This window comes from Cibotium barometz, chromosome 33 (genome assembly GCF_041138505.1).
Source record: "Cibotium barometz isolate CiBa-2024 chromosome 33, ASM4113850v1, whole genome shotgun sequence".
Taxonomy (NCBI): Eukaryota; Viridiplantae; Streptophyta; class Polypodiopsida; order Cyatheales; family Cibotiaceae; genus Cibotium; species Cibotium barometz.
The window spans coordinates 31,703,522-31,847,700 of record NC_141078.1 but is presented as its reverse complement, the minus strand read 5'-3'; the positions used below and the strand labels follow the sequence as shown (position 1 = coordinate 31,847,700).

At 38.5% G+C, this 144,179-nt stretch overlaps 1 protein-coding gene across 1 annotated transcript; it reads left to right on the top strand.

The window, feature by feature from the left end:
* Nucleotides 1–25,571: 25,571 nt before the first annotated feature.
* Nucleotides 25,572–91,158, top strand: LOC147619489 (uncharacterized). The gene is made up of 6 exons (XM_086773449.1): nucleotides 25,572–25,706; nucleotides 85,262–85,493; nucleotides 85,626–85,826; nucleotides 87,742–87,821; nucleotides 87,934–88,010; nucleotides 89,109–91,158. The coding sequence occupies exons 1-5, from the start codon at nucleotides 25,572–25,574 to the stop codon at nucleotides 87,940–87,942; spliced, it is 657 nt and encodes a 218-aa protein (XP_086629575.1). The 3' UTR covers nucleotides 87,943–88,010; nucleotides 89,109–91,158.
* The last annotated feature ends 53,021 nt before the right edge of the window (nucleotides 91,159–144,179 follow it).

The following is a 144,179-nucleotide window of genomic DNA, read 5'->3' as shown; positions in this document are numbered from 1 at the left end:
GACCTACGAAGCTTCTCAGGAGAAGATAACCCTATAGAGGGAAAATGTGTCATTATGATGACCATTCACGATCACCAAATGTTAGTGCCCTTTTATGTGGCACGTAAGTCCAAGGCAGTAGTAGAGGTTGTTCTCGGTAGATCGTGGTTAAGTGCTACCAATTGCTCATTAGATCGTGGTTAAGTGCTACCAATTGCTCATTAGATTGGAAGAATAGACAATACAAGTTGCAAATTGATTCTGATTGCATCTTGGGATCTGCTACACCACGAGCTTTATCGTGTCAAAAGGGTGATGTTTCTACCTTACAAAACCCACTTTCAAAATCTGCTCTTGAAGCTCCAAAACAAATGATGTGGATAATTGATGAGTATTCAAGTGAGGGCCATGGCTGGCATGTTCCAACTACTCTAGTTGCGGCTCAAAGAAGGCCGGGCAAGAAGGAATTATCAATGTGGCTACCCAAAGATGCGTACAAACTTGTACCATCTAGTCCAGTTGCTAAGCCTTCTAAGAAGCACATCATTTCCAAGCCTAAACCTCGGATTGTTAATCGATGGGTCCCAAAACATGTTCTTAAAGCATAAGGCTATTATGAGGGTGCAACAGCAATTTGGCTTCCAAAATGCCATGCTTTGGCAGGGGTAAAAGAGTGTTTCAGAAAGATTCCAAAAGCCACCCTTGATTTTCCATATCAGTGGGTGCAAAAGAAATCAACACAAACTCTTCAAGAAAGGAAAGGTGGCTGTGATAGCACCTACAAAACTACTTGTGTTGATCTTCCTAAAACATGTATTGAAACACCGGTTGTCCCGATTTCTCCTTGTTACACAATTCAACCATCAACTTGTGAACCTACGACAAGTCCAAAGGAGTCTCATTTGAGCATGGGTTCTAGCATTTCAATGCCTAAATCCTCTCATCTTGCTCAAATTCCAAGATAATTGCTAAAGTTTCCACCTCTTAAAAAGGATATACCAAAAATTAAAGATAAGGCATTAACACTACAATTAAAGCTCTTTGGTAAATCAATGTTTGAATAATGTAGTTCCTTATGCCTTTAGAAGATGTGTTCTCTTTGAGATAATCTTATTTTTGATTGGAATTGTCATGATGGATATGAGTGTTCTAAATTTCATTGTTCTACGTCCAGATAACTCCTGATGGATATTTGGTGAGATACATGTCCACCATGCATTGACCCTGATAGTACTCGACCAGATCATCGCGGGGGTTATAGTGCTCCTCCGTTTCAAACACATTCTAGGTACTTCTATGCTCCCTTAGGTGAAAATTGCTGTGGACATCACTTTGTCACGTTATTCTATCAACAGCATCACCCATTTCCACATTGTCAAGAGTGTGCACGGCTCATATTAGAAGAAGCTTCACATATTTGTTGGATATGCCGCTCTTACTTTAGACGATATGGCACGGGCTTAATGAAGCAAATTGTGGGAATTACACCCCAACGCCATAATCTTCTTAATGTGAGAATACCAGAGAGAGGACCAAATCAACGTAGATTACCTGAGGAGGTTCAAGCACAACAATGGAGGGATACAAGCTTAAATGACTTGCAACCACCGATCTTGCAAGCCCTCCTTCCCCAAGCCTCCACATGTCAATATTGGATCAATATGAGTACCTATATTGCGCAGTTCCAAAATCGAAACTGTCTGATTAACCTTCCCATAGAACCAATGCCATATTTTAGTGAGGAAGCACTCCTTCCTTTACCACCTTCTCCAGCGGCCGGTTTTTGTGAGGGGTTGTCTCTGCATCCTGAGGAAATTGATACCATCTTTCCAGCAGACGAGGACACGGATTCACCACCAGCGCAAAGGTAAGTTCAGCGACTCCACAATAAGATCGACAAGCCAGGGCACTTTTATCCCACTGGGTTTTTCCCCTCGGCTATATTCGGTGTTTGGCACCAATGGCAAATTTTATTCTTTTCTTTTCTTTTCTTGTTTGTTAATAAAAATTTTGCAGAGATTTTCATAATATCGTGCACACAAATTAGGAAGGGGGGAGACATGCTACGCCTACAAAGATCAAGGAGGAGCAATCTGCACAAAATCAGCAGTGCATCAATGCAAACGAACAACATCAACAGGGCACTACAACAGGTGTATTCAAATCTTAATCTTTATTTCTTTATGTGCTCTTATCTTTCGAATATATGGTTTGCATGTTCACACAATGTTGGCTGCTTTAAGTTTTTGATGAGTTCTTAAAATATGGTGAGTGAATTCTAGAATCTTAGAAGACTTAGTAAAAGATCTTTCTATCTAAAGACAGTGTAGGATATATACCAAGGGAATATGCCAAGTTCTTATGCTCTCAAGGTATATTAGTTATCCCTAGTGGTAGCTACCTCTTAGATATGAGCTAGGTGCTAGGAGTAATAATAATTTATAAAAAAAAATTATACCCTTAAAAAAAATATGTACAAAGTAAATTGAGACATGACGTGTCTACAACAATGAGAAACGCTTGGTAGGACTTGGGGTTGTCTCAGCACCTTGGGGCCGATGCCTTGTGTAAGATTCCTCCCCCAACCCCTTTTTGATGTCTAGTATATTCCCCTGTAATCAATTCCTTTTCTGAAATATAAGAGATCTTGTTTGTGGCTATTTTAACCTAGAGAGAGAAAATATTCTAGAGAGAGAATATTCAGATTTTGAATATTTTTGGATAGAAAAATATCTCTTATAATTCAGATGAGTTCCCCTGAAACAGAAATTTAAAAAGAATTTTCCAATGTGCAATTGGAATTAATTGGAAATAGGTATAAAGAACCTTAGCCTAAGGGTCTAGATTTTTAGAAAACTTTAGACTATGGTCCAATTAAGGTTTCTATGGGCCAATAGCATCAATCCATGTGTAGGGAGGAGATAAATCCAAATTGTAAAAAGAAAATACCCAAAAATGAGTAAATGCTCACATAAGATGAAGAGTTGAAAATGTACAAGGTTTATTAGTAAAAAACTATGAGCAATATTAAAATGATTCCATTATGACACATATGTAAGGAAGGAGAGTTCTTTAAAGGAGGTGCATAATTCACATAAGATGAAGAGTTGAAAATGTACAAGGGTTATTAATAAAAAAAAACTATGAGCAATATTAAAAATATGAGATATTTTGGGAATAATGATTTTATTATGACACATATGTAAGGAAGGGGAGTCCCTTAAATTCTCACATAAGATGAAGAGTTGAAAATGTACAAGGTTTATTAGTAAAAAACTATGAGCAATATTAAAATGATTCCATTATGACACATATGTAAGGAAGGAGAGTTCTTTAAAGGAGGTGCATATTTCACATAAGATGAAGAGTTGAAAATGTACAAGGGTTATTAATAAAAAACTATGAGCAATATTAAAAATATGAGATATTTTGGGAATAATGATTTTATTATGACACATATGTAAGGAAGGGGAGTCCCTTAAATGCTCACATAAGATGAAGAGTTGAAAATGTACAAGGCTTATTAGTAAAAAACTATGAGCAATATTAAAATGATTCCATTATGACACATATGTAAGGAAGGGGAATTCTTTAAAGGAGGTGCATATTTCACATGCTTGAATGAGTTTTAAACTCATAAAAATTAAGATATTTCATCTCTCCTCTCTCCTCATTCAAGTCTAGTTCCAAAAAGTTAGCTTAATTGACCTAAAAATGGTCAAAAAGTGACCAAACTGACTTGGAAAATTCTAGAATCAGTTTGTTTGGTTAGGAGCTCAAATTTTCCTATAAATAGAAGCCTCCCCTTGTTGAAAAAAAACATAGTGTCTTATGCCTTGTTACTCTACTCCACCTAAGCCAAATTAGAAAGAGTCTTATGCTTTGTTACTCTACTCCACCTAAGCCAAATTAGTAGAATCTTATGCTTGTTACTCTACTTTACCTAAGCCAAGAACTGTGAATTCTTTAATAATTCACTAGTTTTTGATACTTCTCTCTTTCTTCAATCCCCATTGGTGGCTCCATCAACATACTAAACCAATTGATTGGTTGGGGGCCTCTACCGTGAATAAAGAATCAAGCAAATTATAAGGTAAGTATATTGAATTTTTGATCTTTTCTATAATCACTCAATGATTCTCTCTTCTCAACCCCTCTCAAGCTTGAGAAGTTTAATTGGTATGTTTTTTTTAAATGCTATTGAAGTTAATTGGTGAATAATAGTGAAGAGTTACATAATTTAATAAATGCTATAGAAGTTAATTTCCATTTATGTTTAAATTCTAATGGTTTTTATGTAATTTCTCTCTCTCACTCAAGAAATGGTCATACTCATGACCCATTCTCAATCCAAATCAAGCTTTTCATAAAGCTTTCCCTTAATCCAAGATTAAGCTATGCTTGAGGCCAAATTAATGGCTTTTTGCTATGCTTTTAGTTTATGCACATTGATGATTCAATCCATTATGGATTGATGACCCAATTAGAGACCATTCTAATTATATCCTTAATGATAAGCTTTATCCCTTAGAAAAAAAAAATTGAGATTTATCAGTCATAGTAGCAGAGCTATGGCAAAATTTTTATAGAAATTACGCATAAAATAAATTCATTCAAAGCATAAAAAGAGGACTTCCTACCATATTCTAGGAACTATCATCCTAGATTAATTAAAAGAATTTTATTATGCATGGAAATGTGGATGTTGCATGTAGATGTAGATGTATGGATGTGAGTGTGAATATGGAGGTGGATGTATGCATGGAGATGTGGATGTATGCATGTAGAAGTAGATGTATAGATGAGGATGTAAATAGAGATGTGGATGGATGCATGTAGATGTAGATGTATAGATGTGGATGTGAATGGAGATGTAGATGTATGCATGTAGATGTAGATGTATAGATGTGGATGTGGATGTATGCATGTAGATGTAGATGTGGATGTGGATGTGGAGGTGGATGTATGCATGTAGATGTAGATGTATAGATGTGGATGTGAATGTGGAGGTGGATGTATGCATGTAGATGTAGATGTATGAGGAGAATGTTAATGTGGATGTGGATGTGGATGTATGCATAGAGATGTGGATGTATGCATGTAGATGAGAATGTACGCATGTAGATGTGGATGTATGGATGTGAATGTGCATGTAGATGTGGATGTATGGATGTGGATGTATGAATGTGCATGTAGATGTGGATGTGAAATTAGATGTATGGATGTAGATGTGGATGTGTGGATGTGGATTTGTGGATGTGAATGTGGATGTGGATGTGGATGTGGATATATGTATGGATGTGAATATACGATATGTGATGTGAAGGAATATGAAGTGTTGAGATGGAAAATGATGTGATGGGATGAGTATACATATAAATGGAATATGGAATAAGTAATGTGGATTGATGAAGGATAATGTGGAAAAATGAAAGTAAAAATAGAAACTGTATTGTAAACTGTTTGTAAATGCTGTTTGTAAATGACTGTTTTATGCCAATATTGCTGGGGGAGCATTGTGACTATCTTGTGATTAAGGTCGTAAGACCTAACTGATAATGTTGCAACTGCTGAGACGGAGAGTCAATGAAGGACGTCTCGCGTAGCAAGGTCGGCCGAGGTCTTGACCAGCCTCGGTGCGATTAAAATGGTGAGCTTCCGGTACGGTGGATGAGGGGCCAAGGAAGCGGCCTATGCGTGAAGCGCTAGGTTACCTGCGAAGGATCCTAGAGGGTGCTGACCATACGGTGCTCGGGCTCTGGGTCGCCTAGGATACCCACGCGTGCGTCGAGGAAGATATTGGAACAGAGTTGGAGTTGTTTTCTGAAATCGAGCATGGATCTGGTTGATTGACCTTGCTGGTCTTCAATGGATGAGTCCATGGCTCCTTATATGGATCCGTTGGTTGATCTTGCTGATCTTCAACGAGAGTCCATCTTGATAAGTGATTATATTGCCGAGTATTAAGGGCTAGGAACTAAGAAACGGCCCCTGTGTGGACAGGTGGTGAGCGTCCTAGTTGCCAATGATGCCATAGATACTCTGATGAAGGAATGATGGAAAAATTGAGAATCAACTGGATAAATTGGTCCAAACCGTCCACCTCGCCAGCTCTCTAACCAGGCGTACACCCTCTTATCCGCGGCTTCTTTCTTCACCCCTTCTCACCAGAGCGGCGCTCCCTCTCGCACTTCACGCTCTCGCAGCTTCTGGATAGCGAGCTGGCAGCCACGTGAAGCTCCCACATGGCCATTCTTTTAGTGGCCACGATTATCATTAATTTTATTTTATTCTAAGGCCTGCCACCTCAACATTCCCTTTCATACCATTGCTTACATATGTCCTTTAATCTTTAGATTGCCCATGCCTTCCACAACCTCTTCAAGATGCAGCATACGAGTGCCCACTCCATACACCTTCAAATAAAACCTGCTAGTGCTCATTCATTTAAAGGGACGCATACACACTTCAAGGCGACCAAGTGGCTGATACCATCTCCATCTGACCCCTCACCGGATAGGCTTGTACATACTCACATCAAAACCATTTACTCTGTACACTTGGCAATGCTCTCAAAAGCAAAACTTCACACATGCCATGCACACGTATGTACACATTACCAACTCCTATTTTGTCCACACATATTTAGCAACCCCCTACTTCTGCTGAGACATTCATGTCCAGCAGCTGTACAAACAGGGATGAAATATTCAGATTTTCCTTTGTACTTTCTACAACCTCTTGACATGCATCACAAGCTTCCTGATCTTCTTCTTTCACGGCTAACATCAATCGAGCAAAATATTTCTTCAGTCGTAAACCATTCACTCTCCTTCTATGCTTCTTTCCATTCAAATCAGCAAGCTGATAACTCCCATTATCAAATTTTCTTTCAACTTTATACGGACCTTCCCACTTTGTCTGGAATGCAGTATGAAAAGTACTATCCAGCTTGCTATTATACCTGAGAACCAGATCACCCTCTTCAATTTCTTTCTGCTCCACCTTCTCATTCCCTCTCTCTCTTGTCTTTTCAATTGCATAGCTGCATAATGATCAAATGCTAGCTCTCTGTCCAACTGGACTATTTGCAAGGCCAGTAATCTTTCTCTATAACAATTAATAGGCTCATGCCCTTCTTCAATCAAAAGCTTCAAAGCTGGAATTTCCACATCAATAGGCATGAGTGCTTCTTTCCCATAAACTAAATGAAAGGGTGAGAATTGTGTACCGTATTTTACTGCAACCCTGTATGCCCATAATACACGATTCGTCTCTATATCCCAATTCTTGATATGGCCTTCTGTCATTTTGGTTATCATCAGCTTAAATTCACCATTGAATCTTTCATTCAAGCCATTGCATTGAGGATGATAAGGAGTGGAGTACTTGTGGTTGATATTCAATCTTCTGCATAAATGGTCAACTACCTCTCCTCGAAATTCAGGACCATTATCTGATAATATCTCCAGAGGAATACCAAATCTGCAGCATATATGTTCATACACAAAATCAGCCACCTCTTTACTATCCACTCTCTTCACTGCCTTCACTTCTGTCCATTTTGATAGGTAATCCACTGCAGTAAGTATGATCCCCCGAGATCTATCATTAGTCCTCTGCATCACAGGATACATTCCACCACCTGTGCTCTGGGCGGTTTGTCACATTGAGGGCTGATATGTCCCTGCTCCCCACAGTTCCAGCATTGGACATTGCTTAAATAATAGCCCCGTCCTCTCCCTGTTCCTCCCATATTCCCTTCACCTGTTGACATATTGTCTCTTCTATTATTTGGTGCACCTCGGCTTCTTCCCTTTCCACTTGCTTCCATCCAATTCAAACTTAGAGACTTCATGAGCTCCACTGCATCATGTATGTCCCTCTTCAAAGTGTCCTCCTGTTCAGGAACAACAGCAGCTTCCCTTTCAGGATGTATACTCTCAATCTCTGGCATCTTCACAAACTTCTTCGGCTCTTCCTGTATTCCCATCTGGCTCAGACGCTTCACCTTCCACTCCTTCTCTTGAGCTACTCTGACAGCCTCCTCAAAGCTATTCAGGTTTTTCAGCTCCACCTTCAGACGGAGGGTTGGCTCCAGACCAGCCACAAACCGGTCTCTCTTTATCATCTACGGGGGTACTTCAGGAATCAAAGCCTCACACCATAGACTCCACAGTCTACCAAACTCTATTAGATACTGATCCACATCCTGACCGTCCTTCTGCTGAATGTTACACAACTCCTTCCACACTTCATTTGGACTCCTCATACGGGCAAACTGTGCCAAAAATGCAGCTCTGACTACACGGTACTCAGGATCCTGTTGATGAATGTTCCTGTGTGTAGTCACAAACATCTGTAACCATGTTTTTGCATCACCCTGCAAAGCAATAAGTCAAAATCTGAGAAAGGATCTTCGGAGTTGCCCTGTCTTTCATCAAGGCTGTAAATTCCATCTTCTCCAGAAACCTGACTGCACTCTCCTGTGGCAATCCCCAATACTCTGGAAAATCTTGAGCCATCTTTCCAAATCTTGAGCCATCTTTCCAAATCTTGCTTCACACAGTCCCTGTCTTCTTTCACAAACCAGAGGAAATCTGCTCCTCTGTGGAGGCACCAAAAAGTGATGGCACGGAAGTGGTAAAGCTATTTACGCCCTTATAAGATGCCACACTTCCATACACGCACATAAACACACCAGAACACCAGACCAAAAAGCATGAACGAGACTTATATTTCAGATCTGGCTGTTACATCTTGTACCCAAACAAATAAATGAACAAAAAGAACTCTCTAGCATCACCAAACACCAGCCACAACTAATCAAGAGGATTTACAACTCTGGCCTGAGTCTCCAGAAGAGGTAGAAATCCACAAAAAACCACACGCACACCCTCTCCCTCTGGCTCTCTGTGCCGATCCTCTGTCAGCCACACTTCAAACCCAAGCTCTGAAATGTTACCAGCCCACCACTAAGCAGCCACACTGTATATCACCAGCCTTTGTCTGCATCCAGCTGTTTTCAGAATCACCAGAGCCGCCCCAGCACCTCTACTGCAAGGCAGCTACTCTCTTTGTTTCTGTCTGCAGCTCACCAGAGCTCCTTCACCATGACGAGGCAATCACTCTCTCACAAGGCCTCCACTCTGCCTGTCCCCGCAGCATCTCCTCTGCTGTGCCTCTGTGCTAGTCTTTGAAGAAGCCTCTCCACAGCTTTTGCAAGGCGGCCCTCTATACATATCACCTTCGACACCATCTACTGAGCAGCGCCCTCCAGTCGCCCAGGAACCTGCCTCCTCTCTCAGTCGCCGGCAGCCACACCCACTGTTCTGTGCCAGCTTTCCTTTCGGTTCTCTCCTCCAGCTACACACCTGGGAGTCCTTCTCTGCGCCTGTGTCTCCTTCACCACAAAACTCAAAGCCTCCCTTTCAACACATGGCCTCTTCACCTCTTGTCTCCAGCTACGCCCAGCGCTTCTTTGCTCTATCCTGCAGCTACGCCCCAGCTGTCGTCATCAGCTGCACCAATCCCAAGCAAGCCCCAGCAATCGTCAGCGTTTTCTCAGTCGCCGCCAGCAGCCACCAGCTGCGTTTGTAGCAAGCCCAGCACGCTACTTTCCTCCTTTGTGCTTGCGACTGCACCAGCTACAAACAAACACATGGGCCTCTTACTGTCTTGCGCTTGCTCGCTCACCCAAGAGCCTCTCCATCACCAGTACCAGCATATCCACCTTTTCGAAGCGGCCTCTCCAAACCGTCCACTTCACCAGCTCTCTAACCAGGCGTACACCCTCTCATCCGCGGCTTCTTTCTTCACCCCTTCTCACCAAAGCGGCGCTCCCTCTCGCACTTCACGCTCTCGCAGCTTCTGGATAGCGAGCTGGCAGCCACGTGAAGCTCCCACATGGTCATTCTTTTAGTGGCCACGATTATCATTAATTTTATTTTGTTCTAAGGCATGCCACCTCAACATTCCCTTTCATACCATTGCTTACATATGTCCTTTAATCTTTAGATTACCCATGCCTTCCACAACCTCTTCAAGATACAGCATACGAGTGCCCACTCCATACACCTTCAAATAAAACCTGCTAGTGCTCATTCATTTAAAACCTGCTAGTGCTCATTCATTTAAAGGGACGCATACACACTTCAAGGCGACCAAGTGGCTGATACCATCTCCATCTGACCTCTCACCGGACAGGCCTGTACATACTCACATCAAAACCATTTACTGTGTACACTTGGCAATGCTCCCAAAAGCAAAACTTCACACACGCCATGCACACGTATGTACACATTACCAACTCCTATTTTGTCCACACACCGTCTAGTGAGGCGATGGACACTGATGACCTGCCTGGGGGATAGGCCCCACACTTACACCACTGGCATGGTTGGTGAGATCATGGGTGATATGCGGCCAGTGGGATGACAGGCTGTGTGACAACCATTCTAGAGACTGGCATAGTTATAGCGCCAGCTCATTTAGTTGGGTTCACACTATAGAGAACCCGTGTATGTATTGATTGAGTACCTTTCATATTATATGTACTCTTATCTTTGTATACGGTGTGTTGAGTGTTGAGTGAACAAGAAGAAGATTTTCAGCCTCTCACCCTGTGTGTTCTCTATTAGGGTTTTGTGAGTGTGTGTGTGCTTGCAAGAGCTCAAGCTCTCTTCCCCCCTACATCTTTTCATGGTATCAGAGCCTGGTTCGTGCTAAGGGCTAAGCTGCAAGCAAGAGAACCACAGAAAGCGATACGAGGGTAAGAGCTTCAACTACTCTTCCCTATTTGTGTTGGTGACTACATCCTTGTCGGGAGCTCTATGGGAGGCACCGGCAAACGATCTCTGATTGAGGAGCTTTCTTCATGGGAGTAAAGCTATAGGGCAACTATACTGTCCTATAAGCTGGATCCGAAAGCTAAAAAATGTGTGTTTATTGGATATTCCCTTGAGTAAAAGGGATACAGGTGTTATAACCCTGCTACACGTGAGTTGAGGGTAAGCAGGGATGTTGTCTTTGATGAGATGAGCAGCTGGTATGTTGCTGAAAAAGAAGCTGTTGGGGCTGATGTGAGTGGAAGTGTGGTTGCACAGAATGCAGGTCAGCAATCATAGTCTTTGAGTGGACCAGGAGAGTCCTCATCTAGTGGGTCTGTTGATAGACCATGGAGTGGCAGGCTGCGTCATAATACCAGTCCTGCAAATGTGATTAGTACATCACGTAAAGGAAAAGAGAAAGTGGTTGAGCCCCTTGGTATGCCTGACATTTCTGCAGGGCATTCGCATGTTGATGGAGAGTCTAGTGGCTCAGATATGAGCCTTGATGAGGAGCTTGGGATCCCAGCTATGAGAACACCTGGTGTAAAGAAGGCTATGGAAGCCATGAATGAAAAGCTGCGAAGATCTGGGAGAGTGAAAAACCCTGTGCAGAGGTTTACATATGATGGTTATGTGGCACATCACTATGCATATATGGCAAAGGTTGTGCAGGTTGTAGAGCCCACATGCATTGATGAGGCTATTGGAAATGTGTGTTGGGAGAAAGCTATGGATGAAGAGATGAATAGACTATATGGAAATGAGACTTGGATTTAGTGCAATTGCTTGAAGGCAAGAAAGCCATTGGTGGATGCAAGTGGGTGTACAAAGTAAAACATAACAGTGATGGAAGCATAAACAGGTATAAGGCTAGATTGGTAGCCAAAGGATATGTGCAGACATATGGCATGGATTATGAGAAAACTTTCAGTCCAGTTGCCAAGATGGCAACAGTGAGAGTTGTGATAGCAGTGGTTGCGTCAAAGAAATGGTCTTTACATCAGATGGATGTAAAGAATGCATTCTTGCATGGGGATTTGCAAGAAGAGGTGTATATGTTGCAACCACCTAGTTATGAGGATGTGGGTCACCCCGAGCATGTTTGCAGGTTGAAGAAAGCCTTGTATGGCTTAAAACAAGCACCAAGAGCATGGTCTGACAAGATTTTTGAATATCTTGTCACTATTGGCTTTCATGTAGCCAATGCAGATTTCTCGCTGTATGTGAGAAATGGTGATAGAGGGGTTGTGCTTGTTGTCATCTATGTAGATGACTTGATCATTACGGGGGACCATTATGCAAAGATCTTTGATGTAAAGATCTTGCTTAGACAGAAGTTTGAGATGAAGGATCTAGGGGAGCTCAGATATTTCTTGGGCATTGAGGTGATTAGGTCACCACATGGTATTGGATTACTGCAGAGACAGTATGGTTTGGACATGTTGTCCAAGTATGGTATGATAGGCTGTAAGCCTATCTCAGTGCCATTGGATCAGAATGGCAAGTTGAGTGCAGATTCAGGAGAGATCTTAGAGGATCCTACTATGTATAGGCGCATAGTGGGAAGCTTGATCTATATGACGATCACCAGACCAGATTTGAGCTATGCTGTTGGGTTGGTGAGTCAGTTTATGCAGGTTCCACGGAAATCGCATTTGGATGCATTGAGACAGATACTGAGGTATGTGAGGTCTACTTTGCATTGTGGACTATTCTATGAGACTGGGACAGAGATATGTGTACATGGGTACACAGATGCTGATTGGACTGGTAGTATCTTAGATAGAAGATCTACCAGTGGATTCATGTTTTCTTTGGGGACTGCTGCTATGACTTGGAGCAGCAAGAAGCAGCCTACGGTTGCTCCATCCAGTACAGAGGCCGAGTACAGAGGAGCTGCTATGGTAGCATGTGAGGTAGCTTGGTTGAGAAAGCTACTTGTAGATTTGGGTCTATCAGTGGATAGACAAGTTGTCATTTTTTGTGACAACATTAGCAGTATACAGTTGGCCAGGAACCCAGTTTTTCATGCTCGCACAAAGCATATAGAGGTCCACTGCCATTTCATCAGAGAGAAGGTCTTGGCAGGAGACCTTGACCTTGTTTATGTCAGCACAGAGGATCAGGTAGCTGACATCTTCACCAAAGCATTGGGTACAGAGAAGCTCCACAGATTCAGGGCTTTGCTTGGTGTACATGAGATGGAGTTGAGCTTGAGGGGGAGTGTTGAGATATCGAGCTGATGACCCGCCTGGGGGATAGGCCCCACACTTCACCCCACTGCTGGCATGGTTGGTGAGATCATGGGTGATATGTGGCTAGTGGGATGACAGGCTGTGTGACAGCCATTCTAGAGAGGATAGCAATATGCATCAATAAAAAACAAATCCTTGGCACAATACTAATATATACAAGCATGGTGTGGGAAATGGAAAGATTGTAAATGGTAATCTTTCTACCATGGATTGGCTAAGGTGCTGGAATGTTCTATTTCCCCATGGCGACATCACCTTGTGGGGTAAGATGTAGTCTTCTCTCCCTCTCACTAAAGGAAAGCTGTTGTTAACTAAGTATTAATGTTACTACTTACACACTCACACAAGTTGTAGAAGATAGCTCACCTGAATGCACTCTAAGAACCATTCTTGATGAGGCGAAGCATGCTAATTGGCTAGTTGGAGAGGGTTTCAAGGGTGAATCATTTTTTTTACAAGGCTCCAAACTTACCAATGTCTTATTACATAGCACAAAGAAGCATATATATTTGCAAGGCAAATATATTGGTTCAAGGCCAAGCATGATCAGATTCATTGAAAGAATATTTTTAGGGTCCACACTCACAATTAGCCCAACCACAAAAATCATGTCCATCATGAGACAAGTTAAAATTGCCATAATTAAAGTACAAGGTACAAATTTCATAGAACAAAGTACTTAGTTGAAATATGAGTATAAGGTATGAGGGACAAACTAAATACTGGAAAGTGCTAAAAAAGTAAGGAGTACAAAGCTTGATTTAGTGTGCAGAATGTTTCTCACACTAAAATATATCCTAGCATCTACGGGTCCTCACATCATGACAGGGTTGAGATTGAAGGCATCACTATTGCTGGTGGATCCTACGAACCAATTGTAAATCCTTATCTTTTGACAGGGATACTCTTGGCATGGATAGCTACTAATTTTCCATCATGCAGTAAATCAACTAGATGATGTTCAACTGCTGTTTAAATTTTCATCAATGATTGGGTTGACCAGCAATCAAAGGAGTTACTATAATATTATGCATAGAACCTCCTTGCAGTTTTCTTTTGAAGATCTCACATCACTTCCCTCACTAGCCTTGCAAAAGGGGCCTTTGGTATAAGAAAGTCTGTTGCCTTTTGATACTTCCTTATCTCTCAGAGGGCAATAGTGCCTAGTCTCCATCTTCACTTTCTGTGAGGTGGCCGTGGAGGACCCATTGGAGCTAGAGCTAGAGCTAGAGCTAGAGCTAGATGAGCTCTTGCATTTGTGGAATCTGATGGTGGTGGAGCAAGAGCACCGTTTTCGGATAGTGTACATTCAGTATCAATTTTGTTGTTAGGATTAGGAGGCAGTTGTGGTTGTACTTTAACTAGGGTTTTATGAGCAGACTTCTTCGTGTATGCCATACTACTTCTTGAGAGTGAAGTGGAGAGAAGAGAAGTGAAGTGAGATGACTTTATATTCACAACTTTGATATGAGATACTAAGGACAATATACATACGTATGTGTGTGTGTGTGTGTATATATACACACACATATATGTATGTGTATACACATACATATATGTGTATACACACACACACAAATATATATAAAATAAAGTATCATTCTCACAATTTAATATGACTACTAACATTAGCATTATTAATTTTGTATTCAATCGTTGTCGCACCAACAAAGTTCTACATTTACTAAAGACTACCATCATTTGATTGTTCTCTAATGATTACATTGACTACCTGAGACCTCAACTAGTTTGCATGGTACCATCATTAGATTGTTCTCTAATGATTACATTGACTACCAATCCTTTCCTAATACCTCAACCAGTTTGCATGGTGTTGTCTTGATGTTGAGTTCTCATAATGTGTTATTTTTATTAGATGTCTCGCTCTATAGACTGCTTCTGAATCATTAAGTATGGACTTTAGCATATTCTCCTTATACCTTATCTCTATCCTCCTATACCACCATTTGAGTAACTCTCTCATGGGATTAGCATCATGTATTCCACCTCCACGAGACGTTGCCTTTTGAAATCCACATGAGGCTTACCAATATTATCACTCCATGCCTTGTCTATAGCATATTGCTAAACTTTCCTCATGTTAGCAAAGTATGGACCATGAGCCTTCAAGATATGTTGCATTCCCAATCAACATATGTATACTCAAAACACTGAAAAATAGAATGTATACATTTAAAATACTAGATTTAGAATGACTCTTACCATGTAATGTGTGATTCTCTGAACCATAATATACATGAATCACCAAGATAGAAGCAAAAGACACTAGTGGAAAATTGCGTATCATAACATCCAGCCCAATCGGAATCACGAAAAGCATGTAGCTAAATATCACCCCTCTTAGCATAGAATAACCCAAGGGACTAAGTGCCTTGTAAGTATTAGAATACTCTACTTGCTTCTGGGACAATTGTGCATAAACCCTAAACTGAATGTCGCGCCTCATATTACACATAAATAGATGAGGCACCCAACAGTTTGCTAATAAAGTGATGCATCAAATCGCTCACCTACATCCTAGAGAGACTGAGCCTGGCACCTCTATCTCTACTGGTGTATCAACATGATTACAATCTTCAAGACCATCATCACGCTGCATAAATTGTATGCTAAATAGTAATGTAATGGGCCAAAATTTGTCATTTCAAATGACACCTATAATTTATTCTTTAAGGTTAAAATCTTCTTCTCATTAGGTCCTGTGAGAGCAACATGTCATCAACATATAAAACAATGACTAATAAAGAAGTCTTACTCCTTTTTACATAGAGGGTACTTTTATTTAGACTGTTGTAAAAACCATTTGCAACCAAGTATGCATTTATCTTCTCATACCATGTTCTAGGAGCCTACTTAAGGCTATATAAAGCTTTCCTTAACCTGCATACTTTAGACTCCTATCCTTTTTTAACAAAACCACAAGGCTGGGAAACATAAACCTCCTCATGCAAATCACCAAGTCTTGATATCCAACTCATGTACATTCCATCCATGATATGTTGTTGTTGCAGGTTTGCCAAAGTTTAAGGTTGACAGTATGCATAAGGTATGTGTAAGGTATGTGAAGCATGCCAACTTGGTAAGTAGGCCAAACATGCTTTCCTACATAAAAAGCATGTCAGTGCAAGGCCATTGGATGTCATACATTGAGATGTATGGGGACCAACCAAGACTGCAAATAATTGCAGGTTGCAGGTACTAGGTTACATTCATTGATGACCACACCATGAAAGTATGGTTTTATTTCATGAAGGAAAAAAGTGAGGTGTTTGCTCACTTTCTGATATTTAAAGCCTTGGTTGAGAACAAAATGCCTAAGATCAGATGGTGGGGGAGAATATTTCTCCAATGAGTTCAGCGATTTCCTGAGAAAGTAGGGAATCAAGAGGCAGTTTATGTGCAGGTACACTCCGCAACAACAGAATTGGTGTTGTAGAAAGGAAAAACAGGCACATTGCAGAAGTGGCATGTGCCTATGCCACATTGGGATGTATAACTGTCCGTACCCAAGGAGACATTGAGGGGTGATGTTCCCAGTCCTCCAAAGGCCCGCTCAACCACTCCCAAGGGATATGCCCCCACCCCAACTACCTACAATGATTCCACCTATTTCACTAGTGCCACAATTCACAACCACCACCACTGGTAGAGAAGAATCGAGTGATCAATGTGCTCGAATTAGGCACAATTGAAGAACCCATGGAGGAATTGAAGGCCATGCCAGCAATAAAAAGAGCTAGAGCTCAGAACATGGATGACAAGATAGAAGACTGAGAGGAGGCCATGAAGGAGAAAAAGGAGGAGGAAGGCGAGAGTAGCAAGCGAGTCAAGAAAGCCAAGAAGTCCAGGAAAAAGATCACTATGGAGGACTTTCCTCTTGGTAAGGGCCTCAAGTCTTATAACCTTTCCATTGATTTGAGTTCACAAAGACCCAATATTACTTATCCACAACTCTCAAAGCTATCACCTCTATTAAGAAAGCAGTGGGCTAAGCTATCAAGCACTAGAATCCCTAAGAAAAAGCATGTCAGGCGCATGAATCTAATTTAGAAGCAACCCCCATAAAGATGTTGTCCAAGCTTTAGATGGTCATAAGGTGTCAAGGGTGTATGTGGATGGAGGAGCCTAGATGTGCGTAATGTCAGAGAGGAATATGCAAAACTTAGGTATGGAAATTAATTCCCATCTCCCTTTAAAGTAACCTTGGCCAAAAACTCTAGCATAAAATGTTTGGGAGTCATTAAGGGTGTAAGAATCATAGTTTTCTCCATTGACGTGGAAGTTGGTCAACATGTATATTATCTCTAGCAAGGGGGAGGGCTATATAATCATTTTAGGGAGGCAATGGCTTATTGCCATGAATGTAGATAAAAAATGGGAAACATGAATGCTTATCTTAAATCTAGAAGGGTTGAAGGGGTCCTCTAGCAAGAAGGTCACATATGATAGGAACAAAGGTAAGGAAATTGATTTAAGATATGAAACCACTGTAGATGAAGAGAGCAGTGAGTACTCCACCAAAGAGACTGAGGAAGAAACATCAAGCACTGAGGATACAAGCTCGTTTGATATTATGGGCCTAGTATTTCATAACAGGGAAACCAACAAGGAGCTAAGGACATCACACCAAACAGATACAACAGGGACATAGGAGAGGCTAAGGTAAATGCTAGCAGTAGGTTTGAAACCAAAAGAACAAGAAAGCTACCTTGACATGCTAAAGAGGTATCCTAATCTTTTCATTTTTTAATAATCTCAAATTACTAGGTAGAGATAATTGGGCATCATATTGAATTAAAGATAGAATCAAAGCCTGCTGTCCAAAAATTGAGAAGATTAGGGGTAGCGTGACACAAAGTTGGGGTTATGACTTCGGTCACTTCTTAGAATCAAAACACACTTGTATGAAATCTCACAGCCTCCTCACCTCCCTTTCTCTCCCTAGGTTAAGATAAAGATAAACATATCAAAGGTCAGATCATAATTCATGGAAGGAAAGATGAAAGGCTCAAGAGAAACAAGAATTTCTGTCAGTCTGGCAGCTCCAAACAAGAGCGCAATTCCTCGGGATTATGTGAAATGAAACATACGGGGAGTGTTGGTAAGGTTCATCCGTTTGAATTGGGCGATTTGGACGGAACATATTAAAGTAAAAGATTAGAATATAGTAATCACTTACAAGAGGATAAGACACATGGGATTTGCCTTTTGATAAGAGATTATGAGGAATTAATCATTATTAAGAAGAAATAATGGCCAAAAGTCTATAAAAACAGAGATACATAGAGAATTGCAGTTTTAAATCCATATAGACTATACAAAAGAGGATTACATAAGTGCGTAGAGCTTGAAGAGAGCTTCGCGCCCATATAAAAACCGTTAAAAATGAGCAACCAAGCGAAAAGTTATGAGCATTTTACTACAAGACTATAAAATTACCAAAATTTGCCTAAAAGTTAGCAACTTTGGAAAAAATTCTGATCATCAATGAAGTAAAGGATTAAGAAATTAGTTACATGAGTGGAAAGAGCATATAAAGAGATTCCTAGCCATATAATCAATTTTAGAAACCAATACCCAAGTGATGGGTATTAGACCACAAAAACTGCAGTCTTCCCTCTCTTTGCATGAAACCTCAATTTTCACATGGCTTCTTGCCTTTCATCTCCTTCATGATTCAAGCTAGAGGGTAAGGGTTAACATTGCTCAATGAAAAATTGTAAAGATTTACCTATGGTCCCCAAAGTCTTTCCACATGCTCATTACCGCTAAAACCATTGGTACCTCCAAAGGAGAGCGGCAATAAGGCAAGGGTTACCTTGAGAAGTCACAAGCCCACCAAGATAATAACTGCTTATCCCACTTATCATGAATCATCAAAGAGGTCCAAAATTGGGTTAAGCATGAGGAGCTAATGCTAAATGAGACATTCACATGTACAGAGAGTGTTTGAATAAGGGTTTGAAGATAAGAGAATGGCAGATGACACAAAAATGCTCAATTGAGGAGGCTTCATTCATTGATTTGAAAGGGAGAGGAGGGCTCCTTTTATAGGTGGAGAATCACCCTCTCTTCCATTGTTACAAATTAGAACATAAAAATCTTCAACCCTTCAGTGACATAAGGGTAGATGTCACCATCAATTGTCCTCTTAGGCTAAATCTTCTATTGATTATTAAATTGAAGACTTTTTGACTTTGAAAGTGTGATGAGATAATAGCCAAGTCTAAGTGGCATGTAGGTGGAGATCCCACTTACACATGGCAGAATTCTCCTCTTCTATGTAGGCATTCTAGAAGAATCTTTCCCAATTATGCACCTACACACACTCCTCCACATGCCTTTCACACTCCCCAACTTGTAGCCTTATGGTGAATAATATATTCATAATACAATTAAAATCCATGTGAGCATGAAGGCCCACTTTTATTTTCCACATCACTAGCATTAGGGAAAATTTGGACTCAAAAAGGGGCCTTGTAAGAGATCCCTTGGGATGGTGATGTGGACAAAGCAAGCCAATAAATCCACATATAATATTGGAGGGTACGTGCATCATGTTTGAGTTCTTTATTCCATTAACTATGTAGGGTGTTTTTTAATTCAAAACAATGCATCTTAATGATAGTTTTTTATTCCCACTATGGTGCCTTATTTTATTGAAAAAAGACACCACTCTCTTTCTTCATTACACTTTTGAATGTAACGAAGCCAACTTTTCTAACCAAACTTGAACCGAACTTCGTCCCTGCAACCCATCATCTTGCATTGTCTCCCTCGTTGTCTTCCCGACTCCACAACCACAACCACTCCAAATCCGAATTGTTTTGAGCGGGAGGTTTTTGATTTTCTCTTCTTCTCAAGGCGGCAAAACCTTTCACGCCTTTAAATTCACACATGGGAAGGCCCTCACGAACCTTTCACTAACATACTAACACTAATTAACCAAAAAAAAGGCGGTGGCTTCCACCAGTCATTCCGACTAACAATATATGGTTGTATAGATGTCTATGTCAGAATCTGAGTCCCGGGAGCAACCACCTCCAACACAAGCCAACAGTGCCATAGGGTCCCAGAGTGCCAGCGAGCTGAGGAGCTTCTCGGGCCCTTATACCCAGTCCTTCCCCTCCAGGGAACTCTCATCATCAGAAGATAGGTCATTACACCACATGGGAAAATCACTCTCTGCAGTGCCACAATAAGGAATGCCTCCATCTGTTGGAAGATGCGAAAGTAAAGGATAAGCTGGAAAAAGTCAGCCTCGGTAGAATGGCTATAGTGTTACCTAGAGGGATCGACACAGACCTCTGCGCACAAAATATCTCCGTACATATGACAAGCAGACAAATAGAGGAAAAATTACAAAGGCAAATGGTACCATAGAAGAGCTGCTAATAACAGAAGACCTTATCAGAGATGCCTTACAGCTCCCTGCCCACGAGACAGTCAAGACCCACAGGCACACAATAGATACAACACCCATCAAGGAGATGCTAAAGAGAGATTCTTATAACTCCAATGGGGCAGAGTATGAAAATATCAAGGATGAAGCCACAGAGAAAGCTTGCAGGGCAATGTCTTTGATGATGTAAATCAAACCAGTAATAACAGGGTTAGCCTTAACAGGATTGCCAAAGCACATGAAGAAAAGGAGGACGAATGGGCCTTTTTTATGCACAAATAAATGGGAAATTATCTCAAGGCACATCAGCCCAAGGTCAACAACCCATACCTGTTAACACAAATACTTAACCATGTGGCACAACGGCGACCAGTAAAAGATGAACCAGAGGAAAAAATGTCGCTACCCCTAATCCCCAGTCAACCTACCGAAGCTACTCGAAGGGTGGAGGAAGGACAAGCTTCGAGTGGAGGAAGGACAAGCAGTGTTAATGGAGACAGAATAGCTCATAAAGTCAATCAAAAAAGATCAAAAGAAGAAGACCGACAAAAGGATGAGAGGGCTACTAGTGGATGTCACCACAGAATCTCAACAATTGGAAGTGGCTGTGGCATCAGAGATCAAGACATACCAAGAGGCTGTCCAAGAAAAACAAGTCCCTACTATGCAGAACAACACCAACAGCTCTCCCCTCCAACGAGCCCTGCACAACTAATATTCAAAGACCTCTCCCCGCTATTTAAAGGATTCACAACTAACGCGGAGATACACACAGAGGAAGCTGGAGAACACACTGAAAGATCATACTTCGGAAGGACAAGCACACGAGGAGGCATCGGTTGCACAACAAGATTTAGAGAAGCCAGCAAAATCTAGTAAGAGGCCACACTCCCAAGAGATGTCCATGCCAAGCAAACAACGAAGATTGGATGAAGATGAGCCACTGCCAAATCTTGGTTCTTTCTCGACGATTTCTCCAGGATACCTTGAAGGCCTTGACACACTCCTCATTTATCCCCTTATAAAAATAGGTGCGGCCACTACCAACTAGGAATAGGAACAGAAGGTATGGCGTTGCCATTTGTTGACAACACACATGATGCACGATAGGAATGCCAACCTATGGAATCAGCTAGAAGAGGCAAATGCCCAAACACAAAGTGTGAAAGATACTTTGGCGGCACCAGAGGGAACTCATAAAGAATCATAAAGAGTTTACAAGTTGCAAAACAACAGGAAACAAGATACAGTGCATTATTGGAGAGCAACAACTTGGTTTTTAGTCAAACCATTGTACAAAAAATAAATGAGAATAGTGACTTGAATGCAAGGCTTGAGCAAGAAAAGGAGTAGATACAAAAGGAGATAGCTCACAAAAAGAGCCTAACAACTAGTAGGCATGCCAAGGAAATGGAGGAGTACTAGGAGAGCGCAAAGCATAGTGAGGATATGCTTTGACAACAAATAGAGCTCCTCACAACCAATCTCAAGGAAGAACAAGAAAGAGTACAAGGACTGCAACAGAAACGAGAGCAGGTTAACAAAGCACATGTAGAAAAGCTAAAGACTCTCAATGAAATAATCATTCACTAACCAAACAGCGGTGCAAAGAAGCCAAGAAACAATATCACAACTAGAAAACCAATTACAAGATGCACAAAGATTGGCAACAAAATAGGTAGTTCAGATTACTGAAGCCAATCAAAGAGAAGCTAATGCCAGAAGAGCACAAGAAGTGGCAGCAGCAAGAAGATTCAAAGCGCTGGATGCTAAACGGATGATCAGAGAAACAACCATTTCTACAGAGCTTAGCAACGCTAATATCCGCATGCAAGAACGCCCGCGAACTAGCCACACAGGAAAGGAGTCAAAGACCGGAGCCCATAGATGACTTAGATACCCTCCTTGAGCGTGCCTCGGAATTGGGACAATTGCCAGTAACTCATCGGGCCCCTTCTCAAACTCTTACCTTGTTTTTGTCTACACTAACACTCTCATTACTTTCAATATGACATTAACTTAGCTGAAGATATAGGTTTAGGAGAATTAACCCTTATTAAACAAAATACCAAGCGCGATGCTGACCCAACCATCATTTTGGGCATTTTAAGGGGGGATCTGATATTAACTAACCCACAAGATATCTTCTTTTATCCTTTGCATCCAACAGTCCTCAACCTCCGTAGTTGGTGTCGTGTCGTACAAAATTCAAAAATTCTAGACAACAGGGTTGACAAACTCAACCTGTTTGTTCCAGCAGATGACATACCAGCAACACTAGCCAACTACGAGGTTGTGGCTAATACTTATCAATGGGTAATTAGTCATGGGTAGCTAGAAGTATATAATACCCACTAGCATTTAAATCTTTGTGGGTCTACCTTATATCACCTAGTGGGCATCCTTAAGATATATACTAATATCCATAAGCATTTAGAAGCTATGCTTACCAACGTAAGCAATAATTTTGATGCAACTCACATAAATTACCCAGATGTGGATAACGAAGAGCTTTCAAGATAACTTACAAGAATTCAAAAAAGCATTCAGAGCAGCTTGGACTGACACCAACATTACACACTACATGGTATGTTTCTAGCTTACTGTTGTTTCCTAGCCCTTATACTAACTTACATTGTATGTTTTCTTATACAGCATATTCTCTACAACCACATGCACAAGTATGGATATCCTAGCATTTGGAACACACAAGGGCTTGAAAAATCACACTATATGGCTCGAAATGCATATTTCAGGCACACACAACATGGTGGTGGAAAAAGTAAGGCAAACAACCTACAAGAAGTGTTCCAATGGTTCTATAGAAGGATACTACAACAACTACTTGACGTCATCCAAACTGATGCAGACACTCAGACATATGGAAAGGAAGAGATTGAGGCATTCCGAAGCATTTAAAAACTCAAATGCCATACAAGCACAAAACAAATGGAGAGAACAAAAGATTTTTGTTAATCATTGGACAGATAGATGTAACACATAAGTCTTTTACATTGTATGTTTCCATTCTAATGACTTGTAATTCCGGTGGTTCTGGACTTCATTTATACCTTAGCAAACGGGGTTTGCCATACTCTTCTATTCCTCTGGGTTCTCTATGACTAGAGACAATGCTACTGCAGCATAGGTATGAAAGTAACCCCTTCGGGTGCTCGCATAACCAGGGTAGCATCCAAAAATTTCTAAGGCAATGGACTTCTCTATCAAAATAATCTTCTCATAACTTTTAGGAATAATTATTCCACCTAGGAACAGGGACAATGTCTTGAATAAAAGATTTGCAACTCTCCCTTCCTGGCTCATGGCATTGTGGTAAATTATCATCTTTGCCTTAGACAATTTGGGTAGGTAGTGAGAGAGAGCTACGTCTCGGCCACAGTACTCCCTTTTATGCCGCTGCAAGAATTCGTCATTGACTTCAAATGTACTCTGCAAAACAAAATAATTAAGGAAACATAAATATACATATCACATTCACAAAGAGAGAGAGAGAGAGAGAGAGAGAGAGAGAGAGAGATAGAGAGAGAGAGAGAGAGAGAGAGAGAGAGAACCTGACTTGAGTCTCATCTGTCACAAACAGTTGGTCTTGCCAAAGGTTAATAGAACTTTTGCTATCTTCTCCTACTCTGTTCATCCTTTTTGTGTGGAGTCATTCAACTTATCATAGCCATATTTGGCCTGAAGCTCCATGAAGGTCTTATCATCTGGCATAAAGCCATCCTCTTTAAACTTCTGTGCTTTGCCCAAACATATGCTGAGACACTCTTTACTATTGTAATTTTCCTCCAATGATAAGTCATCACTGTCATCTTCTGAGACAAAACCACTGCTCTCTTCCTGAAAATTGGTAATAGCATATAGAGCAAAATCTTCTGTAAGGCTGAAAATATTCTGAATGTCAGATAAGAGTACATAACATTTGTTATCCACAACGAATTCTGCCAGCACTGGCAATATTAGACCACACTGGTCCACTTTAAAGTACACAACTGGATTGGTTAGACTCTCTGCCTCTCAATGCGGTATGCTAGGTTCGAAACCTGCAAAAGTGGGGTTGAAGTAGGTTGTTGATGAACATTTGTTTTTGTTCAAATCTACAGATTCACAAAATCCTAATTCAATAAAATAACATTAGGGCTGGAGCTTGGTGATTATATAGGTTCGTAGTACTCCCTTACACCTTCCCAACAAGTTTTCCACCTCTCCGTTCTGACATCATTTGGATTCCCAACTTGCCATTTTTCATTGGTGGTAAAACTTGGGTCCATTCAAAAACAACAAGCTATTTGGGACAAATGACATCATTAGGGCTTTGCAAAAATCCATAGTACACCTGAATCCTATGTCGTTGGAGGGTCAAACCTAGATGGTTGACTTTGTCCACCAAAAAGTCAAAACAGAGTATACCTATAGTTTGACTTTGGTCAAACCCTCTTAGATATAGTTATTACTTGTCATCACAAGCTCACACACCAAATTGCATCTAAATCGGATGACTTTTGAGTACTTTATAGCCTAATTCCTATTTTCAGTAGTGTCACAAAAACCCTAAAATAGAGAATATTAGGGCTATCCAAAAATCGTTTATTCTTGCATATTTGGATACTTTGACACAAGATATATCCATAGAGCCCTAGATCATCAAATTTCGACACCATTTAGACCTTCTACTATTTCCATTTTCCATTTTCAGCCATTATGTCAAGGGGGTGTCCATCTAAGCAAGTGATGGAACTTCAAGAGATAAGGGAAGATAAGGAAATGGTGAATGAGGATCGTGTGGAGGTGATTAGTGAAGAGGATATGAATTTACAAGGTAACAGCAACAATGCAAATGTGGCACATACGACAAATCATGTGTAAATTGGGCCAAGTTTTACAAATGTGGCCAATACATCAAATCAATTGGGAGGAGCAAATGCACAAGCAATTCTTGCTATGACAAATGATATGTCACAAATGATGATGATTATGAAAAGCATGATGGAAAGCATCTATGTGGTAGTTGACTGATTGATAAAAGCTGCCGATTTTGTACAAACAAAAATGAGACACTTGGCATCTATGGTGGCACACCACGTATCACATTTGAAGGCATGTGTTGGGCTGGAGGTGCAACTATTGGATGAGCTTCCCCCTACGAGTGAAGATGGCATGGTGGAGTACATTCTCGAGAAGGTTTTGGGAGAAAGCGAGAAGGTGTTATACAACCACACTTTGCATGAATACCTTATTAAGTCGTAAGGTTTACCTTAACATGAAGCAACATGGCAGCCTGCCTCTATGTTGGAGGGGATGGAACACCTTTTTGATTCATCCGAGGTGCATTCTTGAGTCAAAATAGTAAAAAATAGCTTGTTGTAATTTACTATTATGAGGCATAAAAGAGGTTCAAATGGATGCAATTGAAATATACACTTCTTAGCCATAATTGACAATGAGAGTTGGGAAGCATTACATGAAGTTTTGGAGGTTTCAAAGGCTCAAATCATGCTCTTTTGGATAGCTTTGGCAATGAAGTGTGAAGTGGTTCATGTTGATGCTTATGCAAACCATCCATACTATGGTATGTTTTGAGAACAAAACATATTAAATTAGGTGGGGATGGTTTGTAATGAAGCGATGGACACATAAGTGTGAACACAAATTGTACATATGAGGCCAAGGGCCAAGCATGCGCTGTATTGGGCCAAAGGGCCAAGTGTAAGTGAGGGACATAGGCTTATGGGACAAAGACCAAGCAAGGTGGACACTAATAAGTATGTGTGAAAAGGGGGCCATGGTATATAGGAGGCCAATGTGAATTGATAATCACAATTAACTCATACTAATCCAAATTACAAGCTAACAAGCTTTAATGGCAATCTTTCCCTTCTTGCTCATGGATGCTACTCGTACACCCATGTTATCACTCCATGCCTTGACTAGTTCATTGCATTGTGATATAAACCTTAAATCCACCTTAACTCACCATTTTTACCTTGATAAATGAACTTTTTTGCCATGTGTACCCATCTTAGATTCCCATCCACCATTAGTTGGACATTTCCCACGTGCTTAATCATTTTACTAAAGCTTTCTATTTTCCACATATTCATCACGTATTCTCCTTGGCACAATTGGCATCCATTTCCCTTGTTAACCTTTGGATATAGTCAAATTATTAATCATGTTAACTTTACCCCCTCTTCTTGGTGGGCTAGCATGAAGTCCCTTCAACATGCAGGTTGTGTGACTAGAATTTTTGGAGGTGTTAATGATGAGGCTTATATTTTACTATTCTTGCATGGTGAAACTACTTGGCTCATTTGGCAAGGAAATCTAGATCTCCATGGTTATGTGAATTCTTTGCATAATGTTTTCCATGCTTCACGCCCTTACATCCATGTTGTGTCAAGATTTCAATCTTGTTTACTCACACCCTCCCTTTGATATCCTTGTAATCTACTTCATATTTTCTTGTTAATAGTTGTACTTCTTGTGTGTGGTAGTCAGTCTCAAATTAAACAATTCATTTTAAATTTGTCCCTTGTTGAGAAATATTTCAAACTTCTCATTTTTATTATCAGATGGGTTGAGAAGCTATGCCTAGACCTATTGCTTTTTATTTAGTTCAATATTATGTCAATTGGAGGACGTAGTTGTTTTCCATTAAGACCAACTATAGGGTGATTAGCATACAATAAAACTAACCTTGGGCACTATATATAGACAGATTGCTTGCACCATCTCTCTCACATTAAGTTCTTTGTCTTGCAGAAGATTTTGCTATTTGTGTGAATAGACAAGTCCACTTTTCTTGCTCGTGTGACAGCTTTGGTTTTCTCATTTTCCTTTTACATGTTCTCTATATTGTCTCAAGGGGTGGGAAAACTTACATTCAACATGCGCCTTAAAGGGGTATTTTAAAACCCCTTATCTATAAACTTGGAGTGTTTAAAATAACCCCTTTTTCTATAAAAACTTACAATGTTTTTTGAAACTCCATTAAAAGAACACCTTTTATAAGTACATCTTTTGTATTTTTATCAAATTTTTGACTTAAAAAACCATTTCTACTAAACCCACGTGGTACACTTACATATTTTTAGGTGCACCCCTTGGGTATCATGCTACCTTTCTCAAGGTGCACCTTACTTTGCATCATGTAAAGCTATTTTTATAACTTTAGCTTATTGTCTTGAGACCCTTTAATTGTTCTTCCATAGTATCCAACTTAGTCTCTCCTTTACCTGCATTAACTTGAGTGTGTCCTTGAGACAAGTCTCTCTCTCCTTCCTTTCTTCTATAATTGGAGTCTTAGATGTGCTTCCCAGCCCCTTGCTTGGGACTTGGCATCCTTAGCCTACTCTCATGCATACACCACCTCTACTTGTGCCCAAGCGGTGCACCTAAAAATATGTAAGTATACCACATGTGTTCAATAGAAGGAGTTTCTTTAATTCAAAATTTTGAGGCAATTTTACAGAAATGTACTTATACAGCGAGTTTTTTGAATGTGCATTTTGGACAAAAGTTATAAGTTTGTATTTTTTTAAAAAGGTCATTTGAAAGACTTAAAATATATAAATGAGGAGTTTTTTTAATACCCCTTGAATGTACGCTGTATGTAGGTTTTTCCTAGTAGTGCACCCCCGGGTATATGTGTTTGGTTTAACAAATACTATGCATGTTGTGCCATGGCTTTTGTGTACTCTCTAAGATATCTTTTGCATCATTGCCTTCCTCTTGTTTTCAACCATAGCATCGTTTCTTTGAGAGTAGTGCTCACTAGGTGCGTAGCAATGTTCATTGACGATTGTGCCCAGCTTAATTTGCTAGCTTTTACATTCTTCAAAAAATTGATTTGCGAGCTTTTGCATTCTTCGTGTTGCTTATAGCACCATCTTAATGAACATTTTTTAGTAGAACACTTGTGCTCCTTAAATCTTCTTTGTTGTAACTTTAACTTGTAAATATTTGGTAGTACCTTAAGTATCAAGAAAGAAATACCTTGCATTAGGGAAAATTTGGGCTTAAATTGGTCCCTTTAAGTATTTTCACACACTCTCTACAAAAATGGACTCATGGTACATTTTTTGCAAATCAACTTAGAACTGAGTGAAGATTAGACATTTGGAATCTACTCTTTGAGACCTTCCAATGATATATACCATGATGGAAAATTTTGCATATTCAAGAAGTCCTCAAATTTGGGATGACATGGCAATGCCATGTAATGTGCCACATCATCACCAAATTTGGGGACTTCTTGAATATGCAAAATTGCCCGTCATACTATTTATCATTAGAAAGGTCTCAAAGAGTAGATTCCAAATGTCCAAACTCCACTCACTTTTGAGTTAATTTACAAAATTTCCATCATGAGCCCAGTTTTGTATAGAGAGAAAGTGTACAAATCCTTAAAGGGCCAATTTGAGTCCAAATTTCCCCTAATGTTTTTGTCAACGTAACATGGACTTCTACTACCAAACTTAATATCTTGACTCCATTGTCATTGCTAATCTTTGCAATTTTGTGGTATTTCTTTATGAGGCATTTTTTGACATATGTTCTCAAAGAAGTTTTCCCATAAATTGTCTGTATGGATATATAGCATCACATATTTATCAATTAACACTTTGATCTTCCCACTGAGACAATGGATCCTTATTTCATATCCAAGGTGCTCAGAGCAAATGAAAAACTTATTAAGGTTTAGGTAGTTGGTTAGGATAGTTTGAATACTTAAAGAGAAGTTGGAAGGCACAATATGGGAGGATCCAGATAGAACAATGTTAAGAGGAAAAGAGCTTTTTGGTGGGGTATAGTCTTGCACAAGGATAAGAGAGTATATTCCCTCAATGTAGCATGAGATTCTACAAGCAAGATCGATATGTTGATTCCACTATCATTGCTAATATGTGCATTGCAATATTTCTTGTTGAGGTCCTTTTTTACATCTATTTTAGAAGAAGTTTGCATGAAAACTACCTCCACTAATATCTGGCACATTTGAACCATCTTTTTATTTATAAAAACTATAGAAAATTCCAAAAAACAATGGATTCCTGTTTCACACAATATTGTGAGTGGACCTGCTTGGTGGTGAGGATTTTGTTTCCCTCAATGCAGCATGGTCTTCTACTAGTAAAAACTTGATATCTTGATTAACCATCATTTCTTGTGATATTTCTTGATGATTTCCTTTTTTTTAACATCTATTTTTGAAGATTTTTGCATGCAAAGTGCCTCCACAAATATCTAGCACGTTTTACATCTTTTTATTCATGAAAATTTTGATATTTTTAACATTAAAGAATTCTTCTTTCACACCCACCATGGTGCTTGGCGTAAAGGAAAACTTGTTAAGGTCCAAGTAGTTGGTTATCATAATTTGAAGACTTGAAGAGAATTTGGAAGGCATAATATGAAGGGATCAAGATAGAATTTGGTTAAGAGGAGAGGAGCTTGGTGGTGGGGTTTGGTATTACATAAGGTTGTAATAGGAGGAGTTTTGTGGCAAGGTTTGGAAGGAGTTAAATGGTAATCCTTTATGCTAGGCATGTACAGAGGAATCCATGATACTAATAACAAATGTAAACATGGCCCATGCAGAGGATAGAGAAATACAAGTAGCGGTGCTTGAGAGCTCAAGATAAAAAAAACTCAACTAATGTAATAAGACTATATATTTATATAAATACAACTTGGTTAGACCCAACAAACATGGTGGATACCATTGACCACAAGGTTGATTTAAATTTCCACCAAAAGCTGGGTTGAATTACATGATGGATTAGTCACCGGGTTGGCTTGAATGCCGCTTGGTTCGACCCAACCAACTTGGTGTGGATTCCATGGGCCACATGGCTAGTTTAAGTTTCCACTAAGTTGATGCTAGCTTGAATGGCCATCATGCTAGTTACCTTTGGGCTAGTCAACTTATTAAGATTATGGCCTTAACTTTAAATAAAGGCCACCATGTAAGTTTTAAAAGGACCATTGTACAAGTTGCAAAAGGACATACAAAATAGCCACATGTATGTATTATGAAAACACATATAGAAAAACCTTCATTTATCCAAAAACTATTTATGCCTCCATGAATTCCAAATCCACCTTTGTCTTTTAGTCATCCTCGCTCACTAGTCTTTATCTTCTTTTACTAGTTGCTCTTTTGTTTCAATGCCTACATCTTATTATGCCCAAATGCGGGTGTTTCTCATATATCAAGGAGACATCTTTGTTAGGCACTCTTTTGTTATAATGACTAGGTCTTCTTATGTCCAAATTTTAATGCTCCCCCCATATATCAAGGAGACGGCTTTAATAAGAAGGTCTCATATTTTTTTGAGAAAATAGTAATAATCAGAATTATGCATTGTTACCAAATCGACCATCTCATATTATAGTAATTATGATTGTGTATGAGGAGGATCATTCTATATGATGGTGATTTCTCAACTCGTGGATGTAGTAACCCAATTATGGTTCTTCTATCACCAAATGCATGAGACTGGATCAAACTTGATATTCTATTTTCTACTTTAATTTGCATAATTTTTAAAAGGAAATAAAGCTATTAGAAAAAACTTGTCCTTAGGTGTATTCATGGCTTTTTTTTAAAAAGAATTTTTCCTAGTAAAGAGAAAAAGTTGAAAGTTGAAGTTTAATAAAATTTTTGATAAAATTCCAAATTTTATACTTGAAAGAAAAAAATTATGTTTTCTTACACATGAAATTTACAAATTCTCTTAAATCATTCTCATTTTAAAGATTATGATTGTTGTTGTAAAAGTGATTGGTTGATTTAAAAAATATTGTTTTTCTACACACGTGAAATTTACAAATGCTCTTAAATCATTTTAATTTTAAAGATTATGGTTGTTGTTGTAAAACCAATTGGTATATGTTAAAAAAACGTTTAGCTAGCCATTAAAAACTTGGTAGTAGCTAAGTGGCCCCAAAATGGCCAAGTGCCTAGTTTTCTAAACAAGCTAGCTGGTCGGGATATTAGCTACCTAGCTAGTTTAAAATTGGTTGAATTGGCTAGCTAGCTAGTTCCCCGAACCATCAAGGCAGTTGGGATTTTGACTAGCTAGCTGGTTTTGCTGACTAGCGAGCTAAACTAGCAACCAATGTGCTTAGTTACATTAAACTAGCACCCAAAACAATGTAATGATTTTTTTTTTGCACAATGACTTCATGAATGATACCAACATGATAACACGTACTAGGTTTAAAAAACAAAAAACGATGCACTGTTGGAACCAAAAACTCAGCTTTTCCTTTATTAAGCTTTTTGTTCAGAGATATCCATTGTGCTGTAACTTCAAAGGAGAAGAAATCCATGAAGGTTTGGTCTTTTTTATGTTTTGATATCTTCTTATGGTTTTTTAATATAGTTTTGTTTTCAATTAATCTTTAATGTAATGGTACAATATTTAAGTTTTATATTATACTCTACTTTACTGACATGATTCAATGTTATGTAAATCGTTATATTAAATTTCTTTAAATGTTTTATAGTTAAGCTTGATGTTATGCTTTAATTGGTGTTCTTAATATTATGATTTAATATGTTGTTATTTCTAGTGTTATGCTTTACTATGTTAAGTTAATCTTTAATGTAATGGTACAATATTTAAGTTTTATATTATACTCTACTTTACTGACATGATTCAATGTTATGTAAATCGTTATATTAAATTTCTTTAAATGTTTTATAGTTAAGCTTGATGTTATGCTTTAATTGGTGTTCTTAATATTATGATTTAATATGTTGTTATTGCTAGTGTTATGCTTTACTATGTTAAGTTAACTTTTAATATGCTATATTTATATGGTTTTCTATCTAAGAATTAATGTCATGTTTTTTGATTAAGATTCAATGGTTAAACTTTTGTATTATAAGTTTTGTGGTTAATTTTCTGTATATTTTTAATACACGATGCAATAAGGAACAAGAAAAGAGATATACACTTTCAATTAGATGTTGAGTATGCACCTTTACATAAGAGGACAGAAGCAAATCTAGTGCAACAAACAGTGATGCAACAGCAAAGAGATGCAAGTAAAAAACATGTTGATCTTTGGGTAGAGGGATTAATATATCCACTTGATCCTTTTTTTTATAAACTGGCCTTTGGTCCAAGATCCTCCCATAGTTACCAAATTTCAGCGTCTGTAGATAGCCACCCATAGGTGCTTATTTATCCACCCGTAGGCGATGCCGTCGGCCGAGGAAGCACCAAGGGGGTTTTGAACCCAAAACCTCTTGGTCCTAGGAAAACACCTTCACCACTTGAGCTGTCACCTCATTTGGCATCCACTTGATCCTCTTACTTAACAACCTTCTCAATTTTCAGGATTAATGTCTTTCATTAAGTATGTATGTTAGGGTCATGCTAGTTTACTAAGATACACAAAAAGACTTGTCAACCAAGTATATAGTGTTTATACATCTACTCAACACCTACTAAAGAACAAGGAAGAAAAGATTGTGTAGCTCTCAAATGCGCTGATTGAGAAGGAAACTGTGTGTAATAAATAGCAAGATGCGGTGCATGTTGTTCAAATAGAAAATGCTTAGTTATCTATTAATGTGCAAAGTTTAAAACAAAGGAATAAGAAGATACAAACTATGCTAGAGAAGTTGATCCCATTAGGGCCAAGTGAGCGTGTGAAACAACTAAAATCAATGGATAAAAATGTCATTGGAGGTGGTCAATGGAAGCGTCAAATCAGAGTATGCAAGAACATTGAACAAATGTTTACCAATCCAGATGATGAAGTTGATATGGAAATTTCAAAAGTACTCACAAAAGGCATGGTAAAGTCTACACTCTACACTTCAATCTTCCAAATTTAAAACAATCTCTAACAACATAGCCATAAATTGTTTGCAGGAGGTGAGTAAGTCTTTCACACCCAATGATGCTCAAGGTATTTGTGACAAAGTTGGGATAATATCATAATCGTATGCTATGATTTACAAGCAATTGGATAAAGGGTTTAAGACTGTATTCAGGAGAGAAAAAGAGTTTTACCTCTTCCAAAGCCCTGTCATCATGTACTATAGGCCAAAAATTTATTGAATGATAAAATCTTGGAGCTCATTGGTGAGCATGTACATCTCTGTCATATACACTTATAAATTAAGCTCAAAGGAATGCTCACAGACAAGTGCAGGGATAAGCTCAAAGGCACCCTCCAGGGCACCCTCAAAAAGCAACCTTAAAGGAGATCGACTCAAAGGAGTCAATCTCAAAGGAGGTAATATTTAAGCTACATGAAAAGAATAACTTTGTGTTGGATGTATACAAAATACAATATGCAATGGTTAGATTCTATAATATGATGGTTGAAGAATGTGGTGTTGTGCTAAATTCTGTTATTAATCTTGATGAAAGTGAAATTGTAAAGGGTCAAAAGCTAGAACGAATAAGTTGGAACCTCATGAACATAGCATTAAATCGTAATACCTTGTTAGATCATTCAAATTACTTTAGTGTTGTGCAAAGTGAAAATGAAATATGGTGGCTTTCTGTATTTGAGGTACCAAAATAAGATCATGAGATATTGAAGGTTTCCTTCAATTTAACAGAGATACCAGAAGTTATGAGACGTCTAAGTGGCGGGGAACTTTTAAAGGTTGAAGATTTTGATGAGTACTTAGTATAATGGCATCTTGTAGGAAATCTAAAAAATTTGAAGTGCATGTTTGGTGTGTCAAATGGTTCCAATGCAAAATTCCCTTGTTTGTATTGTATGCGATCAAGACAAAAAGTCAATAATGTAAATAAACATTGGAGTGAAGAGACATGCATAGATGGTGTCCCAAACCATGACTAGCGAGCGTGTTTGGCAGCACGACATAATAATGGTACCAGTAGATCCAAAGTGGGATCCTATTCTTAAAATTCCCTTGCCAGAGTCCATTTTTTCACTTTGCATGCCATGGTGAGAATTATTGAGAAATTGGTATTTCAGTATGTGTGTCTTTCTTACAAGATGCACCTTGCTTCAGCTGCTCAAGACGCATGTAGTAAAGTAGAAGAAGCTTTATCAAAGATTGGATTACATCGAGGCCAAGTAAAAAGCAAGAAGGATAAGAAAAATTCTTGCACAAATGGGAATTTATCATGTAAACTGCAATGAAGGAAACCTAAGGATTGCACTCATTAGCATGGAGTATACACATGTCCCGCTCATCATAGGGAGTAGCACCTATTGCACTCATAATGGAGTACACATATAGCTTCTCAAGAGGGAGAAGTCCACCATGGAGGCTTAGATCTCCAAAGAGTAAAAGTACTCACATGAAATAATAATGATCAAAAAGGGTACAATGTCCATGAGCCCTATGCCTCATATAGGGTCCCCTAAAAGTACACATGTAAATGTCCCTAAGCCCATTCCCCATGTACATGTGCACCCAAACCTACTTCATTACAAACCATCCCCTCTCCTACAATGATTTCGTCCTCAAAATTGAAGGGTGGTCATACCCAAAGAAAAGACATATACAAGTGGCTATGTAGAAAAGCCAAAAATCACATCCATGTGACTGAATGTAGTGGAAGACCCATGCATGAATCATATGACCCCCTGGGTCAAATGGAAAGGATAGAGGGATCCCGTCAATGATGATGAGGCTATCTATGCAACCTCCTAGATCAAAAGGAAATACGAGGCATGCAAAATCCAAGGCAATGGCCCCATGATAATCTGGTGCAAGTGGACTAAATAAGGAACCACTATCGATGACGAATCTAGTTGAGTATCTTCTAGGATCAAAGGGATATGTATAGTATACACCCCAAACTGTCAACGTTGGAATGGTAGAATCTCCTAGATCAAAAGGGATATGTATAGTATACACCCCAAACTATCAACGTTGGAATGGTAGAAGCTCCTGGATCAAAAGGAAAGCTCGACACCAAAGGAAAACTCATAAGCCCATCCTCTCACGAACACACTGTGAATCTGGCATGAAAGGTATCTCCAAAAGAAGCTCGAAACTCCTGGTCAGAATGTCAAGTGGTCCTAGCACAAAAGAATCATTATGTAGGCCAAGACTAGAATATGTCATAGATGCACTTGAATGTCGAGCCACATATCTGAAAACTATGCTCCTCAAATGGTAAAGAATGCATCCAAAGAAAAGTGTCCTGACTCCAAAGAACACAAGATCGTGTCGACATCCGTAGTATCCAAATGAGCATAGCTCAAGGTTGGCCTCATGTAGAGTCAAATATGAACTCATGCCTCCGTCACATGTAGCACCACTCAAGAAGTTGAAGACATGATCTACCATATCTATGTATGTAAGAGTATGATCCAACCCAAGAGTATGATCCAACCCATGCACAATATCTCCATGTGTAAGACACTCTATATGTGTGTGTCCCTCTAGAATAGAAGCTGGATCATCATCACTAAGCATTGGCCAAGTGACTACACAAGAGATATAAGTGGTATCAATCAACTCACTATCAATGGAATCTCCAAGGCCACTAAGGTCATCCCCAAATGTATAGACCAACTCCATCACTGGTGTCCCTATATGTTAAATTTGCAGCAATGTGATAAGCTATGGTGGATCAAATGCTAGAATCAACTGAAAAGATGCAGGGGGGAAGAGATCTTGAGCTCTTGCAAGCACACACACACACTCACAAAACCCTAATAGAGAACACACAAGGTGAGAGGCTGAAAATCTTCTTCTTCTTCACTCAACACTCAACACACCATATACAAGATAAGAGTACACAATAATATGAAAGATACTCAACCAATACATACACAGGTTCTCTATAGTGTGAACCCAACTAAATGAGCTGGCGCTATAACTATGCCAGTCTCTAGAATGGCTGTCACACAGCCTGTCATCCCACTGGCCGCATATCACCCATGATCTCACCAACCATGCCAGTGGTGTAAGTGTGGGGCCTATCCCCCAGGCGGGTCATTAGTGTCCACCGCCTCACTAGATGAGCTCGATATCTCAACACTCCCCTTGAGCTCAACTCCATCTCATGTACACAAGCGAAGCCCTGAATCTATGGAGCCTCTCTGTACCCAATGCTTTTGTCAGGACTATGGTCCTACGGAAGTCGAACCCTAGCATAAGTTAATAGCTTTCGGAGTCTCGAGAGTATTATTAGTGCTAGCGGGGTTCAAGGGTTAATGGGCGTTAGGGTTTGGTCCATGTGTGTACACATCTAAGTTAGCACGGCTCTTAAGTAAGATGGGCGGCCGGGCTAGGAGGTGTGGACACAGGCCAGGGTTTTGGTATAAAACCCAACGAGAAACCCTAACTCGTCATTATATGGGTGGAAGTCGGTTCAATGTCAGGACTATGGTCCTACGGAAGTCGAACTCTAGCATAAGTTAATAGCTTTCGGAGTCTCGAGAGTATTATTAGTGCTAGCGAGGTTCAGGGGTTAATGGGCATTAGGGTTTGGTCCATGTGTGTACACATCTAAGTTAGCACGGCTCTTAAGTAAGATGGGCGGCCGGGCTAGGAGGTGTGGACACAGGCCAGGGTTTTGGTATAAAACCCAACGAGAAACCCTAACTCGTCATTATAGCTTTAGTGAAGATATCAGCTACCTGATCCTCTGTGCTGACATAAACAAGGTCGAGGTCTCCTGCCAAGACCTTCTCTCTGACGAAATGGTAGTGGACCTCTATATGCTTCGTGCGAGCATGAAAGACTGGGTTCCTGGCCAACTGTATACTGCTAATGTTGTCACAGAAAATGACAACTTGTCTATCCACTGATAGACCCAAATCTGCAAGTAGCTACCTCACATGCTGCCATAGCAGCTCCTCTGTACTCGGCCTCTGTACTGGATAGAGCAACTGTAGGCTGCTTCTTGCTGCTCCACGTCACAGCAGCACTCCCAAAGAAAACATGAAGCCACTAGTAGATCTCCTATCGGAGATACTACTAGCCCAATCAGCATCTGTATACCCATGTACACATATCTTTGTCCCAGTCTCATAGAATAGTCCACAATGCAAAGTAGACCTCACATACCTCAGTATGCGTCTCACTGCATCCAAATGCGGTTTTCGTCGAACCTGCATAAACTGACTCACCAACCCAACAGCATAGCTCAAATCTGGTCTGGTGATCGTCATGTAGATCAAACTTCCTACTATGCGCCTGTACATAGTAGGATCCTCCAAGATCTCTCCTGAATCTGCACTCAACTTGCCATTCTGATCCAATGGCACGGAAATAGGCTTACAGCCTATCATACCATACTTGGACAATATGTCCAAGTCATACTGTCTCTATAGTAATCCAATACCATGTGGTGACCTAATCACCTCAATGCCCAAGAAATATCTGAGCTCCCCCAGATCCTTCATCTCAAACTTCTGTCTAAGCAAGATCTTTACATCAAAGATCTCTGCATCATGGTCCCCCGTAATGATCAAGTCATCTACATAGATGACAACAAGCACAACCCCTCTATCACCATGTCTCACATATAGCGAGAAATCTGCATTGGCTACATGAAAGCCAATAGTGACAAGATATTCAAAAATCTTGTCAGACCATGCTCTTGGTGCTTGTTTTAAGCCATACAAGGCTTTCTTCAACCTGCAAACATGCTCGGGGTGACCAACATCCTCATAACCAGGTGGCTGCAACATATACACCTCTTCTTGCAAATCCCCATGCAAGAATGCATTCTTTACATCCATCTGATGTAAAGACCATTGCTTTGACGCAGCCACCGCTATCACAACTCTCACTGTTGCCATCTTGGCAACAGTGCTGAAAGTTTCCTCATAATCAATGCCATATGTCTGCGCATATCCTTTGGCTACCAATCTAGCCTTGTACCTGTTTATGCTTCCATCACTGTTATGTTTTACTTTGTACACCCACTTGCATCCAATGGCTTTCTTGCCTTCAGACAATTGCACTAAGTCCCAAGTTTCATTTCCATATAGTGCATCCATCTCCTCATCCATAGCTTTCTCCCAATACACATTTCCAACAACAGCCTCATCAATGCATGTGGGCTCAACAACCTGCACAACCTTTGCCATATATGCATAGTGATGTGCCACATAACCATCATAGGTAAATCTCTGCACAGGATTTTTCACTCTCCCAGATCTTCGCAGCTTCTCATTCATGGCTTCCATAGCCTTCTTTACACCAGGTATTCTCATAGCTGGGATCCCAAGCTCCTCATCAAGGCTCATATCTGAGCCACTAGACTCTCCATCAACATGAGAATGCCTTGCAGAAATGTCAGGCATACCAAGGGGCTCAACCACTTTCTCTTTTCCTTTACATGAAGTAGTAATCACGTTTGTAGGGCTGGTATTATGACGCAGCCTGCCACTCCATGGTCTATCATCAGACCCACTAGATGAGAACTCTCCTCGTCCACTCAAAGACTGTGATTACTGATCTGCATTCTGTGCAACCGCACTTCCACTCACATCAGGCCCAATAGCTTCTTTTTCAGTAGCATACCAGATGCTCATCTCATCAAAAACAACATCCCTGCTTACCCTCAACTCACGTGTAGCAGGGTTATAACACCTGTATCCCTTTTGCTCAAGGGAATATCCAATAAACACACATTTTTTTACTTTTGGATCCAGCTTAGTTCTCAGCTCATCTAGCACATGCACATATGCAATGCATCCAAAGACTTTCAGATGAGACAAATCAGGTTTTCTGCCAGTAAACCTCTCCTCTGGAGTTACATCATGTATGGCTACAGTTGGAGTCCTGTTCATGATGTATACTGCTCTAGAAACAGCCTCAGCCCAATAGCTATGCGGCATATTCTTCTCTTCCATCAATGCTCGCGCAATCTCAGCAATGTGCCTATTTTTTCGCTCAGCAACTCCATTTTGCTGCGGAGTGTATCTGCATGTAAACTGTCTCCGAATACCATTCTGCTTCAAAAATTCAGAGAACTCATTGGAGAAGTACTCTCCCCCTCCATCTGACCTTAGGCACTTTACATATTTCCCTGTTTGCTTTTCAACCAAAACTCTGAAATTTTGAAAGTGAGTGAACACCTCACTCTTCTCCTTCATGAAATATACCCACACTTTCCTTGTGTGGTCATCGATGAATGTCACATAGTATCTGCAGCCTCCCATAGACATGGTCTTCATAGGACCCCATACATCTGAATGCACAACATCTAGTGCATTTATGCTCACATATCTATTACGTGGAAATACATGCTTTGTTTGTTTTCCAAATTGGCATGCTTCACATATTCTCTGCATACCTTCCACTTTAAACTTTGGTAGCCCTGTCACAATTCATTTTGTCTGCATAGACTTCATTCGCTGCACATTCACATGTCCAATTCTTTTATGCCAAATGTCTGTGTCTGCAACAATTCCTGAACCGTTTGCAAACATCGCAGCACTCATTTCAAGCATGTCTACATTCAATGTAAACATTCTGTCCACTCTGTTGCCTTTTGCAACCAACCTGCACTTGTCTTTAAAATCTTCAACATAACAACCATCAGGGTTAAACTGAACCTGCAAACCTTGCTCAATCATCTGGCCAACTGAAACCAGATTCTTTGTTATGTTCGGAACGTGAAGTACATCTGCAAGGTACTTCACTTTGCCATCCTGCATAGACAATGGCATATCTCCAACATGGGCAATTGGATGAGCAGTGTCATCCCCTGTTTCCACAAAACCTGGTCTTTTCGAGTTTTTCATCTCCTTGAACCACTCCCCATGACTTGTCATGTGGTTCGAAGCACCTGAATCCACATACCATACATCATCTTTTTGTGCTGCGTCAACATTTTCAGACATGGCATTCACGACATGCTGCATAACAAACAACCTTTCATTATCCTCATTATTTCTGCTTGAGGATGCATAGTTATTTTGCTGCACTTTCCCATTTTGCATGTCAGCCTGCTTCTTATAGCATTTTGCCTGCACATGTCCAGGCTTACCATAATAATAGCATTCACGTGCATCATTATATTGCCTTTGCCAATTTCCACGGCCTCTTTGACTCCCCCTGCCTCTGAATTTGCCTCTTCCACCTGCGTGTTGTTGTTGTTGTTGTTGATTCTGGGACTGTTATTGCTGCCTGTTGTGCTGGCCATAATTCCGATTACCTGTTCAGCCACCTCCTTGACCGCGTCCATGGCCTCCTCTACCTCGTCCTCTTCCTGAACTCGTGTAGAAGGCCTGTTACTCTGAACTGTTTTTGCTTTGTGAAGACTGTCGGTCTTCACCTAAGCTCTTCTCTTCGATTAATCAGCATAGACACTAAATCTATAAAGTTGGGAATGTTTTCTCGAGTCTGAATAGACATCTTGAACGCCTTGTATTGTGGCCCGAGACCACGTAGATAGACCTCCACCTTATCATCATCATCTACTGACACACCAATAGATGCAAGGGATTCCATAATACCCTTTATCTTCAACGCATAGTCATTCACAGACATGCTCTTTTTCTCCACAGTATGAAGTTCATTCTTCAACTATATCTTGCGTGCCTTGGTATTTGTTTCATAAAGCTTTACCAAGGTGTCCCACGCCTCCTTGGGGGACTTGGCATCCTGAATGTGCCCAATCATGGTGTCCTATATACTATAGCCAATACATAACCTTCCTGGCTCCTTGGTTCCACTAGGACACTATAGCTGCCCTATAGCTTTACTCCTGCGAAGAAAGCTCCTCAATCAGAGATCGTTGCCGGTGCCTCTAGAGCTCCCGACAAGGGTGTAGTCACCAACACAAATAGGGAAGAGTAGTTGAAGCTCTTACCCTCGTACCGATTCCTGTGGTTCTCTTGCTTTTGCAGCTCAGCCCTTAGCACGAACTAGACTCTGATACCATGAAAAAATGCAGGGGGGAAGAGAGCTTGAGCTCTTGCAAGCACACACATAGACTCAACCATCTAGCACAAACATCCTCCTCAAGTGTCTAAATTGGCTAGGTAATAACATTTGAAGCTCAAAAATCAATATGACATGATGTGTCATCATAGCATGATGTCGGTGAAGAAGGATCTAGAGGTCGAAGTCGCGATGTGCCAAATGTATGTATGAACTCGAAATGTAACTCCTCACCTGAAATGGCAAATCAAGATGACGGCCATAAATCTAGAGTAATAGGGTATACACAGATGCTGCACAATCAATGTCTGGGATGGAGACATAGTGATGTCGACGACGATGATGGTAGATAGCATGACGATCATAGGCGGGGCAGAGGAAGTAATGGATACCCATGTCGTCCCGCCAAATCCCAAAAGTGTGGACACACCCCAAATGTGCTAAAGACTAACGCATCGCGTGTGGAAAAGGCACCAATATGCTCAAAATGTCGACCTGTGCATGAACAAGGACCAAGATGCGCGTGTGAATGCCAAAAATACACTAAACAAGGGCCAAGATGCGTGTGTGAAAAACGTCTCCTAAAGGCTCAAAGCATGTGAACACCTCCCAACTACACCAAATCTATCCCATGGCACACTAACAATCCCATCGTGCCTCAAAACGTATAAACAAACCCCCATGACAGTACTCAAAATGTAGATGTCTAGGTGCCCAAAATGTAGATTGTATATGAGCATAAAGGGTGCCCATAGTTTGGTGGGAAAAAAAAACGTTGAGTGTGAAAACGGACAGAGAAAAAAAAACCCTAAATCTCATCATTTGTTTTTTTCCTCTCCCTTCTCCTCATGTTGGTGGCCAATTGCCTCCTCTCCTCTATTGAGTGCTCAGAGATTGATGATGTCTCTCTTTCCCAGTTGATGATGCTGAGCCTAGAGCCTGTGGACTCTATGATGGCAATGAAGCAGAAGGCATTTTTTTTCTTTCTATTTTTTTTAAAAATATAAAAGTGCCTGTGATACGCTTTCCTATGCTTTTCTTGTTTGTGCCTGTGCTTGTGATGAACCGGACAGAGAGAAAAGAGTCGTTGATCAGGGCCAAAACGCTATCGGTTGCTTTCTTTCTATCTGGTGCGCTGTGCTGACTGTGCCTTCTTCTGCTTGTTGTTTGCTATAGCTTCGACGGTGCACTGTAGCTTCGACTGTGCCTTCTTCTGCTTGTTGTGTGCTGCAGCTTCGATTGTGCCTTCTTCTGCTTACGTTCAAAGTGCTATGCTTGAGCAAGGGATCCTCCTGCGCAGTGCTGCAACAAAATGTTACATTTACTGAAGTGCTTTTGCTGAAGTAGGCATGTGGTTCTCCTAGGACACAAGCTGTTGTGCGCTGGGCTTGTATTTGCTCAGCAACGATGGCAATGATGATGATCTATCTGCTGTCAAAAACTAATGCCTATGTTTGTTTGAGTGCTTCACGCTGCACACTTGAGGGCCTTAATGACCAGAACAGAGCATGAATGTCTCATCTGGTAGAGCAAACAAGCGTGCCTAGATGAAGAGGCACTTGGAAGCACGCCAAGACGTTGAAGCTACTGTTCAACTATGATAAACCATCAGCTTCTCACGATGAAGACGATGCTACTACAGACATGAGAGCAGCTTTTGTTGCCTTTTGTTGCCTGGACTGCACACAGGCTATGCGATGCACACAGCTTCATGGATTTTTGCACTCGAATTTGTAACACTTGTATACTTTTGCAAACTAGTTTAAAGCATGTTTTTTGCATAACACTAAAGCATGTTTTTTGCATAACACTAATGCTCAGATCTATGATAGAACAACATGTTGTACATCTTCTTGATGACAATGTGCTAAAATGTTGTAAACAATGTTTTCTCAACACTTTTCTTGCTTCCTTTACTTCTAATACATCAAGATTTATGCTAATCCGTGTAAATTATGCTATTCCAATAGATTTGTTATCTCTTTCTATCTTATTTTCAAGAAAGTATCAAGATCAAAAATATTTGAACAAGAATCTTATTATTCTATTTTTGTGTCAAGATTTGATTTTAGCACAATAAACTTTGCATAATTTGTAAAATTCTTTCTTTTGCAGTGTAGATTTGCACCAATCCTTGAAAATCTGCATCAACCGCACATAATCTTAAAATCTACACCAAGATTTTGCACACTTTTTTGAAACTGTATCAAATTTCTATACAACAACCTTGATTTCTACACAACAAATTGTACTCTGCATAAACTCTGCAATTTGAATACTCTACACAATTTGCACTAGTCTTTGAAAACTACAATGAAATTTTTACAAAACTACTTCAGCAATCAAATGTCTTATAAATTTGCTCTAAGAATTCCAAGATTTTGAAAAATATAACAAAAATAGAGACTGAATGGATTAGTAATTGGAACTGTAAGCTCTTTAAACTAGATAATGCAAGAAAATCTCTCAATATTGCTAAAATATTTATAAACCCTAATTTGAAAATCAAGATCAAGAAGATCAAGAAGTTCAAAAAATCAAATAATAAATTGGATTAGGGTTTTTAAAACAGTGTTCAATGTAAATTTGAAAATGATTAGCAGAAATTTCTTTGCTAATCTTGTCAAACAAGAATTAGCAAATTTAAAAACTGTGTGAAAATTAATTTTAAAAATGATTAACATTAATCACTCCCTAAGCAAGGATCTAAACCAAGAGCTTTGATACTAATGCAATGAAAGAAACCTAAAGATTTCACTCATTAGCATGGACTCATCATAGGGAGTAGCATCTATTGCACTCATAATAGAGTACACACATAGCTTCTTAGGAGGGATAAGTCTACCATGGAAGCTTAGAGCTCCAAAGAGAAAAAGTACTCATGAAAGAATAATGATAAAAAATGGTACAATGTCCATGAGCCCTATGCCTCATAAAGGGTCCCCTAAAAGTACACATGTAAATGTCCCTAAGCCCAAGTGACTAGGCCCCATTCCCCATATGCATGTGTACCCAAACCCACTTCATTACAAAACCATGTTTTGGTGGAGCAAACATAAGAAAGTTGCTTTCAGCACCAAGGAATGAAAGCAACAAAGTGTTAGTGAGACAACCAGAGAAGTATGATGGATGGAAGAAGTTGCATATGGTTGTTCCTAATTAGAGTAATGGAGGAATGACGTGGTTATTAGCAAAGACTAATGTGTATGACTCAGTGTAGAAGCTTGGACTTCAAGTAAAACTAAGTGCTAGAGAAGCTTCACCACAAGCTAAGTGATTTGGTTCCTTCACATGTACATGGTAAATTTGGCCCCATCCTTCCAAGGATGTGTTTGGTTTATATTTCAACACCCCCTTCAAACACATAATCATTTCAATGGTATCGATGACCTTTGATGACTCACCACAACTTATGCTTACCTAAACATCGATTCTAGATTATTTCGCTCTTACTATGATTACTTACGATGACCATACAAGTTTAGGATTTAAGCTTGAGCGTTAGGCAAAATATGGACTCTCATTTTTGTCCCTTAAGGATTTCCACACCTCCTCTCTCTAGAAAAATGGGCTAATGGTGAAATTTTTGCGAATCAACTCAAAAGTGAGCAGAGTTTAGACATTTGGAATCTACCCTTCGAGACCTTTCCAATGATATATAGCATGATAAGCAATTTTGATATTCAGGAATTTCCCATGTCATCACAAATTTGGGGACTTCTTGAATAATCAAAATTGCTTATCATGCTATATCATGCCACATCATCACCAATTTGGAGACTTCTTGAATAATCAAAATTACTTATCATGCTATATATCATTGGAAAGGTCTTGAGGAGTAGATTCCAAATGTCCAAATTCCGCTCACTTTTAAGTTAATTTGCAAAAATTTCACCACCATGAGTCCATTTTTATAGAGAGAGTAGGTGTGGAAATCCTTAAGGGAAAAAAATGAGAGTCCATATTTCACCTAATGGCTAGTTAGGAGTAGTTGGACTAGAGGTTTAATGGCTAGTAAGGAGTATTTGGACTAGAGGTTTAATGGCTAATTTACAAAGATTTACAACACTTATGTAAAGTTGAGAAATAAGAGTTTGGAGCCGACAGGCCCAAGACATGATGTAGAGGAGGTATTCACTATGCATTCTAAGGGCTTCATGATGCCCCTTGTTCTCATTTGGTTTTTGCTTCTCTCCTTGATTTCCATACTCTTAATGCATAGTGTAGACCTTTTGAGCCTTCTTTAGAAGGAAACAATCTTTCTTAATGCGTCCAGGTTTGTGATAAAAATCACAAATGATTGAAGAGTTGTACTTAGCCTTCCCTTTGTAGCCTTTGTTTGATGTGTAGAGAGCCACTTGATTTGGTGAAGTGTTGGACAAGGTGTCCTCTTTTTCTTTGAACTTCAAATTATTCTCCTCCTCCAAAAGAGAAGCTTCAACATCAACAAGCTTTATGATAGTAGGCATGGTGGTCAATTTTGTCACAATGTTGTCAAAATCAGGAGGCAATGACTTGAGTAGCACCACAATGGCAATGTCTTCATCCACCTTTAGTGATATGCCTGCAAGTTGGGTCGTTGGGTCATAAGACTTTTGATATATTAAGATGAGATGCAAAAGAAGTTATAGACTTCATATAAAGTTTAAAAAACTCAATGAGCAAGCCAAACTTAGAGCTCCTAGATAGTGGTTTCATAAAAAAACGTGGTTTAACACAAAACTAAGTTCTAGAGAAGCTTCTGAATCACTCACAAGCTAAGTGATTTGGTCCCTTTCACATGTACATGGTCCATTTGGCCCCATCCTTCTGGGGATGTGTTTGGTGAATATTTCAATAGCTTTTGGTTTTTAGGAAAGCATCCATGTATTTGGGTCACCTTGCCTCCCACTTTCCATTATTTAATCCTTTATCTACTTAGACCAAACCCACAAGCTCAGCTTAGATTCCATCCAATCCCAATGGGTCTATCCTATTGTCATGCCACCATTGGGCCTATGGAGTAGGCATAAACTTACACACTTGTAATAGATCTTCCTAATTCATTTTGCACACACTCCTAAACAATAAACAGGTACAATCAAGTTCACACACACACTCTACAACAACACCTTACTTTTAATAATTTTAAGTGCTTTCACATTTAAAACATTTATTCTTATAGATAATAAAATATTATGGCAGGTCACTGCACCACCAAATCAAAAACTATCTCCTAGAACCACAAATCCTTACACTAGAAGATATGCACCACCGAGCCCGAGCACTCCCAGACCACTACGCCGTCCGAAGGGGTCTTAGATATCCCACATCTAATTCTGATGTTTGTATATATATCACGATAGCGGCTTCTATGAGTCATACCACTCCCCCAAGACAAGAGCACTCGAGGCAACAAATCACTAGAGTCTAGATGGTTGATGCGTATATCTAACCCCAGACCTACCTAGCACAATAGAACACTCCGAAGCCGCCTCTTTTCCATCACACGAGGCGTGTCTATAGCACAGGCATTAGCACTAAATTTTAAGAACTAGTAAGCAGGAAATTATATACCTTGGCCAATTTTAAATTATGCTTCCAACTTAACAAAAAAGAGATCACATGTTGGGAACCCTACTTTGAAACTTAAATAAGTTAAAGTTTGTAATGTTCATGCATGTGTTTGTCATGTTAAAATCTTGGTTCTAACTTTGTCTTAAGAATTATGATAGCTAAGTTAAACATTGGGGTGTTAGCCATTATTTTTCTTGTAATAAGAGCTAAAACATCACAATAGACAACTTGTGTGTGTAAGAGCTATTATCTAGTAGCTTTTCTCAAGAGCATGTCTTGCACTTTGTTGTTAGACTACTAGAAATGTTTCTAGCAAGCTCTTCAAATTTATTTTGCAACCTATCAACTTGGAGGAGTTTTCCTATAGCAACCTAGGCGTCTTTCTAAACAATAAGATATTTTGGGGTTCCCAAATACTGATAATGCAATGGCTCAAATACAATGCCACTTCTAATGCAGGATTCATGGTCTTAGTGTCTCCTAGCAAAGTTTGCTTCCAAGTTAGTTGGTTTGAGTGCTGATTGCACAAACCAACTTTTAATATTTCTCTACAAGGGTACCACCACTCGACAACTTCGACAACTCCAAAAGAAGGGAGAGAAAGAACACTTTTGATATTTCTCTACAAGGGTACCCCCACTCGACAACCCCAAAAGAGGGGAGTTAGTTCTTTCTCACACTCTTGTAGAATGAGCACATCATGTTTATGTTTTTCCATGTGTGAGAGCTCTAATCACTAATTGAAAACTTAGATATTGGCAAAAAATTGGGAAAATATTATTTTCAAAGGTTTTCTTGGTCGTATAACGTATAATAAATATTATTAGGCTAGAGCTAGAAATGGATGTTTTTCTAAGGTTTCTTGGTAGTATAATTTCTAATAATAATAATTAGGCTAGAGCTAGAAATGGATGTTTTTCTAAGGTTTCTTGGTAGTATAATTTCTAATAATAATAATTAGTGAGGCTTGAAATTGATGTTAACAAATTAAAACAATGGCAATGCTCCAAAGTAACACGAGCATGCACTTTCACCCTCTGCTCAGTTGTCGTCTTTTAACCTCATTTGGCATCTTAGGGCAATTGCAATGAATCATGCAGTGAGATAGAGAGAGAGAGCGCGCATGTGTGTGAGAGAGAGAGCGCGCATGTGTGTGAGAGAGATTTCCATTAATTGCTTGATTTTTCTAAGACTAGGTCAATTCAGAGAGCCTTTGTATATTTTGATTTTAGGTCAATATACCTAGCAGTCCAAGGTTAACCAAACCAATGTTCATTTTGATTCTCAACTAGTAGATGCATGTACTCATTTTTTCTATATATATTAGTGATCTTTCTCTCTCTCTCTCTCTCTCTCTCTCACACACACACACACACACACACTGTTAAAACCCTAAAGATCTCTCTAGCTAATCACTATGCATAAAAATACATAATCGAGGTATATACGCATCCACCCGACCACCCCCGATCCCAAGGGTGCACACATAAATATAATGAAGAACCACATACCTAACCTTGGTGTCCCATACCCCACCAAGAAGTATGTCTTCAATCCAGCAGCACATAGCTCTAGCATGAAATGGCAAGAGAGTATATACGCATCCACCCGACCACCCCCGATCCCAAGGGTGCACACATAAATATAATGAAGAACCACATACCTAACCTTGGTGTCCCATACCCCACCAAGAAGTATGTCTTCAATCCAGCAGCACATAGCTCTAGCATGAAATGGCAAGAGAGTAGATACAATGCTCTACACAAGATAACATCCCTTGAGAGTGCCCCATGCCCCTCTTATATAGGAGAGCTCTCAAGTGACTCTTGACTCTCCACTTCCAAAGTTACTCTTGACCTTCCATTACCAGAGTGACTCTTGGCGTTCCATTTCCATGTGTGACCCTTGGTTTCCTGACCCTGACACCTCAACCCAAGGTTAAGCCTTACCCTAGTCCCACTAGAGCATGTTCCCATGCTCACATGCATAGGGTGGGTTAGCCTCCTAGTATATGCACATGATATGCACATAACATACTTCCCCTCTATTACAACATTGCGCTCTTGCAATGAAAAGGAGGAAACCTGTGCTAAACATTCTCAACTGACTCCCAAGTTGAATCCTCGATTTCCTGGTCTTTCCACTTAATTTTAACCTTAGGGATTAAGCAATTACGAATTTTCCTTTTCCTAAATTCAAGTACCTTTTGAGGTTCATGTGGAACATATGATAAATCCTCGACTTTAATGAGTTCTTGAGGAGTAACCGTGTTATCCTAACCTCCCAACTTCTTTTTCAGTTTGTTGACATCAAATACTCAATGAACTCTAACATGTGGAGGTAGTTTTAGCTCATACACAACCCTAATCAATACGACATATAACTCAAAATGGACCACAATATCTAGGATATAACTTTGAGCACTTTCCTATTGACAAAGTCTGAAAATATTTAGGAACTTTCAAATAAACCAACGCTTATGGCTTAAAATACCAAGGTGAGCGTCCCCTATTAGTATAAAATTGTGCTGTATCCTGAGCACTCATGATAGAATCTTGAGCTTGGGTCAGTATTTCCTGCATATCATGCAAGAAATCCCTCGATGCATTAAGCTCAATGTCCTTAAGACCAACATCATCAGGTGCCCTAGATTGATACCCATACATAAGCATGAATGGACTATAACCAGTACCTGTATTCTTAGAACTGTTGTAGGCAAATTCCATCATTGGAAGATACTTTTCCAACTCGATAGTTTTCCAGAGATATACGCACGAAGCATATCCTCTAAAATCTGATTCACATGCTCTATTTGCCTATTAGACGAGTGATCAGATGAACTCATACTCAAAGAGGTTTCCAATTTCTTGAAAACTTCTTGCCAAAAATGAGCCATGAACTTAGAGTCCCGATTGCTCACAATATCAAAAGGTAGACCACAGAGTCGAAATAGTCACTCCACAAATTAGTAAGCCAATTCCAATGCTTTAATTGTTGTCTTTGTAGGTAAAAAACTAGCCATCTTTGTCAATCTATCCACGACAACCCAAATGGTATCATGACCCGTGCTGGTACGTGGAAGTTACGTAATGAAATCCATGGAAATACTTTCCCCCTTTCAAGCCAGAATATCCAAACGATGTGATAACAGAGCAAATTTAAGGCATTCAGCCTATCTGACATTGATGACATCAGATCGCAAAACTCTGAATAAAATCTTTCATTTTTGGCTAGTAAAATGTCCTTCTAACCAAAGCAAAGGTACGCTCTATGCCACAATGTCCTGCCTGGTGCATCATGGCACTCAAAGAGGATCCTAAGTCTAATTTATGGCACATCCAGCACACAAACCTTATCATTTCGGAATAAGAGACCATTTCAAAAAAAAAAATTGGCTTTTCCTTGATTCACCAAATTTTGATCTACCTCAAAGTTGGTCCCCGACTCTGACAAATTCCAATACTTTCCAAAGAAAATATCTAAACTACATTTTCCCCTGAGTGAATCATACAAGTTAGAAGTAATTTCTACGAAGCTAAGTTCATTGACTTCACTCAACACATTAGCAATGTGATTCAAGCTACCTTTCTTGTATTTAATCAAAGTCTTGCATCAACTCAGCCCATCTGGGCTTTCTACCCTTCAAGTATAGTTGAAATCAAAGTCTTGCATCAACTCAGCCCATCTGGGCTTTCTACCCTTCAAGTAGGGTTGATCACAAATGTACTGTAAAGATTGGTGATCTATCAAGACCATAAACTGAGACCCCTAGAGATACTATCTCCATGTATTGAGAGTTTCATGTAGCTTCTCATTCCACTCAATCGGAGAATTAGACTTCTTATTTTTACCCTTAATAAGGTTGGTAAAAGGAAATATCAACTTTGAATAATCCTTGATATATTCTCAAACAAACACCATGAAACCTAAGAAATATCTTAACTGCTTGAATAATGTACGCAGAACTGGCCATTCCAAAACCTTTTGGATCCAATCCAAATCTATACTTAAGCCATCTCGAGAGATCGCTGACCTAAGTATAATAATTCATTCTTGAAGAAATCACATTTAGATAATTTACAATACAGTTTCCTCTTCCCGAGCTTTCCTAGAACCCCTTTAAGATGATCCTCTTGCTCAACCAAAGTTTTATTGTATATCTAAATGTCATGTAAGAAAACCACCATGCAGTTTCCTAAGAGATCTCGAAATATATCATTTATCATCTATTGAAAAGTTGCTGGTGCTCTAAATGTCATGTAAGAAAACCACCATGCAGTTTCCTCTTCCTGAGCTTTCCTAGAACCCCTTTAAGATGATCCTCTTGCTCAACCAAAGTTTTATTGTATATCTAAATGTCATGTAAGAAAACCACCATGCAGTTTCCTAAGAGATCTCAAAATATATCATTTATCATCTATTGAAAAGTTGCTGGTGCTCTAAATGTCATGTAAGAAAACCACCATGCATTTTCCTCTTCCTGAGCTTTCCTAGAACCCCTTTAAGATGATCCTCTTGCTCAACCAAAGTTTTATTGTATATCTAAATGTCATGTAAGAAAACCACCATGCAGTTTCCTAAGAGATCTCGAAATATATCATTTATCATCTATTGAAAAGTTGCTGGTGCTCTAAATGTCATGTAAGAAAACCACCATGCAGTTTCCTCTTCCTGAGCTTTCCTAGAACCCCTTTAAGATGATCCTCTTGCTCAACCAAAGTTTTATTGTATATCTAAATGTCATGTAAGAAAACCACCATGCAGTTTCCTAAGAGATCTCAAAATATATCATTTATCATCTATTGAAAAGTTGCTGGTGCTCTAAAAGCAGTTTTAGGAACCTCTTCCTAAAACGGATCTGATGATAATCGGTTGAAAAGTTACTGGTGCTCTAAAGGCAGTTTTTAGGAACCTCTTCCTCTCCAATACGGATCTGATGATAATCGGTTTGCAAATCAAGCTTTGTGAAATACTTAGCTCCTCACAACCTATCAATAAGATTATCTTATCTAGGAAATGGGTATCTGTTTTTAATTGCAACCTTGTTAAGACATTTGTAATCAATACACATCCGCCAGGTACCTTGATGTTTTTTTCTTAACTGAGAGAATTGGTGCACCCCAAAGAGACTTACTTGGTCTATTCTGACCCATCCTCAAGTATTTAGCTAGTTTCTTGGCTATCTCATCTTCCTCGATTTGGCTAAGCTGATTATGGAGGAATACTAACAAGTGTTGCACCCGATACTAGCTCAATTTTATGGTCCACCTCTCATTTAGGAGGTAATCTGTGAGGTAACTCATCAAGAAATACATCCTAAAATTCACTCTTAATGGAATTTAACACTTTACTTTCCCAAACGTCTAAAGAAATAGTGTTGACATCAAAATGAACATATGACGACACTGGATCCATAACCAATTGGAAATGTTCATAGATAAAAAGATTTTCTAATAACTCAACCTTATTAATGAAAGTTTCCTTGGGTACAACAACATTTCCATTAAGAGTAAAGGTTTCCATTGTGACGGAAAGACATCAAATGTTTGACCCAATCAATAGAAAAATCTTTATTTTTTTGATGAAACCATTCCATCCCTAAAATGACGTTTACATGACCCAAGCTCATGACATGAAAATCAAGTCTTTTTGAGTACAACTGGATGTCTACAGTATCTTTGACACCTTCTTGTCTACAGTATCTTTCTGAGTACAACTGGATGTCTACAGTATCTTTGACACCTTCTTGTCCCAGAATTGGACTTTTCCTCCAGCCATGCTGCCCTTATACATGTGATCATTTTGTGTGGTTTCCAGCTTCATCCTTTGTGCCACAATGTTGTTAATAAAATTGTGAGTACTACCAAGATTAAATAATATATAAACCTGATGTCCATTTATTGTTCCAAAAACACAAAATAATTTGTTTGGACCAAAAATATCTTTATACTGAAAGTACAATCTAGACATTGGCTTCCTTCAAGATCCGTAATATTGACTTTAGAAAATTTACCTTGAAGTTCTATAATGTGCACAGATTTCTTTAGTATAAACTTCTTCGGTGCCGCCTTTTGCCCAGGCACCAAAGGTTTTTAATATCCACTAAAAGGACATAATTTCTTTGTGTGTTCCTTTTCTTTGCATTTGAAACATATGAGATTATCCCCACTCACAAATGTCAGCTTCTTTTTCCTAGCATTGTCATAATTTTTTGGTTTGGTGAAAAAACCATCTTTCTTTTTTGTCCACTTTTTGAAAAAGTGAATGTGGATTTTTTTTCATTAGACGATGGTTTTGAATTGTTGGCGCCGACCATTGTCTTATGAAAAACCTGAGCTTGAATAGCATCCTTAGCCTTACATTTTTTTTACCTCATACTACTGATAGTCACGAGCTACACCATTGATGAAAATCCCACATAAGGTATGATCATCTGACTTGGCTTTGGCAGCTGATTGTCTAAAATTTTGCACATAATTGTCAGATGATTGATTTCCCATGCTATTTTTAACAAGCTTGGCAATTCTCTGGTTGGACAAACTCTTTTCTGAAAGCTTCTTCGAAACTCTGCCAAGTGGTAGGAATGGAATCTTCTCTGAGATCCTTCCACCAAGTCAATGCCTTCCCTTTCAATAACCCTTGTGCCATCTGTAACTTTTGCGCATCGATAAATGAAAGAAAAAGTGTGTAGTCCATCTATTGAGCTAGGCATCTACACATTCTTGAGTCTTCTCCTTTTTCTCACCCCATACACCTTTGGTGAAAATGACAGAGCAACTTCTTTGGTAGGAGAAGGAGACTCCGCCAAAAGAGCCTTTTGCAGAGTTAAGATCTGTATCTTTAGTGACTCCATTTGGAAGAAATAGTTACTTCTAGATGCTCTATCACTTCCATAAATTCACTCTTTCCAACAGCCTCCTCTTCTTCAACTTAGAATTTAAAATTTTCCCTTCCTAAGTCAAGATGATCACACATCTCATCGACATTATCATTGATCGAGAAATCAATGTGAGCCATGGTAATAAGGTTCTCCAAAAATCATGATTCACTCGAACCAACTTCACTTGACAACCCTTGACTAAAATGATATAGCAAATTAACTCACTAGAATTGACTGCACATAAGAAAAAATGTATTAATTAGCATTTGGTGCCTAAACAATGATAAAAAAATCATGAAAACACAATCTAGAATTAATCCAAACGGAAATAACTACAAATGCAAGCAACAACCGCATTAATTATGGACGAATAACCTGAATCTATATTATGTCAGTACGTGAAAACGTACTTCAATACAAACGGAAATAACTACAAATACAAGCAACAACCGCATTAATTATGGGCGAATAACTTGCATCTATATTATGTCAGTACGTGAAAACGTACTTCAATACAAAATAACCCCCGATAATATTAAATTCTCGAGAAAAAAGAATTATCATGATTTTTTTCCTCTTTTTTCCTATTTTACTAGGGCCTCAAAATTTACTACTTTTGAACTCCACCAAATTCTATCTTATGGCACTCCAAATCTAAATTTGCTAGAAAATGTTAGCAATAAAATTTTCTAAAATACAATTCATATACAAAAAATTCCAATTTCTAAGATAAAATAATTTTTAGAATTCGTTTAAGTTTGGTGATTATTAAATAATTACCTCGAGAATCCCATCGATCACGAAATTTTTAATTCTGCCTTAAAATCTTCAAATCCAATTAAAATATCTAATTTTAATGGAATTTCTAAATTTATAGGTTAAAAATAGATTTTTATAGGAAATCGAATGCGCGCGAATGGACACGCTACATGCCGGATGATAAACATGGATATTCCAAAATCTGGAAAACTCCTTTGTCTAATTTTCCATGAATTTTGGGAAATTGTTCAGAAATTTAATTGTACCTGGAATGCACGAGAATACAGACAAAAATTTTGAACCCGAACAGTCGCCCCGGAATGTGGATAGCCAAAGACAAATAATTCCCGGAATATGAAAGGCCAAAAAAAAGGACTCCAAAGTCTAAGGGATCAAGATGTTTTTTTTTTAATCATGAAATTGGAAATTTTTTTTCTCTTTTTTTAAATCTTTAATCAAAAGCTTTTATAAAAAAAATTGAAGAAACATGGGGGCTTCGCAGGCTGCCGTCGCCATGGAGAAACCCCCCCTCCCCGACTATACTCAAATGAGAGTAGGAGAAGAAGATTCTCTTCTTTTAAAAAAAAACTTAGACTCAAAGCTTAATAAAGTTTTTGTATTTAAAAGTAAAAATTTGAAAGAACGAAGGGGGTGGGGTGCAAGATGCCACCGAGGAGCCCCCCCCCCCCTAAAATGCTTAAAATTTGGTATAATGAGATATTTAAGAGGAGAAAAAACATCAAAAATAAACTAGAGACCGCTATGATACCACTGTTAAAACCCTAAAGATCTCTCTAGCTAACCACTATGCATAAACATGTATAATCCAGGCATATACTCATCCACCCAACCACCCCCGATCCCAAGGTGCACACATAAATATAATGAGGAACCACATACCTAACCTTGGTGTCCCATACCACCAAGAAATATGTCTTCAATCCAGTAGCACATAGATCTAGCATAAAATGGGAAGAGAGTAGATACAATGCTCTACACAAGAGAACATCCCTTGAGAGTGCCCCATGCCCCTATTATATAGGAGATCTCTTGCGTGACTCTTGACTCTCCAATTCCAAATTGACTCTTGACCTTCCATTTTCAGAGTGACTCTTGGCCTTCCATTTCCATGTGTGACCCTTGGTTGCCTAACCCTAACCTCAACCCAAGGTTAAGCCTAGCCCTACTACTACAGCATGTTCCCATGCTCACATGCCTAGGGTGGGTTAGCCTCCTAGTATATGCACATGATGTGCATATAACACACACACATACACATATTCTCACCCAACCAACCACCACAACTTAAAGTTCTCTCTCTCTCTCTCTCTCTCTCTCTCTCTCTCTCTCTCTCTCTCTCACACACACACACACACAATCACACAAACATACACACACACACACACGCACGCACACACACATATTCCCACCCACCACAAATTAAAGTTCTCTCTCTCTCTCTCTCTCTCTCACACACACACACACACACACTCACATCCCCACCGACCCACCCATGCACCCACCAAAACTTAAACTCTAATCATTATCTATGACTAATAATGACATAAATCATGTTAACTATTCTCTACAAATGATTAATCATAAATCTTGCCAATTAGGCTTGATTTTTGATGGCCACCCTTGCCCTTCAAAAATGACAGGTAAATATATCAAGTTTTTTAGTACTGTAATATAATTGTTGATAGGAATTTTAAAATTTTACATGTATTTTATGACCAAAATAATTATTCTCTGCAAATGATTAACCATAAATCATGCTATTAATTCTCTATAAATTGAATACATAAGTCAAGTTCTGAATGCAATAGCAAGTGTCTACACAATATTATATATGGAAAAAAACCAATTAAATGCAATCAAGGGAGGAAGAATATTCAAATTTGTAATTATATAAGAGCTTTATCCCCCTCATAGTCAAAAGCTTTCACACTAACTTTGACACCACTGCTTTGGAGGCTGGAAAAGCTAGGGCAAAGTGGGCAGTCCACTTTCACATTGCAAACTAAAGAAGTGAGTGATATTATTATACCTTTTATTACACCTTTAAGGAATATTGCTATGTTGGGGGACAATAAAAGTTTGGTTAACGAGCCACTTTTCATAATTATGTTGCACTATATTCACTAATTCCCATTCAAATTAGATAATATTTAATACTATTTACAACTCCATCCTTTAAATGTATAATTTTTGCTATTATTATACCTTTCAATTATTTTGCATGATGAAAAATAGTTTTGATCCATAAACTATCCAACATCTTCTAGCATGCCTATGAGCTGTTATACTTTAATATTTTAGTAATCGACGATTGCCTACAAAATCTTTAGAAAATAATTTTTATAATTTTGTAATGGAACAACTTTTGAAGATGTTCATATGGAGATTATGGTATCAAATACTATAATGGCTTAAAGAGATGTTTACATTGATGTTGAAGGTCTTCGTATAGATTATAATATCAAATACTACAATGGTTGAAAGGGATGTTTACAGAATGTCATCTAAGTTGATTTGCAAGATTGAATGAAGGTTAAATGTGAAACAAGACATCAATTTTGATAATAATATTTATGCGCAAGGAGGGGACACATTCTAGAAATCGGGAGCACTCTCTCGGCTGTAGGACACACACACACTCTTTGGTATCACCTTCATTGTAGCACACTCTCGAGGAGACATTCTCTTGTAGGACATACATTGTAGCACATTCTTTGTTGGATAAAAGTCTCTCTTGTATCATTCTTGTAGGACATACATTGTAGCACGTTCTTTGTTGGATAAAAGTCTCTCTTGTATCATTCTTGTATAGAGTTGGTATACACAGTGTTGCACTCTATTGGTGTTTTGTCTATCTCTATGTGTGAGCGAGGTGTGTGAGTGGTCAGTGGTGGGTCGTGTGTGAGTGAGAGGCCTGTAGGGATACTACGGTGCTAGGTGGTGGTCAAAGAGAATGATAGATAGTGTAGAGCATAGGTCTTGCATGTCTAGCCGGTGAGGTTGACTCATCCTTGGTGGGTATACTTCCTGGAGAGGATCAACTCCCCTTGCCCGGAAAGCACGAGCGATTCCTCGAGGATATTTTTACTCTAACGTAGTCAAGGTCATTTACTGACCAAACTGATCCGACCGAACCTAAAGTCACTTGGTCAGATCAAGGAAGAAACTTGCACTTGGATCATAGAGATCAACGCTTTTTTCCCCATCGAGAGGCACAGCCGTTGATTCCTCTTTTTTTCCATAGAATAATTATTATCCGGAATTTACTTCATCTAGCGTTGTACGACAACAGAATTGAGTCTCATTTTACGGATCCATCAGTCCAGCCTAACCACAGCCAGCCCCATGGGTTAGCCAACAGCCCAACCACTGTAGTGATGGGATCCAATTAAGAATTTGGTTACGTTGTCCACGTACTAGGGAAAAGAGTTCCCAGGTCCCCTAGCCGGATATTCATGCAAACTTAAAACTAGTCACACCACTTACACACACCAATATGAAATTGCCTTTTTCACAGATCCAATAGTCTTTAAAACAATCATTTAATGAAACCATAGTGTCACTGATCATAATCCTCTAATTATCCAGTTGAATCCTTGTTTCCAAACATTCCTTCATCGGTGTACATATGGCATCATTGGCAACCAGAACGCTCACCCCCAGTCCACTCAGAGGCCTTTTCGATAGTTCCTAGCTCATAGTAACCGGCAAGTATTCACTTTAACAAAAATGGAGTCTCCGTTGAAGATCAGCAAGATCAACCAACAGATCCATATAAAAGAGCCATGGACTCATCCGTTGTTGAGGACCAGCAAGGTCAATCCACCAGATCCATGCCCAAATTTAGAAAACAACTCTTGCTCCTTGTTCCAATATCTTCCCCGACGTACGTGTGGGTATCTTCGATGACCCAAAGCAGCCCGAGCACCGTATGGTCAGCACCCTCTAGGATCCTTCGCAGGTCACCTAGCTTTTCACTCATAGGCCGCTTCCTTGGTCCCTTATCCACTGTACCGGAAGCTCACCATTTAAATCAAACTAAGGCTGGTCAAGACCTTATTCACAAGATGGTCAAAATGCCTCCCCATTATTCTTGACATAAAACAGTCATTTACAAATAGGTCACAAATACAGTTTCTATAATTAACTCTCGTCTTTCCACATTATTCCACATCAATCCATATTACTTAACCCATTATTCTTGACATAAAACAGTCATTTACAAATAGGTCACAAATACAGTTTCTATAATTAACTCTCGTCTTTCCACATTGTTCCACATCAATCCATATTACTTAACCCACGTCCAATTCATATGTATACCCATTCTCATCCAATCACATCATTTTCTATCTCATCACATCAGATTCATTCACATCACATATCATCCATTCACAAACATTATCATTCATTCACATTCTGATTCACATGACATCACACCTCATTCATTCTCATCCCAATTCACATCTCATCCATTCACTCACATCCTTTCACATACACATCCTCATTCATTCTTCCACATTCACATCCACATTCGTACTTCCACATACATATCTACATTCATTCTTCCACATACTCATTTACATCCATACATCCACATCCACATCCACATCCACATCCATATCCATACATCCACATCCATATCCACATCCATACATCTACATCCATATCCACATACACATCCATATCCACATCCATACATCTACATCCATATCCACATATACATCCACACATCTACATCCATATCTACATACACATCCACATCCATTACAACACATCTTATCACATCCTATTTTCATCTTATCACAATCATTCACATCCTATCGCATCCTATACACACATCCATTCTCATCCTATCACAGCCCATACACATCTTATCGCATCATCCCATTTACATATTATTACATCCCATACACATCTTATCACATCCATTCACATGCTATTCCCATTAATAGCTTTTTCTAGATTGATACCGATAATAGGACTTTTTCTAAATTTTTGCCAATTGCTTGGCCTAATTAAAGATTCTTTTTCTGACAACTATTTCCATATTCCTTCTCAATTCCTCAATTGAATTATATTCAATATTCTTCTTTTGAATAAAAGAATTCATGGGATTTGTAGAAATCAATTCTGCCCATATTTTCACTTTTGGTAAGTAATCATAAATCGAATTATACTAAAAAATCCTCTTCTTCCCATTTAATTTCTTGGATCCCAATTACCATGGGAATTCCTCTTTTTGCATTTAATTATTTACATTCCAATGTCATGGAAATTCCTCTTTTTCCATCAATTATTTCTCATAAAATATTTTTATTAAAATATCCATTATTTCAGTATGCTAGAAATTTCTCTTTGCCTGTCTAAATGATGGAATTCCAAATGTCATAAGAATTCCTCTTTTGACATTTAAATATTTCTCATAGATAAATAAATTTATCTAAAAATTCATCTTTGAATTTAAATAAATTATCCCATAATTCCAATATACTAGGAATTTTTATTTTTCCATCCAATTGATGGAATTCTAAATGTAATAGGAATTTCTCTTTTAACATTTAATTATTTCTCATAGATAAATAAAATTATCTCAAAATTCATCTTTAAATTTAAATGAATTATCCAATAGTTCCAATGTGATAGGAATTTCTCTTCTCCCATCCAATTGATGGAATTACACTTTCCTTATTTAAATATTTAAATTCCAATATGGTGGGAATTCCTCTTTTATCATATAAATTTATCTAAGCAAAAAGATAAATTTAGCTAAAATCTTTCTTTAATTTTTACATAAAATATACATAATATTAGTATTCCAATTTTTTCTCTTAATTCTTTGGAATACATGGATTTCCATTATCATGGGGATTACTCTCTTATTATAAAAATAAATTACTAGAATTTATCTTTTTTCTAATTTATTAATTAAGCATAAACATAAAAATTAATTTCTCCATGATTTCAATGAGAATCATTCAAATTAATCTAGGATGATAATTCCTAGAATATGGTAGGAAGTCGTTTTTTCATATTATGAATGAAAATGTTTTATGTGTTTATTTTACAGAAATTTTACCACAGCTCCATTGCTATTACTGATGACTCTCAATTTAATTGAAAGAATGAAGTTTAATATTATTGATATGATTAGAATGACCACTAATTGTATCATTATCCAATTTTGGATTGATTTATAATTTCTCTATGAAATAAATATCATAAAAGCATTAAAAAGCCATTATTTTGGCCTCCAATTAGACAAGCATAGGAATTACTTTTGGATTAGAGAAATGTTTCATGAGAAGCTTCATTTGGATTGAGAATAGGTCATAGGAATGATCTTTCTTTGGGGGGAGAGAGAGAAATGCTTAAAAACCATTAAAATTAAGCATAAATAAAAATTTATGTGTTTCTTTTTTACAATACATCAAAGAACTTCAATAGTATTCAAAATCCATTCAAATTAAGCTTCTCAAGCTTGAGAGGGGTTGAGAAGAGAGAAACATTTAGAAATTATGAAAAAAAGATCATAATCCACTCTGTATCTTCCAAATTGCTTGATTCTTTGATCACAGTAGAGGCCCCAAACCAATCAATTGGTTTGGTATGTTGTAGGAGTCACCAAGGAAGATTGAAGAGAGAGAGAAGCTCCAATCTCTTCAATTTTTCAGAGGTTTTTAGAGGATAATAGAAAATATCATTATTTCAGCATAATACTCGCATAGTATAGTTTCACCATAATACTCGCATAGTATAGTTCTCATATTTTTTTACAAAGGGCTAAGGATCTATTCATAGGTGAGGGAGGCCTCTAACCAAGTCCAACTAATTTTTGGAATTTTTCAGGTTCAGTTTGGCTGAATTTGGACAAGATTTGGACCTAGTTTAGTTCCCTTTTGATTTGGTTTGATCCAAGAGAGAGAGGAGAGATAAAAATATCAGAATATTTTTGAGTTTTAAACACTAGGCTCTATCTTGTGCGCACACATTGCACAAGGCTTCATCATCAACAACCATCCAGGTACATCTCTGAAGGAGGGGGGCCATGGCGGGTACAAGCCTAGTCAATGGTATGACCTATCGCCTAGTGTTGGATCTTATTAATCACCCCCACTTCACCCCAATAACTATGCTTCATGCCTAATCCTTCCTCCCCATAACTTCTTCTTATGCTGAACACCTATGGATCCTTGCCCCCATCAACTACCACTTCTATCAACATAGGATCCTAGAGCTCCAATGATAGAAGAAGACAACCCACAGAAAGAAAAAGAGAGAACACCACAGCTTGATAACTCAACATCCAATGGGAGTCAAGAAGACACCTATGGATCCTTGCCCCCATCAACTACCACTTCTATCAACATAGGATCCCAAAGCTCCAACGACAGAAGAAGACAACCCACAAAAAGAAAAAGAGAGAACACCATAGCAGCTCGATAACTCAACATCCAATGGGAGCCAAGATACCCATTTTGGTGTCTTAAAAAAATGCTAGAGCTTAATGATATTGCCATTGACATAAAGCATCTCAGAGTGCAAGAAGTGTCCATGCGTGTTGCCTCCTTATCTCTCCGGGATTTGGGGGATCCCAAACACCGAGCGAGATTTTTTGAACGAACCCAAAAACTGAGCGAGACATTCCAAAATATACAAAAAAGTGTTGAGATATCAAGCTCAACTAGTGCTACGGTGGACGTTGATGACCCGCCTGGGTGATAGCTTCCACATCTACACCACTGGCATGGTTGGTGAGATTATGGGTGATATGAGGCCAGTGGGATGACAGGCTGTGTCACAGCCATTTCGGATTACTAGAGACTAGCATAGTTATAGCACAAGCTCATTTAGTCGGGTTCACATTATGGATCGACCCTTGTATGTTGTAGTGGTTGAGTAATAACCCATATAGTGTGTACTCTTATCTCTATGTTATGTTGGTTGAGTAGAGAAGAAGAAGATAGAAGAAAATTCAGCTATCCATCTCTCTCTTGTGTCTTGCTCTCTCTTGTGTTGTGTGTGTGTGTTTTCTTGCTAGGGTTTGAAGCTCTCCCTCTCCCCCCACATTATCTTTATGGTATCGGAGCCTAGTTTGTGTGAAAGCTAAGGAGGCAAGCAAGAGTCAAGAAAAGCAAGGAAAGAAGCGGTACTACACAGGTAAGAGAACCATCATCTCTTTCCCCTTCTTGGTTTAGGTACAGCACCCTCTCAGTAGCTCTAGGAGCTACACATCTCCGATTAAGGAGCTGTCTTTACGGGAGCGAAGCTATAGGGTAGGTATGCATAGGTATACCGTCCTATTGGATAGAGTTTTTTCAACCAGATTCGCGTTTTGGGCACATTACGGGCCTCGTTTTGTTACTATAAGGTGTTTTTGGCATTTTTCTAGAAGTTCTGGTAGAGAACTATTTTTGCTCAAAATCTGGTTATTGCAGTGCAGTAGTGCATTTTGAAAGTGTAGACAGGGTTTGCATATGTATTATTGATAATGGGTGTATGTATATGTACTCTGGTCATATTTGGTGACACACAAGCTGTGCTGAAGTACCACGTGTTGCAGCAATTACAAGAGATATTGCTGTATTAGAGGTTACATACAGAAGTTGTCTGTTTGCAAGTTATTTAATTGTTGTAGGAAAACATGTCTGACGGAAATAGTCAGATTGTTAGTGAGAAGATTGATAAGAATAACTTCCATGCCTTGAAGTTTAGAATGACCAATTTCCTAATGGGTAAAGGAGTTTGGGATTATGTAGAAGGAGACAATGAGGAGCCTCCAGAGTTATCTGAGGAGAATGCCACTCCTGCAAATATAAAGGCATTCAAGGATTATAATCAGGGTGCAAGAAAAGTCATGTATTGGCTTTCAATTAGTGTTACAGACACTATGATAGGACACATACAGGAGGCAAACACTCCAGCATTTGCATGGCAGAATCTGGTTCAGATGTTCCAGACTAACACAAAGGCAAGGAAGTTGCAGTTAAATCAAGAGTTAAAGACCAAGGGTATTGTTGAATCCCTTGGGTATATCAATTTATCAGTGGGGAGGATGATGATTTGGTGAGTGTCCGTCTAAATGGGCTTGGAAAAGAGTACAAGCCATTCAAGACCTCCATTGCAGTTAGAGAGAATATTCCCAACTTTCAAGACTTCATATCTATGCTGATCATAGAAGAAAAGGATTTAGGTGAGGATTCTTCTTCACAAAGAAAGAACACATCGGAATAGGCCTTCTACTCTAATTTAGGTAGAGGCCGTGGTTGAGGCCAAGGTGGTGGCCGACAAAGAAATCAAAATTCTAGACAACAATAGTCCAGTGATTCACAATAGTAATCATACACAGGTGGAAGAGGCTAGTCTAGAGGCAGGGGGGCCAAAGAGGCCGAGGTGGTTGGCAAAGAAATCAAAATGCAAATAGCATAGAGTGCTATTACTGTAAGCAAAACATGACACATGGCAAAGGACTGCTACAAAAAGCAGAATGACATTAAAAGTGGGAAGTTACAGCAAAAGGCAACTATGCATCATCTAGTAAACATGGAGGTGACAGAAGTTAGCAGTTGTTTGTGATGCAGTACATGGTTAGTTCCATAACACGGGATGTGTCAAGATCTTGAGATATATGGTATGTGGATTCTGGCACCTTTAACCACATGACCAGTCATGCTGAGTGGTTTAGAGATATGCAGGAAATGGAAAAACCAGGTTATGTAGAAACATGTGATGATACTGCACATCCCATTGCACATGTTGGTAAAGTGCCATTGTCTATGCAAGATGGAAAAATGAAGTACTTAGCTGATGTACTTCATGTTCCAAATATTACAAAGAACCTAGTTTTGGTTGGATAGATGGTTGAGCAGGGTCTGAAAGTGAGGTTTAATCCTCAAGGATGCTTTGTGGAAGACTTCAAAAATAAGTGTCGCTTGGTTGCAAAGGGTAACATAAATAGCAGGATGTTTACTTTGGATGTGAACACACCTAAGATAAAGGCATCCATGTTTGCGCATGGAATAGGTGTCATTGCAAACATTGACATATGGCACAAGCACATTGGTCATGTGAATGTACAGCGGCTGAAGTCTATGCAGGGTCATACGAGACATGGTACAAAGGTCTCATCATAATCTATGCCCTTCTACTAATAAGCATAACCTTTTGCAACAACACCGTCATCAGCTTTATGCTTAAGCTTATAAACCCACTTTGTACCCACGGCCTTTTTACCATAAGGCAAATCTACCAAAAATACCAAGTGTCACTTGTTGAGGATTGAGTAGTACTCATCCTACATGGCCTACATCCAATGACCCTTTTCAAGTGCTTCCTCAAAGTAAATAGGTTCCTCTACATTACATATACGTATGACCCACAAAATAATAAGATGCATGATGAGAACCTACACGTGTCCTGCTAGGCAAAGGAGTAACTAAATTGCTATCCTGCAATGTCTACACCAACCATCTTGGCATTTGTTTGGACACTTGTATAGCTACATCACCCATAATTGCCTCATCAATAGAGGGTGATCTATGGGTTGAAATTCATGCTTATGTTTTCAGCTAGTATGGGCTGATTTGTAACACCTTATTGAGTATTCATTTGCTACGCATATGGCTATCCTCCATTGTACAAAGCTAAGAGTGTATCAAAGATATCTTGTGAGCATACATTTTGTTATTTTTTACATAAAAGCATGGGCTGGATTTATTTCTTAATAAAGACAACATCTATGCTCATCTCTCACCAAAATCTGCCTTGTGGCTGGATAGTAGAGTCTATACCCTTTGCTTTTTGAGCTATATCCCACTTACTGCCCTTATCATCCAACTTATTGCATTGTTGCTTTTTTTAGGAACAAGAGCATAAGAAAGACAACCAAAAACACAAAAATGAGCCACATAGGGCTTCCTATCATTCCAAGCCTTATAAGGGGTAATGGTCTGTTTTAGCACATAAGCGGCACACATAACTACCTCCAACCAAAAACCATGAGGTAAATCTTGGCCTTAAACCATGTAACGTGCCATTTCTATGAGACATCTATTTTTCCTCTCAACCACACCATTTTTGTTGAGGTGTGTAAGGCACTGTGAGTTGATGTTTTATGCCTCTTTCAGCCATATATGCATGAATCTCCTTTGATATGTACCCCCCCTCTCAATCTGTGTACCAAGGGTACCAACTTTACATGTAGACACATCTTTAGCCATAGGAACAAAGTGTCTAAAGCATGTGAAAACCTCTGACTTTGCCGTCAATGTTTACACCCACCAAGTGTGCTTGAAGTAGCATCAATAAAAGTCACAAAGTCAATAATCGATGTCCTCAGAGGACCACATACGTCACTATATATAAGGTGTATTTTTTGGACAGCCCTAGTTGAGATCCATCTTTCGATAATGATGATACATTTTGCATCTTGCCCAAAATGCACCCCTCACATACATGTTTGATAGGGGCCTCAAATTGTGACTATTCTAACACCATCTCTTGCCTTTTAAGGTGCAATAAACTACCATAATTAAAGTGACATATCGAGCATGCCATGGCTCCACATCCCTCATAGCACGGTGGCAATAACTGAACATGCATTATGTGTCAATCTCTCATATATATCCAACCTGTAAAGACCATGGTATAGTGTACCTAAGGCAATGATGGTATCACCATCACTCTAATCATGAACTCTGCATCCGTTATTTGTAAATCTGACACCTAGGGAGGCCCTAGTAATGGGACCGAGACTGACAATAAGTTCTTTTTAATGTCTAGCACAAACAAAACATTACTAGGGAGGCCCTAGTAATGGGACCGAGACTGACAATAAGTTCTTTTTAATGTCTAGCACAAACAAAACATCTGAGAGAGTGATTTTCCCACCATTTATAGCAATGAGCACAATCTTACCAACTCCTTTCACTGGATATGAGGAGTTGTTTGCACATATGACTGTACCTCCTTGCGGAGCAGACACAAGAGAGGAAACAAAATTACGCTAAGAAGTAATGTGCTAGCACCACTCAAAAAAATAGACATGTTGATTCGTCTTTGGGACAGGATTGACTTTCGGGTGCATCTAAGAGGGTGATAGTTAGATTAGCTAGTGTAGTGATGCGCTAGCTTGTGTGCGATGCACAAGATGGAATCTGCAAGGCAAGTAAAATGATTGTCAACTTGTCATATATGCATTATGCACATTGCAATGTATTTGCGAATATGTGATGATTTATCATGAGTGTATTATGTGATTATGTAATTTTTAGGTGAATTTGAATGCATTCAAGATGATAGGGGACACTCTTGAGAGTGTCTATAAAGAGCAAGAAGAGGAGGATATATGCAAAGATCTTTAGAGAAATCAAGGTGGTTGATTGAGAAGTTACTCACACTTCGTCATGGGCATGGAGCTAGTGGAAATGGAGTATGAGTAGGTACCCAGGATCCACGATTCATCAGGGTTTGAGGGCCTACGTGCGGCACCTTTTTCGGTAGCTCTTTAGTCACTATCATCACAGATGATGATGCTCCCATTAGCTTTTCACATGAGGTTAGAGAGCCTGATTGATAAGGTTTGCAACCTCCTTAGTGATGGCAACTTTGGCGAGGCCTCGGATGTGCCCTCTTCTCCCATTTTGTAGAGAGAGAAAGAGCATGAAACTCCTTAGAGGTCCCCCACAAGGATCTCATAATTTCCCTAATGTCATTTGATAATGATGCATGTTGCATCTTGCTCATAACACACCCCTCACATACATGTTTGATAGGGGCCTCAAGTTGTGGTAGCTCTAACACCATCTCTCGCCTTTTAAGGTGTAACAAACTACCAAAATTCAAGTGACCAAGTCAAGCATGCCATAGCTCCACATCACTCATAGCATGGTGGTAATAATTGAACATGCGTTATGTGTCAATCTTTCATGTCTATCCAGCCAATAAAGACCATGGCATAATGTACCTAAGACAATGATGGTATCACCATCACTCTTATCATGAACTGTGCATCTATTCGCAAATCTGACCACTAGGCCTACCCTTAGCAATGTGACCGAGACTGACAACAAGTTCTTTTTAATGTCTAGCACAAACAAAACATCTGAGAGAGAGTCATTATCCAACCATTTATAGCAATGAGCACAATCTTACCAACTCCTTCACCGGATATGAGGCACTACAATAGAATGAGGGTTTAGCAGCAAAAATAGTAGTGCTTTTATAACTAGAAGGGTGTGGAGATGCCAGGCCTATATCCCTGCTAAACACGCTGCTTTTTTTGTTGCAAAAATGCGTTCGCTTCTCAGTAGCGAAACTAGCAGCGCTTTTTCACTGCTCAGCAGTGCTTTTTTGCTGCTCAACAGCAAAAAAGCAAAAAATGCGTTTGCTTCTCAGTAGCGAAACTAGCAGCGCTTTTTCACTGCTCAGCAGCAAAAAATAACGATGCTTGTTTTGTGCTGAGCAGCGAATGTACTGCCTAATTAAAAAAAGTTGGGGCAAACTGGGGAGTCTACACAAAACTCCCCAGTCTGCCCCAACTCTTTTTTTTCTAATGTAGACATAGTAAAACTAACATAACTTCACATCATCATGAATAAGTGTAATGTAAAACTTACAAATAAAAAAAACAAAAGACATTTGCAAACCATGGTTTTAGGAATGTCAAAATTTAATTATAATACTTAGCGGATCACATAAGTGTGTTTCCAAAAAAACTCATATACAAGATAAAGAGTAATAAAAACCTATGGAGCTGTGTGATTAGTATTATTCCTTGCGGCTCTAGCCCCTTCACTTCTCACATTTACATTGCTATCGGTAGCTACATTTGCACCACCGTTTCGAGTTAGATGATCCTAAAACACAATAAAACTAACACAAGTGAGAATCAGTTTTGCAAAAACAAAGAGGTTTAGGGTTTAGGAATGTACTTACTTGCCATGCTTGCCAAGCATCTCCTCTAGTAATAACAATCCATCCTTCATCTTGCACGCTATGAAATAGAGCTTGCAAACCCCGTTGTAATGCAAAATCATATTCATCTTGCATAGGGAGGTGGTCCACTGCTTCAAGCTACTATAGTTGTACAAACAAGTCAATATTTTAGAAAGTTGTTATTTAAGATAACCTTCTTTAATTAAATGATAAGATACAATGTGAGGCTAATATATACTTACAAATATTGTCGGGATATCGACTCCTCCTTCACGTGTAACATCACGCCTCAAGTTATTTGCCATCTATCCAAGGAAAAACATAAATACTTAAAACTCTTATGCATAGGAAGCTACCGGAATGCATTGGTTGCTACCGGCATGCATAAGAAGCTACCGGCATGCATAGAATGCTACCGGCATGCATAGGAAGCTATCGACATGCGTAGGGTGCTATCGATGCATGTCGGTAGCAACCAACACATGCTCGTAGCCTCCTATGCATGCCGGTAGAACCCAACGCATACTGATAGCTTCCTATGCATGTCGGTAGCTTCCTACATATACTAGTAGAAACCAACGAATAAGAAGCTATCGACATGCATTGGTTGCTACCGGCATGCATCGAACGCCATCGGCACACGTAGGCTGCTATCGGCATGCATTGGAAGCTACCGACATCATGTATAGGAAGTTATCGACATGCGTAGGTTGCTACTGGCATGCATCAGAAGCTACCGGCATACGTTGGTTGCTACTGGCATGCATCGGAAGCAACCAATGAATGCCGGTAGCAACCAACGCATGTGTAGATAGCTACCGACATGCATAGGTTTCTACCGGCATGTGTAGGAAGCTACCAGCATGGATAGGAAGCTCCTAGCATGCATAGGAAGCTCCCAGCATGCATAGGTTGCTACTGGCATGCATCAAAAGCTACCAACGCATGCATAGGTTGCTACTGGCATGCATCAAAAGCTACCAACGCATGCCAGTAGAAACCCAGCATGCATAGGTTGCTACTGTCATGCATCAAAAGCTACCAACGCATGCCGGTAGAAACTACGCATGTCGGTAGCAACCAACACATGCCGGTAGCTTCTTATGCATGCCGGTAGCAACCAACACATGCGTAGGTAGCTACCGGCATGCATAGGTTGCTACCAGCTTGTGTAGGAAGCTACCGGCATGCAAAGGTTGCTACCGGCATGCAGCGGAAGGTACCGGCATGCATAGCCACCGACATGCTCCAGCATGCATCAGAAGCTACCAGCATGCGTTGGTTGATTTGGGGCATATGCCCTCTTTTTAGAGGTAGTCATGTTGACGTGAAAAACTAGTCTGGTTTCTCACGGGTGTGAAAAACCAAACTTGTTTTTCATGGCCATGTAATGTTTGTTTTACCGACCTTATTTGGAAAATTAAAGAGTTTCCAAGGCATGTTTTGTGTGTTAAAGACTAACAAGAATGGAATGTGAAGGGTTTTGAGCAAGGTTGTTGTTTCTAGGGTTTCCCCTTTAGTTCTTCAATAATGAAATGTTGTAGGTTTTGTGAGTGGTAAGTAAGCATGGTGAAAGGAAGAGAAAGGCACACAAGCATAGACATGAGGGGAGAATGCTTGATGATGTGACCCTTTTCCTTGAGAAAAGTCATGACAACCGATAAAAAATTGATTTACGGCTTCAATATAAGGTGTGAACATTACAAATTTACTATAATGCCGTTTGGCCTTACCAATTCTCCTACAACCTTAAATAATAGGCTCATGTAGGAAGTTTTCAAAGAACACCTAGATGATTTTGTAATTTCTCAATGTTCCTCTCTTCTCAACACCTCTCAAGCTTGAGAAGCTTAATTGGAATGGCTTTTTAATGCTATTGAAGTTAATTGATGAATGTTAGTAAGGAAATACATAAATTCCCATTTATGCTTAATTTTAAAGGTTTTTATGATTTTTGTCTTCTCTAAAATGATTATGATGTTATGCCTCATTGAAAAAAAAGGCATTCCCCTCTCTTCTTTAGTAAATCCAACCATTCTTTATCCTAGATGAATGATTAATGGATAAAATCAAGTTTTTCATAATGTTTCTCTTTGATAAGTAGAAAATGTTTACATTATAATGATTTAAATACTCTTGGTGAACTTCTAATTAATTTTAGAGAATTAAAAATTAAAAAATGGTCAGCCATACAAAGGAGGTTATGGCAAAATTTTCTAAAATTGTGTAAAATAAGTTTTACTTTTTTTTAATTCAAAAAGAGTAATCCCCATCGTATATGTATTCTTAAAGTGTTAATTTTCATCCTAGATATAAGAAAATGCATACTAAAATTATTTTATTAAAAAAGTATTATTTTCTTAGAATTAAATTCCATGTATAGAAGGAAGCATATTAAAATTGTTATTTTGATTATAAAAGTGTGATTTTCATCATAAATGATTTTTATGCATAAATTAGATGCATAAAAAAAATTCTTTTATATTAAAAGAATGATTTTCATCATAAATGATTTGATGATTTTTATGCATAAATGGATGCATAAAAGAAATTCTTTTATATTAAAAGAGTGGTTTTCATCATAAATGATTTGTAAGCATAAACATATGCATAAAAGATTTTTTTTATATTAAAAGTGTGATTTTCATCATAAATGATTTTTATGCTTAAATGGATGCATAAAAGAAATTCTTTTATATTAAAAGAGTGATTTTCATCATAAATGATTTGTATGCATAAACATATGCATAAAAGATTTTTTTATATTAAAAGTGTGATTTTCAGCATAAATGGATTTTATGCATAAATTAGATACATAACAGAAATTCTTTTATTCTAAAAGTGTAATTCTTACTAAATTGGATTTATGCATGAAAAGATGCATAAAGAATTTATTTTAATCCAAAAGTGTTATTCTCATCAATTTTGATTTTATGCATAGAAAGATGCATAAAGAAATCTATTTTTATTTCAAAAGAGTTATTTTCATCAATTTTGATTTTATGCATAGAATGATGCATAAAGAAATCTATTTTTAATCCAAAAGAGTTATTTTCATCAATTTTGATTTTATGCATAGTAAAATGCATAAAAGGTTTATTTTCATCAATTTTGATTTTATGTATAGTAAAATGCATAAAAGGTTTATTTTTAATTTGAAAGTGTTATTTTTCTTAAAATTAAATTTATGCCTAAATAGATGCATAAAAAGATTTTTATAAAAGTGTTATACCTACTAAAGTTGTATTTATGCCTAATTAGATGCGTAAAGAATCTTTATATCAAAAAAATAGAATTCTCTTACATTCTATAAATAGATGTGATGAGATGTGATAGGAATCAGATAGATGTAAATGGATGGATGAAAGTGATATGAATCAGATAAATGAAAATGGATGAATGGATGTGATGTCCTATGAATTAGGATGTGAATGAATGACGGCATGAAAATGGATGAATGGATGTGATGTCCTGTGAATTAGGATGTGAATGAATGACGGCATGTGAATCGGATGTGAATGGATGATGTGGTTTGATATGTGAATGATGTGGGTTGATGTAGATGGATGAATGTGGATGTGGATGTGTAGATGTATGAATGAGGATGTGGATGTGGATGTATGAATGTGGAATGTGGATATGAATGTATGAATGTGGAATGTGGATATGGATGTATGGATGTAGATGTATGAATGTGTATGTGGATGTGGATGTATGAATGTGGATGTGGATGTGGATGTATAAATGTGGATGTGGAAATGGATGTGTAGATGTATGAATGAGGATGTGGATGTGGATGTGGATGTATGAATGTAGATGTGGATGTGGATGTATGAATGTGGAATGTGGATATGGATGTATGGATGTGAATGTGGATATGGATGTGGATGTATGAATGAGGATGTGGATGTGGATGTATGAATGTGGATGTGGATGTGGATGTGGATGTGGATGTGGAAATGGATGTGTAGATGTATGAATGAGGATGTGGATGTGGATGTATGATTGTGGAATGTGGATATGGATGTATGAATGTGGAATGTGAATGTGGATGTATGGATGTGAATGTGAATGTGGATGTATGGATGTGGATATGGAATGTGGATGTGGATGTGGAAATGGATGTATGGATGTGGATGTGGATGTGGAAATGGATGTATGAATGTGGAATGTGAATATGGATGTGAATGTGAATGTGGATGTATGGATGTAGATATGGAATGTGGATGTGGATGTGGAAATGGATGTATGGATATGGATGTATGAATGTGGATGTGAATGTATGGATGTGGATATGGATGTGTATGTATAAATGCGGATGTGGAATTGAATGTATGGATGTGGATGTACGAATGTGGATGTGTATGGGGAATAATGAATGCGAATGTGTATGAGAAATGATGAGACGTCGATATGAGTGATGAGATGTGATGACATGTGAATTGGGATGTGAATACATGATATGTGATGTGAATGAATCTGAGGTGATGAGATGGAAAATGATGTGATTAGATGAGAATGAGTACACATATGAATTGAATGTGGAATAAGTAATGTGGACTGATAAGGGATAATGTGGAAAGACGAGAGTTCATTATAAAAACTGTAATTGTAACCTGTTTATAAATGATTGTTTTATGTCAAGAATGATGGGGTAGCATTTTGGCCATCTTGTGAATGAGGTCGTGGAGATCTATCTATTAAAGTTGCAACTGATGATGATGACAGAGAGTCAATGGAGGATGTCTCGCGTAGCAAGGTCGACCGAGGTCTTGACCAGCCTCGGTTTGATTTAAATGGTGAGCTTCCGCCGTGGTACGGTGGATGAGGGACCAAGGAAGCGGCCTATGAGGGATCCTAGAGGGTGCTGACCATACAGTGCTCAGGCTCTGGGGGTCACTGAAGATACCCACACATGTGTCGTGGAAGATATTAAAACAAGGAGTAAGAGTTGTTTTCTGAAACCGGGCATGGATCTAGTTGATTGACCTTGCTGGTCCTCAAACGGATGAGTCCATGGCTCTTTTATATGGATCTGTTGGTTGATCTTGTTGATCTTCCACGAAGATTCCATTTTGTTATGTGAATATATTGACGGTTACTATGAACTAGGAACCATCGAAAAGGCCCCTGAGTGAACAGGTGGTCAGCGTTCTGGTTGCCAATGATGCTATAAGTACACCGATGAAGGAATGATTGGAAATTAAGGATTCAACCAGAGATTTTGAGGATTGTGATCAGTGACACAATGGTTTCATTAAAGGATTGTTTTAAAGATAGCTAATGCTGAGAAAAAGGCAATTTCATATTGGGTGTGTAAGTGGTGTGACTAGTTTTATGTTTGCATGAACATCTGGCTAGGGGGCGTGGGAACTCTTTTCCCTGGTACCCGGACAAAACCTAACCAAATTTCTAATCGGATCCTATCACTACAGTGGTTGGGCGGGGGCAGTTGGCTAACCCATGGGACTGGATGGGGTTAGGCTACACTGATGGATCCCTAAGCTGAGACTCAATTCTGTAATGGTACGTTAGATAAAGTAAATCTCGGTCAAAAATTGTTCTATGGAAAAGAATCAACGGTTGTGCCTCTCAATGAGGAAAAAAGCGTTGGTCTCTATGATCCAAGTACAATCTTTTTCCTGATCTGACTAAGGAACTTACAAGTTCGGTCAGATTAGTTTAGTTAGTTAAGGCTTTTGACTACGTTAGAGAAAAATTATCTTGGAGGAAAAAAGCATTGGTCTCTATGATCCAAGTATAATCTTTTCCCTGATCTGACTAAGGAACAGACGGCTTCGGTCAGATTAGTTCAGTTAGTTAAGGCTTTTGACTACGTTAGAGAAAAATTATCTTGGAGGAATCGCCCGTGCTTTCCGGGCAAAGGAAGTTTTTTCGGGTTCGGTTTTGGAAAAACCGATAGATTAGTCTCTTGTCCGGATATCCGTGGGTGAGGCCCCGGGTGTATGACCCTGCCCCATGCAAGAAGTGCTACTTCTGCTGCTAGCACCCCTGAATTTGTTGCATGGTGGAGAGACAGGGATCTTACATAGGGAAGCATAGAATCTTTTCTAAAAAGAGTAAATGCACGTTCTTTACCGATCGCATCACCGATTATCTTGGATTCATTATAAAGGATGGAATCCTAGAGCTGACCCTACTAAAGTTCAAGAAGTAATCCATTGGCGTGAACCAAAGATCGTAAGAAGTCAGGGGTTTCTTTGCCAAATATTTATCCAAAGGTATGCCAAAATTGTCTCACCATTAACAACTCTTCTATGCCATTTACCAATGTGCCAAAGTTATTTTAATAAGCTAAAGACTGCCTTAGTGACCAACCCAGTAATGAAATTGCTTGAGATTGGTAAGCACTTCGATGTAATCAATCAGTGGTCCACAATTGGATTCACGACGATCGGTGGAATCCTTTTGCAAGAAAGAAGACCTGTAGCATATGAATATCGGAAGCTCAAACCTCCCAAACGCAAATATGTAGTTAATGATCTAGAACTCTTAGAAGTCTATCATGCATTATAGATATATGAGAGATATATTTTCTACCTAGATGTTCACAAAAATTGACCTAAGGTTTTAATATTATCAAATTAGGATCAAGGAACAAGACATACCAAAAGTCAGCCTTCAATATAAGATATGAACACTACAAATTTACTATAATGCCATTTGGCCTTACCTTTAATAGGCTCATGTAGGAAGTTTTCAAAGAACACCTAGATGATTTTGTCTTGGTATTTTTTTGATGACATCCTAGTTTACTCCAAGAATGCTGCTGACCATGAAAGACATGTCTTTAGGGCCTTGGAGATCCTAGGGAAGCATAGAATCTTTTCTAAAAAGAGTAAATGCACATCTTTACCGATCGCATCACCGATTATCTTGGATTCATTGTTACAAAGGATGGAATCCTAAAGCTGACCCTACTAAAGTTCAAGAAGTAATCCATTGGCATGAACCAAAGATCGTAATAGGAAGTTAGGGGTTTCCTTGCAAAATATTTATCCAAAGGTATGCCATGCCAAAATTTTCTCACCATTAACAACTCTTCTATGCCATTTACCAATGTGCCAAAGTTCTTTCAATAAGCTGAAGACTGCCTTAGTGACCAACCCACTAATGAAATTGCTTGAGTTTGGCAAGCACTTTGATGTAATCAATCACTGGTCCACAATTGGATTCACAAACGATAGGTGGAATCCTTATGCAAGAATGAAGACCTGTAGCATATGAATCTTGGAAGCTTAAACCTCACAAACGCAATTATGTAGTTCATGATCTAGAACTCTTAGCACTCTATCATGCATTAAAGTTATGAGAGACATTTATCTTCTTGGATAGAGATTTACTCTAGTAAAGCATCCATAAAAGCTTGAAATGGATGTTCACATAGAATGATCTCAACATGCGACAGAGGAGGTGGATGTAGACCTTGAAAGAGTTTGATTTTGAAATAAAATATAGATCAAGAAAAGAGAATTCTACCACCAATGCCCTTAGTCAAAAAATATCTCTGCTCACTATTACCTTAATTCAAAATTTTCTCTCTACAGAGATGAAAGAGAAGATTAGGCCTAACAAGTTCTTAAGTCCTATTATTGCTTTAATGTTAAAGAAACAAAAGAGCAATTCAGAGGTTAGTATGGTCTAGGGATCTATATTTGAAGAAGGATGCTTGTATTTCAACAACCACATGTGTGTACCAAAAGGAAGGTGGATTCAAGAGGAAGATTTTGGTTGAGGCTCATGATAGCCCGAATGTGGGACACCCAAGATATGTGAAAACTTTTACAATAGTCAAGAGGAATTTCTCTAGCTTGGCCTCAGGAGAGATGTACTCGACTATCTTTGACAGTGCCTTGTCTGCCACAAAGGATCAAAATAGAAAGAGTAAAGACGCGTGGAAAATAACACCCCTTAGATATTCCGACTATGAAATGGGAGTGCATAATCATGGACTTTATCACGGGGCTACCAACAAGTTCCAGGAGCGGATATGAGTCGATATTTGTGGTGGCTGATAGATTAACAAAGGTTGCACATTTGATTCCTACAAGGAAGACCTTCATTGCCTTCGACATAGCAAAGTTATTCTTGTGAGAGATATTGGCAGTCCCATATGAATACCCTTGAAAATAAGTTGGTTGAATTAAGGTGCAAGTGTATGGTTCTGGGCCCAAAATTGTTTTTGATAAGGAATAGGTAAAATGTATGGTTTTTGGACCAAAGGTGAATAATTAATGTTTAAAGGCTTGATAAAGATGCAAAGTTATTTAAAGGCTAAGAAAGTTCCAAAGCATTCAATTTTTCCTTATTTACTTAAGTTCATCTAGAAACTAATTTAAGTGAGTCCCAACCCCTTAACATGGAGAAAAGTTCTATTTTGAGTATTTGCTTTTTCTATTTTTGGAATCCTCGTAGCCATGCATAGTTGAAAGCTCAATTTAGCTCAAGATTTTGGTATATAAATGAGAGAGGGGGGTGATTGAATTAGGCATTTTTTGGCATGCTTGGAGGTCTCTTTGATGTATTCCACACATCTCCCAAGTCCAAGGTACTTCCCAAGTGTGTAAGCCATATCTTCCTCATTCCCAAACCTCTTCTATAAGTATTGGTAGTCCTTCTATGTACTTTGGAGACTTTCCCAAGTGAGGTATCTCATCCTAAATCTTGAGGACACCTCAATGTTGTGCCACAGTACTAACAGTACCTCACAAAGCATGACCAGTACTTACATCAAGTTAAATACTTGTGAATGGAGCCCTTTTGAGTCAATTTTGGCAAGTACAAGGACAAGGAGGATCCCAAGAATAAGTTTCTTGCTTCTAAAGCCCTATTCTCCTCCATTATCACTCAAAACACCTTCCCCTATTCTCCTCCATTATCACTCAAAACACCTTCCCCAAGGTTAGTGCACATGCCTTTTGTCATAAATAATTAGATTTTGGTACAATTTTACTATTTTTGATTCATATTTGATCATAAAGATTTTCATCATATGAGAGTTATTTGATCTTAGGATATAAATTATGACCCTCTGTTAATTATTAATGAAATTTGACTTTTAGCCCGTGTCAAAAATGTGATTTATTGCTATTTGGCTTTAAAAATTAGCTGTTTAATTGAGTGAATAGATTGAATTTAGGAAATAATACTTTAGCAAGTACTAGAGCTTAGAATTACCAAAAATAATTTATTTTGGACATGTTTTATTTAACCTAAGGCTAAATTTAGATATTGAAAGGCTAAATGTAGAGTCAAGAGATAATTTTGGACCTAAAAATACTAGTTTTGGATCATAACACTAATTTTAATCTAGATTACCATATTTTTTAAACTTTTAATAAATTAGAGGTTTATTTTAAGCTTAAGGTGAATTTTAGAGAGAGAGATTCCATTAAATAACTAGTTTTTAGAGAGACAATATATATTCAATGACTACTTTTTAGAGAGATAAAGTCCATTAAATAATCAGTTCTAGAGAGATTGGATGACTAGCTTTTGGAGAGAGAAAGTTTGGTAGATGACTAGTTTCTATAGAGAGAAAATTCCTTAGATGATTAGTTTTTAATGAGAGAAAGTCCATCAATTTCTAGAGAGATTAGATGGCTAGCTCTTAGAGACATAAAGTCCATTAGATGACTAGTCTAGAAGGTCTACTAGATGACCGATTCTAGAAAGATAAAGTATGCAAAAGTGGTCTAATTCTAACAATAGATATATGAGATCTAATTCTAAAATGATTTTAATCAGCTAATTTGATTAGGATCTAAACTTTGGATCCTCGAGAAAAGATGAGCAAGGATGTATACTAGATAAACCAATCGATTAGTGGGATAGGGGTAGTCAAAGTTAGAGTAACTAATCTCTGAGGAGTCATTGAATTAAATACTAGGAATTGGAGTCAAATTTAGAGTAAAAATCATTAGAAGTCTTGCAAAAAAAGAGAGTTTACTTACGAACGAAAGGAGACAAAATTTTGGGTTCATCCCATTAGTGAAGAGATATGACTTGTCTCACTGAACTCGTAGTGGTTTACCGATCTTGGTTGCATGAATGATGCATAGCTGCTTGACGCATGTTTTAAGTTATTATTAAATAAAGTATTCAATTTAGGCTTGTTTTTTGTGGGAACTTGTGAAGGTACCGCACAGGAGCGTGTTATACTGGGCAGACATCATCCGAGTGGTGAGTCTTATCGTGATGATGATCATCCGATTCCTCTACCCATATTGGTGGGGATGTGGGTGTGCTCCTGGCATGTCTCATGTGATAAACAAGGGGTGGCTCCGAAGTATACTGGGCAAGGTAGGTTTGGGGTTAGACGTTTGTTTCAACATTCTAGACTCTGTTGAATGGTGGTTTGGAGTGCTCTTGCTTTGAGAGTGGTATGGCTAGTAGAGGCAGCTCTTGGGATATATGCAAGAATGTTGGAATCAGATGTAGGATATCTAAGACAACTCTGGATGGCCTAGTGGTCTACGAGAGCTCAGGCTTGGTGGTGCATACCTTCCTACTCTAGCGATCATAGTCATGGTGCTAGGAGAGTTTTTTATTTGATGGTGCAATAACCTACCATAATATTTTATTATATGTTTAAATAAATATTTTAAAGTTAAACATGATCAATAGAGTCTAGAAGGCTGAAACAAACATTTAACTTTAAAACATAAATGTTTTAAAGTTAAACGTTTGTTTCAGCCTTCTAGACTCTGTTGAATGGTTGTTTGGAGTGCTCTTGCTGCTTTGGGAGTGGTATGGCTAGTAGAAGCGGCTCTCGGGATATATGCATGAATTTTGGAATCGGATGCAGGATATCTAAGACCACTCTGGATGGCCTAGTGTTCCAGGAGTGCTCAGGCTCGGTGGTGCATACCTTCCTACTCTAACAATCATAGTCATGGTGCTAGGAGATAGTTTTTTATTTGATGGTGTAATAACCTACCATAATATTTTATTATATGTTCAAATAAATTTTTTAAAGTTAAACATAAACTTACGATTATTGAAAGTAATGTGTGGAGTGTGTGCATGAGCTTGATTGCCCATGTCTATTATTAAGGAGTGTGTGCGTAATGAATTAGGAAGATCAATTATGGGTGCATGAGTTCATGTTGGCTCTATAGGCCCAATGGTACTAGTCTAAGCAAATAATGGATTAAATGCTAGAAAGCAAGAGGTAAGGTGGACCCGAATACACGGGTAACCAAAAGATGCTGTTGGGTGTAGAAGATAAATTGGGAAAATTAGACCCTTATAGTATAATGAATTTATATTGAAAATTAGACCCTTACTATATAATGAATTTATATTGAAAATTAGACCCTTATAGTATAATGAATTTAGATTGAAAAAATGAATTAGTCATTGGTTGAGCTCAGGGGAGCTGCCAATTGCCTCTTACTTGTGCGAATTGTGAAGGAGACACACATGAAGGAGGAATCATACACAATTCCTAATGAATGGTCTATTTTAGCCTAGCTTAGTGGGAAAGTTGTTAGATTGCCAAACATTAGGCCATTGTTATATCGAGGCCCTGAGTGAGTCACTCTACCCTTAGTCTAAGGATTCTGCTATAAATTAAGATGAATTGTGGGGGGTAAGGGTCTCACAAGAATTCATGTAAGGTTTAGTAAAACTAGTTTGATGAATACTAAGGATTCTTGAAAGAATTATAGCTAGAACTATTCTCCACTTTAAAAAGGTTAAAATTGGGGCTTTGGTTGATTGACAAGAAACATACAATTTTCTTTCGATGAGTAAAGTTGTTCATATTCTAATTCCTTGTGCTTAGATTACAAATAACAAGGATGCTTTTAGGAGTGTGAAGATGACATTTTTAACTTTAGAAAAGTTAAAGCTAGGCAGTGGGAAAAACATACATTTCTTTTCCCATGTAAAAAACCGGGCATATTTCAAATCCTTGTGAGTGAGCACAAGAATTTCTTCAACTCCAAAATGGAGCTTTAAATCTTAGACTACCTACACACAATGACCATTGAATTGGACTTGAAATAGATTGGATAATGAATTGGTAAAAATCGAGATTGTAAGAGGGAAATGGTGGAGAGACTCATTTAAAGTGTTGGTGGAAAGAACTCTGATTGGGAAACATGTATTGTAAAGAGATTCTTTTAGGAAGCTAAAAGATAGAAGGGGGGACAAAATCATAATTGGAAACGTAAGGTGATGGGAAAATATCTTTATGCTTAGTACTTGTTGATATAAGATGGAAATTTGTGGGAAAGAGATGGTGAAATTTTATGGAGACATTCTAGAAAGAAAGATGGTGAAATTTTATGGAGACATTCTAGAAAGAAAGATGGAAGGATGATGTTAGGTGCTTTTATCTTCTCCAATTTCTTTGTCTTTGTCTCTCTCGTGAGTATTTTTGCTAAGCATAAAACTACCTACTATGAGTGAGGCTAGCATGAGAAGGATGTGACTTGCCCATGTCTAAGGTCTCGTATAAGCTCATAAGTGGTAATAGGTAGGAAAATCTTTTCCATGTGCAAAGTCTCCTACAATATAAAAAAATCCAATAGATAGGAAAATTTTGATATCTTATTTCTTCATATATTTGCTCTAGTTACACACTTTTGTGGAGTTGTTGATTATGCCTTGTGTATGCGTGGGAGATAGTGTTGGACTTAATCTCTATTAAATGACTTGATTAACATGGAGTGTTAATTAATTTTATTAGCTTGGAGTGTTAATCAAATCATGGACTTAATCTCTATTAATTGATTTGATTAACATGGATTGTTCCAACAATTCAAGCCTATAGTTGCCAAGCATACATCCACAATGTTTATCTCAATTCTAAAGATGTCTTCATTATGCCATCAATATGTTGTAGAAACATATTTTCCAAGTTGTACAAGTCTTAAGGATGTTTACACATCTTGGGAATTAGCCTGTATCATGAAAAAAACCAAAAAATAAGACCAATGAAATGTAAAGGAGCGACAACTAGCAAATGGGCACCCTCAAGTCACTTACTCTGTACCAAGGACCTAGTGAGATATAAATTATGACTCATATATAAGTCAAATTTCTCATTTTTGTAAAACATTGTCCATTCATGCAATAGAGTTTAGTGTTCTCTTTATCTTTCCCTTGAAATCCTATGTGAGTGTATGTGGACATGTCCTTGGTCAAGGTCTGTGGAGACAATGCCGCCCTCCTTAAATCTTGTGTATCTCTTCTCCCTTCCTCTTATCTATTATTTCTTCTTGTGGGTCAAATAGTTTTAATTTTTCACATTAAAGGTTTCAATGACAACATAAGACTTATTCTCATTGAATAAAACATCTACGACAATAAAAGGAGTTACCGTGACGTGACAGAGTGGCACCACTTGATGAACAGGATTTCTACACAAGAAGGTGAAGATTTTGAGCTTGGAAATTTGGTAAGTCTTTGGAAAAGAGTGTGCATGTGTGAGGGGGAGAGTAATATATGAGTTTATGTATATAACACTATGTATAAACAAAATGTGTGTGTGTGTGTGTGTGCTTGTGTGCGTGCATATTTGGGGGGGTCAAAGAGAGAGAGAGAGAGAGAGAGAGAGAGAACCACCCATATAAAGCACAACACATAGTATAGAGGGTATTGGATCCTCACATACCATGAGAAGAATCCATAGCCTTAGTATTGAGGCTACATTAAGATTTATGAGCTGCATTGGAAAAACTACTGGGAATAAAGAGACTACTTGTAGGTTAATATGTTTAGGGCCAAAAACAAGATGTATTTGAATGCAGCAAGTCAAAGTAGCTTGAGAAACATCCTTGCCTTTAAGCTAAAAAAATGAATAAAACATGTCTTGGGGTCTCATAATTACAACCCTTTACATGGTACCATTTGGTGTGTGTGTTTTCAAAAAACAAGGATGCAACCTAGAATAACCATCTTGAAGCTAGCGATAGATCGGATGAAAGGGAAAATGTGGAGAAATAAATTGAACTTGGGTTATACAATCAGGAGAGAGAATATATTTTCTTAATTTTACAAAGATAAGGTGATCATACCTTATTATTAAAGCACGGGTTTTGAGGGAGAACACTAACATGCATCCATCTAGCACATCAAATATGTTAGAACATGCATGTCATGAGTGGGAGCTGTAGGTTAAATGCATGCAATTCTCTTGATCACAAAGAACAAGACTCAACATTTAAAATATGAGAGCTTTAATAAATAAATGAGGTTTAAAATTGTTACTAAATAAAAAGTTAAAACTTTGGGTAAAATTTAGTGAAAAAGGAGACACTAGTGCTAGATCACACATATTGGATTAAAATAATTGAAAAGTTTTACTTTAGACCATTGGAATGCAACAGTTACCAACAAGCATTGATATAAATGTTGTGTTATAGCTCTTATTAAGCATAGATATGTACATTATATTGAAGCTTATTTTTATTAGCACTTGCACATTTGATACTTTTTCAAATTTCATCCTCAAAGCATTGATATAAGTGATACAAAAAGGCTTGCTTGATGTAGCAAATGTACACCAAAGAGCCTTGGATAGAAGAGCCCGGATTTTAGTGACACAAATAAAAACTTCCCATAGTGTCTCTTGGGAAGTTTTCCCTCAAGAAAATGCTATCGACATAAGCAGTGCATCTTTCTCGTGTTGCTAAAAGTGTCATGTAGGGAAGCATCGTTGATTTTTTAAAATGTGTTTTAGTTAGAAACATTTAGAAGATTATAAGTTTTTTTTGCCATTTGTCACTTCTCCACTATAATAGTGTTAATGTAGCTTTCATTTTTTGTTGTGAAGTTTTCTTGAAAGTGAGGCCCTCATGATAATTCCACTTGATGTAAACATAAATTATAATACTCTTAACTTATGCCCTTGAAGAAGGACTAATTAACATCACTTGATGGTGGTCTATTTCCAACTTGCTACTATATCAATAAGTGGGTCTCGAAAGAGATTACCTATTTAGGCTATTTCTAATTCCTCATTAATTTTGGGGACTTTTTGCATGCCAATGACAAATTTCTTGATGAATATCTATATTAGATTTAAATGATAAGATTAAGTTTGTTGAGTTGTGTTATTCATTTATTTCTAATTGGCTACCTAGTATATTGTAGTTAGTATGCTTATGTAATATATTAGTAGCTTCTTAGTTCTATTTCATTTGTTTTTGATTGACGACTTAAGAGAACATATTCGATGAAGAATACTTTGATAATATGTTATAGGCATGAAAGTGATCCAGTGCACGAATAAAATGTACAACAATGACAATTTGAAGGAATTTTTAGTGGGACATTGTGCGCTCTCAACTTTGTGTGTACAAATTATTCTTTAGCTCAATTTTAATGAAAAGGCATCTCACATGGTGACATTCATAATGTGTCCTTGACATTTTTACACTCTTACATTATCAAATACATATAGTAGAGTGAAGTGGTGAGTACAAATTTAAGATCCGTAATGGATGTAAATTTTGGATTAGTGCTAGTATCTACACTCTTCTAACTAACATAATATGGAAATGTAGAAAACTTTAAAATCTACATGATAGAGTGATTTTTAAACCATATGATAATTCATAAAGCTGGAAAAAGAAAAGCAAGTACATGATCGTTTATGTGTGAAAGAAAATTCCAGTTCATATCAAGGACATCTGCAATTCATGATATCCTTAGATATTATTCCATTGAGAAATTAATGATATCCATGAAATTCATAAAATGTTTTTTAGTGTTTGTAAAAGGTACAAGTAGAATGGAGACTAGACATCAATTCAAGCTAAAAAATAAGCATTTTACTTTGTAGCAATTCATAGTAGCACGGCCTAATTGGGTGCATTCACTTGATGCTAGACAAAATTGCAAGATTTCTACGAGGCTCTTATGATCTAGTTAGACACGAATGTAAGCTTGCTGGGGCTGAGCAAGCGTTTACCCGCGCTCCTTGAGGTACATTTCACATGGGGTCTTTTGTGGGCTTGACGAAAATCTGACTACCCCTAAAAAGTGATTACATTTTAGATTTTGCCATGTGCACATAATCCAAAAGACCCCTTTGAATCTATCCTTATGGCTTGCTTTGAGAGAAGATAGGTTAACTTTAACCTAAAGCCCATTCAAATTTGAAAAAAATCCTTGGAAAAGAGCCTCCTCAAACGTTTCAAGTTTTAGTTATACTCTAGTGAAAGTAGGAAGAAAATATATTTTCCAAATTATAATTTCGTCTTTCAACATACCAACTTATTGTTAGAGCATGAAGAAAATGCTTCTTCAAAACCATAATTTTTTTCTTCACCCTCTCTATTTATAGTGAAAAAAGGGGTTCTTTTGGTAGTCTTGAAAACTTTTTTTTTTAACATGTGTTTGGGAAAAAAAAAACTTTTAAAAAAGTGAAACCTGTAGGTAAGAACTACGCAACATAAATTATGTTTTCACACGTGTAAAGTTGCGATTCCAACAATCATTTCTTCAACTCCAAAGGGGAGCTTTAAAGCATAGACGGCCTACACACACACACACACACACACACACACACAATATATATATATAACTACACGTACTAGAATTACAGTGCTGCTAGCTTGCCTTTAGACATCAAAATTATACAAGTTCTTGTAAAACAGGCTACAAAATCAATCAACGCCTTCATACATTATCTCATATTTAATAAAAAGGGCTATCATCACCTACCTATGGGCTGCTGGAAATCGATGAAGAGTTGCCTGATGGTAGCCTTGGTACACGAGGGCTCAAGCAACATCAGATTTCTTGAAGCAGAAAGGCGTTATAAGCCATGCACTGCGAGCCGCCACAGAGAAAGACATTCAAGATCATCCCGACAATATCTACTTCGAACACGCAGACCTTCGGTGCTATTACCGGAAAATCCGTCTTAAAAACGGATTTATCGACAAAGCTCGAGGATTAGTGTGGCCTGGACTCGATGCAGTGGAGAAGCTGGCAGGTAAATTCGACAAAGTTTTGAAAATTTTATTACGTATATATATATATATATATGGACCATTTGATTTCATAAAGCTTTTGATGCTTTTGCACATTTCATCTAAGCCTTTCGCTCCACTCGCTAACCTTGCAGTGCCCTATGATCCTTATATTCACCTCTCTACTAGCAAGGAGGATCGTGTGGTGGCCCTCCTTTTTGCTTGCTTAGCAGATAATGATCATGAAGCTAAAGAGATCATTGAAGAAGCTGAGGAACTAGGTGAAGAAATAATATGGGAGAACAATGCTAATGTGTTTTGTGGAGGGAGTGCTGTTCACTTGTGTGCTTGGGAAGGTATGTGAACAAAACTTAAGCTTGCATGTTGAGGTGTAGGTTTTTGGCCAACCTTTTTCATAAGTACTAATTATTACACATGGACACATGAACCCACAAAAAGAGAAGAACTATAACATCCATTTAATCCAAGCTATGCTTATAATAAAAGTGCTAAATAAGGTTTTTATAAAGTAAACACTTGCAAGTTGGGTGGGTGGCTGGGTGTGTGTGTGTGTGTACACGCATGCAAAAACTTCTGCAAAATTCTCTCTCTCTCTCTCTCTCTCTCTCTCTCTCTCTCTCTCTCTCTCTCTCTCTCTCTCTCTCTCTCTCTCACACACACACACACACACACACACAAAAAATAAAAAATGATTATGGTGTAAAATAGCATTGAAAATTGAAAGCTAGCAAACCCTTTCTTTCTCTTGCCAAAAAACAACAATAAGTCTCTCTCTCTCTCTCCTGTGTTGTGTATGTGTGTGTTCACGTACATCTACGTGTGCATGTACATGCATACACACATGGGTGACATACAAGTATGAGTGTGATCATCTATGTAAATGCTCTGATCTGCAGTTGTTTGCATGAACGAGTGTATGTGCATGCATATTTGTGTAGAAGCATGCATACATATGTGGGCATGTGTATTCATGCATGCGTGTACTCATGTGTGTGCATGTATGCACCTATACATATGTATGTGTGTGGGCATGCACGTATATACATGTGTATATGAATGGGCACACCCAAGCCTATGCGCATGCAAGTATATGTGTTAGACCATGCTCAATATATTATTTTAAGTGGGAGTTTGTGTCCATTTAGTCTAAGCACATGTATTCTTCTGTGTTGGGCCTCTACACACACACACACACACACACACACACATAGAGAGAGAGAGAGAGAGAGAGAGAGAGAGAGAAACTAGGGATTTCACCCAGGCTTATGTAAGACATCATGTGAATTCAATGCATGAAGGGCTTTTACTATTTTTTGGATTAAAAAAACTACATATGTAAGGGGATTTTCATTAAATAGGTTTGATCTAACAAGAGGTAGTTTGAATAGCTCTCATTTTCTAAATAAAATACCTCTTGAATGCATATGATATATAAGATTTTTTTGTATTGAGCCCTCCGTGTGAAGAGAGAGAGAGAGAGAGAGAGAGAGAGAGAGAGAGAGAGAGAGAGAGAGAGAGAGAGAGAGAGAGAGAGAGAGAGAGAGAGAGAGAGAGAGAGGGAGGAGAGGAGAGGGAGAGAATGTATCGAAGTAATTAGTCTCAAATTATAAAATTACTAATTTATCAAATTAAAGACCAAAATTTTAGATCTAAGAATCAACTTAAGAAATTACAAAGCTCAAAATTTATTCCTTCAATTAAATAACTCGATGTATTCTATATTTTTCTAAAAAATTGATTATATATTGAATTATTTAATCTTATAAGTTCTCCATGTTCTAGAGTCCGTACATTTGGATGTGCATTTTTAGAAGAAATTAATTAGGTTTCCTACAAAATCAAAATACTAAAATTAGCATATTTACACACAAAGATTCACATGCCACACATCCACACACGCACATGCACATACATACGATGCACATAAAACACCCCACATTATAGCTTCTCCTAAAATACATAAATAATGCAAATAGTTTTTTGTAAACTTTATTTATATTCTCTCCTCATTGATCTAGCCAATTGGCATGGATCCTATTAAAAGAATGTAAGGTCTAGAATCTAGGATAAAGTTTTAAGATACCTACTGGACCTTGGGTTCACCTTTAAAATAAAGTCTTCTACTCCCAATGTCTTCAGAGAGAGAGAGGTTTATTAACCTTCCAAATGATAGAGAAGAAATAGCTCTGCACTTAGCATTGGCTAGCGAGAAAGTTCCTGTTTAACTTTCACACTTGTTGACCTCTGCAGGAGCCGACATAGAGGCAATTGACTTGCAAGGCCAAAATGCTCCACATAGAGCTTGCAAGCTTCCTATAGAGAATTGTAATGTAAGAATACTCGAACATTGCATTAATATAGAAACTCCTGAAGGTAAAAATTAATGGTCACAATACACTTGCACCCAAGACTTTGAAGGACAAACGGCCCTCCATCTTGCAGCTTTGCTAGGTAATTTGGATGCAATATCTGTTCTCCTAAATTCCAAACACAATGCAAAGACCAACAAGCTTATTCAGGTTAGCCAACTACCCAATGCCCCTAAAGTCTCTATGATTTTAAAAATAAGTTATTTTTAGTACATTTTAGGATTTTTTCCTTTTGCATTTATGCTAGGTAGGCTCAACGGTGGTGACACTGTGGTGAGCATGTGCATGTGTGTGTGTGTGTGTGTGTGTGTGTGTGTGTGTGTGTGTGTGTGTGTGTGTGTGTGTGTGTGTGCATGTGCGTGTGCGTGTGCGTGTGCGTGTGCATGTGCATGCATGCGTGTGTGTGTGTGTGTGTGTGTGTGTGTGTGTGAGAGAGAGAGAGAGAGAGAGAGAGAGAGAGGGAGGAATGCCAAATTTTTTAACTTTAATTTACCCAAGATATAAATTTTGAAATCAAAAGAGGTTTAAAATAAATCTCATAAATAATTATTTATATAGAGATTTGGAGCATATACATGGAATTTGAAATCTAAAGAGGTTTGAAATAAATATGACAAATAATTCTATGTATAAAGATTTGGAGCATGTACATGGAATTTGGGTCAACTTGTTGACTATGGTTGGATCCATGCGCTTATTGAAAATCTCAAAAATCCTAATAGATTCAAGTTTTAAGATTTTATATTTTGTTTACTAAGTAGTGTATCAAAATTAATTTAGGTGAGAGATTATAATGAAAAGACCACACTTCATTCGGTTGCTACCTCCAAGGCACGTGAACAAGACACCAAAAAGATAGCAAAGAAAATATTGGTATAAGCTAGAGATGAAAAACATCAACATCTGCTCCTATGGCGTGTTGGAGAGAACATAGGAATTGCTAATGAATGTGATCGGAAAAACAATAATATCATACTTGCCAATTATCTTCGAAGTCAAAGACAAAAAGCCATAGGTAGAGAGAGAGAAAGAGTGTTATTTTCAGTACTCTATAAAATAATCATTGAGATGATCATTAGAGGTTTTATTTTTCTTGAAATAAATCTTGAGAGAGAGAGAGAGAGAGCTTTTCATTGAGGCAAAGAAATTTAATTGAGACTAGACTTTTAATTTTCATCTCCCTAGTAGGGATTCATTTTAAACCCCTAGAATATGCTATTATGGTGAATATTTTGCTCTACTTTTCAGATGACCTTCTACATTTATCACCTAAATTGAAGAATTATGACATGACAGTAGAGTTGATAAACAGAGGTGCAATTGTTCCACAAAAGCTAAAGAAAAATGATAAAGGTTAGTGAAATATTTGCATTGATTTTTTCTTATTTCCACATTCTCAAATATTTAAAACATCCCTTTCTTTACTTTATCTTCATAGTTCTAAGTAAGCTTCTTGAGGAGCATCGAGGAAGGATGACAGATCAACCCATTTCAGGAGATTTGTTAAGTAAGGTTTTAAGAAAATATTGAATTCTTCAAAAGAAGCACCTTTAACGTTTTTTCTTAATTCCTAAGGAAGACTTATCTAAAAATTGAAGGGGTTCAACTTCGTGTTGTAAGTCTATTCCACGTGAATAATAAAAGGGTGAACGGCCAAGGAATGGGGTAAAGGGAGTCCTATTAAATTGACCTTAAAAGGGTTAGGAATGGGATCGGGATAAATCCTATTTACCTGACCTTAAAATTTGAAAGTTTCAATTATAAATATAGCAATTAGGGAGAAGATGATAAGAAGCATTATTAGATAATGTTAGTATACACTCAATGCTCGCCTCTTAGCATGTATGTATAATGCACATATGTTAGGTCCTCATTACGAGGAGTAGCCATGGTGCATATGTCTTTAGTGGGAACCCCAGCTTAGACGTCGATGGGGTCATTATTGTGACCGTTGATGATGGTAGGAGATGGTCAGGGGTACGAGCGTTAGCCGAGGCCTGGGGCATCGCCCCAATTGGGGGTCCTAGGAGCGCTAGCAACCCCCCTGGAAGGGGTTCAGGGGTGGGAGCCCCCGAGGCGACTGTATCAGGAATTTTCCCTAGAATATTCCCTCGAATACCAGGTCCATCATTAGTGGGTGGTGGAGCGCATTCTTGATACGCAGGCGGTGATCGTGTTTACGTAGTGTAATCAATACTATATATGGATATGATTTCCCATGAGCTAAGGCATCCAATGCGTGTGAGTATCCACCCCCTGCTACACTTCGTACATCCTCCATCAAAATTTTGTCTAGATCGCCATCTAAGCTCTACTTGAGAGCACACGGTGGACAGCACCATCACTTGTACCTCTTTGGTATAATGAGAATTTTAAATTCTCTCCATTGTGTGTTTATTGCATTTTCTATTTTATATTAAAGATCAATCTAAATAGTACTATTTGAATAGATGACCAGTGCACTCATTCAAATGTTATACATCCAAGTTGGATTGAATGAACATTCCTTGACTAGAGAACTTACCATATTCAACTCCCATCATAGTACTTAAAATGGTCTCAAAAATACATCTTCCCTTGAAAAAGATACATTGAAGAGGAGAAACCAATTCTACATTGTACTACTAAAAATGTACCCAAAAATATATTTTCCCTTGAGAAACATATATTGAAGAGGATAAACCACTCTACATTCATCACAAAAATTATCCTATAATGAGAAAGGGAAGAACAACCAATTTTTTAAAGAATTACTAATGCTGTCCTCTTTCAAAACAAATGGCCATGAGAGAAAAAGTATTATGAATAAATTTGATAACCAATGGATTAATAAGCATCTAAAATTCTTAAAAACTTCAAAACATCAACCATCTAAACTAAAATACTTATCTCTTACCAATGAGAGAGTTAAAATTTAAGCTTTATCTCCGCAAAATACCTTTCTATTGAGAACACCTCAGGAGAGGAAATTAAAGGGTAATTACATAGCATGTGAGGAGTCAAACATCGTGCTCATGGGTTGAAAGAATGCTTTCAAGATGACCACTCAAGTTCTAGCAAAAAGAATATGGTTTGAAATCAAAGTACCATGAGAATAAACCACTTGAGTTTTAAAATCTCTATGCCTTTTTCCTTGGTTAGTTTTAAAAAAAATATACTAGCAGTAGAGGTTTCTTTGAGTTACTAGATCCTAGTAGAGGTACTCTTAATTTCTCCCTAATATCTTAGTGAGGCAGAGCAGTTCTTGAAAAGGATAAAGAACTTGCGTGATCACATGACGGCTATTAGGATCACTATGACAATTGAGGATCTTTCATGTAGGTGGTGTATGTGGATCCTACCACAGAAATACGATGGTCTAGTAACTTCTTCTCAAGTGAGAATTCCAATCCTTACAGTTGATGATTTATCTACAATTCTTCTTGAGGAGGAGATGCATTAGAAGATGCATGATGGTGGAGATTGAACATTCTCTACCAGCATGAAGAAAGGGAAGGGTAAAGATTTTGGTATGTTGTCTCTTCAGACAAGAAAAATAAGAATAAGGTGAAGTGTTTCTCTACTACAAAAATCCTGGGCATTATTACAATGAGCGTAGAAAGAGGCAAGCAGATGAGAAGAATGGCACCTTGAAGCTAACCATCAAGAAGGATTCTAGCAACACCACTGAAGATGATTTAGAGCTCTTTGTTGACAATTGAAGAAATCTATGAAAAAGTAGACTTCTCAAGTGCATTTAATGATTCATGGATAATGGACGATAGTGGAGCATCTTGAGATATGACTAGTTAAAAGGATTGATATACATCTCTACAGCCAGTAGGAGATGCCATCACAATAACGGTCGGGAATAATGTTGAATGCGCAACCAAGGACACAGGTAAAATCTCCTTTGTTTCTAGTAATTGTGTTACTAAGAAGATTTTGGATGTTTTCTATGTACTAGACATTAAAAGGAACCTAATCTACGGCCATCACAGGTTGTGACCTAAGGGTACACTTTGATTGGACTGGTGGTGCGGTAATCATGGGTGCCAATGACAAAGTTGTTGGGAGAGGAACGAGGTGTAGCCTTTACAAGATTTTATCTTTTGCTGCCCATGATTATCTACATCACTAGTAAGCTTTGGGATTGTTAAAGAAGCTATGATACCATATTGAGAAATAAGGGGTGAGGAGGACGAGAATTCAAGAGATAGTTGGGCAACACTTTGGATCCCTTCCATTATCTACAAAATTAGGGCCACATACTTACAATAATGTTTCACCACACATTCTCTATTCTTAGCTTTTTTTGTTTTCTTGCACATTATACAAGAAGTCCTACTTTTTTACATTTGTTCTGTTCGCACACATTTAACCCAAAAATATGTCCACACACTTTTGCTCATTACCTTTGGCCTTTACTTTTCCATAGTTCTTTATGTCTAACCTTTGTCCACATTTTTTATCCATTTGATTTTGATATTTCAACACTCCCCCTCAAGTTCATCATGTCCATTTCACGCACTCCAAGTTTGTCTTTTCCAAGAGATTTAGTGAAGATATCTGCAACCTATTCTTCTGTCTTCACATATGTCAACTTAACATGTCCATCCAATACTTTCTCTCTAATGAAGTGATAATGGACCTCAATGTGTTTTGTCCTTGCATGATAAATTGGCTTGCTGGATAACTATGTACTACTCATGTTGTCACAATGTATGACAACCTCTTTATCATGCTGATGTCCCAAATCATTAAGTAGCTTTTTCAACCATACCACTTCACATGCAGCTAAAGCTATACTTCTATATTCTCTCTTTGCACTAGATACAGAAACTGTGGGTTGCATCTTGCTACTCCAACTCACTATGCAACACTTCTAATGCTAAACACATATCCACTAGTAGTCTTTTGTAAGTACTGCTTGTCCCAATTGGCATCTATGCAACCATACACCATAGTTACTCTAACTTTGACTACCCCTATCCCACTAATCGATTGGTTTATCTAGTATACATCCTTGCTCATCTTTTCTTGAGGATCCAAAGTTTAGATCCTAATCAACTTAGCTAATTAAAATCATTTTAGAATTAGATCTCATATATCTATTGTTAGAATTAGACCACTTTTGCATACTTTATCTTTCTAGAACCGGTCATCTAGTAGACCTTCTAAACTAGTCATCTAATGGACTTTATGTCTCCAAGAGCTAGCCATCTAATCTCTCTAGAAATTGATGGACTTTCTCTCATTAAAAACTAATCATCTAAGGAATTTTCTCTCTATAGAAACTAGTCATCTACCAAACTTTCTCTCTCCAAAAGCTAGTCATCTAATCTCTGTAGAACTGATTATTTATTGGACTTTATCTCTATGAAAAGTAGTCATTGAATATATATTCTCTCTCTAAAAACTAGTTATTTAATGGAATCTATCTCTCTAAAATTCACCTTAAGCTTAAAATAGACCTCTAATTTTTGAAAAGTTCTAAAAATATGGTAATCTAGATTAAAATTAGTGTTATGATCCAAAACTAGTATTTTTAGGTCCAAAATTATCTCTTGACTCTAAATTTAGCCTTTCAATATCTACATTTAGCCTTAGGTTAAATAAAACACGTCCAAAATAAATTATTTTTGGTAATTCTAAGCTCTAGTACTTGCTAAAGTATTATTTCCTAAATTCAATCTATTCACTCACTTAAATAGCTAATTTTTAAAGCCAAATAGCAATAAATCACATTTTTGACACTTAGGCCAAAAGTCAAATTTCATTAATAATTAAGAGAGGGTCATAATTTATATCCTAAGATCAAATTACTCTCATATGATGAAAATCTTTATGATCAAATATGAATAAAAAATAGTAAAATTGTACCAAAATCTAATTATTTATGACAAAAGGCATGTGCACTAACCTTGGGGAAGGAAGGTGTTTTCAGTGATAATGGAGCAGAATAGGGCTTTAGAAGCAAGAAACTTATTCTTGGGATCCTCCTTGTCCTCGTACTAGCCAAAATTGACCCAAAATGGCTCCATTCACAAGTATTTACCTTGATGTAAGTACTAGTCATACTTTGTGAGGTACTGTTAGTACTTCGGCACAACATTGAGGTGTCCTCAAGATTAAGGATGAGATACCTCACTTGGGAAAGTCCCCAAATACATAGAATGACTACCAATACTTATAGAAGAGGTTTGGGGATGAGGAAGATATGGCTTACACACTTGGGAAGTACCTTGGACTTGGGAGATGTGTGATTTACATGAAAGAGACCTCCAAGCATGCCAAAAAAAAATGTCTAATTCAAGCACCCCCCCTCTCTCATTTATATACCAAAATCTTGAGCTAAATTGAGCTTTCAACTATGCATGGCTACGAGGATTCCAAAAATAGAAAAAGCAAATACTCAAAATAGAACTTTTCTCCATGTTAAGGGGTTGGGACTCACTTAAATTAGTTTCCAGAATAACTCAAGTAAATAGGGAAAAATTGAATGCTTTGGAATTTTCTCGGCCCCCAGTCTTCCCCCAACTAAATCAATTAGCCTTTAAATAACTTTGCACCTTTATCAAGCCTTTGAACATTAATTATTCACCTTTGGTCCATAAACCATACATTTTACCTATTCTTATCAAAAACAATTTTGGGCCCAGAACCATACACTTGCACCTTAATTCAACCAATTTATTTTCAAGGGTATTCATATGGGACTGCCAATATTTCTCACAAGAATAACTTTGCTATGTCGAAGGCAATGAAGGTCTTCCTTTTGCAGGAATCAAATGTGCAACCTTCGTTAATCTATCAACCACCACAAATATCGACTCATATCCGCTGCTGGAACTTGTTGGTAGCCCCATGATAAATTCCATGATTATGCACTCCCATTTCATAGCGGAATATCTAAGGGGTGTTACTTTCCACGTGTCTTTACTCTTTCTGTTTTGATCCTTTGTTGGCGGCAGAAAAGGCACTGTTGAAGATAGTTGAGTACATCTCTCCTGAGGCCAGGCTAGAAGAAACGCCTCTTGACTATTGTAAAAGTTTTCACATATCCTAGGTGTCCCACATTCGGGCTATCATGAGCCTCAACCAAAATCTTCCTCTTGAATCCACCTTCCTTTGGTACACACGTGGTTGTTGAAATACAAGCATCCTTCTTCCAATATAGATCCCTAGACCGTACTAACTTCTTAATTGCTCTTTTATTTCTTTAACAATAAAGCAATAATAGGACTTAAGAACTTGTTAGGCCTAATCTTCTCTTTCATCTCTGTAGAGAGTAAATTTTGAATTAAGGTAATAGTGAGCAGAGATATTTTTTAACTAAGGGTATTGGTGGTAGAATTATCTTTTCTTGATCTATATTTTATTTCAAAATCAAACTCTTTCAAGGTCTACATCCACCTCCTCTGTCGCATGTCGAGATCATTCTATGTGAACATCCATTTCAAGCTTTTATGGATGCTTTTCTAGAGTAAATCTCTATCCAAGAAGATAATGTCTCTCATAACCTTAATGCATGATAGACTGCTAAGAGTTCTAGATCATGAACTACATAATTGTGTTTGCGAGGTTTGAGCTTCCGAGATTCATATGCTATCGGTCTTCATTCTTGCATAAGGATTCCACCAATCGTCGTCATGAATCCAATTGCGGACCAGTGATTGATTACATCGAAGTGCTTACCAAACTCAAGAAATTTCATTTATTGGGTTGGTCACTAAGGCAGTCTTCAGCTTATTAACAGAACTTTGGCACATTGGTAAATGGCATAGAAGAGTTGTTAATGGTGAGACAATTTTGGCATACCTTTGGATAAATATCTGCTGTTAGCAAGGAAACCCCTGACTTCTTACGATCTTTGGTTCGTGCCAATGGATTACTTCTTGAACTTTAGTAGGGTCAGCTCTAGGATTCCATCCTTTGTAACAATGAATCCAATATAATCGGTGATGCGATTGGTGAAGACGTGCATTTACTCTTTTTAGGAAAGATTCTATGCTTCCCTAGGATCTCCAAGGCCCTAAAGACATGTCTTTCATGGTCAGCACAATTCTTGGAGTAAACTAGGATGTCATGAAAAATGTAAGATCCATGTCCCCACTGCGCAACGGATTCGTGGTGCTAGCAGCGGAAGTAGCATTTCTTGCGCAGGGCAGAGTCCCACACTCGGGGCCTCGTCCACGGATATCCGGATAAGAGACTAATCCGTCGGTGGGTGGTTGCAAGATCAGGGTGCCCAGTTTTGTCCACTCAGGCACCCTGTAAACAGTAAAAAAACAGGCATTTGTTTACCTTTAGTGGCTAATCTCTCCTAGTAAATGAAGGAATTTCGTTTCAAGTTCTTTTGTTGGAACATCATATTCAAAGTTGGAAATATAGTTGCATAATTTGATTAAGCATTAGATAGTCAAAAGTCCTCATTTTCTTAGGTACAAAGTCAATGTATACACCCTGTCCCAAATTTGAACTGATTCCATAAAATGCTAATATCTTTAACATATAAACTCATATGAGATTCCCACTTTGTACCTTAGATCTTCACATAATATGGAGCTTAACTTGATTTTTTGAGAAAATTTTAAGATATTTGTCTATTTTCTTTAAATATTTCAAGGTCTTTAAAGTGTTATAATATACGCCACTTTTTGTACCCACAATAGCTACCACTTAAAATCCTCAGTCTTGTAGATCAAAAGAGTGGGTAGATACTAAGACATTAGTAGAATGTGGTGGTGAGTAAAAATTGCAGATCCAATGGTTGGATTTTTAATGATCTCTTTTTCAAAATTCTTCCAGACTATCAGAAGGCCTGCAAATATTACTAATCTAATTAGTAAAATTACATTTTTGATGTGAATCATATAAAACCTATAGAGACTAGTGTGCTTGTAATGGTGCATCTATGGAAAAATAAATTGGATCACTCTAAGTATGGAAAGATCATTTTTTAATCATTTCATCATATTTTTGATTAATTTTGATTAATTAGACTAATTTATATTAATTTAAGTTATATTGGGTTAATTTAAGGGCAAGCGTATTTTCTATTCTTTGTATGATCTCATTTTAAGTACCTTGCCCCCCAAAACTTGCTCTCCAAGTATTGTCCCAGTCCAGCATAAACTGGATAAATTTGGACACCCTGATCTTGCAACAACCCCGGTTTTTCCAAAACCAAACCCGGAAAAACTTCCTTTATCCGGAAAGCACGGGCGATTCCATGAGGATAACTTTTTACTCTAACGTAGTCAAGACCATTACTGATCAAACTGATCCGACTGCACCTCTAAAGGTACTCGGTCAGATCAAGGAAGAAACTTACACTTGGATCATTGGGATCAACACTTTTTTCGCCATCAAGAGGCACATCCGTTGATTCCTATCCATAGAACAATTACTATACGGGATTTACTTCATCTATCATAATAACAGAATTTGAGTCTCGATTTACGGATCCATCAGTCCAGCCTAACTCCATCCATTCCTATGGGTTAGCCAATCTCCCAACCACTGTAGTGATGGGATCCAATTAGGAATTTGGTTAGGTTTTGTCCCGAGTACAAGGGAAAACAGTTCCTAGGCCCCCTAGCCGGAAGTTCATGCAAACATAAAACTAGTCACACCACTTACACATCTAATATGAAATTACCTTTTTCTCAGCATCAACTAACTTTAAAACAATCCTTTAATGAAACCATTATGTTACTGATGACAATCCTAAAAATCTCTGGTTGAATCCATATTTCCAGCAGTCATTCATTCATCAGTGTACTTATGGCATCATTGGCAACCAGAACGCTCACCACCTGTTCACTCAGGAGCCTTTTCAATAGTTCCTAGCTCATAGCACCCGACAATATTTTCACATATAAAAATAAAGATGGAATCCTCGTTGAAGATGAGCAAGATCAATCACAACAGATCCATATAAGAGAGCCATGGACACCCGTTGAGGACCACCAAGGTCAGTCAACCAGATCCATGCCCGATTTCAGAAAACAACTCTTACTCCTTGTTCCAATATCTTCCACGACGCACACGTGGGTATCTTCGACGACCCAGAGCCCGAGCACCGTATGGTCCGCACCCTCTAGGATCCTTCACAGGTGATCTAGCGCTTCACTCATAGGCTGCTTCCTTGGTCCCTCATCCACCGTACCGGAAGCTCACCATTTAAATCGAACTGAGGCTGGTCAAGACCTCGGTCGACCTTGCTACGCGAGACGTCCTCCATTGACTCTCCGTCAACAGCTGCAACTTTATCAGTTAGGTCTTCATGACCTTAATCCACAAGATGGTCAAAATGCTTTCCTAGCATTCTTGACATAAAACAGTCATTTACAAACAGTCACAAAATACAGTTTCTATATCGAACTCTCATCTTTCCACATTATCCCTCCTCAGTCCATATTACATATTCCACATTCCATTCAATGTGTACTCATTCTCATCCATTTACCCATATCGACGACACATTATTTCACATACACATTCACATTCATTATTCTACATACATATCCATGTTGGTACATCCACATCATACGTCCAATCCCATATCCGCATTCATACATACACATACACATCCATATCCACATCCATACATCCACATTCACATCCATACATCCACATCTACATGCATATATCCATTTTCACATCCATACATCCACATCTACATCCACATTATAAAAGTAACACTTTTATAATAAAATAATCAACTTTTATGCATACCTCTATGCATGGAATTCAAATATGATAAAAGTAACACTTTTATAATAAAATAAACAACTTTTATGCATACCTCTATGCATGAAATTTAAATATGATAAAAGTAACACTTTTATAATAAAATAATCAACTTTTATGCATACCTCTATGCATGAAATTCAAATATGATAAAAGTAACACGTTTATAATAAAATAATCAACTTTTATGCATACCTCTGCATGAAATTCAAATATGATAAAAAGTAACACTTTTATATAAAAATTTATCCTTTATGTATATAATCAAAATGCATCTTCTATGCATGAAAATGACTTTAGAATATAGAAACCATAAGGATTAATCTTTTAGAATAAGAAAAGATTAATTTTATTTCACTAATTTCTAAAAATTTCACCATAACCTCCTTTGTATGGGTGACCATTTTTCAAAATTCTAAGTCTTTATAACTAATTAAAAGTGCACCAAAAGTATTGAAATTATCCTAAATTAAACATTTTTTCACCTAATTGAAACAAACATTATAAAAACTTGACATTAATCAATTAACCATTCACTTAGGATAGAGAATGGTTGGTTTTGCTAGAGAAGAGAGGGGAATGCCTTTTTGTAATGAGGCATAACATTTTAAGAGAAGACATAAAGCATACAAACCATTTAAAACCATAAAATCCATAAAATAAGTGAAAAAAAAAGAGAATCACCAACTTACTAATGACTTTGATAGCTTTCCTTTGACTTGATGGTTTGAGGGTTCAACTCTTGTTTGGGCAAGAGTGGCCACCAATCTTTGAAAGAGGAAAATGTCAAAAACTAGTGAATTATTAATGAATTCATAGTTCTTGGCTTGGGTGGAGTAGAGTAACAGTGCATAAAAACACTATTATTTTTCAACAAAGAGGAGGCTTCTATTTATAGGAAAAATTGAGCTCCTAACCAAACAAACTGATTCTAGAATTTTCTAAATCAGTTTGGTTGAATTTGGACTAGATTTGGACCTAGTTTGGTTCCTTTTTTATTCGGTTTGGTTTCCTTTTGATTTGGTTTGGTTCAAGAGAGAGGAGAGATAAAAATATCATATTATTTTTTAGTTTAAAACTCATTCAAGCATGTAAGGTATGCACCTCCTTTAAGGGACTCCCCTCCCTTACATATGTGTCAAAATAGAATCATTATACCCAAAATATCTCATTTTTTTAGTAATACTCATAGTTTCTTACTAATAAACCTTGTACATATTCAACTCTTCATCTTATGTGAACATTTACTCATTTTTGGATACCCAAATTATCTCATTTTTTTGATATTACTCATAGTTTTTTACTAATAAACCTTGTACATATTCAACTCTTCATCTTATGTGAGCATTTACTCATTTTTGGGTATCTTCTTTTACAAATTGGATCTATCTCCTCCCTACACATGGATTGATGCTATTGGCCCATAGGAACCTTAATTGGACCATAATCCAAAAATTTCTGAAAATCTAGACTCTTAGGCTAAGGTCCTTTATACCCATTTCTAATTAATTCCAATTGCACATTGGAAAGTTCTTTTTGAATTTTTATTTCAGGGGAATTCATTTTAATAATATGAGAAAATTTTCTATCTAAAAATATTCAAAATCTGAATATTCTCTCTCTAGAATATTTTCTCTCTCTATGTTAAAACGGTTAGAAACAAGATCTTTTATATTTCTGAAGAGGAATTTAATTACACGGGAAGATGCTGGTCATCTTGAGAGGCTGGGGAGGAATCTTACATTCTCTCCCACTTGAAAAACGCAAGATGTCCTCATCTCGCAAACTGAGATAATTTTGCAAGATGCATGAATATGAGACTAAGAGAAAATTTAATTAAGATTAACCACCAAGAAAAAAGAGCAAGACTCAAGACAAGAACAAAGATTTCAACTTTATTCACTCTTGGAACATATACAGCAAGATAGAAGAACTTTTTACAATTCCATAAGCCCGTCCATCATATGGTCACAAAAACAGCACTCACAAGCTGCACACGTATAAGGTAACTCATCTATGGGAATAATTCGGCCGGTTATTGCAGCACCTATCTCACTGGTATGAGGTGACCTATTAAAAGGACCTTTGAGAGGCAAGCCAAAAACGGGATAAAGGTATATCTTCTGATGAGGAAGAAAACACGCTAGTAAGAAGACCCGCTCAGAAAACCCAACATGCCTTGATCTCATCACGCAATAGTATCGGGGACCCAAACCCAAAGCTTCAATAACCATAGCCAAGCAAAAATTGTTACGAAAGTGCTGCTAACCCCACGGTGTTACCCTAGTTATGTCTTGATAGGTCCGCCATTTGGTCTAAGCTACAGAAGTTCCCAAGTGAGGGAAAAGTGAGCGCTCATACAGTTCTATAAAATCCTTCTTCACAGACTCGCTTGCGTCTTGAAGGTGAGAAATCATCATGGATAAAACCAATTCCTGCTGCCAAGCCATAAAGGAGATTAAGAAAGAAAGGGGATCGATGGAAATAAGATTACTGCGAGCGACAGGTAAGAGTTACGACTTATATAAATAAATAAAAAGAACTAGCGTAACCTAGAAGCCAACGGGGTATCTTGCCACTGAAGTTTTACCGTCTTTCCATGATTTGGATTTGGCACATATTTCTATAGAAGGCTTACATGAGATACATTATGAACTTTGAGATGAGGAGGTAAAAGAAGCTCATAGGTTAAGTCACTTACTTTCTTCGATAATTCAGATATGGTCCACAATATCTGGGGATAACTACTTATACTCCCCAAGAGATAAAGAACTTCTTTTGGGTCGTACTCGAATGAAGACCATATCTGCTTCATTGAATTCTCTGACTGTTCTCTTCTTATCTGCATACTGTTTCTGTCGATCCTGGGCAGCTTTTATATCTTTATGAATTGCCTGCATCTGTTGCTCCATGTCGTCAAGCATTTGACTAGTCATCTCGACCCTAATCAATGGGTCAGACCTAGTTAATGGAATTAGCAATCTTGTCCGAGACAGACCTGATTAGATTGGTATGAAGGAATTGGTCTCTGAATTTGGGTTCTTGACTTCCTTGTGCGCTTGTCATGACACAGGAGTCGGGCAGTCTTTTTAACTGATGACCAAAACCTTGGCATCCAAAACACCGGTTCTCATTTCTGAACTCATCGTTCTGAATCCTTAAAACAGGTGGGACTCCTGAGAAGTATTCTGGGGAAAGGGTCTTCCTTTTTTAAACAGAATCTTTCTTTTATTTTAGAGAGGGAATAATTATAAGATCAAAAAAGGGAGATTCTTACTCCTGCATACCTCGAAGGCTGGGGAGGAATCTTACATTCTACCCCACTTAAAAAAGTGCGAGATGTCCTCATCTTGCAAGGTAGAGGACAACTCTTTTTCTTAAGTTCCAATTTATTCAGGGGTTCCTTATATTCTGGTCAACCCAACAGAATACTGGGATAAATATCCCTTATATAGAACTCATCATTAAATAACAATTCATTCAGATCATATCATTCATATCTTTAACACGATAATGGTCCATTAGACCGAAAAATTTCCTTCTGAACATTCCTCCACGGGAATTTCAGTTAAGTTCTCAATTTGTCATCTCTTAACTTGATCTACTGTGTCAAGTATTAACAGTAGCAATTTGACAGCACAATCCACTAATCTCATAGTGATTTGCTGAAATCATTATCATCATTCTAGTCATGAATATCATCACAGGGACTCATCCCATTCATCCTCATTGTGGTTTCGCTCAGGTTATTATATTTCAACTAAATTTCAGAAATCATCATTTTTCAATCAGAATCTAATTCAATTCATCAATTCTCAAACAGAATTAAAAATCATATCAACCACATTCGAATTCATCAACTGGATAGCATTAATGCTTATAATTTCAAGTCTTAGATTTACTCGTATATACTGCCGAGATAAAGAGCTGTAGTTATACCCTCGGTATATACAGGTAGTCATGATACTTGGAACGATAAGGTAAATACCATCATGTCTAGGCCTCAAGCAAGTCAGGGTTCCATACAATTGCGGTACTTCCATTTGAAGACCCAATTACTAATTTACAAATTTTCTGTTTGAATATCAAATTGTATGAATTATATCACACAATTACAACCTTTTGTGCTTCTTGATAAATTTTTGACATATTTGGCTTTCTCAGTTGATCTTTATTAGCCAATTCGCTCTGATACCAACTGTTAGATCCCTATTCCTGCCGCGCAACGAATTCGTGGTGCCAACAGCGGAAGTAGCATTTCTTGCGCGGGACAGAGTCCCACACTCAGGGCCTCGTCCATCCGGATAAGAGACTAATCCATCAGTTTTTCCAAAACTGAACCCATTAGGACCTCAATGGAAGGCTTCTTGGGCCCTTTTATTTGGCAGTTTAAGGGAGTCAAACCTTTTCTCTTAAGAAGAAACGTTTTCTAATTAGAAGCTTCAAAACGGCTACTTTATTCGAATTTGAATTTTGGAGGGAAAATGGAATTTAAAATCTAGTGGATAAAACCATATCATGTAACATATCTATGGAAAGCTCTTGATGCGTAGATCACGGATCTATAATCTCCGCTCGAATCGGAGCTTGTATGTAGAAGTTATGGAGGTCCGAAAATTGTAAAATTTCCCCCCCCCCCCCTTTTGGGGAAAAAAGTGCACCCTTTGACCACTTTTACACCTCTCTTAAAAACCCAACATTTCAGTCCACATGGCAACCCCCCATTTGGCTTTTCCTTAATCACCTTGATTAGGCTTGGGCAAATTAAAGGGCCCAAGAAGACCCCATTCACTTCCTAATGCGGAAAAACTTCCTTTATTCGGAAAGCATGGGCGATTCCACCAGGATAACTTTTTACTCTAACGTAGTCAAGACCATGACTGATCAAATTGATCCGACTGCACCTCTAAAGGTACTCGGTGAGATCAAGGAAGAAACTTGCACTTGGATCATTGGGATCAACGCTTTTTTCCCCTTCAAGAGGCACAGCCGTTGATTCCTATCCATAGAATAATTACTATCCGGGATTTACTTCATCTATCGTAATAATAGAAGTTGAGTCTCGATTTACGGATCCATCAGTCCATCCCAGCCCCATGGGTTAGCCAACCTCCCAACCACTGTAGTGATGGGATCCAATTAGGAATTTGGTTAGCTTTTGTCCCAGGTACCAGGGAAAAGAGTTCCTAGGCCCCCTAGCCGGAAGTTCATGCAAACATAAAACTAGTCACACCACTTACACACCCAATATGAAATTACCTTTTTCTCAGCATCAACTAACTTTAAAACAATCCTTTAATGAAACCATTATGTTATTGATGACAATCCTCAAAATCTCTGGTTGAATCCATATTTCCAGTCATTCATTCATCGGTGTACTTATGGCATCATTGGCAACCAGAACGCTCACCACCTGTTCACTCAGGGGCCTTTTCAATAGTTCCTAGCTCATAGTACCCGACAATATTTTCACATATAAAAATCAAGATGGAATCCTCGTTGAAGATAAGCAAGATAGTACCCGATAATATTTTCACATATAAAAATCAAGATGGAATCCTCGTTGAAGATAAGCAAGATGGAATCCTCGTTGAAGATAAGCAAGATCAATCAACAGATCCATAGAAGAGAGCCATGGACTCATCCGTTGAGGACCAGCAAGATCAGTCAACCAGATCCATGCCCGGTTTCAGAAAACAACTCTTACTCCTTGTTCCAATATCTTCCACGACGCACGTGTGGGTATCTTTGGTGACCTAGAGCCCGAGCAGCGTATGGTCAGCACCGTATGGTCAGCACCGTATGGTCAGCACCCTCTAGGATCCTTCGCAGGTGATCTAGCGCTTCACTCATAGGCCGCTTCCTTGGTCCCTCATCCACCGTACCGGAAGCTCACCATTTAAATCAAACTGAGGCGGCTGGTCAAGACCTCGGTCGACCTTGCTACGCGAGACGTCCTCCATTGACTCTCCATCAGCAGTTGCAACTTTATCAATTAGGTCTTCATGACCTTAATCTGCAAGACGGTCAAAATGCTTCCCTAGCATTCTTGACATAAAACAGTCATTTACAAACAGTCACAAAATACAGTTTCTATATCGAACTCTCATCTTTCCACATTATCCCTCCTCAGTCCATATTACTTATTCCACATTCCATTCAATGTGTACTCATTCTCATCCATTTACCCATATCGACGACACATTATTTCACATACACATTCACATTCATTATTCTACATACATATCCATGTTGGTACATCCACATCATACATCCAATCCCATATCCGCATTCATACATACACATACACAACCATATCCACATCCATACATCCACATCCATACATCCACATTCACTCCATACATCCACATCTACATGCATATATCCATTTTCACATCCTCGTTCATACATCCACATTCACATACATACATCCACATCTGTATCTACATCCATACATCCACATCCACATCCACATTCACATTCATACATCCACATCCACATCCACATTCACATTCATACATCCACATCCGTATCTACATCCATACATCCATATCCACATCCACATTCACATTCACATCCATATATTCACATCTACATCCACATTCACATTCATACATCCACATCCGTATCTACATCCATACATCCACATCCACATCCACATTCACATTCACATCCATATATCCACATCTACATGCATACATCCATTATCACGTCCTCATTCATACATCCACATCTACATGCATACATCCATTATCACGTCCTCATTCATACATCCACATCCACATACATACATACATCCACATCCACATACATACATACATCCACATCCACATTCCCATACACATCTATACATCCACATCTACATCCCCATACATACATACATCCACATCCACATTCCCATTCACATCTATACATCCACATCCACATTCCCATTCACATCTATACATCCACATCTACATCCACATCTACATCCACATTCACATTTATGCATATACATCTTCATGTATACATCCATTTTCACATTCATACATCTACACTCCCATCTCCACATCCACACATCCACATACATACATCCATTTCCACATTCCCATTCATATAACCCCATATGCCTTCACATCTAATCTTTTACATCACATCCATTCTCGCCCTATCACAACCCATATACATCTTGTCCTATCTTCTTACCTCATCCCATACACATCTTATCACATCTTAATTCATCTTATCACCTCCTAACTTATTTCATAAGCATCTTATCACCTCTTATCACATCTTATACACCTCTTATCACATCCTATCACATCTCATATCTATTTATAGAATACAAGAGAATTCTTATATTTGATATAAGATTTCTTTACATATTTATTTATGCATAAATTCAATTTAGTAGGAATTACACTTTTAGAATAAAAGAATTTCTCTTATGCATCTAAGTTATGCATAAAATTCATTTATGATGAAAATCACACTTTTAGTATTAAAAGAATATCTTTTATGCATACCTCTATGCATGAAATCCAAATATGATAAAAGTAACACTTTTATAATAAAATAATCAACTTTTATGCATACCTCTATGCATGAAATTCAAATATGATAAAAGTAACACTTTTATAATAAAATAATCCACTTTTATGCATACCTCTATGCATGAAATTCAAATATGATAAAAGTAACACTTTTATAAAAAAATAATCAACTTTTATGCATACCTCTATGCATGAAATTCAAAAATGATAAAAGTAATACTTTTATAATAAAATAATCATCTTTTATACATACCTCTATGCATGGAATTCAATATGATAAAAGTAACACTTTTATAATAAAATAATCAACTTTTACGCATACCTCTATGCATGGAATTCAAATATGATAAAAGTAACACTTTTATAATAAAATAAACAACTTTTATGCATACCTCTATGCATGAAATTTAAATATGATAAAAGTAACACTTTTATAATAAAATAATCAACTTTTATGCATACCTCTATGCATGAAGTTCAAATATGATAAAAGTAATACTTTTATAATAAAATAAACAACTTTTATGCATACCTCTATGCATGAAGTTCAAATATGATAAAAGTAACACTTTTATAATAAAATAATCAACTTTTATGCATACCTCTATGCATGAAATTCAATTATGATAAAAGTAACACTTTTATAAAAAAAATAATCAACTTTTATGCATACCTCTATGCATGAAATTGAAAAATGATAAAAGTAACACTTTTATAATAAAATAATCATCTTTTATACGTACCTCTATGCATGGAATTCAATATGATAAAAGTAACACTTTTATAATAAAATAATCAACTTTTATGCATACCTCTATGCATGGAATTCAAATATGATAAAAGTAACACTTTTATAATAAAATAAACAACTTTTATGCATACCTCTATGCATGAAATTTAAATATGATAAAAGTAACACTTTTATAATAAAATAATCAACTTTTATGCATACCTCTATGCATGAGGTTCAAATATGATAAAAGTAACACTTTTATAATAAAATAATCAACTTTTATGCCTCTATGCATGAAATTCAATTATGATAAAAGTAACACTTTTATAAAAAAAAATAATCAACTTTTATGCATACCTCTATGCATGAAATTCAAATATGATAAAAGTAACACTTCTATAATAAAATAATCATCTTTTATACATACCTCTATGCATGGAATTCAATATGATAAAAGTAACACTTTTATAATAAAATAATCAACTTTTATGCATACCTCTATGCATGGAATTCAAATATGATAAAAGTAACACTTTTATAATAAAATAAACAACTTTTATGCATACCTCTATGCATGAAATTCAAATATGATAAAAGCAAGTTACACTTTTATAATAAAATAATCAACTTTTATGCATACCTCTATGCATGAAGTTCAAATATGATAAAAGTAACACTTTTATAATAAAATAATCAACTTTTATGCATACCTCTATGTATGAAATCCAAATATGATAAAAAGTAACACTTTTATATAAAATTTTATCCTTTATGTATATAATCAAAATGCATCTTCTATGCATGAAAATGACTTTAGAATATAGAAACCATAAAGATTACTCTTTTAGAATAAGAAAAGATGAACTTTATTTCACTGATTTCTAAAAATTTTACCATAACCTCCTTTGTATGGCTGACCATTTTTCAAATTTTTAAGTCTTTATAACTAATTAAAAGTGCACCAAAAGTATTGAAATTATCCTAAATTAAACATTTTTCCACCTAATTGAAACAAACATTATAAAAACTTGACATTAATCAATTAACCATTCACTTAGGATAGAGAATGGTTGGTTTTGCTATAGAAGAGAGGGGAATGCCTTTTTGTAATGAGGCATAACATTTTTAGAGAAGACATAAGCATGCAAACCATTTAAAACCATAAAATCCATAAAATAAGTGAAAAAAAAGAGAATCAACAACTTACAAATGACTTTGATAGCTTTCCTTTGACTTGATGGTTTGAGGGTTGTTTGGGCAAGAGTGGCCACCAATCTTTGGAAGAGGAAAATGTCAAAAACTAGTGAATTATTAATGAATTCATAGTTCTTGGCTTGGGTGGAGTAGAGTAACAGTGCATAAAAACACTATTATTTTTCAACAAAGGGGAGGCTTCTATTTATAGGAAAAATTGAGCTCCTAACCAAACACAGTGATTCTAGAATTTTCCAAATTAGTTTGGTTGAATTTGGACTAGATTTGGACCTAGTTTGGTTCTTTTTTGATTCGGTTTGGTTCCCTTTTGATTTGGTTTGGTTCAAGAGAGAGGAGAGATAAAAATATCACATTATTTTTGAGTTTAAAACTCATTCAAGCATGTGAAGTATGCACCTCCTTTAAGGGACTCCCCTTCCTTACATATTGTCAAAATGGAATCATTATACCCAAAATATCTCATTTTTTTAGTAATACTCATAGTTTCTTACTAATAAACCTTGTACATATTCAACTCTTCATCTTATGTGAGCATTTACTCATTTTGGATACCCAAATTATCTCATTTTTTTGATATTACTCATAGTTTTTTACTAATAAACCCTGTATATATTCAACTCTTCATCTTATGTGAGCATTTACTCATATTTGGGTATCTTCTTTTACAAATTGGATTTATCTCCTCCATACACATGGATTGATGCTATTGGCCCATAGGAACCTTAATTGGACCATAATCCAAAAATTTCTGAAAATCTAGACTCTTAGGCTAAGGTCCTTTATACCCATTTTCAATTAATTCCAATTGCACATTGGAAGGTTCTTTTTAAAATTTTTGTTTCAGGGAAATTCATTTTAATAATATGAAAAAATTTTCTATCTAAAAATATTCAAAATCTGAATATTCTCTCTCTAGAATATTTTCTCTCTCTATGTTAAAATGGTTAGAAACAAGATCCTTTATATTGCTGAAGAGGAATGTAATTACACGGGAAGATGCTAGTCATCTTGAGAGGCTAGGGACGAATCTTACAAAAAAAATACCAAGACAAAATCATCTAGGTGTTCTTTGAAAACTTGCTACATGAGCCTATTAAAGGTTGTAGGAGAATTGGTAAGGCCAAACGGCATTACGGTAAATTTGTAGTGTTCATATCTTATATTGAAGGCTAACTTTTGGTATGTCTTGTTCCTTGATCCTAATTTGATAATATCCAAACCTTAGGTCAATTTTTGTGAACATCTAGGTACAAAATATATCTATTCCAGGGATAGGATATTTGTTCTCGATTGTTAGTTGATTTAATCCTCCCCAAAGTACATAGAAGGACCACCAATACTTATAGAAGAGGTTTGGGGATGAGGAAGATATGGCTTACACCCTTGGGAAGTACCTTGGACTTGGGAGATGTGTGGAATACATGAAAGAGACCTCCAAGCATGCAAAAAAAATGCCTAATTCAACCACCCCCTCTCTCATTTATATACCAAAATCTTGAGCTAAATTGAGCTTTCAACTATGCATGGCTACGAGAATTCCAAAAATAGAAAAAGCAAATACTCAAAATAGAATTTTTCTCCATGTTAAGGTTTTGGGACTCACTTGAATTAGCTTCTAGATAAACTCAAGTAAATAAGGAAAAATTGAATGCTTTGGAATTTTCTTGGCCTACCAATCTTCACTAAATCAATTAGCCTTTAAATAACTTTGCACCTTTATCAAGCCTTTGAACATTAATATTTCACCTTTGGTCCATAAACGATACATTTTACCTATTCCTTATCAAAAACAATTTTGGGCCCAGAACCATACACTTGCACCTTAATTCAACCAATTTATTTTCAAGGGTATTCATATGAGACTGCGAATATTTCTTACAAGAATAACTTTGCTATGTCAAAGGTAATGAAGGTCTTCCTTGTAGGAATCAAATGTGCAACCTTCGTAAATCTATCAAACCACCACAAATATCGACTCATATCTTGCTGGAACTTGTTGGTAGCCCCATGATGAAGTTAATGATTATGCACTCCCATTCCATAGTCAGAATATCTAAGGGGTGCTACTTTCCATGCGTCTTTACTCTTTCTGTTTGGATCCTTTTGGCAGACAAGGCACTGTCGAAGATATTCGAGGACATCTCTCCTGAGGCTAGGCTAGAAGAATCTCCTCTTGACTATTGTAAAAGTTTTCACATATCCTGGGTGTCCCACATTCGGGCTATCATGAGCCTCAACCAGAATCTTCCTCTTGAATCCACCTTCCTTTGGTACCCACATGTGGTTGTTGAAATATAAGCATCATCCTTCTTCAAATATAGATCCCTAGACCATACTAACCTCTAAAGTTCTCTTTTGTTTCTTTGATAGTAAAGTAATAATAGGACTTAAGAACTTGTTAGGCCTAATATTCTCTTTCATCTCTGTAGAGAGCGAATTTTGAATTAAGGTAATAGTGAGCAGAGATATTTTTCGACTAAGGGCATTGGTGGTAGCATTCTCTTTTCTTGATCTGTACTTTATTTCAAAATCAAACTCCTTCAAGGTCTACATCCACCTCCTTTGTCGCATATTGAGATCATTCTATGCGAACATCCATTTCAAGCTTTTATGGATGCTTTACTAGAGTAAATCTCTATCTAAGAAGATAATGTCTCTCATAACCTTAATGCATGATAAACTACTAAGAGTTCTAGATCATGAACTACATAATTGCGTTTGCGAGGTTTGAGCTTTCGAGATTCATATGCTATAGGTCTTCATTCTTGCATAAGGATTCCACCGATCGTCTCGTGAATCCAATTGCGGACCAGCACTCAAAGTGCTTACCAAACTCAAGCAATTTCATTATTGGGTTGGTCACTAAGGCAGTCTTTAGCTTATTAAAAGAAGTTTGGCACATTGGTAAATGGCATAGAAGAGTTGTTAATGGTTAGACATTTTTGGCATACCTTTGGATAAATATTTGGCAAGGAAACGTTTGACTTCTTACGATCTTTGGTTCATGCCAATGGATTACTTCTTGAACTTTAGTAGGGTCAGCTCTAGGATTCCATCCTTTGTAACAATGAATCCAAGATAATCGGTGATGCAATCGGTAAAGAATGTGCATTTACTCTTTTTAGAAAAGATTCTATGCTTCCCTAGGATCTCCAAGTTCGTAAAGACATGTCTTTCATGGTGGTCAGCAGCATTCTTGGAGTAAACTAGGATGTCATCAAAAAAATACCAAGACAAAATCATCTAGGTGTTCTTTGAAAACTTCCTACATGAGCCTATTAAAGGTTGTAGGAGAATTGGTAAGGCCAAACGGCATTATAGTAAATTTGTAATGTTCATACCTTATATTGAAGGCTGACTTTTAGTATGTCTTGTTCCTTGATCCTAATTTGATATTATCCAAACCTTAGGTCATTTTTTGTGAACATCTAGGTACAAAAATATATGTATTCTAGGGATAGGATATTTGTTCTTGATTGTTAGTTGATTTAATCCCCAAAGTACATAGAAGGACTGCCAATACTTATCGAAGAGGTTTGGGGATGAGGAAGATATGGTTTACACACTTGGGAAGTACCTTTGGACTTGGGAGATGTGTGATTTACATGAAAGAGACCTCCAAGCATGCCAAAAAATGCCTAATTCAAGCACCCCCCTCTCTCATTTATATACCAAAATCTTGAGCTAAATTGAGCTTTCAACTATGCATGGCTACGAGGATTCCAAAAATAGAAAAACAAAATAGAACTTTTCTCCATGTTAAGGGGTTGGGACTCACTTAAATTAGTTTCTAGATGAACTCAAGTAAATAAGGAAAAATTGAATGCTTTGGAATTTTCTTGGCCCCCCAATCTTTCCCCAACTAAATTAATTAGCCTTTAAATAACTTTGCACCTTTATCAAGCCTTTGAACATTAATTATTCACCTTTGGTCCATAAACGATACACTTTACCTATTCCTTATCAAAAACAATTTTGGGCCCAGAACCATACACTTGCACCTTTATTCAACCAATTTATTTTCAAGGGTATTCATATAAGACTACCAATATTTCTCACAAGAATAACTTTGCTATGTTGAAGGCAATGAAGGTCTTCCTTTTGCAGGAATCAAATGTGCAACCTTCGTTAATCTATCAACCACGGTCCACCACAAATATCGACTCATATCCACTGCTGGAACTTGTTGGTAGCCCCATGATAAATTTTATGATTATGCACTCCCATTTCATAGTCGGAATAGCTAAGGGGTGTTACTTTCCATGCATCTTTACTCTTTCTGTTTTGATCCTTTGGCAGACAAGGCGCTGTCGAAGATAGTCGAGTACATATCTCTTGAGGCCACGCTAGAAGAAACTCCTCTTGACTATTGTAAAAGTTTTCACATATCCTCGGTGTCCCACATTCGGGCTATCATGAGCCTCAATCAGAATCTTCCTCTTGAATCCGCCTTCCTTTGGTACACACATATGGTTGTTGAAATACAAGCATCCTTCTTCAAATATATATCCCTAGACGGTACTAACCTCTTGGTTGCTCTTTTGTTTCTTTAACAGTAAACCAATAATAGGACTTAAGAACTTGTTAGGCCTAATCTTCTCTCTCATCTTTGTAGAGAGCGAATTTTGAATTAAGGTAACAGTGAGCAGAGATATTTTTTGACTAAGGGCATTGGTGGTAGCATTCTCTTTTCTTGATCTGTACTTTATTTCAAAATCAAACACTTTCAAGGTCTACATCCCCCTCCTCTCTCGCATGTTGAGACCATTCTATGTGAACATTCATTTCAAGCTTTTATGGATGCTTTACTAGAGTAAATCTTTATCCAAAAAGATAATGCCTCTCTTAGAGTAAATCTTTATCCAAAAAGATAATGCCTCTCATAACCTTAATGCATGAAAGAATGCTAAGAGTTTTAGATCATGAACTACATAATTACGTTTACGAGGTTTGAGCTTCCGAGATTCATATGCTACAGTTCTTCATTCTTGCATAAGGATTCCACCGATCATCGTAGATCCAATTGTGGACCAATGATTGATTACATCGAAGTGCTTACCAAACTCAAGCAATTTCATTACTCGGTTGGTCACTAAGGTTAAAAGAACTTTGGCACATTTGTAAATGGCATAGAAGAGTTGTTAAACGTGAGATAATTTTGGCATACCTTTGGATAAATATTTGGCAAGGAAACCCTTGACTTCTTACGATCTTTGGTTCATGCCAATGGATTACTTCTTGAACTTTAGTAGGGCCAGCTCTAGGATTCCTTCCTTTGTAACAATGAATCCAAGATAATCGGTGATGCGATCGGTAGAGAATGTGCATTTACTCTTTTTAGAAAAGATTCTATGCTTCCCTAAGATCTCCAAGGCCCTAAAGACATGTCTTTCATGGTCAGTTGCATTCTTGGAGTAAACTAAGATGTCACAAAAAAAACACCAAGACAATCATCTAGGTGTTCTTTGAAAACTTCCTACATAAGCCTATTAAAGGTTGTAGGAGAATTGGTAAGGCCAAATGGCATTATAGTAAATTTGTAATGTTCATACCTTATATTGAAGGCTCACTTTTGGTATGTCTTGTTCCTTGATCCTAATTTGATAATATCCAAACCTTAGGTCAATGTTTGTAAACATCTAGGTACAAAAATATATCTATTCTAGGGATAGGATATTTGTTTGTAAACATCTAGGTACAAAAATATATCTATTCTAGGGATAGGATATTTGTTCTCGATTGTTAGTTGATTTAATCCTCCCCAAAGTACATAGAAGGACTGCCAATACTTATAGAAGAGGTTTGGGGATGAGGAAGATATGGCTTACACACTTGGGAAGTACCTTGGACTTGGGAGATGTGTGGATTTCATGAAAGAGACCTCCAAGCATGCCAAAAAAATGCCTAATTCAAGCACCCCTCTCTCTCATTTATATACCAAAATCTTGAGCTAAATTGAGCTTTCAACTATGCATTGCTACTACGAGGATTCCAAAAATAGAAAAACAAAATACTCAAAATAGAACTTTTCTCCATGTTAAGGGGTTGGGACTCACTTAAATTAGTTTCTAGATGAACTCAAGGAAATAAGGAAAAATTGAATGCTTTGGAATTTTCTTAACCACCCAATCTTCCCCCAACTAAATCAATTAGCCTTTAAATAACTTTGCACCTTTATAAAGCCTTTGAACAATAATCATTCACCTTTGGTCCATAAACCATACATTTTACCTATTCCTTATCAAAAACAATTTTGGGCCCAGAACCATACACTTGCACCTTAATTCAACCAATTTATTTTCAAGGGTATTCATATGGGACTGCCAATATTTCTCACAAGAATAACTTTGCTATGTTGAAGGCAATGAAGGTCTTCCTTTGCAGGAATCAAATGTGCAACCTTCGTTAATCTATCAACCACCACAAATATCGACTCATATCCGCTATTGGAACTTGTTGGTAGCCCCATGATAAAGTCCATGGTTATGCACTCCCATTTCATAGTCGGAATATCTAAGGGGTGTTAGTTTCCACGTGTCTTTACTCTTTCTGTTTTGATCCTTTGGCAGACAAGGCACTGTCAAAGATAGTCGAGTAAATCTCTCTTGAGGCCAGGCTAGAAGAAACTCCTCTTCACTCTACTGTAAAAATTTTCACATATCCTAGGTGTCTTTACTCTTTCTGTTTTGATCCTTTGGCAGACAAGGCACTGTCAAAGATAGTCGAGTAAATCTCTCTTGAGGCCAGGCTAGAAGAAACTCCTCTTCACTCTACTGTAAAAATTTTCACATATCCTAGGTGTCCCACATTCGGGCTATCATGAGCCTCAACCAGAATCTTCCTCTTGAATCCACCTTCCTTTGGTACACACATGTGGTTGTTGAAATACAAGCATCCTTCTTCAAATATATATCCCTAGACTGTACTAACCTCTTGATTTCTCTTTTGTTTCTTTAACAGTAAAGCAATAATAGGACTTAAGAACTTGTTAGGCCTAATCTTCTCTTTCATCTCTGTAGAGAGCAAATTTTGAATTAAGGAAATAGTGAGCAGAGATATTTGTCGACTAAGGGCATTGGTGGTAGCATTCTCTTTTCTTGATCTATATTTTATTTCAAAATCAAACTCTTTCAAGGTCTACATCCACCTCCTTTGTCGCATGTTGAGATCATTCTATGTGAACATCCATTTCAAGCTTTTATGGATGCTTTACTAGAGTAAATCTTTATCCAAAACGATAATATCTCTCATAACCTTAATGCATGATAGACTGCTAAGAGTTCTAGATCATGAACTACATCATTGCGTTTGCAAGGTTTGAGCTTCCGAGATTCATATGCTATAGGTCTTCATTCTTGCATAAGGATTCCACCGATCGTCATGAATCCAATTGCGGACCAGTGATTGATAACGTCGAAGTGCTTACTAAACTCAAGCAATTTCATTACTGGGTTGGTCACTAAGGCAGTCTTCAGCTTATTAAAAGAACTTTGGCACATTGGTAAATGGCATAGAAGAGTTGTTAATGGTGAGACAATTTTGGCATACCTTTGGATAAATATTTGGCAAAGGAAACCCCTAAATTCTTACGATCGTTGGTTCACACCAATGGATTACTTCTTGAACTTTAGTAGGGCCAGCTCTAGGATTCCATCCTTTGTAACAATGAATCCAAGATAATCAGTGATGCAATCAGTAAAGAACGTGCATTTACTCTTTTTAGAAAAGATTCTATGCTTTCCTAGGATCTCCAAGGCCCTAAAGACATGTCTTTCATGGTCAGCAGCATTCTTGGAGTAAACTAGGATGTCATCAAAAAAATACCAAAACAAAATCATCTAGGTGTTCTTTAAAAACTTGCTACATGAGCCTATTAAAGTTTGTAGGAGAATTTGTAAGTCTAAACGGCATTATAGTAAATTTGTAGTGTTCATACCTTATACTTATATTGAAGGGCTGACTTTTGGTATGTCTTATTCCTTGATCCTGATTTGATAATATCCAAACCTTAGGTCAATTTAAGTGAACATATGGATACAAAAATATATCTATTCTAGGTATAGGGTAGAAAGAGGGTGTGATGTTGGGGAAATAGTAGAAATGGCTTGGGAAAACACTTGAAACTGTTGGAATTAGGGTTGCAGGAAAGCACACAAAGCTTGGAGAAGAAGAAGCAAGAATGCACACAACACCTCGATCTCTTGGAAATACGAGGATACGAGCAAACAAAGGGACCTAACTATTGTGTCAATGTACAAAGATAAGTTAGCCCTAGAATAATGGGCGTATATACAAGCCGGGGAAAAAAAACCTCCTAACGAGGGAAAAAGTGCCCCGGCAGTCCTAAGTGTGTTCACACACATCACTGCCTATATATATGGCAACAAATCCCCCCTGGGAGTGATAGTGTGAACGAGATCTGGCACTCATGTATAGGGAAGTGCCATGCCCGAAGTAGATTAGTCCACAAAGGGGAGCAAGCCCAAAGCTTTGCGGAAAGCTTCGAACTTCTCACAAAGAAGCACCTTTGTGAAAAGATCGGTGAGGTTGTCCAATGTTGGCACATAGGCCAGGCTAATCTCTCCTACTGAGAGTCTCTTCCTGACATAGTGATAATGCACCTCAATGTGCTTTGTGCGAGCATGAAAAACTGGGTTTCTCGCAATTGCCAATGCGCTCTGACTGTCAGTGTAGATAGAGGTGGCAGACTCCTGTCCAACACCCAAGTCAGCCATAAGCCGTCTGAGCCACACACACTCAACCGTAGCTGTGAAAGCTGCCCTGTACGCAGCTTCATAACTAGAAGTGGCCACAGTAGGTTGCTTCTTGCTCAACCAAGATATGCATGAGCTACCGACGAGCATGAAACAAAAACCACTTGTGGACACTCTTGTGTCATAGCAACGAGCCCAATCTGAGTCCGAAAAAGCATGTAAATCTGGCGGCAACGATCCCCCCTTGGGATAAAACAACCCAAGATGTATGGTGCCACTCAAGTAGCGAAAGATGCGTTTAACTGCCTTCCAATGCTGAGACCCTAGGCTATGCATAAACCTGCTCATCTGTGAGACTGCAAACTAAATGTCCGACCTCGTAATGCATACATAAATGAGGCAACCAACAGCTGTCTGATAAAGTGTGACATCAAAGTGATCTCCAGCATTATGAAGACTCAACTTCAATCCTTTCTCCATTAGAGTAGCAATAGGCTTGCAGTCTTCAAGGGCCAAATCTCCGTAACAATGTCTCAATATTCTTTGTCTGACACAAAGCAATACCTCCATCACACTGCTTAAATTGTATCCCCAAATAATGATGCAAATGCCCCAAATTTGACATCTCAAAAGAGGCATTCAAATTAGCCTTAAAATCAGCAATATGACTCTCATTTGGTCCTGTGAGCAGCATGTCATCGACATAGAGCGCAATGATTAGATGTACATCATCCACACATTTAACATACAAAGTTTGTTGGACTATTCTGAAAACCATGTGCAATCAAATATGCATGTATCTTTTCATACCAAGCTCGTGGAGCTTGCTTTAAACCATATAAAGCCTTTTTCAACCTGCACACTTTGTTTTCCTGCCCTCTTTGAACAAAACCACAAGGCTACGATACATACACCTCCTCATGCAAATCTCCATTCAAGAACGCAGTCTTTATGTCCAACTGATGTACATTCCAACCATTATGAGCTGCCAATGCACAAATGCTACGAATGGTAGTCATACGACAAGTGGGAGCAAAGGTCTCATCAAAATCAATGCCCTTTTCTTGAGCATAACCCTTTGCAACAAGTCTAGCCTTATAGCGATCAACACTGCCATCTGGCTTTTGTTTCAACTTAAAAACCCACTAACATCCAATGGCCTTTTTAACAATAGGCAAATCACACAAAGACCATGTACCATTCTTCATTATAGCATCATATTCACTTTGCATTTGCAGCCAACCAATTTTTGGATTTTTGTGCCTCATCAAATGAAAGAGGTTCTTCCTCTTCACACATACTAGACACAGCCAAAGCATAACAATCTGATGCATAAGAGGCATGCTGAAAACCTGAACGAGTATGACTAGACATAGGTGCATCAATTTTACTATCACGCAAGGTTTGCACCAGCCATTTAGGCATACCTCTAGCCTGCTTATTTTCAGCCCTATCTTCATAAATTACATCCTTAAATCTGCATCAGAAATAGGCTGATCTATGATGTCGTTTGAAATCTACATAGGCTGAATATTTACCTCATTAGGACTTACATTTGAATTCCCATCTGTAAACAGAGGCAACAACGTATCAAATACATCCCCTGAGCTCACACCTGTCTCTTTGGTACATGATAACAAAGGCTGCATAGCATCTTCCACAAAAACAACATCTCGACTAATCAAGATACGCTTTGACTGCGGATGATACAATCTGTAACCCTTGCTCTCAGCACTGTAACCAACAAAAATGCATTTGACAGCCTTATCATCCAATTTTCTACGTTGTTACACAGGCACTAAAGCATAGGCCAAGCAACCAAAGACACACAAGTGACCAATAGAAGGCTTCCTGCCATGCCAAGCTTCGTATGGAGTAATAGACTGCAAGGCCTTAGTGGGACACCTGTTGAGTACATATGCAGCACACATGATACCCTCAAGCCAAAACGCATGTGGCAAAGCTTGGCTCTTGACCATACATCGTGCCATCTCTATAAGTGACCTGTTTTTTCTCTCAGCAACACCATTTTGCTGAGGGGTATACGGCATTGTACATTGGTGTTTTATCCCACGACTAGCCAGAAATGCATCAAACTCTTTAGACATGTACTCCCCCCCTCGATTAGAACGGAGGGTGCCCACATTACAATTGGATACATTTTCAACCATAAGCAAAAACTGTTTGAAGCACAAAAACACTTCGAACTTTGCCTTCAGTGGATATACCCATGCATGCCTTGAGTAATCATCAATGAAAGTCACGAAGTACAAGGGTTTACCAAATGACGGAGTTTGCATAGGCCCACATACATCACTATGTACAAGTTGCAATTTGCGAGTGACCCGCATAGAACCATCCTTTGGAAACGCAGAACGCTGCATTTTGCCCGCATGGTTCTATGCGAGTGGCCCGCATAGAACCATCCTTTGGAAACGCAGAACGCTGCATTTTGCCCAAAATACAGCCTTCACAAACATGTTTCAATGGTGCCTCAAGAGGGGGCAATGAAGCAACCATATCAAATTTCTGCAAACGCAACAAACTAGCAAAGTTCAGATGACCGAAACGAGCATGCCATAGTTTTGCATCCGAAAGTACCTTTTCATCAGAAACTGCATTTACTGAATCTTCCACACACTTGTCATAAGAATTGAGCCCACGAAACAAGGTGCCAGATACAATAATCGTAGATCACCAGAAGTCAAATCATGAACAGTACATCTGTCATCCACAAATTTGACTACAAGTCTAAGTCTAGCAAGTGCAGAGATAGACAATAGATTCTTCTTTATCCCTGGCACATATACAAAGCATCTGAAAGTGTGAAAGCGCTTCCATTTGCAGTAGTAAGCATAATTTTACCAATTCCCTTCACTGGGTAAGAAGCATTATTGGCACATGTGACAGTATTCCCATTAGGGACAGCCTCAAGACAAGTGAATATATCACGATGCAAGGTAATGTGCTTTGTAGCACCACTGTCAAAATACCATACATCAGAGTGAACAGAAACTGCCAAACATGCATCATGTACAGATGGGTCATACTGGTAATACATCATGCATCATGTACAGATGGGTCATGCATCATGTACAGATGGGTCATACTGGTAATACACGCTAAACGCCCATTCGGTATCCTGCACAACATTTACAGAATCTACATTTGTAGAAGCATCCGCTATTGTGGCTGCATTTGACTCTTTCTTCTTTGCCTCTTTAGCCTTTAGCTTAGGGTAATTCTTAATGACATGATCAGTTGCCTTACAATAGTTGCACCTGATCTTTTTCTTGCCTTTATCAAGAGTCTTCTCAGACTTATTGTTGCTACCTGTGGAAGGAGAAGAAGTTGCAGACCTATTAATAGGAGAAGAAACAGTGGAAGGGGCTGCCTTACCACTTCTTCTCTATTGGGCAGCAACAAATACCTGCTGATCAACTACACACTGCCTAGCCTTGTTTTGCTTGGACTGCGCTTCTTGCAAGAGCTTGTTGACTAAAGTATCATACTTGACAAGATTAGGTCTGTCCTCAGTAAACAAGTCTCCACGACGTGGAAGCAAAAGTCTGATATGACTCAGGTAAAGCATCAAGAACAGTCTGCACAAGAGAATGATCAAGAATATTCTCACCTACAGAAATCAACTGTTCCTTGAGATCTTTAATCTCAGCAAGAAAAACGTTCATGTCATCATCTTCCTGCATAATCTTCGATTCTAGCTCTTTACGCAGGTAAGAGATTTTTGCCTCGTTATGTTACGTTTGACAGAAAGTGCAATCAAGGCATGAGCCTGCGCATCTTTACCATCCCAACGAGCTTGTTCTCAGCAGTGGGTAAAATAGTAGCAATAGTAGAGCTGCTAGAACCCGCAACATCCTCAATAGATCCTACATCCACAGAACCTGGACGTACATCCATACCCCGCACAATGTTCCACACTCCTTTTGCAACCAAAACATGCTGCATCATGTATGCCCAAAGTGGGTAGTGCTGTCTCCATCTAGTTTGTCATCAACAGACAACATGCGAAACATATCATTGCTGTTATCAGCCATGGTCCCACTAACTGAAACTGATGCAAAAGCTACCTGTAATGAAGCAAAGACTGAACAGAAAACAACTCGTGCTAGCACGGTCCACGAAATGCAAAAACTAAGCCCGAAATGACCTCAGATGCAAATTCTGAGAACGCAAATCCCTACGGGCTTATCTGCAAAGTATAGGGACCTGCAAGCACTCGTAAAAGATCACCTCAATCAGAGAACATGAGTCGGAGGGTGCTAGCAGCGTAGCCCTGGGAGCCGATGCCTGCTCTGATACCAATTGTTGGAATTAGGGTTGCAGGAAAGCACACAAAGCTTGGAGAAGAAGAAGCAAGAATGCACACAACACACAATGTATTAGATTTTGTCAATGTACAAAGATAAGTTAGCCCTAAAATGAGGGGCATATATACAAGCCAGGGGAAAAAACCTCCTAAAGAGGGAAAAAGTGCCCCGACGGTCCTAAGTGTGTTCACAAACATCACTGCCTATATATATGGCAACAGAAACATAGGAAATGCACTTATTAGAAAACTGAAAGGCTGAAACAGTTGAAACACATTTCAAACCTTGGGACCGAGGCTAGAATCTAAAATTTAGATGGAGAAGGCATCACTATTGGAGCTCTTGTTGAGATCGCTTCTGGGAGAATTCCACTAGCTCCATATCCATGGCAAGTGCGAGTAACTCCACAATGAACTACCTTGATTTCTCTAAAAATATTTGCATAAATCCTCTTCTCCTCCTCATCTTGCTCTTTATGGACACTCTCAAGAGTGTCTGCTATCATCTTAAATGCATCCACATTCACCTAAAAATTACACAGTCACATAATACACTTATGATCAATGATCAGATATTGGTAAATACATTGCAATGTGCATTATGCATATATGACAAGTTGACAAGCCTTTTACCTGCCCTATGGATTCCATCTTGTGCATTGCACACAAGTTAGCGCAACACTACACTAGTCGCTCTAATTATCACCCTCTAAGATGCACCCAAAAAGCAATGCTACCTCCGTGGACAAATTAACATGTCTAGTTTTTTGATAGTGGTGTTAGCACATTACTTCTTAGAGTTATTTTGTTTCCTCCCTTGAGTCTTCTCCTCAAGGAGGTACAGTCACATGTGCAAACAACTCCTCACTATGAAAATATTAGGGGTTTTCACGATGTTCAACAATGCTTTTTCGCTACTGGGGGCAGTGCTTTTTTACTGCTTAGCAACGCAATATCGTTGCCAATAGTGTTTTTTCACTGCTGCTAAGAAGAGAAAAAGCACTGCTTAGCAGCGTCTATAGTAGTAGCAAGAAAACGCTGCTATACTATAAAAATATCCCGCTTTTACCTTCTTTTGCCCGCTCTATGTAGTTTTATCTTTTTTGAATACAATAAACTTGTACTCTGAGTTTTTTTTTCCAGGTTTTTGCCTTATCTATCACTTCTACCTCTCCTACCCTATCCTCCTCAAGCTCAGCAAGGTATGTCTACTGTTTTCCTTCATTTCCTATGCAAACAAGCTTTCCATTAAAGCTTTCTTGTGAGTATTTCCCTTCTCTTTCTTCTCTTTCTTCTTTTTTCTTTCTCACATTGAAGCTTGACCCTAACCCTAGCTTCTACATAGAAACCCTAATAATAAAGAGATTTGATGGAGAGCTCTCCATCAAAGCCCTCTATTATGTTTTCTATTTAGAAGCTAGGGTTAGGGTTAAGCTATAATGAGAAGGGAAAAAGAAAGATTCAATAAGGTAGGGCAAAATATTTCATTAAGATTTCTATTAAGATGAGGGTTTTGTATATGCTTTCTATTAGGGTTACTAATACTTTTTTTCTTTATTTGGTTTGATTTTATAGGTTATTCACATATACAAGCCCCATAAGGTAAGCGATCTCTCCGTTTTTGGTTCCCTCTCTTATGCTTTTACATCTTTTATAGGGTCTGTAAGTTTTAGGATTTGCTATTTTTTCTCCCCTACATGGTGGATAGCATAGCTGCTCTCTAGAGATGGCCATATGCCTTAGCCTCATGTATGAGGCTAGTGCATAAAGCTTATGCATTAGCCTTATGCATAAGCCTCATACATAAGGGTACTGCATAAACCTCATGTATAAAACATGCATTACCAAATGTATAACCCTCATGCATGAGGCTTATACATAAGGTTTATGCATGAGACTTTTGCATAAAGCCTCATGCATAAGCCTCATGTATAAAGCTTATGCATTAGCGATAAGCCTCTATGTATAGCCTTATACATAAGCTTATGTATGAGGCTTATGTATTAGCCATATGCATAAGTAGCATGTATAAATCCATATGTGTAAGACATGTATAAAGCTTATGCATATGGCTAATGCATAAGCCAGATACATAAGCTTTACGCATGTTGGTAGCAACCTATGTATGCCGGTAGCTTCCTATGCATGCTAGTAGCTTCTTATGCATGCCTATAGCTTTCTACGCATGCCAGTAGCTACCGGCATTCATAGGAAGCTACCGGCATGCATGGGTTGCTACCAGCATGCATAGGTAGCTTCTAATGCATGCTGGTAGACAACCTACGCATGCCGGTAGCAAAACCAATGCATGCTGGTAGCTTCCTATGCATGCCAATAGCTTCCGATGCATGTTGGTAGTAATAACCAATGCATGCCAGTGATGAATGCCGGAGAAACCTACGCATGTCGGTGACTATGCATGCCAGTACCTTCCGATGCATGCCGGTAGCAACCTACGCATGCCGGTAGCTTCCTACACAAGCTGGTAACAACCTATGCATGCCGATAGCTACCTACACATGTGTTGGTTGCTACCGGCATGCATAAGAAGCTACCGGCATGTGTTGGTTGCTACCGACATGCGCAGTTTCTACCGACATGCGTTGGTAGCTTTTGATGCATGCCAGTAGCAACCTACGCATGCTAGGAGCTTCCTATGCATGCTGGTAGCTTCCTACGCATGCTGGTAGCAACCTATGCATGTCGATAGCTATCTACACATGCATTAGTTGCTATTGGCATGCATAGGAAGCTATCGGCATTCATTGGTTGCTTCTGATGCATGCCAGTAGCAACCTACGCATGCCGATAGCTTCCCATGCATGATGCCGATAGCTTCCAATGCATGCCAGTCAGCCTACATGTGCCGATGGCATCCGATGCATGCCGGTAGCTTCTTATGCATGCCGATAGCAACCAATGCATGCCGGTAGCTTCCGTTGGTTTCTACTGACATGCGTAGGAAGCTACCAGCATCATGCATAGGAAGCTATCGACATGCGTTGGGTTCTACCGGCATTCATAGGAAGCTACGAGCATGTGTTGGTTTCTACCGACATGCATCGGTAGCACCCTACGCATGCCGATAGCTTCCTATGCAGGCCAGTAGCATTCTATGCATGCCGGTAGCAACCAATGCATGCCGGTAGCTTCCTATGTATAAGAGTTTTAAGTATTTATGTTTTTCCTTGGATAGATGGCAAATAACTTGAGGCGTGATGTTACACGTGAAGGAGGAATCGATATCCCGACAATATTTGTAAGTATATATTAGGCTCACATTGTATCTTATCGTTTAATTAAAGAAGATTATCTTAAATAACAACTTTCTAAAATATTGACTTGTTTGTACAACTGCAGCTTGAAGCAGTGGACCACCTCCCTATGCAAGATGAATATGATTTTGCATTACAACGAAGTTTGCAAGCTCTATTTCATAGGGTGCAAGATGAAGGATGGATTGTTATTACTAGAGGAGATGCTTGGCAAGTAAGTACATTCCTAAACCCTAAACCTCTTTGTTTTTGCAAAACTGATTCTCACTTGTGTTAGTTTTATTATCTTTTAGGATCATCTAACTCAAAACGGTGGTGCAAATGTAGCTATCGATAGCAATGTAAATGTGAGAAGTGAAGGGACTGGAGCCGCAAGAAGGAATAATACCAATCACACAGCTCCATAGGTTTTTATTACGCTTTATCTTGTATATGAGTTTTTTTGGAAACATACACTTATGTGATCCACTAAGTATTATAATTGAATTTTGACATTCCTAAAACCATGGTTTTCAAATGTATTTTATTTTTTCATTTGTAAGTTTTACATTACACTTGTTCATGATGATGTGAAGTTATGTTAGTTTTACAGTGTCTACATTAGAAAAAAAAGAGTTGGGGGGCAGACTAGGGAGTTTTGTGTAGACTCCCCAGTTTGCCACAACTTTTTTTAATTATGCAGTACATTCGTTGCTTAGCACGAAACTAGCAGCGTTATTTTGCTGCTGTGAGCACTACTGAGAGCACTGAAAAAGTGCTGCTAGTTTTGTTGTGCTGAGCAGCAGCGAACTCGTTTTTGTAACAAAAATAGTAGCGTGTTTAGCACCGATATAGGCCTGACATCTCCACACCCTTCTAGTTATAAAAGCACTACTATTTTTGCTGCTAAACCCTCATTCTATTGTAGTGCCTCATATCCAGTGAAAGGAGTTGGTAAGATTGTGCTCATTGCTGTAAATGGTCGGATAATGACTCTCTCAGATGTTTTGTTTGTGCTAGACATTAAAAAGAACTTGTTGTTAGTCTCTCGGTCCCATTGCTAGGGTAGGCCTAGTGGTCAGATTTGCGAATGATAGATGCACGGTTCATGATTAGAGTGATGGTGATACCATCATTGCCTTAGGTACATTATGCCATGGTCTTTATAGGCTGGATAGACATGAAAGATTGACACATAATGCATGTTCAATTATTACCACCATGCTATGAGTGATGTGGAGCTATGGCATGCTTGATTTGGTCACTTGAATTTTGGTAGTTTGTTACACCTTAAAAGGTGAGAGATGGTGTTAGAGTTACCATAAATTGAGGCCCCTATCAAACATGTATTGAGGGGTGTGTTATGAGCAAGATGCAACATGCATCATTATCGAACGACATTAGGGAAATTATGAGATCCTTGTGGGGCCCTCTAAGGAGTTTCATGCTCTTTCTCTCTCTAAAAAATGGGAGAAGAGGGCACATCCGCCGAGGCCTCGCCAAAGTTGCCACCATCACTAAGGAGGTTGCAAACCTTATCAATCATGCTCTCTAGCCTCATGTGAAAAGCTAATGGGAGCATGATCATCTGTGATAGTGACTAAAGAGCTACCGAAAAGGTGCCACACATAGGCCCTCAAACCCTGATGAATCGTGGATCCTGAGTACCTACTCGTACTTCATTTCCACTTGCTCCATGCCCATGACAAAGTGTGAGTAACTTCTCAATCAACCACCTTGATTTCTCTAAAGATCTTTGCATATATCCTCTTCTCCTCCTTGCTCTTTATAGACACTCTCAAGAGTGTCCCCTATCATCTTAAATGCATTCAAATTCACCTAAAAATTACACAATCACATAATACACTCATGATAGATCATCACATATTGGTAGATACATTACAATGTGCATAATGCATAAATGACAAGTTGACAATCCTTTTACTTGCCGTGCAGATTCCATCTTGTGCATCGCACACAAGTTAGCGCATCACTACACTAGCTAATCTAACTATCACCCTCTTAGATGCACCCAAAAGTCAATCCTATCCCAAAGACAGATCAACATGTCTATTTTTCTGAGTGGTGCTAGCACATTACTTCTTTAGCATAATTTTGTTTCCACTCTTGTGTCTGCTCCGCAAGGAGGTTCAGTCATATGTGCAAACAACTCCTCATATCCAGTGAAAGGAGTTGGTGAGATTGTGCTCATTGCTATAAATGGTGGGAAAATCACTCTCTCAGATGTTTTATTTGTGCTAGACATTAAAAAGAACTTATTGTCAGTCTCGGTCCCATTACTAGGGCCTCCCTAGTGGTCACAAATGAGAGATGCAGAGTTCATGATTAGAGTGATGGTGATACCATCATTGCCTTAGGTACCATCATTGCCTTAGGTACACTATACCATGGTCTTTACAGGTTGGATATATATGAGAGATTGACACATAATGCATGTTCAGTTACTACCACCGTGCTATGAGGGATGTGGAGCCATGGCATGCTCGATATGTCACTTTAATTATGGTAGTTTATTATGGTTTTAGAATCACCACAATTTAAGGCCCCTATTAAACATGTATGAGGGGTACATTTTGGGCAAGATGCAAAATGTATCATTATCGAAAGATGGATTCAACTAGGGCTGTCCAAAAAAATACACCTTATATATAGTGATGTATGTGGTCCTCTAAGGACATCGATCATCGACTTTGTGACTTTTATTGATGCTACTCCAAGCACACCTGGTGGGTGTAAACATTGAAGGCAAAGTTAGAGCTTTTCACATGCTTTAGACACTTTGTTCCTATGGCTAAAAATGTGTCTACATGTAAAGTTGGTACAGATTGAGGGGGGGTACATATCAAAGGAGATTCATGCATATATGGCTGAAAGAGGCATAAAACATCAATTCACAGTGCCTTACACACCTCAACAAAAATGGTGTGGCTGAGAGGAAAAATAGATCTCTCATAGAAATGGCACGTTACATGGTTTAAGTCCAAGATTTACCTCATGGTTTTTGGTTGAGGTAGTTATGTGTGCCACTTATGTGCTAAATAGATGCCCCACCAAGGCATTGTAGACCATTACCCCTTATGAAGCTTGGAATGGTTTTTGGTTGAGGTAGTTATGTGTGCCACTTATGTGCTAAATAGATGCCCCACCAAGGCATTGTAGACCATTACCCCTTATGAAGCCCTATGTGGCTCATTTATGTGTTTTTGGTTGTCTTTGTTATGCTCTTGTTCCTAAAGAAACAATGCAATAAGTTGGATGATAAGGGCGGTAAGTGGGATATAGCTCGAAAAGCAAAGGGTATAGACTCTACTATCTAGCTGGCAGCCATAAGGCAGATTTTGGTGAGAGATGAGCATAGATGTTGTCTTTATTAAGAAATAAATTCAGCCCATGCTTTTATGTAAAAAACAACAAAATGTATGCTTACAAAACATCTTTCAAGATACACTCTTAGCTTTGTACAATGGAGGATAGCCATATGTGTAGCAAATGAATACTCAATAAGGTGTTACAAATCAGCCCATACCAGCTGAAAACATAAGCATGAATTTCAGCCCATAGATCACCCTCTATTGATGAGGCAATTATGGATGATGCACTGCATAAGGAAAGGAAAGCTATACAAGTGTCCAAACAAATGCCAAGATGGTTGGTGTAGACATTGCAGGATAGCAATTTGCGTAGCAGGACACGTGTAGGTTCTCATCATGCATCTTATTATTTTGTGGGTCATACGTATATGTAATGTAGAGGAACCTATTTCCTTTGAGGAAGCACTTGAAAAGGGTCATTGGATGTAGGCCATGTAGGATGAGTACTACTCAATCCTCAACAGTGACACTTGGTATTTTTGGTAGATTTGCCTTATGGTAAAAAGGCCATGGGTACAAAGTGGGTTTATAAGCTTAAGCGTAAAGCTGATGACCGTGTTGCAAAGGGTTATGCTTAGTAGAAGGGCATAGATTATGATGAGACCTTTGTACCATGTCTCGTATGACTACAATCCGGTGTATTATTGCAGTGGTAACACATCATGGATGGAATGTACATGAGTTGGATATCAAGACTTCCTTCTTGAATGGTGATTTGCATGAGGAGGTTTATGTATCCTAGCCTTGTGGTTTTGTTAAAAAAGGACAGGAGTCTAAAGTATGCAGGTTAAGGAAAGCTTTATATAGCCTTAAGTAGGCTCCTAGAGCATGGTATGAGAAGATACTTGGTTGCAAATGGTTTTTACAACAGTCCAAATAAAAGTACCCTCTATGTAACCTCTATGTAAAAAGGAGTAAGAGTTCTTTATTGGTCACTGCTTTATACGTTGATGACATGCTACTCTTCACAGGACCTAATGAGAAGAAGATTTTAACCTTAAAGAATAAATTATAGGTGTCATTTGAAATGACAAAATTGGGCCCATTGCATTACTATTTAGCATACAATTTATGCAGCGTGATGATGGTCTTGAAGATTGTAATCATGTTGATACACCAGTAGAGATAGAGGTGCCAGGCTCAGTCTTTAGGATGTAGGTGAGCGATTTGATGCATCACTTTATTAGCAGGGTCCCTCATATATTTATGTGTAATATGAGGCACGACATTCAGTTTAGGGTTTATGCACAATTGTCCCAGAAAGTAGAGTATTCTAATACTTACAAGGCACTTAGTCCCTTGGGTTATTCTATGCTAAGAGGGGTGATATTTAGCTACATGCTTTTCGTGATTCCGATTGGGCTGCATGTTATGATACGCAATTTTCCACTAGTTGCTTTTGCTTCTATCTTAGTGATTCATGTATATTATGGTTCAACAAAAATTAGCCTGACGGTGGCCACTTTGAGCTGTGAAGCTCAGTATAGGGCATCTTTTACAACAACTGTGGAGTGTGTATGGCTTAGACATTTTTTGGTAGATCTTGGTGTAGTCCCCCACCTACATCTTCACTATGACACCCAAAGTGCATTAGCAAAAACCTAGTGTTTTATGCTCGCACAAAGCACATTGAGGTGGATTATCATTATGTTAGGGAGAGGCTCATTTGTCGGAGAGATTAGCTTGGCTTATGTCTCTACACACAACAATGTGGTACATATGTTTACAAAGACTCTTGGATGAGAGAAGTTTGAAGGTTTTCACAAAGCTTTGGGTTTATTTCTATTTGGCAATTGATCAACCAGATGATCCTCATACATGTTTACATTTATATGGTAGTGATGTGTAGATGTAGGATAATAATGGGGAATGGCACTTTTTTCCTCTTTAGGAGGTTTTTTTCCTCAGGCATATTTACACACTCTACTGAGTGTATAAGTGACCTTATCATGTCACTTCACTTGTACTTCACTCATTCTCACTAATATACATTGAGTTTTTGTGCTTCTTTGCTTGCTTGTTGCATCTATGTGTGTGTTGTTACCTTTTCCTCTACTCCAACACAAACGAGGAAGCCCAAAAAACACACCGTGGCACCATATTCAAGAATTTGGGAATCTCCCAATAGTTTGGGAATTCCAAATCAAAATGAATCCCGTGAATTTGGAAATTTCATTAATTTGGAACCTTGAATATTGGTGAAGTATATTTATTGTATATGTAGAAGATATTGATAAAATCTTAAATAGGTGGTGTTAATAAACACCTTATCTTTGGCAACCTCTCCAGCATGGAAGTCTTTAGCCCAATGATTCTTGTAGATTGACTTTGGCCTTCAAGACAACCTTTGGAGGGATTTTAATTTTTTTGGGAACTTTGGTAGCTTTTATTATCCAAGAGAAAACAATTGTATCCACTCTCTCCCAACGTTGAGGGTCTTTCTTGTTGCACATCCAGTATTTATCCCAGCAATTATGATATACCTGCTCATCTGTAGCATTTTGTCGACCACAAACTGGTGCCCAATATTGTATACAGATCTTTTGATAGTTGCTTGATTTTTTATTTGTATCAACCTCACTTTGTGCAACACCAAGCCATACTGGATATATTGGATCTGAAGGTCGAACAAGTACAAAGTCGTCTTTCTTTGTATCAACCTCACTTTGTGCAACACCAAGCCATACTGGATATATTGGATCTGAAGGTCGAACAAGTAGGTCAAACAAGTACAAAGTCGTCTTTCTTGACATCTATTATTGGTTGAAATGCATCTTTTGGTCGCTTGCTGAGAGGACCACAGTAGTGGTCATTCAACTCCTCCAAGCCAAGAAAGTCATCCACATCATCTATGTCTTGAAATACTGTATCACCTTGTGTCCTTGGCCAAAAGTCCATGAATACTCTTGCTTCTTGAACATTTGGAGCTTGAAGTGCATCAAGCATGGTTTTCCAATAATCAATCATCACTGGTGTTATGAACTTTGTGTACTCCGCTTCAGGACCTTGTACACTTGACCATCTTTCCCAATACTTGAGATAGTCTTTGATTCCACTTACCACCTCTTGATGATCTTTAATATACTCAGACATGGGTAGCAAGGTTGGAAGACCCTTTGGAAGGGTAGGCTTTCCTGTTGTTGAGTCTCTTTTCCATAGTTCAATACCGCCTTCTCTTGGCAACCATTCTACTGACTTAGGATGGATCTTGTATTGCATTAGAGGTGTATCCCCTTGCATTAGCTGAAAGGCTAATGGACTTAGAGAAGGGTAGAAAAGTAATTAACTACTTACTATATGGAGTTCTTCCTCCACCCAAGAGGTTTCCCCAATTTGAGATCGTGACTTTCTTGTCTGCCTATAGCTCTCAAGACTACTTTTAGTGTTTCACCAAAATCAAAAGAGAGAAAGAGATGGAAACCCTTACCCATGTATTGCTTCCTTGCTTGCCTTGTTCTTTCCTCTTGCTTACCTCCTTAGCTCTCACACAAACCAGATCTGTGATACCATAAAGAGAATGTGGGGGGGGAGAGAGAGAGAGAGAGCTTGAGTTTCCTTGTAAGAAAACCCTTACCCATGTATTGCTTCCTTGCTTGCCTTGTTCTTTCCTCTTGCTTACCTCCTTAGCTCTCACACAAACCAGATCTGTGATACCATAAAGAGAATGTGGGGGGGGGAGAGAGAGAGAGAGCTTGAGTTTCCTTGTAAGAAAACCCACACACACAAAGAGAGAAAGACACAAGAGAGAGATGGATGTGACAATTCAAGGCACTTCTTGAGTTTAGAGCATTTAGGAATGGAACATTGTTGCTTTCTTGGACTCCATTAGTAAATAGGTCCCCAATTGCATTCATGTCCATACTCTCCAAGTTGAGCAAACACAATGCAACGGAGCCAACTGTGAGATTTTGATCTAAGGGCCACAAACCATTTATAGTGAAGTGTCCATAATGCCCATGCCCATGAGTAATCATTCCAATTAGAGACAATTGTAATTGCCAAGCAGAATCAGTGTCCTTTGACTTCACCCGAAGTCTTGGGATTATTGTTTTCTTTTGGTCCATCTTGTCATGAATTATGCATAAAAGTATTTAGTAGGATCCATCTCAGAGTACCTGCGCCATGCATAATAAAGGTTCTCCTACAACTCTGTTGATGTATCATATGCTTATTTCTTTCCTCCATCAGTATATTACTCTCCTCGTAACATTTAGTGGCTGCCAGTGTGCCTTTATCCCACTACACAAACTCCATTTGGAGAGCTCGCTACTCTTGACCAAGGAAACATTCTTGAAGTCCTCATTCCATATCCTACCAAAAGAAGATTTATTGGAAGCTCACAGTTGGCCCTCTATTAAAAATCAACTTAAAAGAAATACTTAAGCTTAAAATAGAAGAAATCTATGCACACGACAAAAGAATGGATTAAATCTCCCCCACCATGAGAGTAGCTCACGTCCTCTGCATGGTGTATTTAAATATATTTCCTTGTACAAAAAGCAAGAGCCAAAAATACATGTAGCCAAAAGTATGGATCTTCACATTGGGCTTACATAAGCCTAAATACAAAAGTGTGAAAGGTTCACTCATAAAATAGAGCTAATGTATATCAAAATGTTGCACACTAATCTGCACATAAAATATCATTGCCACTGTCGAATAAATTATTATTCTCCACGCGCCATGCATCAATAAATTTCTGTAACATACCCATCTTCACTAATAAAGAAATGTCCATGTAATTATGAGTTTTTATGGTATAAATATCAATGATTTTATTATTTGAGTCATTTCTACTTAGAATCTTCAAATTTTGAGCCCAAATTTGGAATCTGCGTGCGATTTTACCCTAATATAGGATTTTACAGCATCCAAAACGGACACCGGATCAAGCCTATACGCTAATTTCAATCATTTTAGTTAAAAAACGGCAACCTTTAAACCTTAATAAATGCACGACCGCACGTCCGATTGACGAACGGTCTGAACCCCTGCGACCAGGAGAACCTCCCGGACCAAAAAAAAATTCGCCCCCCCCCCCGGGGCGGTCCGACACGCAAATCGAGGCGAGCGTCCCAAATTTGGGTATCCCGCCCCAAAATTTGGTCCATACACACTTAGTAGGGCACCCGTACAATGGCCGCCCAAGAACAAAGGATGGCCGCCCACTGTATGGTCCACGCGTACCCTTAGGTGGACACCCCCAGACCAGATAAGGTACATGCGTACCACTCCTTTCCCAGACAACCGACACCGTACCTTTCCCCTAGACCCATGCAGGCCACTGATCCATAGCCTTTGAAGGTACACCGTCCTTTCGTCCTTGCTTTGCGCAGCGCCCGTACCCTCACCCCTCAGCTATATAAACCCCCGGGGTGCTCCTCAGTCAGCATGCATTTCTGTGTAGCGTACACCCTGCTGTGCCGCCGTCTGTCCCTGTGTAGCGTACTTGCTGCAAGTACAGCCGCCCTTGCAGCCACCCCTCTCACACCCCCTCATTTGGCTCTTTTCAGATAAGCCAATTTTCCTCCATCCCCCTCTTGCCAAGAGCCAGTGTCCTTAACTCTTCTCCCCCCCATGTGAATAGACTTACAGAGAGGCTTGCAGCAACCCCTCCCAGCCCTCTCCACATTTTTGCCCTTGCCCTTAAGGACATCTCACAATCCCCCCCCCCATTTGCGTAGACTTTAGTAAGGGATTTTTGACTCAAGCGAGGGTTCGTGCGCCATATTCTTTTGCTCATACGGTGAGCAAACGAGCTCGAAATTCAGGTCCGACTGAAGCGTTTCGATCGCAGCAACGAGCTCTACAAGGTGACACCTAAGATGGCCTCATCTCGGAGACGACAAAATATTGCCTCAAGAGGGGCACGTAACAACGAGATGGGAGGAGATGCGCCCAATGAGGCTCCAGTCCTCCCTTTTCAAGCCCCTCAACGATGGCCAGGTTAGCTTGATTAATTTTCAAAAGAAGAGATTTTTCCTTAAATTAGTATTAATGAATGGTGTCTTTCCCTTTTAAAATGACGACATAAAAATTATATGAAGTTACGACTTATGTGATGTTGTATTCGATAAATTACGTTGAAATTGTTATCTTCATGAATTGTGAATGTTATATTTAGAAAATTGCATTGAAGTTGTTATCTTTAGAATTCAAGATTTTTTTGCTTCAACGCTAACTCCGTTCCGTGCTTGTGTAGCCGGGCGGCGTCGTTAGCAAAGCCCGGGAATGGCCCAAGGTATCCCTCATACCTTTGGGAGGATAAGGATCGCCGATTGAGGCGAGAGATTATGAGGCTGCCTAGTTCTGAGGGCCCAGGCTAGTGCGGTAAATAAGCCCACCCTAGTGTGCAGACATCCCTCTGAGGGGCGGGAGGATCGAGCGATGGAGCCTGAGAGGGAGACAGGCCGGCTTGAGTCCTCGCCAGCGACGGCCGACGATGAGGTGTATGGTCCCGTAGGGTTTTGCCCAACATGTAGAGGCTGGAAGGCCGAATTCTAGATCATCGACAGAATAAGAATAAGAGAGCCGATTTGGCTTGTGGTTTGGCTTGTATGGAAATGGATTCATGTATAAACTTTTTATATAATTACATCTTGTCTTTGGTATGATTGTATTGTGTAAGAAGGCTGTTTTAATGAACCTTGTGAAGAAGGGCCTTAATTAAGGAATATGTTTATTTATGTCAAACAGTGTGGTAGTATTAATTAGAAAACAAATTGATGCGTGAGTAGGGTGGAAAGTGGGAGAATGGAATGCCCTGACGGCACCATCCTACGGACGGGTGGACCCGATTAGTCGGGTAGCTTTCCAACATATTAAGTGAAAGCCCTACGTTAGATAGTTAGGTTCTTGGGCAACTCTATTCTAGAAGACTAGGCCAGCGGCTGTGCCTTGCATAAGATGAGGAAAAAAGCGTTGTCTCTAGAAATCAAGTCTAGTAGTTTCCCAATGATCAATTGCCCTATGGGTGATTTGATGTTTAGAAAATCACGCTCCCCCTGCGGGATAGAGCTAGGTCATACCTATGAATCATATCCTTGAATCTCTACAGGGTCAAGGTGTCGATGAATAGGAAATTTTTTTTCCAAGATAAGACTTAGCGGACTATCTTAAGTGTTTCTCCCATTTTTTTTAAAGGGAGGAACCTTACAATTGGTATCAGAGCAAGTTTGGCTCCTAGGAATTGCAGTTTAAGGACTGTTTTGTAATAAATGTTTTGCCTAACGTAATGGTAATTAGTAAAGATATCCTACTAAAACAAATATGTTAAATTGATGTTTGAATGATTGTAGAAAGAGGAAGATGCCTACTCCAAATTTCTAGTTTTCCAATGCATCTTCGAGACTGCTAGTCACTCCTCGAATTTCGAGTTCCGCGACACCATGGTGCAGATATTAGAGAAGATATCCCTCATTTCGAGTTCCGCGACACCATGGTGCAGATATTAGAGAAGATATCCCTCCCTCATTTCTCTCGTATTCAAAGAGGATGGGGTAGAGATTTCTAGAGTCGTGGGCCGAGATACTTCTTCATCCGAGCAGATCAGATTGGGAACCTCACCACCGACCTTAAGCGGATTCGTTGGATTGAGAAGCTGAAGATGATCCGCTTATTTTGGTTCGTCGGTACCCCCAGGGCCGACACCTCGGTGACTATAGATGGGGTTCGCATACCTCAGGATTACTGGGTGTATGACAAAGTGATACGGGTCTTACCTGCTGATAGAGTAGCGGTGTTGGGATCTACCCCAATCCAGAGTTTACCACCCTTACCATCAGTTTTTAGAGTCTTAGAAACTACAGCGGAACCCCCATATTTCACCTATGTGGACCGCTCTACCCTTATGTCATAGTCAAGCCTAGGAATTTCCCTTCATAGCAAATAAGACTGATTATAGTCTCAGATCCTTGTAATAAAACTTGTCCTTGTAAATATTTAGAAATAAAATAATTTCAATGTTTTACTCTCCAAAAATTAAGCGTTGTGCAAATAAGAATCTTGTAATCTTAAAATTGTTTTTACAATGATGGCCAGGACGACCACCCTCCACTTCCCAATGCGCTTTACACCGATACCCAGGAGAAGAAGCTCCTGCTCAAGCAAATGCAACCTCCCTCCTTTAAAGAAGAAGGTTCAAAGGTTGAGAAGGTTCAAAGGTTGAGAAGGATGCTGAAGTCTGGATTGAGGCGATGGACGATTATTTCTCTGCTGCCGGTACTGGAGTAGCAAATCAGTCTATGCTCGCACGGTTTCGCCTCATTGGAGATGCTAAACTCTGGTGGAAACAGTGGTGCCGTGACAAGGAAGTCACCAAGCATTCTCAAACGTGGGAAGACATCAAGCAAGCAGTGAAGGAAAGATATCTTCCTCCATCCCATGAATCCATAAAGATGAATGAGTTTTTTTGTCTTAGACAGTGCACCTTAACTCTTGAGGACTACTATTCCAAATTTATTACCCTTCGGAAGTATGCCCCAGCTATGACAACTTCCCAGCAAGTGGCTCGTTTCTGCCAAGGGCTAAATGAACCCCTAGATTCCTGCCTTGAAGCAATGAGGCCAAGCACATTACAGGATGCTCTCATACGAGCAAAGCCCCTTGTGAAAGAAATGAAGGCTAACAAACCGAAGAATCAAAAGAGATCTTACCCTGAGGCAAACCTTAGAGATCAACCCTACAAGAAACCTCAACAGAATTTCCCCTACTACAACAGAGGGCGACAAGGCAACTCTTTTGCCCCCCGCTCGTATGCTGCTTCTTCCAGAGAAGGCCCTCTGTGTTTTGAGTGCAATAAGCTTGGACACTTTAGAGCCAACTGTCCCAAGATGGCAACATCATTTCCCCAAGGTAACAGAGGAAATCAAGGCCGTGGAAACCCTACCCACCAAGGTGCAAGAGGCAGAGGCCGCGGAGGAACAGTTGCTAGAACTGCCTGTGTTATAAGTGAAGAACCGACCTTGGAAGCGGCTGAAGAAGAGCGCGCCACCGTCCATGCGGCAGTAGAACACCAAGGTCCGAATAAACAATTTGGTGTAATCCAAACCCCCGCCACTCATCACGGTAAGCCATTTCAGCTTTTGATTGATTGTGGCAGTACCCATTCATTCCTTTCTCCTAGGTGCTTGCAAAAATTAAACTTGAGTCAAAAAACAGCTAGAAAAATGATTGTAGAGTTAGCCAGTGGGAAAGAAGTAGTATCTCGCCACTCTATAGGAAACCTTGATGGGTAATGAGCAAACTCATGGTCACTTTAGAGTCTTGCCACTAGGAATTTATGATGGAATCCTTGGGATGGATTGGTTAATTGCAAACAAAGCTAGCATTCATTGTAACCGGGGGAGTATCACTTTTGAAAATGAGCATGGCCAAGTAATATCTGTTCAGGGGATTACAGGAAAACCTAAGTCTAGGGTAGTCAAGGCAAAACATCTTCTCAAGGGAACACGTAAGGGTCAGCAAGTTTTCTTAGTCAAACTCAACAAAGTCATTGAACCTAGTATGGAGACAGAACCCTCTTGGCTCCAAGAATTCTCTGACATCTTCCCTGACGAGCTTACAGGATTACCGCCTCCTCGAGAAGTCGACCATGAAATCGAGGTGATCCCTGGAGCTCAACCCGTCTCAAAAACTCCCTATAAAATGTCCCTTCCTGAAGCCATTGAACTTAAGGAGCAACTTTCCCAACTCATTGAACAAGGATTTGTACGCCCCAGTAGCTATCCTTGGGGAGCACCTGTTCTTTTCCAAAAGAAGAAGGACGGGACTCTCCGCCTCTGCATAGATTATCGAGGGCTCAATCAAGTCACTGTCAAGAATAAGTATCCTATCCCTTGCATCGATGAACTTATTGACAGGCTTCATGGGGCCAAAGTCTTCTCAAAAATAGATTTGAGGTCTGGTTACGATCAGATCAAAGTCAAGGAAGCAGATATACCCAAAATAGCCTTCAATACCCGTTATGGCCACTATGAGTTTACTGTAATGTCATTCGGGTTAACCAATGCTCCTGCAAACTTCAACCGCCTAATGCAAGATATATTCCGTCCTTACTTGGATGAATTTGTGCTTGTTTTCTTTGATGACATCTTAATCTACTCCAAATCAATGGAAGAGCATGAGGAGCATGTGCGTAGAGTTCTGTAATTGTTGCGCAGACACAAACTCTATGCCAAGAAGAGCAAATGTACCTTCTTTACTCATCAAATTGAGTATCTTGGATTCATCGTCTCCAAGGATGGCATCTCAGTAGACCCCACCAAGGTCAAGGATATTCTAGAATGGCCACCCCCTAAATCAGTTCGTGAAGTTCGTGGATTTTTGGGAATCACGGGTTGGTATAGGATTTTTTATCAAAGATTATGCCTTGGTAGCTGCACCCTTGAGACAAATCTTGTTAAGAAGGATTGCAAAATAGTGTGCCCTGCCAATCCATCAAAACAGCTTTGATCAGCTGAAAGTCATTATTACTTCTGCCCCAGTCTTAAAGCTTCCTGATTTCTCCAAGGAATTTGAAGTGGTTACCGATGCTAGTAGTCTAGCACTTGGTGGTGTCTTAGGCCAAGAAGGAAGACCAGTCGCTTATACTTCCCGCAAGCTAAAGCAATATGAAGCAAACTATGCCACCCATGATTTGGAGCTCTTAGCAGTTGTTCATTGCCTCAAATTATGGAGACATTATCTCTTGGGAGGCAAATTCCTGACCACAAAAGTCTAAAGTGGATCTTCACCCAACCTAACCTCAACATGCGGCAAAGGAGATGGATTGAAATTCTACAAGAATATGATTTCGACATCAAATTCCGCCCTGGGAAAGATAATGTGGTAGCAGATGCACTTAGCCGCAAATCTTTCTTGAATGCAGTTTCAATGCCAAATAATCCCATACTGGTCAAGGTGGAAGAAGTCTCATCTCATGATCCAGATTATCAGAGGATGAAAAATTTAGTAGAAGAAGGGGGACATTCAGAGAAAGAGAAGAATCTAATCAAGGGATACTCCACTCATGAAGGAAGCCTCTACTTCAATCACAGGCTATGTATCCCTAAGGATCCTACTTTAAAGAAACTAATCCTCCATGAAGCTCATGATAGCCCTGCTTCTGCAGGACACCCAGGTTATGCAAAAACATTAAATGCTGTAAGAAGGAGCTTTCATTGGGCAAGCTTGAAAAATGATGTGCTTCGGTACTTGAAGCAATGTCTCTCATGCCAAAGGATCAAAGCTGAAAGGGTCAAGATGCCTGGAAAACTTTAACCATTAGATATTCCCCAAATGAAGTGGGAGTGCATTAGTATGGATTTTGTCACAAGTCTCCCCACTGTTCAAGGAGGATATGACTCCATTCTAGTAGTAGTGGACTTACTTACCAAAGTAGCTCACCTTATACCAGCAAAGAAGACCTTCAAAGCTTCTGATGTTGCTCGAATATTCATCAAGGAAGTCCTCAAACTTCATGGTCTCCCAAAAAGGATAGTAAGTGATCGGGATTCTGACTTCACTTCAAAATTCTGGCAATCTTTATTTCAAGCCCTGGGAACTCAACTTTGCTTTAGCACAACTTACCATCCAGAGACCGATGGCCAGACTGAGAGAGTCAATCAAGTAATTGAAGACATTCTCAGAGCATATTGTGGACGGGAACCAAGAAGGTGGATTCAATACCTTCCTCTGTTAGAATTTGCCTACAATACATCTTATCATCAAAGCATAGGAATGTCACCATTCAAGGCACTCTATGGGCAAGAATGTCTGTCTCCTCTAAATTTCTCTGATCCAACCGTAAGAGTTGAGGCATCCAGGAAAATGCTCGAAGAAATGGAGGAACAAACCAAGGCTATCCAAAAGGATATTAAAGCTGCCCAAGATCGACAAAAGCATTATGCTGACAACAAGAGGTCTGAAAGGCTCTTCAAGGAAGGAGACAGAGTTCTTCTACGAGTCCGACCCAAACAAAGTTCTCTATCACTTGGGAAATATAAGAAGCTCAGCCCTAGGTATTGTGGTCCTTATACAGTTATCAAGTGTCTAGGTAAAAGTGCCTATAAACTCCAACTCCCAGCCCATATCAAAGTCCATAATGTATTTCATGTAAGTTTGTTAAAACCATATTTCCCCAGTCTCGATCATATTCTTGATGATGAACAAGTTGTAATCCCTACTCAAGGGGTCCTTGAATTACAGCCCAGTAGCATCATAGATTCTAGGGAAAGGCAACTCCGAAATAGAACTCTTGTAGAACATCTAGTTCAGTGGAAAGATTACGCTGAAGAGGATGCAACTTGGGAAGATGAAGCTACACTCTTAAAGGATTATCCCCAATTCATGACGAGATGAGGACATCTCGATTTCTTTAAGGGAGAAAGGATGTAACATACCCATCTTCACTAATAAAGAAATGTCCATGTAATTATGAGTTTTTATGGTATAAATATCAATGATTTTATTATTTGAGTCATTTCTACTTAGAATCTTCAAATTCTGAGCCCAAATTTGGAATCTGCGCGCGATTTTACCCTAATATAGGATTTTATAGCATCCAAAACGGACACCGGATCAAGCCTATACGCTAATTTCAATCATTTTAGTTAAAAAACGGCGACCTTTAAACCTTAATAAATGCACGACCGCACGTCCGATTGACGAACGGTCTGAACCCCTACGACCAGGAGAACCTCCCGGACCAAAAAAAAAATTCGTCCCCGGGGCGGTCCGGCACGCAAATCGAGGCGAGCGTCCCAAATTTGGGTACCCACCCCAAAATTTGGTCCGTACACACTTACTAGGGCGCCCGTACAATGGCCGCCCAAGAACAAAGGACGGCCGCCCACACTGTATGGTCCACGCGTACCCTTAGGTGGACCAGACCAGATAAGGTACATGCGTACCACTCCTTTCCCAGACAACCGACACCGTACCTTTCCCCTAGACCCATGCAGGCCACTGATCCATAGCCTTTGAAGGTACACCGTCCTTTCGTCCTTGCTTTGCGCAGCGCCCGTACCCTCACCCCTCAGCTATATAAACCCCCGGGGTGCTCCTCAGTCGGCACGCATTTCTGTGTAGCGTACACCCTGTTGTGCCGCCGTCCGTCCCTGTGTAGCGTACTTGCTGCAAGTACAGCCGCCCTTGCAGCCACCCCTCTCACACCCCCTCATTTGGCTCTTTCCAGATAAGCCAATTTTCCTCCATCCCCCTCTTGCCAAGAGCCAGTGTGCTTAACTCTTCTCCCCCCCGTGTGAATAGACTTACAGAGAGGCTTGCAGCAACCCCTCCCAGCCCTCTCCACGTTTTTGCCCTTGCCCTTAAGGACATCTCACAATCCCCCCCCCCCATTTGCGTAGACTTTAGTAAGGGATTTTTGACTCAAGCGAGGGTTCGTGCGCCATATTCTTTTGCTCATACGGTGAGCAAACGAGCTCGGAATTCAGATCCGACTGAAGCGTTTTGATCGCAGTAGTGAGCTCTACAAGGCGACGCCTAAGATGGCCTCATCTCGGAGACGACAAAATATTACCTCAAGAGGGGCACGTAACAACGAGATGGGAGGAGATGCGCCCAATGAGGCTCCAGTCCTCCCTTTTCAAGCCCCTCAAGGAAACGGTGGCCAGGTTAGCTTGATTAATTTTCAAAAGAAGAGATTTTTCCTTAAATTAGTATTAATGAATGGTGTCTTTCCCTTTTAGAATGACGACATAAAAATTATATGAAGTTACGACTTATGTGATGTTGTATTCGATAAATTGCGTTGAAATTGTTATCTTCATGAATTGTGAATGTTATATTTAGAAAATTGCATTGAAGTTGTTATCTTTAGAATTCAAGATTTTTTTGCTTCAACGCTAACTCCGTTCCGTGCTTGTGTAGCCGGGCGGCGTCGTTAGCAAAGCCCGGGAATGGCCCAAGGTATCCCTCATACCTTTGGGAGGATAAGGATCGCCGATTGAGGCAAGAGATTATGAGGCTGCCTAGTTCTGAGGGCCCAGGCTAGTGCGGTAAATAAGCCCACCCTAGTGTGCAGACATCCCTCTGAGGGGCGGGAGGATCGAGCGATGGAGCCTGAGAGGGAGACAGGCCGGCTTGAGTCCTCGCCAGCGGCCGACGATGAGGTGTATGGTCCCGTAGGGTTTTGCCCAGCATGTAGAGGCTGGAAGGCCGAATTCTAGATCATCGACAGAATAAGAATAAGAGAGCCGGTTTGGCTTGTGGTTTGGCTTGTATGGAAATGGATTCATGTATAAACTTTTTATATAATTACATCTTGTCTTTGGTATGATTGTATTGTGTAAGAAGGCTGTTTTAATGAACCTTGTGAAGAAGGGCCTTAATTAAGGAATATGTTTATTTATGTCAAACAGTGTGGTAGTATTAATTAGAAAACAAATTGATGCGTGAGTAGGGTGGAAAGTGGGAGAATGGAATGCCCTGACGGCACCATCCTACGGACGGGTGGACCCGATTAGTCGGGTAGCTTTTCAACATATTAAGTGAAAGCCCTACGTTAGATAGTTAGGTTCTTGGGCAACTCTATTCTAGCAGACTAGGCCAGCGGCTGTGCCTTGCATAAGATGAGGAAAAAAGCGTTGTCTCTAGAAATCAAGCCTAGTAGTTGCCCAATGATCAATTGCCCTATGGGTGATTTGATGTTTAGAAAATCACGCTCCCCCTGCGGGATAGAGCTAGGTCATACCTATGAATCGTATCCTTGAATCTCTACAGGGTCAAGGTGTCGATGAATAGGAAATTTTTTTCCAAGATAAGACTTAGCGGACTATCTTAAGTGTTTCTCCCATTTTTTTTAAAGGGAGGAACCTTACAATTTCTGTCGAAGCAAGCCCAGTGGATCCATGCACATCCCACACACTAACCCTACCACCATTGATCTGCACTGACATTCACAATATAAGCTCAAAATATGTGACAAGTTAGAGGTGATCAGTCTTGCTTGCACATAAAATAAATATCCATCAAATAAATCCATAAATTGTAAATAATGTGAATAATTTCAACATTCCTCCCTGGTGAAAAGAAATTGTCCTCAGTTGCTAAACATGCAATACCACAAAGTCGGTACCGCATATTTAAACAATTACGTGCAATACCTCAATTCAGTGACCTTTGCAGCACGAAAGAAAATAGAAATTCAAAATATCCATCACAAAAATCCATAATATCAAAACCTCATGCAATACCTTAATTCGGTGACGTTTGCACAGAAAAAAACCATGTGTGATACCTCAAATCGGTGACCTTCACACATACCATTGCCAAATACCAAAATAAACTGAGAATCATGTGATACCTCAAATCGGTGACCTTCACACGATTACACCGGTCTTAATACCAAGTGTAAAATTCACTACAATTGTCTGTGAAAGGAGTCGATCAGGGTAGAGTGTGTAGCAAGGGCATGGTCTAGAATCAACTGTACTTAACTAAATATTTGACACAAACATTGCCATTGTGAGATGTAGTTTGCTCACGATTAAGAATTGCTTCTGGAACTAAAGTTTCTGTATCAGCCTCTAGGAGAGATGGGTCATCATAAATGGGGGTAGAAGGTGGTGTACCTTTAAAGGGTCCTGAGAGTAGACTAATGTGAAAGGAATTATGAATATTCCAATGGTCAGGAAGGGACAAATGATAAGCATTGTCATTGATCTTAGCAATTATTCGAAAAGGCCCATAAAATCGTGGTGGAGATAATTTAATGGCTAGATGTTTCTCAATAGACTTTAGTTTGCGCTTTTCTATGCGAAGCTAAACTAGATCATTTTCTTCAAAAGTCTTTGGTCTTCTATGCTTGTTAGACTATTTAGTGTAAGCTTGTTGAGTCTTAAGAATAGACTCACGAGTTTCAACCAAAATTCAGTTATGAGTCATGGCAAAATCATCAGCCGCCAACTGGAATTTCAAGTCTAGTAATTGGAGTTGGAAGTTTTTTACCATAGACAATCTCAAAAAGAGCTTTGCCAAAGGTTGTATGAGGTGTGTTATTATACACAAATTGTAAAAGATGCAAATACTGATCCAATTCGGGAGATGAGATAGTGTAAGACCTCAAAAGATCTAGAATAGTGCTGTTTGTGGTCTTAGTTTGCCCATTACTTTCTGGATGATATGCAGAACTAAAATCTATCTTTGTACCTAAGTTTGAAAATAATGCCATCCAAAAATGATTACAAAATCGAGAATCACAATCTAAAATAATGACTTTAGGTAATCCATGATTTGTGAAGACAGTTTTGATAAACAATTGTGCAGCAAGTAAAGCATTCGATGTTTTACGACATGCAATGAAATAAGATTGCTTACTAAACCTATCCAATTTCCCATATCATATCATTTCGAGAAGATGTGGTAGGTAAACCAGTTATAAAGTCCATAGAAATTTCCTCGCATGGTGCCGC

Coding starts and splice junctions, on each gene's coding strand:
- LOC147619489 (XM_086773449.1), top strand. CDS start 25,572: ATGGTGGCACACCACGTATCACATTTGAAGGCATGTGTTGGGCTGGAG. Junction 25,707..85,261: donor TTTTGGGAGAAAGCGAGAAG/GTGTTATACAAC, acceptor GCCTGATGGTAG/CCTTGGTACACGAGGGCTCA. Junction 85,827..87,741: donor TCACTTGTGTGCTTGGGAAG/GTATGTGAACAA, acceptor TGACCTCTGCAG/GAGCCGACATAGAGGCAATT.